This window comes from Bos indicus, chromosome 7 (genome assembly GCF_029378745.1).
Source record: "Bos indicus isolate NIAB-ARS_2022 breed Sahiwal x Tharparkar chromosome 7, NIAB-ARS_B.indTharparkar_mat_pri_1.0, whole genome shotgun sequence".
Taxonomy (NCBI): Eukaryota; Metazoa; Chordata; class Mammalia; order Artiodactyla; family Bovidae; genus Bos; species Bos indicus.
Genome location: NC_091766.1, coordinates 379,157 through 523,142, shown reverse-complemented (window position 1 = coordinate 523,142; position 143,986 = coordinate 379,157). Strand labels below are relative to the sequence as shown.

At 45.7% G+C, this 143,986-nt stretch overlaps 1 protein-coding gene and 1 non-coding gene across 4 annotated transcripts; one reads left to right on the top strand and one right to left on the bottom strand.

Moving 5' to 3' along the window:
• Positions 1-25,658: 25,658 nt before the first annotated feature.
• Positions 25,659-66,970, bottom strand: FLT4 (fms related receptor tyrosine kinase 4). Of its 3 annotated transcripts, XM_070792310.1 has the most exons (31): positions 66,836-66,957; positions 59,976-60,113; positions 52,960-53,056; positions 52,028-52,272; positions 51,716-51,828; positions 51,429-51,591; positions 51,097-51,236; positions 50,651-50,819; positions 50,238-50,355; positions 47,435-47,589; positions 47,184-47,346; positions 45,576-45,705; positions 44,358-44,466; positions 43,008-43,370; positions 42,579-42,725; positions 42,349-42,480; positions 42,067-42,173; positions 41,654-41,789; positions 41,076-41,180; positions 40,413-40,526; positions 40,157-40,245; positions 39,886-40,036; positions 39,213-39,307; positions 38,718-38,840; positions 37,369-37,480; positions 36,107-36,206; positions 35,642-35,747; positions 34,894-35,042; positions 33,733-33,853; positions 32,574-32,659; positions 25,659-27,566 (listed from the first exon to the last, which is right to left on the bottom strand). In XM_070792310.1, the coding sequence occupies exons 3-31, from the start codon at positions 53,034-53,036 to the stop codon at positions 27,374-27,376; spliced, it is 4,011 nt and encodes a 1,336-aa protein (XP_070648411.1). In that variant the 5' UTR covers positions 53,037-53,056; positions 59,976-60,113; positions 66,836-66,957; the 3' UTR covers positions 25,659-27,373. The 3 variants fall into 3 exon arrangements, with proteins under 3 accessions (XP_070648411.1, XP_019819253.2, XP_019819254.2); XM_019963694.2 differs by lacking the exon at positions 59,976-60,113 and having other exon boundaries at positions 66,836-66,970; XM_019963695.2 differs by lacking the exon at positions 59,976-60,113 and having other exon boundaries at positions 45,576-45,702; positions 66,836-66,970.
• A 14,202-nt stretch (positions 66,971-81,172) lies between these two features.
• LOC139184307 (5S ribosomal RNA) lies at positions 81,173-81,291 on the top strand. The gene has a single exon (XR_011567894.1). It is a non-coding gene; the product is annotated as a 5S ribosomal RNA (ribosomal RNA).
• Positions 81,292-143,986: the final 62,695 nt, after the last annotated feature.

Here is a 143,986-nt window from a genome sequence, read left to right as displayed (position 1 = left end):
GGGAGAGGGCAGATATCTGCTATACAACACCAAATAAAGCTCAGGATCATCAACCAGTATGGGAGATCCAAAAACCAGGACAGACTTACCCAAGTTTTTCTGGACTTTCTGAGGAGGCAGATGGGCACAAGGGCCTCTGCTGCTACAAAGACTCCAGTTCTTCATAGAGTTCAGGTGAAGGAGAGACGTCCACTGTGGGTCCCTTCATGGTCACTGTAAAACTTTCAACTTAAAAAAAAAAAAAAAAAGGCACAATGTAAAGGCTGTGAGTTAAATTTTATTTGAGGGCAAAATAAGGTCTGTAGCCCTCAGACAGCACCCCAGATAGCTCTGAGAAACAGCTCCAAAGAGGCAGGGTGGGGGCAGGGAAGATCATTTTGGTGAAGGGGGAGCACATACAATCAAGCACAAATTTTTTTTGCAGAAGGTTTCTGCTATTCACGAGGAGCAGGTGTCACCATGAAGGATTTGAATGCTTTTCTAGATATGATTATATACAAAAATTGGGTTCATAATGTTGCTCCTGAAAGTGTCTAACTATCTGAAAACCTGTTCTGCCAGTTTTCCCAGAGCACAGAGTGCCTCATTTTTGCACTCCATCTTGAGCTCCGTACAGTGGCGTGTTGAAAATCAGCAGCTGAAGCAGCACATATTTCAGTAATCCTTGTAGATGTCAATAACAAGTGCCTACTTGTAGATGACAAATAAAATCATTTTGTATGATTTCTTCTGGGACTTGAATTCTTTGGTCACTGCATTTCTGACATTCATTCATGTTAATACATGCAGTTGTAGTAGCAAATGTGTTTTCACCGTATATGATACTGTATTTTGTGAATATTCCAAAATATATTTATTCATTCTTCTCTGCAAATGTCTTTGAATTGTTGTTTCTAGTTTGCTTCCTCCTTACCCCTGCTCTTAAAAATCATTCTGCTCTGAACATTCTGGTAGGTGTTGGAGTACAAGAGCTTCTCTGAAGTATTAACCTGAGGGTTGGAATTGCTAGGTGGTGATGGAATTCCAGTTGAGCTATTTCAAATCCTGAAAGATGATGCTGTGAAAGTGCTGCACTCAATATGCCAGCAAATTTGGAAAACTCAGCAGTGGCCACAGGACTGGAAAAGGTCAGTTTTCATTCCAATCCCAAAGAAAGGCAATGCTAAAGAATGCTCAAACTACCGCACAATTGCACTCATCTCACACACTAGTAAAGTAATGCTCAAAATTCTCCAAGCCGGGCTTCAGCAATATGTGAACCGTGAACTTCCTGATGTTCAAGCTGGTTTTAGAAAAGGCAGAGGAACCAGAGATCAAATTGCCAACATCTGCTGGATCATGGAAAAAGCAAGAGAGTTCCAGAAAAATATCTATTTCTGCTTTATTGACTATGCCAAAGCCTTTGACTGTGTGGATCACAATAAACTGTGGAAAATTCTGAAAGAGATGGGAATACCAGACCACCTGACCTGCCTCTTGAGAAACCTATATGCAGGTCAGAAAGCAACAGTTAGAACTCGACATGGAACAACAGACTGGTTCCAAACAGGAAAAGGAGTTCATCAAGGCTGTATATTGTCACCCTGCTTATTTAACTTATATGCAGAGTACATCATGAGAAACACTGGACTGGAAGAAGCACAAGCTGGAATCAAGATTGCCAGGAGAAATATAAAAAACCTCAGATATGCAGATGACACCATCCTTATGGCAGAAAGTGAAGAGGAACTCAAAAGCCTCTTGATGAAAGTGAAAGAGGAGAGTGAAAAAGTTGGCTTAAAACTCAACATTCAGAAAACGAAGATCATGGCATCTGGTCCCATCACTTCATGGCAAATAGATGTGTAAACAGTGGAAACAGTGTCAGACTTTATTTTTCTGGGCTCCAAAATCACTACAGATGGTGACTCCAGCCATGAAATTAAAAGACGCTTACTCCTTGGAAGGAAAGTGATGACCATCCTAGATAGCATATTCAAAAGCAGAGACATTACTTTGCCAACAAAGGTCTGTCTAGTCAAGGCTATGGTTTTTCCAGTGGTCATGTATGGATGTAAGAGTTGGACTGTGAAGAAGGCTGAGCGCCGAAGAATTGATGCTTTTGAACTGTGGTATTGGAGAAGACTCTTGAGAGTCCCTTGGACTGCAAGGAGATCCAACCAGTCCATTCTGAAGGAGATCAGCCCTGGGATTTCTTTGGAAGGAATGATGCTAAAGCTGAAACTCCAGTACTTTGGCCACCTCATGCGAAGAGTTGACTCATTGGAAAAGACTCTGATGCTGGGAGGGATTGTGGGCAGGAGGAGAAGGGGACGACAGAGGATGAGATGGCTGGATGGCATCACTGACTCAATGGACGTGAGTCTGAGTGAACTCCGGGAGTTGGTGATGGACAGGGAGGCCTGGCGTGCTGCGATTCATGGGGTCGCCAAGAGTCGGACATGACTGAGCGACTGAACTGAATGAACTGAAATCAAGCACATGTTTGACTTACTAGATATGCTTAAATTTGTTCAAAGACTTTGTTCCCATTTACTCTCCCATTAGCAGTATGTGAGGCTTTTTTCATCATTCCACAACTTGCTGTTGTTCAGTCGCTAAGTTGTGTCCAACTATTTGGGAGCCCGTGTGGTGAAGGTCTTCACTACAACTTAGCCAATGCTTGTTTTTGTCTGATTTTTAATTTTTGGTAGTCTGGTAGGCATATATTTCATTGTGGTTTCAATTATATTTCAGGTTCCTCTTATGATTTTATGCCTATTGAGTGTTTTGTCCTTTTCTGATTGATGCATAATTCTTTGCATACTCAGGATACTTATCTTTTATCAATTATATGTGCTGCATATATTCTCTCACATTCAATCTTTTTATTTTTTTGACTTTGTGTTTTGAAATATTTCTAACACATGCAGTAGTGTAGAGAACAACTGGAAGAAGGCAATGGCACCCCACTCCAGTACTCTTGCCTGGGAAGTCCCATGGACAGAGGAGCCTGGTGGGCTGTAGTCCATGGGGTCATGAAGAGTCGGACACAACTGAGCAACTTCACTTTCACTTTTCACTTTCATGCATTGGAGAAGGAAATGGCAACCAACTCCAGTATTCTTGCCTGGAGAATCCCAGGGACGGGAGCCTGGTGGGCTGCCATCTATGGGGTCACACAGAGTCAGACATGACCAATGTGACTTAGCAGGAGCAGCAAAGAACAACTGAATGAACTTGATTCACCCATCATCAAGCTTCAATTACCACTATATAACTAATCTTGTTTCAACTAGCCTATCTGTTGTGTACATCCTGGGTTATTTCAAAGCAAAGTCCAGACATCATATCATTTAATCTATAAATATTTCAGTACATATTTCAAAGTGATAAGCATTTTTAAAAAATGTTTATCAATTTTCAGAACACTGAGTTGATTTCCTTGTATCTCTGTTACCACACAAACTATTTCCCCCATATCAAAATCATATGGATTTTAACAAGCTGGATCATGGAAAAAGGAAGAGAGTTCCAGAAAAACATCTATTTCTGCTTTATTGACTATGCCAAAACCTTTGACTATGTGGATCACAATAAACTGTGGAAAATTCTGAAAGAGATGGGAATACCAGACCACCTGACCTGCCTCCTGAGAAACCTATATGCAGGTCAGGAAGCAACAGTTAGAACTGGACATGAAACAGCAGACTGGTTCCAAAAGCCCCTTGATGAAAGTGAAAGTGGAGAGTGAAAAGGTTGGCTTAAAGCTCAACATTCAGAAAACGAAGATCATGGCATCTGGTCCCATCATTTCATGGCAAATAGATGGGGAAACAGTGTCAGACTTTATTTTTTTGGGGTTCCAAAATCACTGCAGATGGTGACTGCAGCCATGAAATTAAAAGACGCTTACTCCTTGGAAGGAAAGTTATGACCATCCTAGATAGCATATTGAAAAGCTGAGATATTACTTTGCCAACAAAGGTCCGTCTAGTCAAGGCTATGATTTTTCCAGTGGTCATGTAAGGATGTGAGAGTTGGACTGTGAAGAAAGCTGAGCACCAAAGAATTGATGCTTTTGAACTGTGGTGTTGGAGAAGACTCTTGAGAGTCCCTTGGACTGCAAGGAGATCCAACCAGTCCATTCTAAAGGAGATCAGTCCTGGGTGTTCCTTGGAAGGACTGATGCTAAAGCTGAAACTCCAATACTTTGGCCACCTGATGTGAAGTGTTGACTCATTGGAAAAGACTCTGATGCTGGGAGGGATCGGGGGCAGGAGGAGAAGGGGATGACAGAGGATGAGATGGCTGGATGGCATCACTGACTCAATGGATGTAAATTTGAGTGAACTCCGGGAGTTGGTGACGGACAGGGAGGCCTGGCGTGCTTCGATTCATGGGGTTGCAAAGAGTCGGACATGACTGAGTGATTGAACTGAACTGAACTGAGTGAATTTCATCTACTCCACTTATTACCATTACTGATGTTCAAGTTACCCCAACTTTGGCTGGTGGGAGCTGTATTCAAACTGTTCTCTGTGTCTTTTTGGCACAATCTCAATAGTCTTCAGTAACTTCCTTTTGTTCTACGTGGAAAGATGTTTCAGGTTCATCTTTCACATTTCCTGCTACAAACCTGGAGCCAGCCATTCCTTGAAAGATCCCTGGTTCCTTTAGTGAGAAATGTTATCTAGAGGCCACAATTCTCATTAGTTAAGTTATAGGGTTAGGCTGTTCCTGGGTCCTTTTTGGAGACAGAGATAAGAGGTTTTCCCTTCTAAGGAAAAATATACCATACAATTATAATTATACTTCCAGTTCAAATCTTGAGGTATAAGATTTTTACTTTGATCATCTCATATCGGTATCAACTTTGCCAGAAATCTCAGGTTTCAATGAAAGTGAAAGTTGCTCAGTCGTGTCCAACTCTTTGAGACCCCATACAGTCATATAGTCCACAGAATTCTCCGGGCCAGAATACTGAGGTGGGTAGCTGTTACCTTCTCCAAAGGATCTTCCCAACCCATGGATCGAACCCAGGTCTCACGCATTGCAAGTGGATTATTTACCATCTGAGCCACCAGGGAAACTCAAGAATACTGGAGTGGGTAGCCTATCCCTTCTCCAGCAGATCTTCCTGACCAGGAATCAAACTGGGGTTTCCTGCGTTGCAGGCAGATTCTTTACCAGCTGAGCCACCAGGGAATCCCCAGGTTTCAATGACATTAACATAATTACTCATTTGGCTTAGAATATGCAAAGAATAGCCTCAGTATAGCAATGCTACCAACCAGAAAATTTCATTGTTTTTACAGTTCTTGTCCTTGGGGTGCAGGATGTAGAATCCCAAATTACTGCATTTTCATGTTACTTGAAATAGTTTCTCTCTGCTGATTATACCACCACTGGAAACAAGATTTGGTTTATATGTTTCTTTAAATTTTTTTTAATTGAAGTATAGTTGATTTTACTATATTAGTTTCAATTGTACACAACAGTGATGCAAATTTTTATAGATCATAGTCCTTTTACAATTATTATAGGAAATTCCCTGGCAGTCCTGTGGTTAAGACTTGATGCTTTTACTATAGGGGCCTGGATTCAATTCCTGATTAGGGAAATATGATCCTGTAAGCCATGCAGTGTAGCCAAAAAGTAAATAAATTTATTACAAAATAGTGGCTATATTTCTATGTGCTGCACAATATATCCTTGTTGCTTATTTATTTTGTAAGTAATAGTTTGTATCTCTTAATTGCCTACCCCTATCTTGCTCCTCCTTCCCACTCCTTTCCTCACTGGTAACTGCTAGTTTCCTCTCTTTATATATATATATATGAGTCTGTTTCTGTTTTGTTATATTCATTCATTTTATGTTTTAGGTTACACATATAAATGACAGCATACAGTATTTGTCTTTCTCTGACTTATTTCACTAAGGATAATACCCTCTAGGTCCATCCACCTTCTTGGAAATGGCAGAAGTTCGTTCTTTTCTGTATGGTTGAGTAATGTCCCCTTGTGTGTGTATCTGTCATATCTTTATTCATCTGTTGTTGGACACTTAGGTTGCCAACTTTCTTGTCTTGGCTATTGTAAATAATGCTGCTCTGAACATTGGGGTGTATGTGTCTTTTGAATTAGTGTTTTCATTTTCTTCAGATATACCCAGGAGCAGAATTACTAGATCATATGGTAGTTCTAGTTTGACTTTTTGGAGAAATCTCCATTCTGTTTTCCACTTGCATTGATTTACATTCTCACCAACCATGTATGAAGGTTCCTTTTTGTCTACATCCTCACCAACATTATTATTTGTGGTCTTTCTGACAGACGTGAGGTGGTATCTCACTGTGGCCTTTCATTTGCATTTCTTTGATGACTATCAATGCTAAGCTTCTTTTCACGTGTGCCACCTTGTTTCATTTACTTATATTGAGGTGTAGTTGATGTACAACATTACATAAGCTTTAGGTGTACAACATAGTGGTTCACAATTTTTAAAGGTTACGTTTCACTTACAGCTATTACAACATACTGGCTATATTCCCTGTCACTAGTTTGTGCGGTGATATTTCAGATGTGAAGTGGTATTTCATTGTAGTTTTAATTTGTATTTCTTTGATGATTAACCATATTGAGCATCTTTTCATATGCCTGTGGATATTCTTGTTTCTTTTTTTTAATTTAATTTTTTTGATGTTGCTTTAATTATTTTTAGTCTTGTAAAATACTTACATGGTTACAAACTCAAATTGGCAAAATAAGATATTAAAGAGATCTAGCTTTTCTCTCCACCATATTCCATCTTCCTCAGGAATCTACAGAAAGAAAGAATCTAGCTATTGCAGCTAGCCTTGGGACTTCAAGTGATACTCATGGTCTTCCTTTTCTAGACACTTTGATTTCCCCTCCACGTCAAGGCTGTATATTGTCACCCTGCTTATTTAACTTATATGCAGAGTACATCACGAGAAATGCTGGGCTGGAGGAAGTGCAAGCTGGAATCAATATTGCTGGGAGAAATATCAATAACCTCAGATATGCAGATGACACCACCCTTATGGCAGAAAGTGAAGAAAAACTAAAGTGCCTATCAATGAAAGTGAAAGAGGAGAGTGAAAAAGTTGGCTTAAAGCTCAACATTCAGAAAATGAAGATCATGGCATCTGGTCCCGTCACTTCATGGCAAATAGATGGGGAAACAGTGGATACAGTGTCAGACTTTATTTTTCGGGGCTCTAAAATCACTGCGGATGGTGATTGCAGCCATGAAATTAAAAGACGCTTACTCCTTGGAAGGAAAGTTATGACCAACCTAGACAGCATATTAAAAAGCAGACATTACTTTCACAACAAAGGTCTGTCTAGTCAAGGCTATGATTTTTCCAGTGGTCATGTATGGATGTGAGAGTTGGACTGTGAAGAAAGCTGAGCGCCGGCCTCACAAAAGGGTGTCAGGCCGCCTGACTCAGGCGACCCGGAATGCCTCCATACCCACTTGGGGACAAATAAAAACACTCTGCCACCAGGCACGGGGAATAGCTTCCTTACAGGGATCTCCAGCTTCTCCTGAGAAAATGTTTATTGCCATGCTTGCTTTGCTTTCCTGTCAGGGCGGAAAATGATGCGTGGCTGTGGATTGGAGAGAAACCTACTCCTCTCACACGCCTGAAGGCAGAAAGTTCTCAGGGGGACGGAACCTGCCTTCACTTCTCAGGGGGACTGGGACAGTCCCCTCGCCTCACGCGCTGCCCCCCCTGACCCCGACCCTTAGCCCAGTCCCCCACTCCCGTCTCCCTAACCTCACACTCCCCCACCCCACCCCCATCCCGGCCACCGAGGGGGGCCCGGGGAAGGATGGCTGTCTCAGCCCCGGTTCTGAGACGTCACTTGTGAAACCGCTCTAGGCCGAGATGCCAGATGGCCGCCCTGCCGCTTGGTGTCCATCTCCATTACCCGTGCCCCAAAGGCACGTGAGATCACGGACAGCACATCAGATCAGATCAGATCAGTCGCTCAGTCGTGTCCGACTCTTGGCAACCCCATGAATCGCAGCACGCCAGGCCTCCCTGTCCATCACCAACTCCCGGAGTTCACTGAGACTCACGTCCATGGAGTCAGTGATGCCATCCAGCCATCTCCTCCTCTGTCGTCCCCTTCTCCTCCTGCCCCCAATCCCTCCCAGCATCAGAGTCTTTTCCAATGAGTCAACTCTTCGCATGAGGTGGCCAAAGGACTGGAGTTTCAGCTTTAGCATCAGTCCTTCCAAAGAAATCCCTGGGTTGATCGCCTTCAGAATGGACTGGTTGGATCTCCTTGCAGTCCAAGGGACCCTCAGGAGTCTTTTCTCCAACAACGCCAAGTTCAAAAGCATCAATTCTTTCAGTGCTCAGCCTTCTTCACAGTCCAACGCTCACATCCATACATGACCACAGGAAAAACCATAGCCTTGACTGGACGAACCTTTGTTGGCAAAGGAATGTCTCTGCTTTGGAATATGCTATCTAGGTTGGTCATCACTTTCCTTCCAAGGAGTAAGCGTCTTTTAATTTCATGGCTGCAGTCACCATCTGCAGTGATTTTGGAGCCCAGAAAAATAAAGTCTGACACTGTTTCCACTGGTTCCCCATCTATTTCCAATGAAGTGATGGGACCAGATGCCATGATCTTCGTTTTCTGAATGTGGAGCTTTAAGCCAACTTTTTCACTGGAATTTAGAAAGATGGTGACAATAACCCTGTGAACGAGACAGCAAAAGAGACAGTGATGTATAGAACAGTCTTATGGACTCTGTGGGAGAGGGAGAAGGTGGGAAGATTTGGGAGAATGGCATTGAAACATGTAAAATATCATGTATGAAACGAGATGCCAGTCCAGGTTCGATGCACGATACTGGACGCTTGGGGCTAGTGCACTGGGACGACCCAGAGGGATGGTATGGGGAGGAAGGAGGGAGGAGGGTTCAGGATGGGGAACACATGTATACCTGTGGTGGATTCATTTTGATATTTGGCAAAACTAATACAATTATTTAAAGTTTAAAAATTAAATACAATTAAAAAAAATAAACACAAATTAAAAAAAAAAAGAAAGCTGAGCGCTGAAGAATTGATTCTTTTGAACTGTGGTGTTGGAGAAGACCCTTGAGAGTCCCTTGAACTGCAAGGAGATTCAACCAGTCCATCCTAAAGGAGATCAGTCCTTAGTGTTCATTGGTAGGACTGATGTTGAAGCTGAAACCCCAATACTTTGGCAACCTGATGCAAAGAGCTGACTCATTTGAAAAGACCGTGATGCTGAGAAAGATTGAGGGCAGGAGAAGGGGACAACAGAGGATGAGATGGCTGGATGGCATCACCGACTCGATGAACATGGGTTTGGGTAAACTCTGGGAGTTGGTGATGGACAGGGGGGCCTGGTGTGCTGCAGTTCATGTAGTTGCAAAAAGTCGGACATGACTGAGCAAATGAACTGAACTGAACTGATTTTCCTGAGAAGTTTCCAGTTCAGTTTCCCGAACTGATTTTCCCAGGTGGAATGTAGCAGGGCCATGTCATGATGGAATCCTTGGTCTAGTTCCCAAGCCAACCGTCAGTTCCAACAAGGTTTTGTGCATACAGTGTTCTCTCAGAGATCCCTTTGAATGTTTTAATCCAGTGCATTAACTGAGGAACCGTTACCAGACCACCTGCAAGGAGCCTGGATACGTGTATAATGCTGGAAGAGATTGGCCTGGGATCAGGTCATGTCCCTCCTGCCTTCTTTGCCAGAGATAATAATTCCTCTCATTACTGGTTCATTTTTGTCCAGACCAGAGCTTTACACAAAGATTTAGAACCCTTGAGAACCTTGTGGTCAATGTGTTGACAGTGAAATTTAAATTTAATCTGGATCCAAGTGGCCTCCTCCCTACCCTAATTTGACTGTGAATGCATCAAAATGATCCCCACACAAATTTTAACTCACTACATATACTTGTCAAAAATAGGAAAAGAAAAAGGTCAGGTCTATTGAAACTGTGGGTAATCACTGGTTAAATTCATTGCATCTGAAACCCAGCTTCACTAATCAAGGTTATTTTAATTCTTGCTAAGAAATACTCTTGTATATCCTCCAAGCATTGCATGGCTTAAACAATAAGATATTTCCCTGTGTTATTCTCCCGATGTTGGAGTCAGTTGTGTTTAATTCGAGCCAGTTAAGTCTGGATCAGTTCAGTTCAGCTCAGTTGCTCAGTTATGTCCAACTCTTTGTGACCCCATGGACTGCAGCAGGCCAGGCTTCCCTGTCCATCACCAACTCCCGGAGCCTGCTTAAACTCTTGTCCACTGAGTCAGTGATGCCATCCAACCATCTCATCCTCTGTCATCCCCTTCTCCTCCTGCCTTCAATCTTTCCCAATCTCAGGGTCTTTTCCAATGAGTTAGTTCTTTGCATCAGATGGCCAAAATATTGGAGTTTCAGCTTCAATGTCAGTCCTTCCAATGACTATTCAGGACTGATTTCCTTTAGGATTGACTTGGAAATGAGGTTTCAGTGACATGAGACCCAGATGTGTCTTGTAGGATTTTGAGGAGTGGAGTATTTCCACTTTGCTGGAGGATGGCTGGAGAGGACTGCCTCCACAGGGAAGGCGCCCAAATTACCAATAGAACCTTCAAGAACCCTGTGGCCTCAGGGCTCAGCTCAGCCACACACTTCAGCTCTCCGCGAGATGCTTCACTGGGATTCCCAGGCTGGACGGCAGGAACTTCAGAGGGTTGACATCTTTGAGAAGTGGGTTGGCCTCCGTGGCGGGGGAAGGGCAGCTGCCTGTGGAACCACACACTTGACCACTGAGCTTAGGAAGAAAGCAGCGGCTGTGAACATAGGTAGAGACGAGCCACTCACTTGGACCTGGGGGTCCTGAGGAGGCTTGCTGAAGGCTGGTCTCCTCCAGGAGGTGCCTAGAGAGACTTTTTAGCTGACCAGCACCCCTGACCACCTACTCCATCCTCACTGATGTCTGCCCTGTGCTGAGTCCAGGCAGGCCTGACCAGTGGGGAGACGTGGCTGTGTAACCAGAGAGCTGGGGCCCAGCAAGGGTCTGGTTGGATGGAAGGACATAGGAGGCAGCTTGGGAGTGGAAGGAGGGAAACTGAGCTGTGTGGGAGCAAGGGTAGGTTTCCCAGAGGTGGCGATGCCTGGGCTGTGCTGTAAAGACTGAAGCAGAGATCAAGTCAGTGTTTCCAGACTAGGGCCTGCACTTGCACTAGACTGAGGGTGGGAAAGCCTGGTGTTGGTGAGTAAAGAAGAGAGTCTGGAATGGGCAGGAGGCCTGAGGGCTCAGGGGACAGACCCCAGAGGACTGGAAGACTTTAGGGAGGAGCAAGACTTCCTGCCCTGAGGGATGGGGAGCCTTGGAGGCAGTAAGCAGAGGAATGACCTGGTTCATCCAGGCCACTGGCGGGATGGGCATGAGGAGCCTGGTGCCCAAGGTGCAGAAGCAGCAGGGGCAAGAACAGCTGGCATGGAAGAGGGGGACAAGGATCACATGTTAGGAGCGCATTGTGCAGCCAAGAGCCAAGGCCGGACAGCACTCACCAGAGTAGCTGAGCAGGGCCACACAGAGCTCCAGGAAGGTGGTGGCAAGCTTCATGGCAGGCTGGGCTCTGTGGATGCTCCTAGGACCAAAGTTGCTCTTCCTAGAGCCTGGCCCTGGGCTTCATATACCCCATCCTCACCCTTCTCCAGGACCAGGGCCTCACTCTATCCTCCTGAGAAATGTACTGTTTGCTCAGATAACAGGAAGAGCCTTGGTCAACTTCCTGCTCAGGCCAGTGGGTCCTAGGAGACCTGTACCCCCACCCCATCCCAGGTCTCAGGGACTTCCTCTTGGCAGTCTCCTGGGCCAGAGGGCTGGGCCCTCCTGTGAGTGCAGGAACAGAGGTTGTGCTTTGTCTGCACAAGGCTCACCCAGGCCTTCACCTGTCTGGAGAGCTCTCTAGCCTGATACCATCTGACCTTCAGTAGTACCGTGGGTGTGAAAGGGACAGGTATATGACTCTAGTCCTTTCCTCTGCTCTCAGACCGTAAAATGCTGTGCAGTGGGTGTCCTTGTGGCTCCTTCTGGTCCTGGGGAGGCTAGTGAGGTTGACCAGGGGCAAACTCTGGGTAGCCCTTCAGGTGTCCAGTTCTCACTCCTGGCCACCTCCCCCGTTAGTAAGGCCACAGAATGCTACTAAAGCAAACAGAAGGATGTCAGACATTTTTTCATCTTTGAAATCAGTCTACATACTGAGGGGTTCCTCCTGGAGTCCTCACACATCTGTGACTGCAGAGAGAATGAACAAAACATTTAGCCCCATGACACTGGTGCATCAGAGGGACAATGACTTTTTAGGGAATGTCTTAGAATACCCGCATCGTGGTTACAAGCGGGTCTTGACCTTTGCAGCCTGGAGGGATCTCCAGGCCCCTTTCTCCATAGTCGCCTCTGCAAGGTGCTTCATATTCTTCCTCCTGCAGGCACTGCATGACTTGGTAATAGCCCAGATGACTGTGTGCACATTCACATGGTCTCACACTCCTTTCTCCCATTCTTCCTTGACTGTTTTGTTTGTTTTTTGTTTTTTGTTTTTGCAGCAGGGTGGGAAAGGCAGATGGCCATGGCCACCTCCAGAGCCCGAGCCTCATCTTCTCAAGTGGATGCCTCCTGAAAAGGTGAGGTTACCTTTTTCTACTAGCCAGGGTAACCATCTCCCCAGCAGGCAGAGGGTGCCAGTGGTGGGGTAAAACCAGAGGAGTTTCTCTATGAAACTCAAGGCCTAAGGGTTTTCCAAATTGGATACTGGTTCCCGGGTGAGTGGGAACAATAGCACAACTTGGGTAAGGAAAACCAGACACAGTTGAGAAATTTCTCCCAGTTTCAAACCAAGGAGATTCTGTCTTTGCCCACCTTCCTCTTCCCCATATTAGCGTGTCTCCTGCCATTTTCTCAGGCCTAAGGACAGGGACATGGTGTCCTCTGCACTGTGTCCTTTCCCAGGAGCACCACCTCTGCTTGGAATAGAGAATATGTGCCCTGAGGAGAATCTGCTGGGGCAGAATTGTCAGTAAAGTTTCTTCAATGTGCGTGCGTGTGTGTGTATGTGTATGTGTGTGTGTGTGTGTGTGTGTGTGTGTGTGTGTGTGTGTTGGGAGCATGGTGCTGGTTGGTGCTAGAATGTTCTTATATGCCCTTTTGTCCCTTTGAGACTTAGGGACATGGGTCTTACAAGAGCATGTACGGTTCATGCCAACTTGGGGTTGGGGAGAAATGTCAGTGGTTCCCAGGGGTCCCAGACGGCCCAGGCCCACCCACAGCCAAAGTGTCCCCACCTGCTGTGGGCCAGCAGTGGTGGGCATAAGGGGTCTCTGGCCTGGGAGAGCCACACGGAAAGGCTGAGGAGAGCTGAGGTCAGACTGCCATTGGCTGTGCGGACTTGAGTCACAGCTTCGTCAGTTGATATTTGGTTGTGGGGATTTTGGAAGGGACTGCACTCCTACAGATGGCCAACTGCAGGTCATGGGGTTGTTGACTTCACCCAGATCCCTTTGTCATCTGCTGGTCAAAGAGCAGCCCTACCTGTAGAGCTTGGAGAGTACAACTCAGCATGATTCCCAATTGGAAATGGAACATGGCAGAATTTGGCATTAGTGGGTCCTCAGAGTCAACATAATTCCTGAACCACTTCACAGTTCTGGAGCTGCATCTAGGCAGCTTCCTTTAAGATGCATGAGCTACAGCCAAGTCCCTGAAGACCAGAGTCAGGAAGTTCTGACTCCCTAGGAGGCCACACCTTTAGCTTCAAGAAACAGTTGAAACCCTGAAAACAGGGTTTCCAGAAGGAAGAAAAAGATGGACCAAGTTCCCTACCAGGGAAGAAGAACTCAGCTCCTCTGCTTCTCACTCCAGCCTCTCCTAAAAGAGAGCTCCTGCCAGCCAGTTCCATGCTTTGGATAGTTTGATGGTGGGTCCCTCAGTGGTCAGCCCACTGCTCTTCCTCTTTTTCCTGGTGGCTATTTTTCACCCAGTGCTGACCTTCTCTGCCCCTTGGCTCTTCTTTCTCACAGATATAGGACCAGGAAGCAAGCCCTTAGGCCTGTGATCTAGGCTCTTGGCTCCAATCCAACATAACAGACCTATGAGTTCAGGACTCAAAGTACTCTGGCATTTGTTTTTCTTTGCCATCGCTTCTCACTGAAGCAAGGCAGAATTCGTTGGGTTCTTGGCCAAAACCCATCTAATGGCACCCAAGGGGCAGATAACATTTTCTAGTACTTTGTCTAATCTTCTGGATCAAATTAATTAATGAGGACTAGGGCCTAGCCTAGACCATTCAGGTATGACCTAAATCAAATCCCTTATGATTATACAGTGGAAATGACAAATAGATTCAATGGATTAGATCTGATAGAATGTCTGAAGAACTATGGACAGAGGTTTGTGACACTGAACAGGAGGTAGTGACCAAGACCATCCCCAAGAAAAAGAAATGCAAAAAGGCAAAATGGTTGTCTGAGGGGGCCTTACAAATAGCTGTGAAAAGAAGAGAAGTGAAAGGCAAAGGAGAAAAGGAAAGATATACCTGTTTGAGTGCAGAGTTCTAAAGAATAGCAAGGAGAGATAAGAAAGCCTTCCTCAGTGATCAGTGCAAAGAAATAAAGGAAAAAAATAGAATGGGAAAGACTAGAGATCTCTTCAAGAAAATTAGAGATACCAAGGGAACATTTCATGCAGAGATAGGCTCAATAAAGAACAGAAATTGTATCCTAACAGAGACTGAAGATATTAAGAAGAGGTGGCAAGAATACACAGAACTGTACAAAAAAATCTTCATGACCCAGATAATCACAATGGTGTGATCCCTCACCTAGAGCCAGACATCTGGAATGTGAAGTCAAGTGGGCATTAGGAAGCATCACTATGAACAAAGCTAGTGGAGGTGATGGAATTCCAGTTGAGCTATTTCAAATCCTAAAAGATAATGCTGTGAAAGTGCTGCACTCAATATGCCAGCAAATTTGGAAAACTCAGCAGTGGCCATGGACTGGAAATGGTTAGTTTTCATTCCAATCCCAAAGAAAGGCAATCCCAAAGAATGCTCAAACTACCGCACAATTGCACTCATCTCACACACTAGTAAAGTAATACTCAAAATTCTCCAAGCCAGGCTTCAGCAGTATGTGAACCATGAACTTCAAGATGTTCAAGCTGATTTTAGAAAAGGCAGAGGAACAAGAGATCAAATTGCCAACATCGACTGGATCATTGAAAAAGCAAGAGAGTTCCAGAAAAACATCTATTTCTGCTTTATTGACTATGCCAAAGCCTTTGACTGTGTGGATCACAATACACTGTGGAAAATTCTGAAAGAGATGGGAATACCAGACCACCTGACCTGCTGTTGAGAAACCTATATGCAGGTCAAAAAGCAACAGTTAGAACTGGACATGGAACAACAGACTGGTTCCAAATAGGAAATGGAATATGCCAAGGCTCTATACTATCACCCTGCTTATTTAACTTATATGCAGAGTATATCATGAGAAACGCTGGGCTGGAAGAAGCACAAGCTGAAATCAAGATTGCTGGGAGAAATATCAATAACCTCAGATATGCAGATGACACCACCCTTATCGCAGAAAGCCCAAGAAGAACTAAAGAGCCTCCTGATGAAAGTGAAAGAGGAGAGTGGAAAAGTTGGCTTAAAGCTTAACATTCAGAAAACTAAGATCATGCCATCCAGTACCATCATTTCATGACAAATATATGGGGAAACAATGAAAACAGTGCCAGACTTTATTTTTTGGGGCTCCAAAATCACTGCAGATGGTGACTGCAGCCGTGAAATTAAAAGATGCTTACTCCTTGGAAGAAAAGTTATGACCAACCTAGACAGCGTATTAAAACACAGAGACATTATTTTGCCAACAAAGGTCTATCTAGTCAAGGCTATGGTTTTTCCAGTAGTCACGTACGGATGTGAGAGTTGGACCATAAAAAGGGCTGAGCACCGAAGAATTGATGCTTTTGAACTGTGGTGTTGGAGAAGACTCTTGAGAGTCCCTTGGACTGCATGGAGATCCAACCAGTTCATCCTAAAGGAAATCAGTCCTGAATATTCATTGGAAGGACTGATGCTGAAGCTGAAACTCCAATGCTTTGGCTACCTGATGGGAAAAACTGACTCATTGGAAAAGACCCTGATGCTGGGAAAGATTGAAGGTGGGAGCAGAAGGGGACAACTGAGGATTAGATGGTTGGATAGCATCACTGACTCAATGGACATGAGTTTGAGTAAACTCCGGGAGTTGATGACGGACAGGGAAGCCTGGCATGCTGCAGTCCATGGGGTCGCAAAGAGTCAGACACGACTGAGCAACTGAACTGAACTGAACTGATGCGTCAATAAAAAAATATAATCCATGTTGGACCCATTATTTTATATATATATATATATATATATATATATATATATATATATAACTATATATGTTCATTACTATGATGTTTTTCTGATTTAAAGCGAAATACAATGAAACCTTTCCATGTCCTAAGTGCATCACTGGTCCTTAGCTCTTCTCTGGAATTCACGTATCTTATGGAGAGCATCAGCCCTGAACAGAAGTAACTGGAGAACACCTAGCACGTTGTCAGAGAAGCTCTATGGGCCTCTCCCAGCTTCTGGTGTGTATCTCTGTTCATTCTGCTCATGACGCCAATTGTCTTGCTGTATCTCACTGTGTTCACTGTTCACTGAACCCAGGGTAGGCAAGGCTAAAGCTAAGATTCTGGAAAAAGACTTGAGGAGCCATGGGAACTGCAGACACCTTTATTCTCTCCTGGCTGACTCGGCAGCCATAGCATAACCTAACACTACACAACCTCTCTCCTGGCTGACACAGCAGCCATAATAGTATTGTCTCCTCGCTGACGCACAAGCTGTGGCAGTAGACACACTACATTCGCTCCTCTTGTGGCTGACACAACAGACACAGCCATGATACAGCATTAAAACCACCACTTTCTAGGTGGAGCTCATACAGCCTGTGACCAAGCGAGTACCTCGTGACGTGCATGCGTGGTGCTACAAATGATCTCAGCTGTTACATAGTCATTATTTACAAAATGTGGGGTGAGAGAGCCCGAACGGGCCATCATGGCCAATTTGCTCTCTCCCCACACTCCACCCGCTGAGGGTCTCTCACCTCATGTTCTAGGCACAGTCCATCTTCTGCGATACTGCCTTGATGAATAACGCTGACCCTTGGACTTACCTCCTGCAACAGCAGTAGCTACAACAACAAACAGTTACATTCCCCAGTACATTGCAAAACCCAATGCCAGGTATCACCTGGGACTCATGTTCCAGTCCTTGCACTCATGGGGCTAGAAGAGCCACCCACCACAGGCACAGTGCCTTTATCTTCCATGGCCAAGTTCAGTCTACTGTCTGTCCATGTGAAATTGCAGGAACATCTCCACAGGGGCAACTCCACTGCCGTGGGATTTTTTTTTTTTTGCAGCGTTCACATGATCACACTTTGTCCTAATCTGAGGACACTGTCTTTCTAACGCACTATCTACATCCTAGGACACAGCCTCTACAGTACTCTGTTCTAAATCTGTATCACAGGACACAGCTTTATAGTACACCTTCACACAAATCAGCCCACATTGCATCCGTATAACCCAGTGGGACCCCTGCCAGCTCAGGCCCCCTTTGGGATCTTCACATTTTTAAAATGTAGTCTTGCATGCCATCCCTCTACTTCTCTTGGTGAGGACCCACAAACCCCCCACAGGTGCTGGGCCCACCCCTGTGTTCCAGAATTGCAAAAGGCAAGCTGCCAAGGTTTCCCCTTGCTTTTTGCCAAAACTACTTACCCCAGTGGACCAATGGCTCCTGAGTATATGGTTGATACGTCATCAACTCAGTCACACTGGGGCCCCTTGAGGATGTCCCCCCTGGGCCACAAGGTGCTCACGCTTCACTTTTTGCTGCACAATGGGCCTCTCTGCCAAGTGGGAACCCTCAGTCTCAAAACGTTCATCATCACTGTCACTTACCACCTTGCTGTCAGAGATGCTGGGTTCTTCAGGGCCACAGGGTTCTTGCTGTAACACCAATATACATTGCTCTAGTTCTTCCAAGCGTCTCTGCACATTGTGCACTAGCATGGCAACACAGAGGGCATGATACATACTTGCCTTCAGGTCAATCAGGAAAATCCACCCCCCAGTGCCAGCAGCAGTCCGTGCATTCTTGTTTGGCAAATGGGAACTCACCACCTGTAACACCTTTCACTGCTATCCAGTGAACCGTCCACTGCTTCCCAGTCTTCCACCAGAGCCCACACTGAGAGAATTGCAGCCACATGGCACCACATGCTATATGGTGGCTACTGGCTTCCTCCATCCAGTGGAGCCTCCATCCCCTACCTGCTGGGTATTCGGCTGACTGCCTATTGTATGGCTGATCCTGTTTGTGATGCCAATTGTCTCACTGTATCTCAGTGAGACACTGTATCTCAGCCTTGCTGAACCCAGGGTAGGCAAGGCACGAGCTGAGTCTGGAAAAAGACTCGAAGAGCCATAGGAACTGCAGACACGTTTATTCTCTCCTGGCTGATGCAGTACCATAGCGGCAGACACACTATATTCTCTCGTCTAGTGGCTGCCCCAAGGGACACAGCCATGAAACAGCAGTAAATGCCACTGCTTTCTAGGTGGAGCTCATATATCCCTACAACACAAAGTAGCCCATGACCAAGTGAGCACCTCATGATGCTCATTGGCAGTGCTACAAATGATCTCAGCTGTTACATAGTCATTATTTACAAAATGTGGGGTGAGAGAGCCTGAACAGGCCATGTTGGTCAATTTGCTCTCTCCCCACATGGTGGCTCCAGCATTCCTCAGCTTGTGGCCACACCACTCCAGTATCTGAGTGATCACACATGATCACACTGCCCCTTCCTTTTATATGTGTGTGTGAGAGAGAAAGAAAAGTCTCTGCCTCCCTCTTAAAAGACTTATATGTGATTTCATTCAGGGCTCATTGTATAATCCAAGATAATCTTATTTCAAGGCAATTAACTTCATCACATATGCTGAGAGACTTTTTCCACATAAAGTAACATTCAGAGGTTCAGGAATTGGAAGCTGGATATTTTAGGGATACTTCTAAGGCCACCTCATCCTGAAGGCTCTGCATGACATCCCCATCAAGTCCGTAGAGGGTGCTCAGAGGGATATTGGAAGCCCACTTGGCTCAGGGCGAGGGTGCAGAGGTGAGCAGAAGACATCCGGATCCACCTGGGCCTCCCGGATCTGGATCCTGCACGCCTTCTTCCTGCTGGCAGGGGCTGGGGTGGCACAGAGATGCCCCTCCTACAGATGACATGACCAGCCTGTCCTGGGCAGCTCTGACAGTCCCAGGTGCAGTTCACATACCAAATCTGGGGGCTGAGGCAGACCCTGGGGCTAACCAGACCTGGGAGCCAGGTGCTCAGACGGAGTGCTTCCACAGGGAGCCGAGGGCACATGCAGCCACCTCTGCCTGGGCCTCCTCTGTGGCTCTGACTTCAGCAAACCCCTGGGAAGGGCATCTGGCACTGTGTTGTGACAGGGACCAGTGGCTCCTTCACACTGGGCTGGGGCTACCTTGCAAGCCACTCCCTGCCCCTGAGGTTCCAAGAGATCCCTCAGTCTCGTCCCATTCTCTTTCTGTTAGATTAGCATCTGTGTTTCTGAGCTCTGCCTGAGAGTCTGGCTAAGTAAATTATTAAGCAAACTGGAACAGATTATGGACACCAATTCCACTTCTCACTGAGGGTTAGGGTTAGGGTCAGCCCTAACCCAGCTTCGCCTTTCACACCAGTGGGCAGCTGGAGCCTTGGTTACTGTACATCACTGGAGGGCTCTTGATGCCCACAGTTTTTTTTTTTTTTTTTACAATAACTCACTATGGTGTAGTCTCCTCATATTTGTGATGTTTCTCAAGTATAAACTCCTGAGTCAATCTCTGAAGCCAGTGCACATACAAGCCTGGAAACAGCCCCCATGGTGCCTTGCCTCATTCCTTGGTGCTCCTTTCCCAAGGAAGGTGGGGATGGAAGGGCAGTCTTGAGTTGGTTCCCAGGGTCCTGAGGCCCCTTTGCCATAGCCTGGTCTCAGAGACTCCCCCTGCCCTTATGGCTCCCCTCTCCCCTCCCAGGGATGTCCTCGTGGGCCAGGACTTGCCACACCAACCAGCCAGGAGAAGATCCCTCCCTCTCCTGTCCTGAGTAGTCACCACGACTCAGGCAGTCATGCCCAGGGCCCTCCTGGGAGCCCAGATGAGGCCGTCCCAGCAAGGCTTCAGGGTTCTCCCTTGTACAGGTCAGAGCAGCTGATGGTAAGCCGGTGGGGGAGGGCCAGAGCAGAAAGCTTGCTGGGCTCGGAGCTGTGTGGTCCTCCCCATGGTCACACCGTGAATCTCGGCCAATACCAACTTTTGGCTCTTCCCTCCTCCTCCTAGCTCATTCATCTGGGCCCTGGGCTCTGGACTATGTCACCAGCACTTCTATTCCTGCCTCCATGGGCACCTTCCCTTGGGTCAATATTTATCTGGCTCCCTCAGCTACTTCCTTCTTCCCTTCCCCTGTGCAGGGCCCTCCTTCTCTCAGAGCCCTGCTGTGGGGAGGGTAGACAGGGTCAGCTGCCATCCACATGGTTTTGCTGTGTGAAAGGGGTGCACTGCACTGGTAAAAGTGATGGGCTATGGCTTAAGCAAAGAATGAAATTCTGCCTTTTCAGCTAGGTGTCTGGCAGCCAGCAGTACCAAACCTCAGACACTATTTCAGGCTAGGGGGACAAGCTGCTATCCTTAGGCCCAGTGTTGCTCTGCTCCAAGTGGCCAAGCTGTGTCCTGCATAATTAAGTCCAGTTTGCCTGTTTCAGCCTGAGCTAGAGTGGGGTCCTACAATTCGTGGACTGAAGGTATGGTCAGCAGTGGTTCCTTACATGGAGTGGCATCACCCTTGTGAATCAGAAGAAAGGCAGCTCAGAGAATGTTGGTGACCTGCCAGGGGTCTGCAGCCAGTTCCGGGTGTGTCTGCAGGGTCTCCTTGGTCTCACCTTATGCCTTCTAGTGCCGCTCAGGACTGGAAGGTCCCCCGCTGACTAGCACCTTGTGCTGCCTCTACACACAGGGGCTGGGGGCAGCCATCTGCCAGCTGAGCAGTGGGAGTTGGTGGATCAAGCCCCGAGGGACATCCCAGCCCAGAGCCCACCCATACAGAGATGTACTCCCTGCCGTTCCAAAGTGAGGATGCTCTGAAGCTTATTCAACAGCTTCAAACCCAAGGGTTTGATAGCAATCCCTTTGTTATTCCCATCTCTCACAGGCCATGGAGGGAACCATGATATCCATCAGTGCCCAGGGTGGGCAGACCCCCTTCTAGGGTGCCCATGCCTGACTGTACTGATCTACACAAACCAGCTCTGATGGACATCACCCTGGGAGACATTCTGACCTAACTGGACCTCATGTCCCATGGAGGCTGACTGAGGCTTTCAAAAATGCTGCCTTACCACCTTCCTAAGCGCTCAATTCTGTCTCTCCAACCTTTCTGAATTCTTCCCTTAGCCCCTTTGTATTTCCCTGTCAGTATCCCTCACACCCTACCCTGCCTCCCCCGCACATCAGCACTGAGCTGATGACAAACTTTACCTCCTCTGGCTACAGCTGGAAAGTAAAGGGGTTTCCACCTGGATCTAAAGAGACAGAGGTGCTCTCATTCGCTGTGCACCAGGCCAGGGACGACTCACTCACAGTGGTGGCTGCAGCCAGCTGCTCTAGCAGAGCCTCAGAGGAGGCTCACTGACTTCCAGAAGGTGCCCCTTTGGTCTCATACAAGCAATACATTTTCTTCTATTAATGTCATCTTGACCCTAATCCTCCTAAAAATAGGCTTTTCCACCTTCTCCTACTGAAGCCCTAACCAACTAGCTGAGAATAACTCTGTCCCCATCCTGTGGCTGCAGCCCCCAAAGTCTCTGTGATTCCTGAGAGGGGTATTTGTGGGTGGCTGAGTTCCCATTTATTCTGCCATGGGGAATGGGTGTGGAAATGGATGTATGTTTGTATGAGGATACGGGGCTTCCCTGATGGCTCAGACGATAAAGAATCCGCATGCCATGCAGGAGACCTGGGTTTAAGCCCTGGGTTCGATCTCTGGGTTGGGCAGATCCCCCGGAGAAGGAAAGGGCAACCCACTCCAGTATTCTTACCTGCAAAATTCCTTGGACAGAGGAGCCTGGCGGGCTACAGTCTATGGGGTTGCAGAGTTGGACACGGCTGAGCGACTAACACACACACACACACACACACACACACACAAACACACACATATGGATAGATAGATACATGGAGAGAGGGATGGATGCGTGCATGGGTGTGGATAGATGGATGGGTGGACAGATGGGTGGATGGATGGCACAGTGGGTATCTGGATGATGAGCATGGGAGGTGTTGGTGTTGGGTACCACTTCAGACAGGGTCTTTTCAAGCTGAATTAATGTTGCATTGAAGGACATGACTTGGTGAGGGCAGGGCTTCCTCCTCAGTGTGGTCACTCCTAGGGGCATTTAAATTGTTACCTCATTGTCAAGGTGGCAACATAGCAAGTCACAAATAAGAAACTAAGGCCCAAAGGGGCAGTGCCTGGCCCAGGGCCATGCAGCCTCAGGGTGCCGTAGTCACCACTCTTTGCTGTGAGAAGCCTGCAGAGCAGCCTGGCCCAGGCTCTCTGCCCGGTGGCTCAAGGCACCCGGGCCCCACTCAGGGGAGCTCAGGGGCAGGCCTCCATCCTGGCAATGCTGCAGTTCCCGCTATGAACCTGCATGTGGACATCTGGTGGGGTGGACCCCAGGACATAGGCACTGGCTAGTGCCTCAGACACTGTCTCCAGCGGATTATCTGGGCTGAGTGTCCGGCCTCAAGTTGGCCTGGCACTGCTAAAGACAAGCGGCCTGAGGGATCCACGTGGGGGTGAGGGAGGCCAGTGTCTGTGCTGGAAGCTGCTTTCTGGGTTCCTCCTGCAGACAGTGAACACTGAGTTCATGGATCCTGCATGTTTGAGGTCACTGACAGGGCTGGGCATCCTAGCTGACCCACTCGGGTGTCCCTCTATCTCTCCAGGAGCCCAGCATTGCCACTCCATCCAGCAAGTCCTGGGTGCTTCCAGTACTGCTCTCCCCTCTCTTCTCAACTATTTCTTCTCCCATTTGGACGCTGGCCCCTGCCCAGACCCGAGGAAGTCAGGAAGTCCCCTCCCTGGGTGTGGGTCAGGCCTCATGCCCCCATTGTTCTCTCATCCTCAGAGCTCTTTCCCTGGCACTTGCGCTCCTGGACTGAGAATGCCCTGGGCCTCAGGCAGTGTGGGTAGAGGAGGTTTCAGTTCAGTTCAGTTCAGTCGCTCAGTCGTGTCCGACTCTTTGTGACCCCATGAGTCGCAGCACTCCAGGCCTCCCTGTCCATCACCAACTCCCGGAGTTCACTCAGACTCACGTCCATTGAGTCAGTGATGCCATCCAGCCATCTCATCCTCTGTCGTCCCCTTCTCCTCCTGCCCACAATCCCTCCCAGCATCAGAGTCTTTTCCAATGAGTCAACTCTTCTCATTAGCTGGCCAAAGTACTGGAGTTTCAGCTTTAGCATCATTCCTTCCAAAGAAATCCCAGGGCTGATCTCCTTCAGAATGGACTGGTTGGATCTCCTTGCAGTCCAAGGGACTCTCAAGAGTCTTCTCCAATACCACAGTTCAAAAGCATCAGTTCTTCAGCGCTCAGCTTTCTTCACAGTCCAACTCTCACATCCATACATGACCACTGGAAAAATCATAGCCTTGACTAGACAGACCTTTGTTGTGAAAGTAATGTCTCTGCTTTTCAATATGCTATCTAGGTTGGTCATAACTTTCCTTCCAAGGAGTAAGCGTCTTTTAATTTCATGGCTGCAGTCACCATCTGCAGTGATTTTGGAGCCCAGAAAAATAAAGTCTGACACTGTTTACAGTGTTTCCCCATCTATTCCCCATGAATGATGGGACCAGATGCCAAGATCTTCATTTTCTGAATGTTGAGCTTTAAGCCAACTTTTTAACTCTCCTCTTTCACTTTCATCAAGAGGCTTTTGAGTTCCTCTTCACTTTCTGCCATAAGGGTGATATCATCTGCATATCTGAGGTTATTAGTATTTCTCCCGGCAATCTTGATTCCAGCTTGTGCTTCTTCCAGTCCAGTGTTTCTCATGATGTACTCTGCATATAAGTTAAATAAGCAGGGTGACAATATACAGCCTTGACGTACTCCTTTTCCTATTTGGAACCAGTCTGTTGTTCCATGCCCAGTTCTAACTGTTGCTTCCTGACCTGCATACAAATTTCTCAAGAGGCTGGTCAGGTGGTTTGGTATTCGCATCTCTTTCAGAATTTTCCACAGAAGAAGCCAGGTTAGGCACTTAACTGAGTGGAGTTGAGCCCCAGTGTCCCACTGCTTCTAGCGCCCTCTGCTGGTGGCTTTTGGGGGACTCCACAGCAGAGTGAAAGTTAAGTTGCACAGTAGTGTCCGACTCTTTGAGACCCCGTGGACTGTAGCCCCCCCGTCTTCTCCATCCGTGGGATTCTCCAGGCAAGGATACTGGAGTGGGTTGCCATTTCCTTCTCCAGGGGATCTTCCCGACCCAGGGATTGGACCCAGGTCTCCTACATTGCAGGCAGACGCTTTAACCTCTGAGCTACCAGGAAAGCCACACAGCAGAGTGAAAAAGCTGGCTTAAAATTCAACATTCAAAAAACGAAGATTATGGAATCTGGTCCCATCACTTCATGGCAAACAGATGGGGAAAAAGTGGAAACAGTGTCAGATTTCATCTTCTTGGGCTCCAAAATCAGAGGACAGTGACTGAAGCCACGAAGTTAAAAGACACTTGATCCTTGGAAGAATAGTTACGACAAACCTAGACAGTATATTAAAAAGCAGAGCCATCATTTTGCTGACAAAGATCCATATAGTCAAAGCTATGGTTTTCTCTGTAGTCATGTATGGGTGTGACAGTTGGACCATAAAGAATGCTGAGTGCTGAAGAATTGATGCTTTCGAACTGTGATGTTGGAGAAGACTCTTGAGAGTCCCTTGGACTGCAAGGAGATCAAACCCAATCCTAAAGAAAACCAACCCTGAATATTCATTGGAAGGACTGATGCTGAAGCTGAAGTTTCAGTACTTTGGCCACCTGATGTGAAGAACTGACTGATTGGAAAAGACCTTGATGCTGGGAAAGACTGAGGGCAAGAGAAGTGGGTAACGGAGGATGAGATAGTTGGATGGCATCACTGACTCAATGGACATGAGTTTGAGCAAACTCTGGAGATACTGAAGGACAGGGAAGCCTGGCGTGCTGTAGTTCACAGGGTGGCCAAGAGTCAGACACAACTGAGTGACTGAACAATAACAACCTTTGGGCAGAGAAAGGGGGCATGAGTTACCTCTACTGCCGTTTCCTTTGCATGGCCTGTCCAATGGGCTTGTAGGGCTGATGATCAGGTGGGAGGAAGGCTACAATAAAATCTTAATAGAGATCTGGAATTTAGCTGAGAATCTATTCACTGTAACTCAAGACTGGCATCAAATTTATTATTATCTTTTGTTAAATACTTTATCTTTTTGGAGCATATGTTCTGCAAGGGGTAGGGGGAGGTTTTCTTCTCAATACATTTTTGTGTGTGCAGTTATGTGACAGGAGCATAGGTGGACACATGTCGGGAGGGGTCTTGGGCCTGGGACACTGCACGGAAGTCCTTGAGATGCTTCTCTGATTGAAACACCCTCTGGACCTCAACCAGGTAAACCTGAGACCCAGGTCTTACAAGCAGGTGATATCAGGGGAGAAGGACACCTGGGGACAGTTAGGGTTACAGCCACACTTACATTCAATGTATCTTAAAGGAACAATATACAACGTGGTTGGAGTGGGGGGGGGGGCGGTGGTTCCTGCCGGGCACGCCCCTGCTCGCTGCACAGCCGCCTGTCCTGCAAGCGTCTCATGGTGGGGAGCGGGGTGTCAACCTCCGTGATACTAACTGGGATGAGGGTCTTTCTCCTGGGGTGTGGGTGGCCAGGCAGTGCGGAATGGTCCAGCCTCCAGAGGGCCCTCCACTGTTCTGTGGCAGCAGAGGCTTGACCTGCCAGACCACTGATGTCAGGTACAGATCAGGGGGCAGGAGACAGGGGCCTCCATGGGGGTGTAGGGGCATCTGTGGATTGCCTCCTGGTATACAGTAATACTGGTGGGTCCTCTGGGCCAGCCCCAAAGCCTTTCTTGAAGGAACCCATAGTATTTGCCTCTCATAAGGATGTTCACAGCTTGGGTGGCACCTTGGGTAGCAGATCCAGGCCCCAGAGGGAAGAACCAGGTGGCTTTCCAATGGGCAGCTCTAGACCATCAGATGACTCTTCCAATTCTGGACCAGGCAGGTACGGCTGGGGGCCTTCTCCAGAAAGAAGTGGTAGCCACAGTGGGGTCTTTTATGACAGCAGTTGACTGGGTGTCAGAGGCAAGAATTTTCCAGATTCAGAAACACCTTTCCTGGGTTCTCTTCAGACTGAAGTTTTTAAAAGTAAATTCTTCACAGCAGCTCAAATAGCCTCTGAAATTCTAATAAAAAAAAAAAAAGTTGAATAGTTCTCAGCACTCAGGAGAAGAAGGCTGCTGTAACTGGTTTGGAACTGCAGAGATGGCTACTCTGAGCTGCTTGGTCAGGCTCAGGAAAGGAGACTTCCATTCCTCTCCACTCAAATTTCTCATTTGTTGCTTTGAGTTGGAAATATGGCACCTTGTCTGAGCCTTGGAAAGGCAAATGAAGAAAGCCATTCCCACAGGAAGGGGCAGTATTTGGGGCAGGGCTGGGAGACCACAGTTCGACCTGGACTATTATGTTATTCTCTTATTTCTCATCAGAAGTCAGGGATCACACCATCTACCATGCTGAGAGAGGCACCCAAAGAGATATTATTTCCTATGAGAGTGCTCAGCCCAGAGCTGGCCCCTGTGGATGTTGAACTAAGTGGAATCTGAATCTGAAGGGGAGGAGAGCCCCAGAGATCTGCAGGGTGTCCTGGGCAGGCATGGTGATGGAATTGAAGGGAACGCTGGAACCTGGGTTTTACTCTTCCTAGCTAAGGAGGAAGAAATGTTTCCTGGCCCAAACTAGATGAGATAAGCTTCCAGCCTGGGTCTCTAGCCCTCTGTTCACTGGCCAGGCGTGACCCCCACCCACTGTAGAGCCCAGGGTCCAGGGTGGCTTGTCTGAAGCTGCTTTAGTAGCTGCTGTCTGTGAAGAAGGGTGATCGGGCGGCTAGGGTGCTGGCGCTCTCCTCCGGGGGCCCTGCCAGCTCCCCGTACTCGCTGTTGTAGAACACCTGGCCCCGGGGCCCCGGGTCGGGCCACCGCCTCCCTTGGGGGTCGAGGTGTGCCGTGGTCATGCTCACATTCCTGCCTGGTCCTTTACAGCTGCAGAGAGAGGAAGGTGACATCAGTCAGAAAAGAGTAACGATCGGAACTGTGTTCAGGTCTGACTGGAATCACCAGAAACAACCAGAGCAACAAGCAAAGCCAATGGAAACACACACACATTTGACTTAAATAGAAAAACAAAGCAATGTGCCTGCTGGCAAACACCAGGACGTTCTTTGTCATGCCTGGGCACGGGACAATGGAGAAAGCCTGACTCCATCCCCCCAAACCTGCTTCTCTCCCAGTCTTGCTCATCTCTGTAAATGGCACCAACGTTGATTTAATGTCTCAAGCACCCAGGTGTCATCCTTTCCTCCTCCCCTTCCCTCACCCCTCACATCCAGCCCACACGGCAGTCCTGTCCTTTCCGAGCTGAAATGCACGCTCCACCTCTTCTTTAGAGTGAGCTGCCATGACCGCGTGCTCTGTACTGCCCTATCACATCTTTTTTTCTCCCACTCATGCCTCCCTATAGGCCAGCCTTCAGAGATCCTTCAAGTTACACCCTTCAACACAACTCATTCACTACAACTCACTCTCTGAATAAAGTCCAAGCTTCTGCCCCAGGCCCAGAAGGCCCTGCAGCTTCCGGTCCCCTCCTGCCTCACCGATGGCCCAGTGATTCCCCCTCCTTAGCATTCATTTTCTTTGAGATTTCTGCAAGGTTGTTTCATTGTTTTTGCTTTGCATGGTGCTATTGAAAAGCCTGATGCTTCAATCTCTCTCTCTCTTTTTTTTTTGGTGACTTGGTGTTTTACCTGGATGTTTATCTCTAGCTGAACTTGATAGTTCAACTGGGATATGTCTCAGAGTTTATACTCTTTTTGGACCAGTTTTCCCAGGTACCCTTCTAATATGTAGATTTGGTCTCCTTTTATTTAAGAGCATTATCTTGAATTACATATTTAAATATTAGTTCTATTTCACTGTTGGCATTTTTCTTCTTCAGAGACACCAGTTGTACATCTGTGGGAGTTTTCTATTTAACTTCTAAAATTTTCACATTCCTTCTGACCCTTTAGACCTCTTGATTTATTCTTGACCTCTTTTCATATCTATCACACGTGCCCTCCACTGCAAGCCTGATCGTATTTAATTGTCCCTTGGGCACTCTGCTTTTCATTTTTGAGAGGCTTTGTCTTTTATTTCAATTTCTTCCATAAATTTAGTCGGCTCCCATTTGATATTGTTACACTTCATCCATTTTTATTCTGAATTTTTGAATTTATGATTCATAGTACAGCTACTTATTTCATTATGAATTTATGCTGCTGTGTTGTATCACAGTTTTTCCATGCTATTTTTGGAGTGTTTATGGCTACTGAAAAGTTTTAATTCTGATTTTCTTTTTTATTCTTATAATAACTGTATGGATAGTGCTCATTTTTTTTTCTGTTCATGCTTATCAGGCTGAGATTACCTTAATGGGTTTGATCTGACTGCAAGGAGATCAAACCAGTCCATCTAAAGGAAATCAGTCCTGAATATACATTGGAAGGACTGATGCTGAAGCTGAAACTCCAATACTTTGGCCACCTGATGCAAAGAACTGAATCACTGGAAAAGACCCCGATGCTGGGAAAGATTGAAGGCAGGAGGAGAAGGGGATGGCAGAAGATGAGATGGTTGGATGACTTCACCAACTTGATGGACATGAGTTTGAACAATCTCCAGGAGTTGGTGATGGACAGGAAGCCTGGCGTGCTGCAGTCCATGGGGTTGCAAAGATTCGGACACGATTGAGTGGCTGAACTGAACTGAACTACCCTATGGCAGGAGGGCCAGGAATGTAGGTGTCTCCGTAGCTTTCTTCATTCAGGAGTACTGTAACACCATAACCCCTTGAATCCAACTGCATCCCTCTCTCCAAAGGCTCCATTCACGTCCCATGCTGTATCACCAGTGGGGACTTGCCAGTCACTTAAGAGGGAGTGCTGGACACCTCCCCAGCTGCTGCTGTGCAGCCGCACTGACCAACCACAAGCCCAGGGCTTGCAGATCTCCCTTTCACCTAGAGTTGGATGAACTGCCATGTCACAGGGAATGGGTAATGGCATCCTAAGTGCCACTGAAAGGACTGGGTGAGTCACCTTGAAGTGAGGATGAGTTAACTTTCCACAGGGTGAGTACTAACCAGTGGTTAACAGAAGATAGGAAAGAACTGAGGAGATAAACTCCTTCCTTCTCCCTGACAGATGCTTTCAAGGCACGTTCCATCCCACCTCTACATCTGTTTGGGGAATGTTCCATTTGCCAAGTGACCAGCTACACCTCTTTGTGGCTCATCACAATGTGTTTCTAAGGGAACCCGGGAAGAGAATAATGTCCTCTGTTGCTTCCATCATGATGTGCAGTTTTTGTAATGAAGAGACCCTTGGGTGTGTAACTGTCTTTTCAACTCTTAATATAACCTTGCTTCTATAAGACTCTTCTCCAACTCTCCTCTTCCTTCCCCACGAGGCACCTGAGAGGCACGCTCCCCTCCTGCTCACTGTCCTTTCAGAAGCAGAGCCTTCCTAAGGCCACTGTCCTAGTGCTCACACTCTGGAATCTCCTCAGTCTGCATGGCCATGGTCCCAAGGACCTGGAAGGTCCCCTCTCAGGGGGCAGTTCCCAGATGGCTCTCCCCAGCCAGGCTGTGGGCATGGCTCTGCTGGTTCTGCTGCTGAGTTCTCTGCTCACACACAACTGGAGTCTCTCCCTTGCTTATGTCACAGTCACGGACTCTGAGAGGTCTTGTTTCATGTGCTGATTTTAGAAAGATGTGTGGAGACTGGAATTTAAGTACTTAACATCCTCAGCTCATCCTCTTACTGAAATACTTTTTGGGGAGATTAAAAAAAAGTTTGGTAAAGAAAAATTAGCCAGAAACTATTTTTGTTGAATAAATAAAAAGCATTAATTTTTCAAAACTCAGTTACTCATAGAGGTTACCTGACAGAATCAATGAAAACAAAGAAGGAGGCCAAGATGCATGCTAGAGGTTCAGCAGTCATCTGCAAGCACGCGACCCCACAAACCTGCGTGTTCACAGTGCTGCACGCATGCCTTTGCGGGCTGCTGGGAAGGTAACAGATATTTGGCTAAGTTGCGGAGATCTTAATGATACCTGCCAGAAAGGTGAAGAATGACCTCAACTATCCTACTGTGATACAAACTAACACCTGTGGTCTCGGGTAAACTATTCAATGATAACACCTATTGATTCAAAAACAGCCTAGGCAGAAGACAAGTGGAACTACACCAGATGCCCCAAAAGGGGTCCCTGAAAGACACAGGTGTCACACAAGGATCTGGAAATAGCAAAAAAGAGCAGTGTTTTATATTAATATAATATTTTAGGTTCTATCATTTAAACAGCTATGAGCAAGTCAATTACTAAAGTAAATAAGCAGCAGCACAGATGGATACGGGTCACATGAAAAGATGTTCAATATCACTAACCATGAGAGAAATGAAAATAAAAACTACAGTGAGATATCACTTCTGACTCTGGTCAAAATGGCCATCACCAAAAAACCCACAAACAACAAATGCTGGAGAGGGTGTGGAGAGAAGGGAGCCCTTCTTCAATGTTGCTGGGAATGTAAATTGATATAGTCACTACGGAGAACAGTATGGAGGTTCCTTAAAAAACGAAAAATAGAGCTACCACATGGCCCTGCTATCCCAACTCCTGGGCATATATCCAGAGAAAAACATGATCCGAAAGGATGCATGCATCTCAGTATCCATTGCAGCACTGTTTACAATAGCCAAGACATGGAAGCAACCTAAATGTCCATCGACAGAGGAATGGATAACGATGTGGTACATATATACATTGGAATATTACTCAGCCATGAAAAATAACGAAATAATGCCACTTGGAGCAACATGGATGGGCCTAGACACTGTCATACATACTGAATGAAGTGAGTCAGACAGAGAAGGACAAAGATCATATGACATCCCTTACATGTGGGTGCAATCCAAAAAGATGATACAAAACAGAAAGAGACTCACAGTCTTAAAGAGTGAACTTACAGTTGCTGAGGGAAAAGATGGGCAGAGGGGATATCTAGGGAGTCTGGGATGGACATGTATACACTGCTATATTTAAAAAGGCAACCTACAAGGATGTACTGTATAGCACATGGAGCGCTGCTCAGTGTTATGTGGCAGCCTAGATGGGAGGGGAGTTTGGGGGAGAATGGACACGTGTGTATTTATGGCTGAGTCCCTTCACTGTTCATCTGAAACTATCACAGCATTGTTAACCAGCTGTGCCCCAATACAAATAAAAAGGTAAAAGACTGCATGCAAAAAGACACTAATCTTCATTTATGGTTCTATATGCAACAGAGTATCTTAGGCCATTGCCCAGACCCATCTTTAATGTGCAGTTTCCACTGGATTTTAAGAGATGCTGTGTGAAAAAAGAATTGTGTGCTTCTCTATGAAGTTGAAAAAATGGATCAAAAGTTTAAAAAAAAATGCACACATTTAACTATTTAATGTATACCTTTAAAAGTTTAAATATTCAAATCTATTTTTAAAGAGTGGAGATATCTTCTTGGAAAATGGAGGTCATTGTTTATGGAGCTCACCCCCTATGCAAGCACGCTGGAAGATTTCTCTGTAACTGTATTCTCATCAAAAAAGTACAACAGCCAGCTCTAGGTCACATGATCTGTGGCCTCCCCTGGCTGGGTGAAGGGTGTTACATCCATTGGACACAGCCGATGTTTCTTGGATTCACAAAGAGGTTATTGTCTAGTATCTGTCAAAGGGGAGTGAGGTTTGGGGACCAGCACCAGGGTGCTGGGTCAGGACAGTGACGAGGGGTGGGGCTTATGGGAAGGCTGGTGGACAAAATCCTCAAGTCCCAGTGTGGTCTGCCTTGAACACACAAAAAGGTAATTTGGAGACATGAAAAGTTTCAGGTAAGAGAGTGAGAGGCACATGCAGGCCTGGCCTCCCTGCACTGGGCCCTGGCCAGGAGGGGGCCTCCAGAAGCCCTACCTGAGCCTGCTCTCTTCTCTGTGCCTGCTCTCCAGCTGCTCAAACTCCTCGGAGGCCAGCACCATCCCACTGTCCGTCTGGCTGTCCTGTGCAGAGAGATCATGCCAAGGTTGTGGGTGGGCCCTAGGAAGGCCCGTCTGTAGGCAGCTGCCCCTCAGACCTGCCCCTCTGCTGCCTGGACACTCATCCTGCGTGTGGGAAACAGGCCTCCGTTCCATCCAGAGGCTGTTGGTCAGGGTTACACACCCCTGCCGCAGAGGGAGGAACTGTGACTGGTGGGGCCACACCCTATGATTCAAGAGGGTGGCAAGACTGGGACGCCCCTTTTGGGAGATACACAAGGCAGCCATACACCTGCTCAGGACACAGCAGAGCAGGAGCACCGGGAGAAACAGGGGAAGTCTAGAAAGAATCTGACAGCTCACAGTACAGAAAAAGGATCCTCAGATGCGTCCAAGGATTGGCAGGGCTATGTCACAATCAGTGTGACTTGGAGTGGTCTTGATTTCTGTGGAGGGGGACTGAACCGCACTCTCATCAAAGATGGGAGGCCCTCCCCCTATGCCTTTATCTGACCCTGGGGATGGGAGGTCGGGTCTGCATGGCGCTGGTTCAGGACACCCATCGCAGCCCCTGTACCCAGCCCCACCCTGGGCCTGTACTCACTCCAGCCCCATCTGGATGGAGGCTAGAAGGCTGTGCTTTTACACAACGGTCACTGAGCTGTAAGAGGTCTCCTCTGCTTGACCGCATCTGAGAACATGAGTGGTCTTCCTGTGCCTCTTACCCTAGACTTCTTGTCTAGTGACACCATCTTCTCCTCTCCAGTCACGGGGCCCGATGGCCACCCAAGGAGGGCCCTGACTCGAGTCAATCCCAGGAGAACCATCTAGAAGGAGGAGCTGACTTTCCACTGGGTTTCTACTGGGGTTTCTACCTTGCTGGGAGAAAGAGGCTGGGTGCTGGGGCGGGTGGGGGGAGGCCCTGGGTGAGTGAGGAGGGCTCAGGTGAAAGGAGCAGAGACATGGTGGCACTGGGCTCCCTGTGCTGAGCTGGCTTCTGCCATGAGCCTCAGGACTTCCTGACGTCCAGCTCCCTGTGGAAGGAGTCCAGCGGCCCTGACCTGGGGCGGGGGCACAGGCCCACTCACCCCACTTACCACTATGGCCTTGTAGGTAGTTGGGGTCATGGGAAATTCCTCAAACGTTTTCATCCTGGAGGAACCCTGGGTTTGCGTTCCTCTGGCAAGGCATCCCGGAAAGGACACACAGTTATAATATCTGTGGGGAGGAAACGGCAAGTGCTGAGAAGTGCCGTCCAGCACCCCTCCTGAACGCTCTCTCCACCTTTCCTTCTGCACCCCTCTCCTCTCGGGAAGGACCCCAGGGGCTGGTCTAGACGGCTCCCCAGGCCCCCGAGTCTTGCCTCTGCTCCCAGGCAAGACGAGCGAACCTCCCTGAGGCCACTGCTGGGGAGGATGTGGGAAGTGAGCAGCAGACGGCACCTGGCCTGGGTGTGATGTGGAGCTGGAGAGAGGCTGGGGGAGGACTTCCCTCCAGGACAGGCCACCCTATGCAGGGCAGGCAGTACTGATGTCACAAGCCCCTGCCTGACCTGCACGTGTGTACGTGTGTGTGCACATTCGAGTGCCTACGGCGGGGCTGGTGGAAGGAACCTGGCAAAAACCAGCTGGGTGTTCCTGTTCCCCAGGCTCAGCCTTGCTCTCTGCTGGGGAAGATGGCGTGGAGAGTCCCGAGCTCTTCTCTCAGCAACACCAACGCGAATGTGGATGTACGACCTTCTTGGAATGTAAATATTCACTAGCCTCTGACCCCAAACTCTGGATACTTAGGCTCCATTCTAAATCCTGAATAAGGTTAGTGAGTGACCAGCCCCACCCTTGGGGTCCCTGGGAACTCGCCCCTCTCCCCGCCTGCTCCATTCTATTTCCTTACAGGGTGGAGCTGGCCAGGCCGTGGTGCCTGAGAGCGGCGCTCCCTTGAAATTGATGGTGGAGGGCCTTTCAGGGCCTAGGAGTGTGGGCAGGCGGAGGAAGCCAGAGGGAAGAACTGAGGGGGCACGGAGAAAAGCAGAGTTCAGAGGCCACATGGGCTTGCAAGGACTTGAGACTGACCACACCCACCAGGGCATCAGCGATGCTGTCACTTAGCTCTTTGAGTTGATAAACAATGGCCTCTTAAGTCCTTCTCCTTCACTTTTCCTTGATGACTGATGACTTACTTGTCCAAACTTACATGTCCAAACTGCTTTGCCCTTGCCTGGGGGACCCTTGGATCTGAAGGCGGGGGAGGGGGCTGACCTGGCGGCCAGGCTGTGCTGGTGCAGGCTCAGCGGGCTGTCCTCTGTGTCAGCATCCGTCTCTGTGATGTGCATGGCCGTGGTGGATGCCTGCAAGAAGCTGCCTTCCTCCGAGCTCTGAGAACCACAAGGAGCCACGCAGTCATCTTCCTGGCAGGAATGGCACAAAAAGCCAGGGTCAGAGGTTCCTTGGCCCCACTTCGCCCCTACTCCTGCACTCAGGACTTCTAGAGTTCCTGATCCTTCAAGTGCTATTCTCAAGGGCTCCAAGGGCTAAAGGAGCTGGGCAGGTTCTCCCCACAGCCCTTCCAGGTGCCCCATCTAAGGAGGAGGCAGGCATAATAACAGCATCCTCGTTTCAGAGCCTGGCTGTCCCACAGCCTTGAACATCGGTACTTCCCACCCTCACCTTGGGGGAGCACTGGCCCCCAAGTGCCCATCTCAAGTCCCTGAGGCTGGGGCAGCAGGCAGCTCCCTGCTTCCTCCTCCAGGTCTCAGGGCTGGCCTGAGCCAGCCCTGAGCTTGGGGAGGGAGATACAAGTCAGAGGTGGGTGCAGGGGGCAGAGGGGCAAAGAGGGAGGGAGAAGAACATGCCACTCTTCTGCCAGGAGGTAGGGGCTCCTTGCCGGCTCCCTGAGGATCAGCCTGGGGCTCTTCGTGGGAAAGTTGGGCTCTGACCATCCATGTGATGGTCCCTGGCTTGAGGGCCAGAGGTTGCTGCAGCAGGACAGGGAGAGTCGGGGCCTCACCTGCTGGGCCCTGCCCTGAAGCAGGTTCCCCAGGATCTCCACCAGATCTGAGAATGCAGGCCTCTCTTTGGGGTCTCCCGCCCAGCAGCTCAGCATGATGCGGCGTCTGTGGGTATAGCTGGATGCTGGACGGCAGTCTGAGTGCACCCTGCACCCGAGCCCAGCAGACCCAAGTCTCCCACCTCCCGCCGATCCCTCACACCTGCTCTGCCTGCCTCCCTCCCCCGGGCTTAGGCGGGCCGTCCCTCCTACCTGCAAGGAGGAGAGTTGTCAGCAGACCCATGGTGGAGTGAGAGGCGGTGTCTGCAGGCCTCCAGCCCGGCTTCTGTGCCTGAACTCCCTCCCGCCTCCCACCCCTGCTGGCAAGCCCCCTTTCCCAAGCCTGCACACAACCCCCCTTATCTTTTCCTGGTGCCCACCCACCCCTACGGCCCCTCAGTGCCAGCGGCTTCCCGAGAGACTCACATGGCAGGAGTGGCTAGCTCCGGGGCCCGCATCCGGGTGCCCTCTTTCAGCCGCTGGCAGAACTCCTCATTGATCTGCACCCCAGGGTATGGGGAGGCCCCTGATGGTAGAACAGGACGGGGGCTGGGTGGGGAGCAGGCTACCGCTGTTCAGCTCAGGTCCGACCCGCTTCTGCCCCGGCCCCTTATGGCAGGGAGCTCACCCTGCTGCCCCCCTCCCCTCGGACGAGTTCTTTGTTTGTTTAAGAGGATGGTGGCACCCGCTTGTGAGAACTGCCATGAGCATCAGAGCTTTCACAGGCACACTGGTGGAAATACTTCCCACCCTGGGACCGTCAGGGTCAGTAGAGCTTGGCTGAGCCAGTTGAGTGGCCCTGTCACAGTGAGCCCTCTTCAGAGAAGCCTTCTCCAGTTCTTCCTTAAGTCCTGTGGGCTCTACCAGCAAAAAGGACCTAGCTCCTGCAAGCCATACAGTAGTGGAAAGGCCCTTTTAAGACAAGAGTCCCTCCCTCAAACCCTGCACGGCTCCCAGTAGACTTAAATCCCAGGCCCTCACCCCAGAGGGCCTGCAGGGGCTGCCTGGACCACCAGTACAAGCTTTTGCGGCATCTGCCAATGCTGACTGCTTACACCCTGCTCAGCTCCCAACACAAGGACCACGGCCCTGACCAACCCTGCACCCTGGACTGCTGTTGTGCAGGCCCTCTTGCCTCCAGCCCACCCACCGTCGTTAGCCTGCCCCTCCTGGCCCCTCTGGCTCACACCCAGCACTGTCCTTCCTGTGCTCCCCGTGCGCTTTTATCTTTACTAACAGTACCGGTCATGGTTGCCATTCAGCCTTTTCACTTTTCTACTTGTTTCCCGCCTCACTCCCACCCTGGTTGGGGCCCCTCATCTTGGATCCAGCGAGGCCCGGTTTACTATGTGAGGTGTTAGCAGCTGTGGTCATCAAGGGAGCAGCTGGTCTCCTTCCAGATGCTCCCCAGACCCACGAAGCCAGGAGCAGTGTCCCCAATGGCTTGTGAGGAAGGGGCTCGGCCAGGGAGGGAGGGGTCTGGGGAACTCCTACGGCCTTTCCCTCTGTGACAGGTAACGAGCCCAGGAGCTGCTGGGTGAACACGGGGTTCTGCCGTGGGCACAGGCTGGACATGAGGGGGGACCCAGGGGGCCCTCCAAACAACTGTCTCAGAATGAGCGGGACTGCTCGGCCCAGGTGTGCATCTCTGCTGAGCTTGCCCTGCCCTGCCCCTTGCCTGTACTCACCCAGGGAGAAAATCTCCCAGAGCAGGACCCCAAAGGACCACACGTCGCTCTGCGTGGTGTACACCTTGTCGAAGATGCTCTCAGGGGCCATCCACTTCAGGGGCAGCCGGGCCTGTGGGATGGACGTGTGTCCCAATGGGGAAGGGAAGAATGGAGAGAGGCCAAACCCAGGGGCATCCCTCCCCTGCCCCTCTTCTCCCCAAGAAAGGCTCTTTGGTCAGGACCACCCTGCGTGTATTCAGATGGCTCCTGCAATTGGCTCTGTCCCTGCCGCCTCCCCCAACTCCATTCCAGAGGTGCCTGGTGACTTCTTTGAAGGCTTCTTCCCTGCTACTCTTCTGGGCAGACATCCGGTCCCTCTCTTCCCCCGTGCTCTCCCAGAGAAAACTTGTAGCCTGTCTCCAGCTCCAGACCCTCTGGCCCAGTATACTGAGGGATGCTGTATCCCTGCACACCCTCACCAGCTCCACCTCTATCCATTCACTTGGTCCCCACACTGGAAACCTGGCATCACTCCTGACCCCTCCTCTGGTGGCTCCTAATGTGACTTCCCTCCTATGGCTTCGACCTGGGAGCCTTGAGGACCATGGGCCTTCCTGACTTGCCTCTGCCTCCACCCTAGCACCCCCCACCCCTCTCTTGTTATAGCTTGTAGAGGGAGTTTCTGGACAGCTGACTGTTATCTCCACAGTCCCCACACACCTGAGAGTTAGAATAAAGGACAGAAGCCTGCACGGTGGGCCTCTCATTGTCTGTTGTTTAGTCACCAAGTCGTGTCCGACTCTTGCAACCCCATGGACTGTAGCCCACCAGGCTCCTCTGTCCATGGAATTTCCCAAGCAAGAATATGGGAGTGGGTTGCCATTCCCTTCTCCACAGCCTGGACCCAATTTGCCTGTCAATCTCCCTCTAAGCCTCTTCCTTCATCCCCTGGGGCAAAACCCTAAACAAATGTAGATGCTCAGATGCCTGCTTGGCTACCTCTGAGCACCACCAAGGAGACACAAGCTGCCGCTAGCACCCAGGTATTTTTCTCTGACTGTGCTACACTAGGTGTGTCCACCTCGAGGACAGACGCCACGTAGGCTCTACCTCTGTATGGCCGGCCCCTACTGAGCAGGTGTGTGGAGTCAGTGCCCACCTAGTGGATCAAAAAGGCCAGACACAAGCTCCATTCGGAGCACTGGGGCCCTTGTTTGTCAGCTCCTGTCTCCACTCACCTGCTCCAGGTGCCTCAGCAGGGTCTCCAGGATCCCTGTGGGTGCAGACCTTCCAGGTCGATGGCAGTGAGTCCCCCACCCTGCTCCGTGGCCCAAAGCCCCCAGCCCCGCTCTGTGGCCTGTACTCACACTGCCCTTGCGCACATAGTCAGGGTCCTTGTAGATGTCCCGGGCCAGGCCAAAGTCACAGATCTTCACCACGTCACTTTCTGACAGCAAGATGTTTCGAGCGGCCAGGTCCCTGTGGATACACTAGGGGGGTGAAGAGGAGCAGTGAGGCAATCAGAGCAGGCCCCTGTGGCCACACCCCCACCTAGAGCTCCAGGATGCCCTGCATGAGTCCCGCTGTCTTGAGGATAGATTTCTGTGTGCCCCATAACTTGCCATGGAGAGAGCTGGTGGCACTGTGCAGACAGCGAAGAAGGCTGTGCAGTAGGACAGACTGGCTCTATACCTAGCTCTGCCTCTGACTAGCGGAATATCTTGGGAGTTCGGTTCTACCCTTTGGACTCAGTCTACAGCTCTGCAAAGTGGGAGAGATGTGCCTTGACTACGGCTTCACTGTGGGGTAAGCTGGTGAGTTTTGGCCTTTCTCCCCTCTGAAGAGACTGCTGGGGCAGTCACCTTTCGAGAGGCCAGGAACTCCATCCCTCGGGCCACCTGGAAGCTGTAGCAGACAAGGTCTTCCATGGTCAGCGGGCTCAGCCACAGGTCCTTGGCTGCACAAAGAAGTGAGGCTGGCTAGGAGGGTCCTCAGCTGTGACTCCCACTTTCCACCCAGCCCCAAAGGGAGCACTTACGTGTTCACTGAACCTGGCTGTGTCCCTCCTGGCCAGGCTTAACAAGCCTGCTGGCCCACTCTCCTGCCCCTCAGCTTCCCTTCTCTCCGTGGTATCCACTAACTACTCCTAGAGCAGTGAGTACTGTTGCCACACTAAACCTCTGCCTCTGCTACTTCTGCCTGGACCGCTCCCCACCATGTTTGCAGGGTAAACTCTTATTTATCTAGAAGATGACCAAATCAAACATCAGAAGTCTCACACCCCCAGGAGGTTGACCACGTTCAGGGGGTTACCCGTGTGGATTAGGATTTTGAGCTCCGACATTAGGGCGCACGGCTCGCTGGCTATGGCGCCCTCTGGCGGGAACATGGGGGCTTTGCTTCCTGAGGTGGCCTAAGGCAGAGTGCATTTCATACGCTCCCATGTTAAGTCCCTCCAGGAGGGCCCCAGGTTGGCTTATCCCAGGGTCCTGGAGCATGCCAGCCGTTTCGGGCAAGGGGAAGCCAGACTCTTACCTTCTTGGACTGGAGCGGCCCGCCCTGCCCCGCCCTTGCCCGTTAAGAGCCTTGTGAGGAGGGCCATGTCGCAGTTCCCTGGCCTCCTCTGGTCAGCCTTGGCGTCCTCCACCATGGAGCAGAAGCGCCTTCTCTGTTCAGCAGACTTCTCCTGCGATGCACAAAGCAGGTCGGAGCGGGAGGAGGCTCGCCATCTACTGGAAAGGCACTTTCCGCCCTCCCCACCCGGCTCACCAGCAGAGGCCTGGCCCTCGGTGGGGCGCCCACCTACCGCGCAGGGATTGAAGGCCTCTCGCTTGGTGCGCAAGAAGTTGGAGAGATTGCCATACTTGCAAAACTCCACGATCACCATGAGAGGGCCTGGGGCAGGGCGGGAGGGTGCGCTGGAGGGCAAGCACCACAGCCACGGCCCCGCCCCCAAGCCCTCCTGTGTCCCGCCTACTCCCGGCCCAGCTGGCCCTTCACACCCACAAAGATAAGGGCACCTTGGGGCTTCGCCCTCCCTGCAGGGCGCCCGAGTTCTTTACCATTGGGCTTGGTGCAAGCCCCCAGGAGGTTGACCACGTTGAGGTGGTTACCAATGTGGATTAGGATTTTGAGCTCCGACATCAGGGCGCGATGCTCGCTGGCTGTGGCGCCCTCTGGAAGCAACATGGGGGCTTTGCTTGGTTCCCGGCTCCACCTGGCCCCTGACCCAGGCCCTGAATATCCCTTTGTGCTGGCCACTAGCTCAGATGGTAAAGAATCCCCCTACAATGCAGGAGACACAGGAGTCCCAGGTTTGATCCCCGGGTCTGGAAGACCCCCTGGAGGAGGAAATGGCAACCCATTCCAGTATTCTTGCCTGGAGAATTCCATGGACAGAGGAGCCTGGTGGGGTACAGTTCATGAAGTAGCAAAGAGTTGGATACAACTGAGCGACTACTTTCACTTTCAGCTGAGCTGAGGCCTGGCCAGCTCTCTTACTGGTGGGGGTGCAGCAAATACCACCTCCCTCTCTGAGGCAAAAGGTTTAGGTGGGACTGATAAGTATTACTCAGAGGTGAGCTCCAGGCCGTGGATTCCCTATATAACCTCTGGTAAGAATCTGTTCTGAACCTGTTTCCCCTCCGGCACCACAGACCCACCAGCCCACCCAGAGTTGCTGATCCTCACCAGCTCAGCCACCCCTTCTACCCATGACCCCACACCTTTCAGCATTTTCACGGCCACAGTGTCACAGCTGCTGCCCTTGTTGATGCCAAAGGCTGAGGCTTCCACCACCTTCCCAAAGGCCCCGTGGCCGAGGACTCTGCCTGTGGGCGCAGGGAGCCGGTTCCAGGTGAGCTGTATTGGGGTGTGGGTGGAGAGGACTGGGCAGAAGGGACAACCCCTGTGGAGGGCCAGGAAGGAAGGCCCAGGAGGGGGAGGAAAGTCAGGAGCCCCCCTGCCAAACAGGAAGTGCATGGGGAGCAGGGTGGGGAGAGAGGGAGGAGAGAGACTGACAGGAAGGCCTGCATCCTCTCCCAGCAGGTGTGACAGGCCCACCCTGCTCAGAGCAGCAGGAAGTGACCTCGGGGGGCCTGGGAATTGAGAGCCCCTATAATAGTTCTGGGGATGCGTGCCTAGATGGACAGGTCAGGCCAGGTGGGGGCCAGGTGGGACTTTCTGGCATGAGTTCTGAGAATAGAGGGATTGCAGGGCTCCAGCCTGTCTGACCCCAGAGCAGCTGAAGCAGTGTCTGCCCAGCAGGACTGGGTGGGTGAAGCAGGCTGGGAGCGGGTCTCACCGAGGTGCAGCCGTTCCCGGGGGAACTCCCATTGACTAGCATCGTAGGACAGGTATTCACACTGCTCCTCCAAAGGCACCTCCCCGGGGTCCATGATGATGGACAAGTAGCCAGTCTTGATGTCTGCATGGGTTGGCTGGGAGGTGGGGATGGGGACAGCTCACTGACTTGGCCATACCATCCTGGCTTTGGTAAAACTGTGCTCAGGACAGATGGCCTCTCCTTAGGGACTTCTGATATAGGAGGGGACAGATGGACAACCTCTTGTCCTCTAAGAGTGAAGCATGGAGGGGTCTGGGGGGCCTCCCAGGATACAAGGCTTCCAGGTGAGCCAGGGTGAACCATATTCCTTAACTTAAGGGCTGGGCAGGGTGGAGAGAGCCCATGAGCAGCTAGGGACGAGGAGTGCTTACCCTCCTCATGTTACAGAAGATGAGGAGAAGGAGGACCCAGAAAAAGACAGCGATGACTCCGGTGCCAACAAGGATCACGATCTCCATGCTGCCTTTATCCTCAGAGCCTGAGTGGGCAGAAAGAGGGGGGTGGCTACTGTGCACATATTGTGATGGGGGAGAGGGTGTACCCTTCCGGCGGCAGCCCTTCTGGTGGGCACAACTGGCAGTGAGGTGGCCGTGAGGAGACGGCATCGAGTGCGGGCAGAAGGTGGGCTGGGGGGCGCGAGGGGGAGGCGGGACCTTCCACAGCCACGCTGGCAGAGGAGTTGACACAGCCCTTGGCGTTGCACACACTGCACAGATAGTGGCCCGCATCCTCCTCGCGCACGCGCTGGATGCTCAGCCTCTGGTTCGAGTCCGCCAGGTCGATTCCTGCAGCGAGGGCGGTGGACGTTTGAGTTCAAGTAGGTCTGGGGCTTTGGCCTCGAGAGCTTCCGGACCCCGCCCTCCACCTATATCCATCCCCCTACCGGACTCTTCTTCCAGCAGCCTCTCATCTTTGTACCACACGATGCTGGGTACGTGCGTCCCAGCCACTGGGCACCGCATCTCCAAGGAATCGCTCACGTTCACCAGGAGGTCGCTTAGGTTCTGTGTGAGCCGTGGGGCTTCTAGGGCTGGGGGCGGGGGTCGAGAGAGAGCTGAGTGGAGCTGCAGAAAGCAGGAGGGCACTCCAGGAAAGGGCCCTCCAGTGCTAGGAGCTCTCCAAGCTGAAGGGTCAGGATTTGAGCTCGGGGTGGGCAGGGCTGTGCACCTCCCTGGAGGGGAAGGAGACGGGGATGGATGCTCTTGCAGGCTCGGGCTTGTGAATGGACTGCCCAGGCGCATGCGGGGCGCGGGGGTAAAGGCTCCTTGGGGAGCGCTGCCCTGACTGGCCCCTCTGGCCCGGCTTGCCTCACCCTGCACGGACAGGTACTTCTTATGGCAGTGCTTGTCGTGGGTGCGCCGGTCCTGCACCTCGCACACGTAGTCGCCTTCGTCTTCTGGTGCCACACTGGGGATGGTGAGGGTGAGCGTGGCGTGGGGCTCCCCGGACGCCACCTCCTCCAGGCTGGCGGCCAGTGGCGTGGCAAACAGGTGCACGTTCTTGCAGTCAAGCAGCAGTGGGTTCCCCTGCGCGTCATGCAGCGTGGACAGGTTGAGGCGGTACCAGTGCAAATGCTCATATGTGTAGTTGTCAGCCCGGCAGCTCAGGCGCACGGTCTGGCCCTCCAGGGGCTCTTCTGATGGCTCTGACTCTATGCTGAAGCCATCGGGGATGGCTGGGGAAGGAGGAACCACTCACTGTGACATTGTGAGGTGCTGGCGAACCTACCCACCTGCTCAGGGACTGTCTCTCTCTCTTTCTCATTGACCTTTGAACTCACTCAGCTCTCAAATAAGGGTGTATGTCACCCTACCTCGGCCAGGGACACCACTCTGGAGACCTCCTCTCCCTCTCCCTGACAAGAGACCGACTCTCTCAAGTCAATTCCACCAGGGGCTCCTCCTGCCGTGCCTCCCTCTAGTTTTTCCTGAACAAGCCCCAGCTGGGTACTGCCCCTACCTCTCCCAGGAGCCCAGGCCACCAATGAGTTTCTTGCCAGCAGCTGAGCAAGGGCACAAGGGCCCATTCTCCCTCACTGCTGAGCACACTCCCACCCCTGTCCTCTTCCTGACACAGTCTGGTTCCATTAGCCTTTGGCAGTGGCTCCCGATTTCCTTTCGTCCCTCTAGCTGTCCACTGTCGAGCTCCTATGGGCTCCTCTCTCCTGTAGAGTGTTTTCTTTGGCTCCACCTCTCTTCCAGGTGCCTGCATTTAAACCTCTGGGCCCAGTGACTGTCCTTCCATGGTCTTCTTACTGTTCCTGAGGTCATTAACAGGTTTGAAAAATCTGAGGCAACCATGGACCTTCTTCCCAGGGCCAAATGCACATACGAACCAGCTGCTGTGCAGGATCCATGGCTCAGGAAGAGGGTGGGAGGGAAGCGGAGGTAGGTGGAGCTGTGGGGAACAAGATGGCACCCCTCGGGAGGCACCTCCTGGTCTAGGGGCAGATGGCGCTGCCTCATCCCAGTTCATATGCCTATAGCCTCCAAATCTGTCCTCCTGCCAAGGCCCAGAGGCCCGGGGGGCTGGGGTTTCTCCTGGTGCCTCACAAGACACTCACTGGGGCCTCAACGCAGGTGTGTTTTCTCCTCCCATGCCTGGCCTCCTCCTGCGCCCACCTGGCTCCTGACCTCCATCCAGGCCTGCCCAAGTCACTCACTGGCCACGTAGAAGTAGATGAGACGCTCATCCTGGCCCACTTTGTTGAAGACCACGCACTTGTACATGGCGGACACATTGGCCTCCTGGATCACCAGCTTGCTCACCGTCTGGACAGGATACATGTCAGGTGTAAGGATCCATTCCCTGCCTAAGTTCCCCTACCCTAACCTCCTCTTTCTGCATGGAAGTTGCTGTGCCCACTAGAATAATGGGGGAAACTGAGGCTCTGGGCTGGAGATGACCAACGCTCAGAGACAGTACCAGGACTGGTGAGGCAAGGAGAAGGTGATGAGGTCCTCGGGCAGCAGCAAGCGGTGGCTCCCCTGAAAACTCAAGGGACAGCATGATGGACAGCTGGCCTCAGCTGTGGCTGGGGTCAGAAGGCAGTGTTAGGCAGGACCAGAGAGACCTCTGGCTGCAGATGGGCTCAGGCTACTGCCATGCTGGGGAGGCGACAGGGGCCTGGTGGCACTGGGTTGGTCCAAGCCAGAGTTCCGATGCGCTCTGGTCACATCAAGCGTCAGCCTGTGGTCCCAGGAGTCGCTGTGTGCCCACAGACACCTCGGGGCTGCCTGCAGCGCCTCTCAGTGCTCTAGGTTGTGGCAAGGGGAGGAGACGGGGTCCAGGGCTCCAGAAGGACTCTGGCCTGGGGGAGTGGGCAGCTTGGAGGCAGAGGAAGAGAGAGGGCCATAGGCTCTGCCTACCAGCCCAAGAGCCCACCCCCCAACCTCAAGCCGGGCACTTCCTGGCCAGCCTGGAACAGGAAGAGGCTCTGGAGGTGTGTAGGAAAACAGGAAGTGACTGTAGGAAGTGGGTGCCTTTGTTCAGTCCTTCCCCTGCTTGGCCTCTTCTAGGGATTGCCCCCAGCCTGGGCCAGACGTCTTCGGGGAGGATAAAGCTTGTCCCCAGCCCCAACTCTCCCAGCCTTTGCTAGTTTGGGCCCACAGCCGTGAATCTCAGCTTCCCTCTCTGGGAAGCAGCGGCAGGTCAGGCCCTTGCAGTCTATTGCAGGCAGGGAAGCTGATGTCCAGAGACATTGCAGAAAGGTTACTGACTCTCAGATGCTATTGCAAGAACTCTGCAAGTCCAGTGGAGACCGAGAAGGCTAGGAGAGGACCCCACCTCTCCTTCTGATCCCACCTTTCTTCTTCTGAAGAAAGGACCTCATCTCTCTCTTCTTCTCCCCCAGACACTCAGTGTCCTGGCTGGTCCATACCTTATTTTTGCCCTCCACAAACTCCGTCCAGGTGTCCAGGCTCTCAATGGGGTTCACAGCATCCTGTGTGGTCACCTCCCTCCAGTCCTGGCACTGTGGCATTCGGTCTCGCTGCTGCCGCCGCCGGCTGCTGAAGACAAGGAGGGACAAGGGCAGTTAGGGATCCAGGCAGAGGGGACTACACTAAGGGTAGGGTCAAGCTTTTCTCATACTCAGGGTCATCTCATCTCATGGTGGGGAAGGTTGGTCCCCCAAAGTAAGCGAGGAGGGCAGGGGCTTTGTTGCTGGCACACTGTTCAGGGCTCAGCAACCCATCCTGCATGGGCTGCCAGGCCCAGCCTTACCCAGTAGACCAGGATCTGTGCCTGCAGAGCATCACATGCCTGTGACTCTGTGCTAGTCCTCTGGTCTGCTGTGCCCCCTGCCCCTACCCTCATGTGTCCCTTCCTGCAAAATCCACCTAGATCTCCTGGGGCAGCAAAGTCACTCCTGTTAACTCCTGCTACAGGAAGCCCTCTCCTTCCGTCCCTCTTCTACAGCTGCAGCCCCTCCCTGGGACGGCTGTGCATCCCAGCACCTTTGGGCTTCTGCTGGGATGAGGGTTTAAGGGGGAAGGCATGGCTCAAGGGAGGCTCTTGTCTGCCCTAGGGAAGCAGAACTCGCCCTAGGGCTCTGTAGTCATACAGGGCCTAACAGTAGAGCATCAGATGGAAGCACATTTGGAGGTGCCAGTGATCTGCAGCCTCATGGTCCAGAAGAATCTCTTATGAGCCTCGAGTGCTGTGGGCTGCCCACCCCTACTGAACCTCCCTAACTGACCATGCCAAGGGCCACAGTCTCTCTGCCAGTGTGGCTGCCTCGTCTCCCTTGGTTTCTCAGCTACTGTCCTTCCCCAGCCTGTGACCCTGTCCCCTGTCCCTTAGGATCTCTTGCTAAATGGCAAATGTGACTAGTCCCTCCCTTGCTCAGCACCATTCACTATCTCTCTAGTGCTTTCCAGACCACTAACCATCTTGGAGCCCTCCATTCCTGGCCCTTGCTGGTTCAAGTTTTCCGTTCTCCTGGACTGACTGTCCCACTGGCACCCAGGTAGGGCAGTGTGGCCCAGCAGTTGGGCAAGCTCTGCTGCTTACTGCCATGACATTAGGAAAGTCGTGTCCCTTCTCCAACCTCACTTTTTCTCTCTAAGGGGTAATGGTGAGCACTACACAGATGAACTTAATGTGCCTTGGAGTTCACTCAGTACACGTCTCGCAAACCCAGCCCAGGCCTGCCTGCTTGGTGAGGGGTGTCCTCCCTAGTGCCCAGAGGCATGTCCTTTGGTCCCCTCCAGACGTGCAGTTGCGTGTCTGGGGAGCATCGCTTTCAAGGGAGAGGATGGTGGGGGCCGCACCATTCCTGTGTCCAGCCTGGCCTGACAGTACAAGGGAGGGTCTGAGCCTTGCTCAGGCAAGGTGAGGTCAGGGATTGACTTACAATGCATGAATCGTGATAGGGTTTGGGTTTAAAGCGGAGCTATGGGGAGGGGTGCTGGTAGTGAGAGGGGGTTATGGTTGAAGTTGGGGATGGGGCTGGGAAGTAGGGGAGGCGGGGTGGAGCTACACTCACAGGCTGCGCTGGCTGAAGGTCCTGCAGGGCGTCCACGGCCGCCAGTGCCACTGGATGCCGAGAGGAGGGGGCACCCCGTAGGCCGTGCAGGTGAGGGCCTGGCGGCTATGGCGGGAGTAGATGCTGGGGGAGGAGGCCTCCTTTTCATGGATGTGGGGGGGTACTGGAGACACAGGCAGACAGCCAGTCAGTCAGCGCACCCCCAGACACCCCCCTGTCCCCTCCCCCTCTCCTGCCCCACCCACACCTACCATTCACCACCAGCTCTAGGCTGATGTTACGCCTCAGGCCAGCCGCGGTGTTCCACAGGGCCAGGGTGTAGATGCCCGCACTGGCCTCCGTCACCTCCTTGAGCACCAGAACATGGGGACTGTGGCGCCCGGACACTGCCTTTCTGTCCTTGTACCTGGCCCAGGGAAGGAGTTCAGGGGGCTGTGTGACCTCCGCCCCAGCCCTGTCCTGTCCCTTCTTCTCTGAAGCGCCCCAGCCCTGACCACTAGAACACGGTCAGGAAGTGGGAGAGGCCTCCCCGCCCCAGACCTGCTTCTGGGATGAGCAGCAGGAGTGAGGGCTGTGGCAGCCAACTCTGGACTGGGGAACAGACAGCTGCGCAGATGGTCCTTGGGCTTGAGCTGCAAGGGCTCACAACACCCCCAGGCTCAGGACCAACGAGAGTCCCCAGGGGCCCTTGTCTCTGCCATAGGCTTCACGGGGCTGTGCTGTGAAGGAGTGGAGGAGTGGTCCCCGAGGGCGCAGCTCAGACCCTGACCACGTGTGGGTCTGGGAGCCCTGACCCTGACTCTGCCCTTCCTGGAGCTCTCCAGATGCGTGGGCTTCTTGTTGCCCTGCCCCCTTTCCCAGGGCCTTTGTACTCACTTTCCTGCTTTGCTTGGATGCTAGACACCTGCAGGGCTCTCTCTCTCCTATATCCACCATCATCCAGCCATCAGAGCAGCTGTGTGGACCAGGAGCTGGCCCTCGGCCCTGCACGCTAGCTGGCCCTCCATGTCTGGACGCTAGTGTTCACACAGGCGCGTGTTGCTTGTCGGTTCCCACACTGAGCTGTACGTACGGCCACTGCCGTATGCCCTATGTGAAGAGCGGCACCCAGCACACATAGGCTCTCAGTGTACATGGGTATAAATGGATGACTCATACCCCAAAGGAGACTCCTCTCCAGTCCTGAGTTGGGAATGAACGCAAGCTCTGGCCTCTGCCTGGAAGTAGCCCTCAGGAAGGCATCATCTTCTGGTTTACTAAGCCAGAGAGACACGAGGAAAGCACAGCCCTCGGGATGGAAAGTAACAGCGAGGGGCATATAGGGGCCTGGCTCTCAACTGTTGCACCACAGCCCATTCAGAAGAGGTTTGACTTGCCAGAAGTAATACAGCAGGGCAGGGCAGAGTAAGGCCAGGCTGGGAGGCCTGCTGGGCTCTGGTGCAGAATCCTAGTTGCTACCTACTGCGTTTGTGATCCTAGGCACACTCCTTCACTGCCTCAAGCCCCCGAGTCTTCACCTAAAAACCAGGGAAACCAAATGCTCCTTCTTGTAGGTGTGGTCAGGTCTCCCAAGATATAGCCTTGGGGTCAGCATGGTGCTGGACACACAAAGGCTGCTTCGGGGGCGAGGACCAGCCTGTCCACTAGATTTCTGTCTGTTCACTTGCTAGTAATCACCACATGATTACCTGGAAGACTGGACCCTGGTGGGGCTATGCTCACCACTAATGCCCCGGGGCAGGTGTCCCAGTGGACAGTGGGCCCAGCAGAGCACTTCTTGGAGGCAGATATTGACCAAGTGAGAGAAAAAAAAGAAAGGGCCAGATGTGGTGGGAATGGCAAGAGGAAGTCAGCTGCCTGAGGATCAGGCCTGGACCAGATCTTTGATGCAACAGAGCTGGCCACTCTCCCAGACAGGGTCAGTACTACTGGCCTTGGAAAGCAGGGGACAGGGCCTTAGTCCAGACTGCACCAGTGCCCTTCAGGATACTATCTCAAGTGTCCCGGTCCTGCACCAGGTGGCCCTGACGGACCCCAAAGCCTGTGCCTCACAGGGAGAGTCACAGAAGTCCCAGGCCCAGGGCTTCCAGGGCCCTCCCAGGAGAAGCCTGCTTCCGGACTATGGCCAGAGAAGTGGGATGCTGGCTGAGAATGTCTGGGCTTCTTCTTGCCAAGCTCTAGCCTTTCAGAAAAGGTCATCCTGTCTGGTAGGAGGTGCTCCAGGCTAGAAAGGCGAGGCTCCCCTGGCCAATTGTGAAAGAGCAGATGAGTCCCGGGAGGCTCAGGGCTTGGGCAGGAATGCCTTTACCCTTTCCTGGCCTATTTCCCTCCTGTGTATGATGAGAGTCAGACTAGAGTGTGATCTCCCAGGATCAGGCCATATAGACTGCTCAGGAGGCTGAAGGGTGCATGGTGGGGTGCTGTGCCTTCCCGAGTTCTCGGGGAGCATCTGGTGAAAGTAAAGCCACCACTGAGGGACCTCTTTCTGACTCTTGGCATACCCTGCAAGGAGTACCTTATTCTCAGGTCACACCCAGAGCAGGGATCTTGAACTTGTAGGCCTCCCGGAAGCTCTAGTTCACTGGCACACAGCTCTCAGGCCCAGCCCAGAAATCCTTGTGAAACTCTTATCATATCTCTAAAATTCTGGTTAGAAGTATCCTGGGGGTGGCAACCTGTTTGGAGAGGAGCCTAGGAGACCTGAAGCCATTCCTGTACGATCCCCTCCAGTGGGGGCCCTCAGGCTGAGTGGGTGCAGGAAAGAGTTAGATAAAGCCCTGTGCTATGCCCACCACACCCACACATAACAGGAGGCCAGTATTCACACTCTTTCACAGTTTAGCAGCAATTCAGGCCAATCTTCCCTCTAGCCAAAATACCACATGATGTGTATATTCCTTGGAATCTTCATAGGGGGTCCCCCACTCCAGGCACAGGTCCCCATCTAGGTCTCAGGAAGTAGGCCCTGATGGGGGGAATTTTGCCCTTCCCTCTCTGTGGCTCTTTCTTGCACTGGACTTGGTGGGTAGGGAGGGGCAGGAACAAGGGAGGTACCATTGGAACTCTGGTGGGGGATAAGCCGCCAGCTTCACGGGCAGCTTCACCAGCTCATCTCCTGCCGTGGCCTCTAGAACCGGACCCTTGAGCCACTCGACGCTGATGAAGGGCTTCTCTGTCAGACAGGAGACATCAGGGTAAAGCCAGGGCTGGTGTGGCTGACCCACCACCACCCAGGGATTTGCAGCCACCCCCAGTGGCCAGATGCCCTGCTCTCTGGGGCGTGGGAACTGGGCAGTCCATCCACTCATGACCCTCCCTTCCCTCTGGCTGGACTCCACATTACTCGGGTGCACCATGACCTATGACCCTGGGCCCACACTGCACAAGAACCCTTGTGCTCCAGGCTTGACAACTGACACCCAACCTAGCCCAGGCCATGCTGGGCACAATGGCCTGACAGGCCGTACCATGCACAATGACCTCAGTGCTCTCCTGGAACTGCTGGATACCATTGTTGGCCTGGCACACGTACGGGCCCAAGTCACGCTGGCTGACGTTGTGGATGGTGAGGATGCTGGAGAGCTCTGTGTGAGTCTGCTGGGAGCGCCGCTCTGGTACCCACTTACCCCGCTCTGCCTGCCCAGGACCAGGGGAAGAACAGGGTCAGAGCAAGTGGGCTCTGACAGAACTGACCCCCGTAGGCACACCCCTCCCCCCAGCCCAACCAGCAGCAGCTCCAGAAGCCTTGGACTCAGACTCTGAGTTTTCCTTGGCATAGGAAAACTTCCCTATCAGACAAGGGCTTCTGGGACAGAGGGAAGTACGTGTGGGCCAGACCAGGGTGAGTGTGGGCCGCGACAGGGATTCCTGGGGATGATTCAGGTACAGCCCCTGCCAGGGATGCTGAGCTCACCTGCTTCCCTGGATAGTTCCAGTCAAAGGTGACACCTGAGTTGAACTCGGCCCACACGGTACAGTTCAGGACTAGTTTTTCCCCAACCAGCAGCTCCAGCGATCTCTTGGGGAACAGCTGGATGTCATAGAGCTCATTGCCTGGTGACACATGCACAGGGACCCCCATGCCCTTTGTAGGACAGTGCATGTAGAGTACAGGGCACAGGGCATCCCCTGAGACCAGCCAAACCATGGTACCTACAGCCCCACTGCTGGGAGTTAGAGGGTTCCTGTCCAGGACATGGGGAGTAGTCGCTGGGGAGGGTCCTACAGCCCCAGGCAGCCCCCTACCTGTGATGTGCACAACGAAGGGGTTGGACAGGAAGGCCTGGCCGCCCCAGGTGGTCTCACATTGCAGGTACAGGGCATCGCGCAGCAGAGGGGTGGGCACCCGCATGCCCCGGCGGTCATCCCACACCACCTCCTGTCCATCAGGCTGCAGTGCTGAGCTTTGCTGTAGGGACGCAGTGGCTGTCAGGGCCCAGCTACCCCCTGCCCCTTGGCCAGACGACTGGCCATTTTCCCAGGGACAGAACTGGAGGGCCGGATTGAGGGTAGAGATTGGGGTGGGGCTGTACCGAGCGCAACGTGACGTTCAGGCCGGGGATGGACACCAGGCAGGGCACCCACGTGGAGTCCTTCCTGTTGACCAGGAGTGTGTCTGGCTTGTTGATGAATGGCTGCTCCCAGTCTGAAGAGAGGGGACAGGGTGGGGGGGCGGGGCGGGGCTCAGGGAGTCTCTGCCCAGGTGTGGAGCTGCAGGGCAGCGCCCCCTCCCCCAGGGTCCCAAGGCTGGGGTTGCAGCCACAGATGCCAGCCACCTCTTGAGGACCCAGGACCCTGCCCATGGCTCCTGAGTACCCTTGGGGGTGGGTGCTGGGCTGTCTCACCTCTCACAAACACGTAGGTGCTGGCCGCGGTTGTGCCCTCAATGCGAGCCTTGATGTACTTGTAGTAGCAGCGGTAGCTGCCTGTGTTGTTGGCGTGGGCCTCCTGCAGCTGCAGAACCTTGCAGTAGGGCCGGGTGTCTGTGCCTTCACAGTCTCGCACGGTCCCCGTGTCCTCACCATCCTTCTCCTCTGGGACTGGTGCATCCTGAGCCCCCGGCCAGGCCCACTCCAGGGGGTGCTGCCCCCTGGCGAAGGAGACAGGACATCAAGAGAGGCCCAGGCCACAGCCCTGGGGGACAGTCCCTGTGGAGCCTCTCAGAGGCCCAGCCTTGCTCATAGCTGATCCCGTTCAGAGGTCAGGGTAGACCAGCACTTGGGGAGGGTACCCTTGAGCCTCCTGGGGCCTCGACCTGGCTCCTGGGCCTGCATTTGGCAGGCTGTCCTTCAGAAAAGCCTGAGCCTCAGATTACAGCTGGGGCTGAAGGGAAGATCACAGCTTGGCAGTCTGTGCGGGTGGGTCTGGGGCCAGTGAAGGGTGGCTGAGTGTGGGTGCAGGCAACCTATGGTGCAGGCAGTATTCGTGTAGGGTGACCTGGGGGTGGGCATGGGGTGGCCTGGGTCACTACGGGTTGACTCAAGAATGGATGCAGGGTGATAGATCTGTGGTCTGTAGGAGATTGTGAGGTGGGTATGGGTGAAATGGGATAGGCTGCAGGATGCCTGCGTCTACAGGGCAGGGGATGGTCTGTGCCTCTAGGAACCTACACTGAAGCCACCTGGGAGCACCCCTAAGCCTTGAGGCCTCTCTGCCTTGGGGCTGGGGTGCTGCCTTCTGAGTCCTCTGCCACCATCAGCTCTGCCTTCTATAGTCTCCATGGTCTGCTAGGTAGGAGAGACCCAGGCCCAAGCCCCCCTGGGTGAGGGCGGAATACCTGCAGGAGATGGACAGGCTGTCACTGGAATCGATGACATATGTCTCTTCCGTGATGTTCAGGGTTGGTGGGGTCATGGAGTAGCCACTGGCCAGGCCTGGGTTGGGAGATAGGGTTAGCGTGGGATTGGGTCATAAGTTCACAGGACGATATCCATCTGGTGCTGGCGGGCCCCTCTGCAGGGCAGGTGCTGCCTAGCCTTTCCAGCCCAGAGCAGGATTGATACGGCCCAAGACATCTGGGAACCTCCGCCTCAGGCTTAGCCTGCCCACTGGCTGCAGCCCCAAGTGAGCCCTGATTGAGGCCTGGGCTGAACTCAGGCCTCTGGTCCCCCAGGAGTGGAGCTGCCGACATGAAGTCAACAGGGGAGACCAGAGGCTTTCTCCCACATTAGGCGAAGCCTGCAGTACATTTCCTTGGCATTAAGACCCCCCCAGCCACTGCCTGTGAGGGGGTCCTGCACAGCACAGCTCCCCAAACACGCCCCAGACTGAGGCCTTGGTTTCTCCCTGGGATTCTTCCTGTGGCCTTACCCTCTTCTACATCCCATGGAGTCCATCTCACATGTGCTTGGTTCCATCAGTTTCCCTTTGCCCCCAAGGGACCTTCGGGCTGCCCTTGCTCCCCACTCCCTGCTCCCCCTGCCTCAGCCCCTCCATGATTCCAACAGGTCTAATCCCCAAACAGAGAACTGCCTCGCCTGGTTAAACACTTCCTGTAGCCCTCCAGGACCTCGGCCCTGCTGCCCACATGGCTTCTTAGTCTCCATCTTCCCCCCAGCAGGAGAGTGTTGCGTGCGTGTGTACACATGTGTGTGCATGTGTGCACGTGTGTGTTATCTTTGTGTGCATGGGCGTCTGTGGGCATAGATCTGTGTTTATAGGACTGATGATGAGTGCTGTGTGTGTGTGATTTTGTGCATGTGTGTTACTGACATGTCTGTGTGTGTGTGTGTGCGCGTATGATCCTGGAGGAGTGTGGGAGCAGGCCCCAGGGGAGGTCTGGGCCTAGAACTCTGGCAGATGCATCCTGCCAGGACCATCCTGAGACAACAGGAAGTGAGGACTGTGTGGCTGGAGGCCCAGGGCTGTGTTCTGTCCCTCCCCCGAGTCCCTGTCCTCCTGGGGGGCACAGCCCACTGCCCTGCCCTAGGCCCCAGTCCCACAGGTCCAGTTCCTCTGCCCTCCCCAGTTCAGCTTCCTGAGGCTTAGAGTCTTGCCCTGGCAGCAAACTGTGGGAGGCAGACCTTGGAGGAATCCCCACTATAGTGGGTTCTACCTCACCCTGACCCCAAGCTGCCCTAGAAAGCAGCACAGGATGGCACACTCTGCACACCAAGATCTCATTTCAGCATCACATGGACAAGATAGCTCCCAGGGTCTGGCCTCCTGCTGGCCAGACTTCTCTATGTACCACACCACCACTGGTCAGAGGCAGAAGGTCCTCATTGAGCATCTAATCCAACTAGCATCTAGTCCAGCCAGGGAACCTGAGGCCTTCCAGCTGGACTGCGTGGCCAGCTGCTGGGACCACTATGCAGTCTCTCCTTAGCTTGAATCCAGTGCACCCACTCCTGGCACTCAGGACAGAGGCCCCACCCTGGGATCCCCAGGTGGGAAAGTAGCAGGTCCATTCTTTCCCAGGGTGGGTTCTGGCTCCCCATCATACTTCCTCACCTGGCCCTGGGGCTGCTCAGGTGGAGAGGCCCCACAGTGGGGATGATTCCTTCTGGTGGTGAGGGGCTGGGAGTGAATGCCAGGAGGACACCTCTAAGGTGGGTTTTGAAAGAGAAATAGGATTTTCCAGGCAGTGGAATGTGAATAAAGCCACTCTACAAACTGGCTTCTGAGCTACAGAAGCGGAGGAGGGGCAGGGATGATGAACTTGGGTTTGTGTGAAGGGATGAAAGAACCAGCTCCCAAGTGGACCACTCAGGGGGCAAGCCTGAGGCTGGCATTTGGGCACCAGAGGAGACAGGCAGCAGCCAGGACCTATTTGCCCTGGGTCATTTGTGCCCCATTGTGAGGGCTGTAGTATTACTCTGGGGCCCCCGGGAAGGCCAAGCTAGGGCCTCCTTCCCTGAGGTGCTTCTCCAGGGCATGCCCTTGGCACTAGAGCTACGGCAGTCGTCAGCCCAGCTTCCTTTGCCAGCTCTCCTTTGCTCCCAAGATAAAGCGGGGAGACCCCAGGCCTCTCCCTCTGCCCACTCCTCTTCTTTCGGGCTTTATCGAGACATCTGACAGGCACAGACTTCTCACTATCATCCCAGAGTGCCAGACTTCATCTTGAAGTCTCTGTGTTCATTTTTTCACCCTGGACATTTGTACTTCCTTCCCTCCTGTGGATCTTCCTCTTTAGGTTCTAATTCACGAGTCCCTCTATAAGGGGCAGTCACTCAGGAGAGACTCAGGTGGTGCTGGCCCCTAGGCTTATGCTGCTAGAACACTTACTAGACTGAATCATGGTTTTCTGGTCACATCTGAACAGAGACTGCATTTTATTCATCTTCCTAACCTTAGTACACAAGAGGTACACACCTAAAATTGAGGATATGTATTCAAGAATACGTAGGCAAACTGGGAGATTGTTGAGCGACAGGGAGGACTGATGTGCTCCAGTCCATGGGGCTGCAGAGTTGGACATGATTTGGTGAGTGAACAACAACAAATTCAAGAATGGTAGGATGGATGAAGGATGATCAGATGAATGAATGGGTGAATATGTGGAAGGATGGTGGGTTGAGTGGCTGGATGGGGTATGGAGCCTATAGGAGCTTCCTTCCTAGAGGCTACCATACCACCAAAGGAAGCATCTGAATCACTGTGCTAAATGGGAGGTTCATCCACTATGCTTGCTGACCCTTTCACCCATCTGAGAGCCTTTCCTTTATTGCCACATGCCCTGAATTTCCCCGGTGCTCCTTTTCTCCCCCGCCTCTGGACCCTGTGTGAGCAGTAGTCTGTGCTGTACACATCACTGGCCTCCTCCATCCTTCCTGCCTTAACTGAAATCTGCATTTCTGAGGACACCGCTGCCCCTGGGGTGGTTACTGCTCCCCATTGCACATGTTGGAGAACTCCTTGTGGTCACTTCCCCTTTTCCAGCAGCACCACCCACTCCCCACTAAAGCTGTCATCAGCCCTGTCCTGGTCATTTCCCCTCATTCTCTGCTCCTGGCTCTTCAGGCTCCCCGACCTCAATCCAGGCCATTTCTCAGAACTTCGGCAGCCACAGGACTGAGTCACCAGCACCCCGCCTTTGCAGTCCTCATCCCCATTGTCCCCCGCCTTCAGCCCCTCACTTCCTGGGCATACCCTGGTCTTAGTCCGCACCAGAAGCTGTCGCCATCAACTGCCTGTTCTCCTGTACTTCTTGCTTTGCCTCCTCTGTCTCCTACTAAATCTCACCACTGCTAAGTCCTTCAACCTCATCAAAATATCCAGGCCAGGAGCCCCTCTGCACTGCCACCTCCTCCTGGCCCCGCCCCTCTCCTGGCACTGCATGGCCCACAGCCCATCATCCTGCATGCTCCCTTGCCCCTGCCTGCTTCCCCAGCCCTGCAGTGCCCATGCCCCTGAGAGGCTCAGTATGCAGCGCAAAGCCCGGGACCTGTGCTGCCTCCCCACTCTCCTGGTGGCAGAGCCTGAGTGGCCTCGGGCTGAAGTTCAGGGCAGTCCCTCCTCCTTCCCTCTCAGCACTAATGAAGTAGAGGCATCAGATGGAGACCCCTCATCTTCCCACACTCTAATCTTACACCCTTCCCACACCCACATCTCTGACATTCCTGCTCCCAAGGCCAAGCCCTCCAACATGTCGGGGATCCCAATCCCCCCAGATCTGACCTCTGCAGATCATTTCTTTCTTTTCTGGCTACCAACTTTCCTCTATGCAATCATCTCCCATCTTGTAAACAAACAAATAAACAAAAACTCTCCACTTCCTTGATCCTGTATTCCCTTCCCCTTTTCTACCCCCATTCATAGCAAAAATTCTGTTCACTGCCTCCTTCCTTTCACATTTCCTCATCTTCCCACAGAGTGCAGCCTCCCTCTACTTCATGGAGCCACTGGCAAGGTATCCTGTGGCCTCTGTGCCGCTGCAGGAGGCTCTCCAGGGCAGGGAGCAGAGCTGTTCCCTCTTCTGCTAGCTTCTGTGAGCTCACCCTCCCCTTGTCTTCCATCCCTTCTGCCCAGCACCAAATACTGTTCCTAAGTGGTCATGTATTAGGTTGGCCAAAAAGTCCATTCAGGTTATTCCATACGATCATATGGAAAAACCTGAACAACATTTTTGGCCGACCCAGTACTTACAAAATCTCTACCTCCAGCCCAGAGCCCCTTCTCTCAACTGCAGCTTTAAGGGACAAAATCATGCTTAAATGTCATTAGTGACATTCCACTATACTTCAAGGAACATCCAAACTTCTGACTGTGGCCTGGCCGTCATCCCCTTTCCATACCCTCCTGACCAGGAGGTGTGACCACTCTCACCTCCTGCTCTTGTCTTCCAGCCCCCGTGGCCCTAGGCTGTTCCATATCATGCCACGCTCCTTCCTACCCCAGGCTTTTACACACACCTCTCCTCCTGATGAGCCTCTGCTCACACGCCTTGCACAGCCAGGCCCTTCTCACTTTCAGGCCTCAGCTTAGACATGGTCTCTGCACTCCCACCCCCAAAACCTAAGTCCTCATTTAAGCCACCTTAACCTCCTGGTTGGTTATTTCATTCTTCTTGTCATAATATGTAATTTTGTTATGTACTTAAGTTATGTTTTTCCATTTCCTCTCCTAGACAGTAAGTTTCAATGGTGTAAAGACCCAAACAGTCCCTTTTCCAGCCCACTCCATGCCGGGCACTGTACTTGACACAGAGTCAAGGCTCCATAAACCCTTGTTGAATGAATAAACAAATGGACAGATGGACAAAAGCACAAATGAGTGGATGGATGAACGGAAGGATAGAAATGTGGAAAAAAGAAAGGGTGGCTAGATGGAAGGACAGATGGGCAGTCAGATGGAGGGATGGGTAGAAAGATGAATGGATGGGTGGAGAGAAGGATGAATGAATGGCTGACTGAACGAATGGCTGGTTGGCTAAACAGACCTCTGCAATCAACCTTTGGGTTAAAACTCTGTCGAACCTTGTTGTGCCTTTGTAAAAGATTCCAGTTTTAAAGGCCAGGTCCCCTGGTGACCATGAATAGCCCAGACTGCTCAGCAGCTGGGGAAGATTCAGGCCTGTGCTGCCATGGCTGAGGCTCTATACTGCCCAGCCCCCACGTGCAACCCCAAAGAAGGCGCATCCTTCCTGCCTGGCTGTTGTCTGTCCCCGCTGTCCTTCCCTTCCCGAAGCAGGAAGCACTGTCATCCTGGCCTCTGCTGCACTCCCCCTGCCTTCCTGTTCCTGGCCCAGGAACTGGCTTCTTCCTTCCCCTGGCCAGCAGCCCTGGCCCCCTGGCCTGAGCAGAGCAGTCAGGGTAGGCGCCAGGCTGAGGTCAGGGGGCCAGAGTGCATCCCTCCTCTTCCCTGTGCTGTCAGCAGCCTTGGGCGGGGGGCCGTGGGGTCAGCCGCAGGTGCTGGGTATGGGAGCAGCACCCCGGGATCTTGGGTGAGGGTAGACAGGAGGGTGGGAAGGCCGGTGGGCTAGATACTGACCACATCCCAGCACTTAGCGCCTCATTTGATCCTTACACTTACTGGGAAAGAGGGATGGATTGGGAGTCCAGTCAACAGGGAGGACACTGGGGCTCCAGCCTCCACGTCAGTGGTAACCAGCAGCTGTGCAGGAGCCCAAGTCCAGGCCCAACCCTGCCCGGGACTTGGCCCTCACACTTCTCCATCTCCTCCTGCCCATTGCCACTGCTAGTGCCAGTCTCCTGACCTCTCTGCTCCCTAGCAGTCTCCTCCCTGGCCTCCAATTTGTCCCTCAGCCCAAAGGACACCTTCCCTGGCTCCTTGTGGCCCTCTGGATCTGTAAAGGCCCTTGGCCCAGCCTCCAGAGCTCTGCCCTGCCCCACTGGCCCCCTTCCTGGTCACCTCCCAATGCTTCTGCCACACAGTCAGGGTATCAGCCACACCCAACGTCCCCCGCGGAGCACCCCAGGCACTCACGCACCACACAGGGAAGGGCTGTACCACTGAGTGGCTCCTGAGGGCCAGGGTGTCACTGGGCCACGTCTCTGTCCTGAGGGCCAGCACTACCCACCCAGGCCCATGATGTCAGGACGGTGCTCCAGCTCGGGGGTGCCATTCCACCTCTGGCAGTGTGTTGCAGTAGTGGTTTTTGCATTTGGCAATTTCCTATTTCAGGCCCTGTCATGATCACCCAGTGGGTAAGAGGGGCTGTACAGCAGTTCTGCTAGTCGGATCCATGGTCTCCTGAGCAGCTATGCCCTGCAGACTGGAGGCAAGCTGAGGGGGAAGCACCAGGGCCAGGTGAGGCCAGGTGGGGGCTCTGTGCAGCAGTCCCAGGGCTCAGCCAAGTTGGAGAGCCTGCTCTCCCATCACTCTTGGGGCCGGGCTTGTGCACTGACCTTGGGGGAAGGCTCACGGTGTGTTCTGCCTTGGCGTTCCCCTCCAGCCCCACGTAGATGGCAGTCTCTGTGCCTCCAGAGAACAAGGGTGAGGGCATCGGTCCTCCCACCTCCCGCCCTGCAGGGCTGAGAAGGCTACGCCAGGAGGGGCTGTTCAGAGAGAGTGCTCAGCCCTGAGAACCCAGCCGTGTCCCCTCCAGTGTCACTCTGACTGTATGACCTTGGGCAAGTCACTTCCCCCATCCACGCTTATGAAATGAGAATTGTCCCCAGGATCATTGAGAACCACAGACCACAAATAACGTACGATCACACGAAGAACCGTGGTAAGAATGTGCTGTTGCGGGCTAAGGCACACTGAGAGGCACACTGAGAGCCTCTCCCAGCCTTGGAAAAGCTTTGCCTTTCACAGCTGGAGCAGCTACTGTGACTTGGTGCCCTGGCCACAGTGCCAAGGTTGCGGGGCGGTCAGAGAAAGTCTTACCAGTGGAAGGGAGTGTTCACATGAGTTGAAAAGGACTTTGTAGAATGAATAAGAAATCGCTGGTCCAGGAGGAGGGCGCAGAGGGCAGAGGGCCATGTGGCAGAGTGCTGGTGACCTTGGGCTGTCAGGCAGGCAGAGCTGTCAGGGAGGGGGCGCACAGCATGCGGCAATAAGGCCCCAGAGTGGGGCCATGGGTCACAGGCCTAGCCTTAGGCTCTTGGCAGGCTCATTTAACTGGAGCCCTGCTTAAGGTGTGCTTCCTCCTCCTAGAGGGGCTGTCTAGAACCCTCTAGTCTAGAGCCCCAAGACTTCAAGCCCACCTCTGAGCTCCCCCACCCTCTCTGGCAGCTCTCCTGAGCGCCAGCCCTAGGGGGCTCTGCTTCCCAGCTGTTTCCTGCCAAGTGCCCCCAGCCCTAAGACCTAGACCATCCCCACCACTGAGGAGAACAAGGAGCCACAGGGTAGCACAGAAGTGTCCCCGAGCCCAGATAAGCAAGCATTAAAAGGATAGAGGATTCCCAGTATTGGCAAGGCTGTGGGCAAACAGGCACTCACAGAAATGAAAATTATGCTCATTCACTTTGACCCTCAAATTCTGCTTACTCCAATACATCCTGTTACGACAACAGACAACAAGCGCAAACACTTTCTGTATGCCAGCACAGCCTACACACTTGAGCATACCACACCCCTCTATTGCCCCCCTGAAAGAAGAAAGTGAAAATGTTAGTCATTCAGTCATGTCCGGCTCTCTGCGACCCCATGGACTGTAGCCTGCCAGGTTCCTCGGTCCATGGGATTCTCCAAGCAAAAGTACTGAAGTGGGTAGCCATTCCCTTCTCCAGGGGATCTTCCCAACCCAGGGGTCAAACCCAGGTCTCCTGCATTGCAGGCAGATTCTTTACCGTTTGAACCACCAGGGAAGCCCCCTGAGGTGGGTACTATCCTGATCATTTTGCAGATGAAAAAACGAAGACACAGAGGTTCACTTACTAGTCAGAGATTATCTTTGGGTGACAGGATTATGGAGACTGCTGTTTATACCTCCTCAGAATCAGCACCAACAGCAGAGTGGCTGGAAGCACCAGGCTTGCTCCTCGCCTCTCCCTACCACCCTGGCAAAGTGCTTTGCACTCCCAGAGCTCCAACACTGAGCAGTAGATGTCCTCTAGCCTGAGTGCGACCCCTAGATGTTCTGGGACTGCCCTTTTCAGCCCCTTTCCTCGCCATCTGACTGACTGGCCAGCCTCAGTGTCCCATCCTTGGGTTACCACACTTTCGTCTCCCCACTGGTCCAGGCCTTTCGCAGTGGTTAGAGGATTCTTTGAGAACACAAATCCTTCTTCTACCTAAAACCATTTCCTGCCTCTCTGCTGCTTGGAGACGGAATCTGAGCTTCTCATATGACTCTCTAGTCACACTTGTCACTTGCCTGGTACCTACTCCAGCCCTAGGCTTGCATTTTTAGGTTCCTGGGAGCCTCTCTGCACATGTCCACAGCTTCATGCAGCAGCTTGACTCATTACACTCAACAGTTCCTCAGTGCAAGAATTAGATCCTTTCCAGGGTGGCATCGCCAGCATGGGACTTGGCCCTGGATTGCTCTTGACTGGCTTTGAGGATCCAGGGAACAAAATGAGAGTGCACAGTGTGTGGGCAGAGGTGGAGGTGGGGATGGAGGGGCAGAGGTCCTGCACTGAAGCAGGCACATCTGTCAGGGGCAGGTCCAGGGGGAAGCAACGTGTCTAGTGGCATGCTGCTTTTGAAAGCTCTCTGGGGCATCTAGGTGAAAATGTCCACGAGGTGGTCAGCAATTTAGGACCCCACATGCCCACCTTGCTGGAATATGGGCACACCAGCTATGCCTGCCCCTTCCTGCTCCTCAGCCCTTATGCCATCTGGCACCAGGCCCCAGACACCTGTCACTTCCCTCAGAGCTGCTCTGACAATCTAATGAGCCATTTCACTCCTCTAATTTTCTAATTAATTTTACTAATCTCCAAAATGGGGACAGTAGCCTACATCACAAGGTTAAAATCTTCACACACCCTGCGTGGAGAAATTTGATTAACCATTTCAGACTGAGGTGGGACTCACTGGCAGTGTGTGCGCACATGTGTGTATGTGTGTGCATGAGTGCTGCTTCACACAAACAAAACTTCATTAGGTAGAATTCTGAAGAGCTTTGAGGATGGTGTTTAGGTTGGATAAGGATGAGAGCTTTCCGTGAACCTACCCTAAAGCTTAGATTCTGTGCTCCTGGGGCACACAAGGGCTGGGGAATGAGGCTCTCTTCCTGCCCTAGTAGATCCCTCCCACTTGGTGCAGCATCACCTTCTGCCTGAAATTCTTAGCAGCCTCTAGCATGTATGTGGAGCACAAGAAAGCTCACACACTGAGGCTGTGGTGTGGGTGCAGGCTAGGTGGATATGGGGCTCGGGCTTCTCTTGGAGGAGGCCCTCTAGCAGGAGGGCCTGTACCACCAGCCCAAGGAGGACTGAGGGGCTGAGGAAGGCTCAGATCTGTGTTTCAGAGTGGTCCTGCTAAAGCAATTTTTGGAAGCAGGGAGTGTTGGAGAGGCTGAGTGGGACTGTAGGCTGCTTGAGTACCCACAGGGGGTGAGATGGGGGAAGAGCACTTTAGTAGGTGCAGGGATCCCCATGCAGCAGTCATGGGTGCAGCCAGCTTTACCAGGCAGTTGCCCTGGCCTTTCTGGGGTCAGGGCTCTGTTCTGTGGCGGCAGGACGGGCAGTGTTATCAGACAGCCCAGCTGGCTCAGAGGTGGCCCCCCAGTGCTGCTAAATCTGGGCCACGGGCTCCTGCTGCAGGAAGAGGGAACGCAGGCAGGATGTCCTCTCCTGTGGCCGGCAAGTCCTTTCCCATGAACCCATGCTGACCTCACTGGCCACGTGGCGGGGCTCCCCCACTTGCCACCCTGACTTGTGCGTGCTCACAGGGCCATCCGCACCCCATCCGGGCCTCGGAGATGGGGGTGGCCTGGGACACTGGAGCCAGGCAGGGCTGTGCCTCTTTCGGGCCACACCCAGCCTCAGTGGCAGCCAGTCCCAAAACCTGCATCTTCCTGCTCCCAGACTTCTCCCTTCGGTGTGACCGGAAAACGGAGATCCCAGAGGAAGCCAGTGTCTGAAAAGGATCGAAACTCAGGAATCCCTGGCTCCAGCTGGACACATGGGCCATGTCTTGCTCAGAGGTCGGTGCAAGGAGTGTGGGAGTCTCTGGACTCCTCTCCCTACCCATTCCCCTTCGCCAAGGGATATCTCAGGACTGTGGGGCACGGACTGGGTCCTAGTGGAGAGAAATCTGCATGGTGGCGGGAAACACCAAAATGGCAGCAGGAGGGGTGTAAGCTAGACACAGGGAAAAACTTCCCTTCGTGACTGAGACCCCACTTAATTCCCCTGGATTCCCTGACTTCCCTCTATCATATCACACTCCCAACTTTCTTCCTTCCTGCCTTTGACTGGAGGCCCAGCCTCCCCAGTGGAACGCCTCATCTTTCCCCATCTCCTCCTCTTCTCAGGGTTCCCATCTGGTAAACAATTTCATGATCTATTCTGCCACTTCAGCCAGAGACTGGCACTCGTCCCTCTCTCTCCACCATCCCCTGCGGCCTCCTTCCCTGGTATATCTCCTGGGTGCACCCGCAGCCTCCTTGTTGTGGCCTTGTATCTGCTCTTGCCCCTCTGGTGATGCCTTCAGGAGAGTCTGACCACGTGGCTCCCTGCTCACACCCCCCCCCTTTCCAGGTGTGCTGCTAGCTTCTGCGTCTCCATTTCCTGTCTCTTCCACCCCGTCGCTCGGCCCCCAGGACTCCAGCCTCATCTGATCACCATCTGACTTTTCTGTCTCTGGGCCTTTGAGGCAGTCTTTGCCCTGCTTGGAACCCCCTTCCTGGAGTCTGCAGACCCCTCCAGGAAGCTCCAAGCTGGAAGCAACTTGGTGAAGCCCACACCACCAGCTGGACCTCACTGGTCACTGAGCACTCTCACCCCTGGGCTCCGATGTCATGTTTGTGTCCCTGCAAGTCTGGCACTTGAGAAGCTCCTGCAGAGTGCACTTGGTCCAAATCTTCCCTTTGCCACCCTGAGCAGACACTGTAGCTTTCACCTTGCACAGGACTACAGTCCCCTTCCCTGGTTAGGCTGCCTGCCACTGCCTGGGGGTCAGGGTGGGGGTGGCACGGCAAGGAGATGGCCAAACAGTCCCCTTGTTACACCTCGTGCCCAGCCTGGCACTGGGTCATGTGGACACTGTGCTGTGGGGAGGCAAAGAGTCCTTTGGCCACACTGACCCAGTGCCTCCAGCACTCTGGGTATGTAAGCACACCTGTATGTGAGTCCTCAGAGCACTGAGCTAAGGCCAGTGCTCCACCCGCACTGACTCACATGCCCACCCCACTCCCACACCTCTGTCCACATCTGGCTCTGGCTCAGGGCTGAGGAGCACAGACAGTGAAGAGCTGGGATGGTCATGTGTGTCTCAGTCGTGGCAGGAGCCAGTATCCTCATGGCAGGCCAACCAAGCTTCCTGGCAATTGCTTCCTTCCCCACATGTCCCTGAGCTGACTGCCCACTGTTCAGAGGCACAAACAACCTTTCTAGAGTCTAAGCCCCAAGAGATAAAGCCTGTGGGAGGTGGCCTCTGCCATCTACTTTCTCTAGAGGGACACGATTGGGGTAAAGAGTCCAGCGCCAAGCACAGCCCCTCAGAGCCTGCCAGCTTGTTGCAGTGCTGTGTGTGGACAAACTGAGGCACAAGGAGAGGAAGGGAGGGGTCCAGGCAACAGAGAAAGCAATTTAGGGGTAGAGCCAGGAAGGAGCCAGCTCTGGGACAAGCACTGCATCTCTGAGGGTCACCTTCAGGGCCAGGCTGCTCACCTGCCAGCACGTGGCCTCCCACGGTGGCCACGCTGACAGCTGGCAGCACTGGAATGTCTGTGCTTCTGCTCCAGCACCCCCATCAGTCTAGGGGCTTCTCAGGTCCTCTTCAGCCCCAAATGGGTGGCACAAGTATAAGGCTCAGGGACTGTGGCCATGGTCTGCTCTCAATGGGTTATCTCCCTACCAGCCATGCCCTGGTCCAGCCAAGGCCGTCCCCCTCCACGGGCCCCTTAGCTTCATTCTCTCTCTTCTCCCTCACTGCCCAACTTTGGTAAGAACCACCTGTACTCACTGCAAGACTGACTTATCCCCGCTCTGTCTGCCACCTTCCACTCTGCTCTACTCAGGAGCACCAGGACATGAGTCTCTCCTGGTTTTCCTTACACCCTGCACGTTGGATGTTTTCTGTCTCCCTGGAAGCCTCTCGCTCTCTGGTCCCCTCCTTGGGGAAGACGGTCCCATCCTGGGACAGCTTCCTCTTTAGCCTCTCTTCTGAGCCTTGGACACTATACCCACTGCCCGCCGGATGTCTTCTCAAGGTGGGGTCTCCCACTCCTCAGCCCTGAAGTCCAACCACGGCACCTGTGAAAGCTTGGTCCTGGGAAGGGTGCAGGGGAGCAAAGAGGCAGCCCCTCTGCTCAGACTTGCCCTGACTTGGAGGCCAGAAGATGTCTTCTTCCATCCTCCTCCCCCTAGGTTCACCCACACGTCCCTTCACTCCACTCTCCCCGGCCCTTCAGCCTATATAGACACACAGAACGGGGTTCTGGTACCCCAAAGACCTGGATTGAACATATCCTTTACTACTGGCTTCCTGAGGACTTTGGGGGAAGTTACCCCTGTCCTTGGTCCAAGTGTTCCCATTTGTAAAAAGGGTCTAACATTTCCTTGTGAGGATTAAAAGAAATGAAACATGTAAAGCCAGTATTCAAAGCCAACAGTGTTTAAAAATAGAGGTACCCATTTCTCCCTTCAGATCTCTCAGAACTACTCCCTCAAACACTGGGGACCCATAATCGGTCCTCTACCCTCTGACCTCCAGGGTCACTGGATCTCTCATGGGCTTCCACCTCATCTACCTCTCACCCCTGACATCTCCAAACAGCCATCCCTCCCTCACCCCCCAAATTCTCTTCCCTCCAATCCCTCAGAGGCAACCTTTAGTCATGTTCCCATCACCTGTTTCCACACTGCCTCTCCTGTGTTGAAGACCCTTCCTTGCAGCCCCTGCCTTATGATCCTTAGCTTGGCCATCCAGGGTGCTACCCCTCAAACATGGCGAGGGCCGGCCTTCTGCCTCTCCTGCCATGCTGATCATTTACGAGTTGCTGACTCAAGATTAGCCTCAAATTCCAACACCTGCACCCAGTCTTTCCGAATTACGCCTGTCTCCCTCCGTCCCGAGTTTTTGCCCCAGTAGTCCTTGGCCTGGGGAAAGTGAACAGCAACCAGAGTTCCCTCAGGAGTACTGATCTTGAGCGCAGACTAGAGTCGCGGGGAAGTGCGCACCCCAGACTACGACCCGGCGGGGACTGCAACCTCTGCGTTGGGGGACAACCTCAGTGCCCGAAGATCGCAGGATAGAGTAGTGCGGTGCCCCGACTCCGCAGAAAAGCGTGCAAGCAAGAAAAGGATTCAGGCTGAGGATGCAGCGCGAAGGGGCCCGGGTTAAAGGGAGCTGAACCATAGACCGTGGAGTGAAGTCGAGAACCCATCTCCACGCTGCTGGGCTGCCCCGCGGCCCGTCCTCTCTCTTTCCTCATCCCGGCAAGCTCGGCCCGACTCTGTGCTCCTTCCGGGATCTGAATTCCTGGCTCTCAACCCTGTCTCCCCTCGTGCCCAAGGGTCCCGCGGGCCCCGTCCCCCGACCGGTCTCGCGTCCCTGCAGTCCCACCATTTGCCCAGGGAAAGCGTCCCCGCTCGTGGCCAGCTGCGCACTGGGGCAGGCGGAGGGCTCACCACGCTCGTTGTCGAGCAGTCCGAGGCAGAGCCACAGGCGCAGGCACAACGCGGCACCCCGCTGCATCTCCGGCCGCGGTGGCGCGGATCAAACGTGCGACCGCAGCTCTCGCTTGAGTGTGGGCGCGAGGCACCGCGCAGGCGGGGCCGGGGCGGGGCTGCGACCCGGCCGGGGCGGGGCCGGGGCGCCCGCGGCGGGCCTGGGAATCGAAAAGCAGCCCTCGCACCTCTTAGGACCGCCCTCTAGCCTAGGAGACTGCCCCAGAGATGTGAGGGTGCTGGTGGGAGGGAAGGCTGGTCCTTGCCCCACTTCCGAGTCAACCACAACCCTTCAGGCTGGCCATTGTGAGTTAAAAAGGGCATGAACCCAGCCGCCAAGATTGGACAAAACGTGGCAGCACGTATTTTTCTGTAATTTTCTTCAGTTAATAAATACTATATTTAAAGTAGGAAAAAGAAGAAAGCAATATAATTTAAAATAGCAATATATCAAATCTTTGAGACCATTCAGTAAACTTTATCTTACTGCCTACGTGGCGAAGATGGAGACTGTACCCTTGGGGCCAGGCACCCAGTATAACTAACCTCTATCCTGCAGGCATGTCCTCTTTAGATTTCCTCCAAATAGTTTTGCTCTGAGCTCATTCATAAGTCCTTTCATCAGGTGACAGTTTGCTCTCTGACTTGGCAACCCTTTCATAGACTTCCTTTCTCTTTTCAGTTCTGTCTCTAGAATTTTCCTATTTAAAAACAAATCCCATGAGCATGACTGTCTCCCTCTCCTGCTTTCATAATCACACTTTTACTATCCCTCCCCCTACCACCTGCAAAAGTCCATTCATCCTTGTCAAAAACCATTGTTGAAAACAATTGTTACTAATCTCTAATGCAAGAAAGAATTGAATTTAAGTTGTAATCATATATGGAGTATTTAATAAATAATGTGAAAAGTAGGCAACCAAATAAATGAAGTTAGATCCTTTTCCTCAACCACATGTTGATTTTCTTTCAACTTTTGTTTTTAGTTTTAATATATTGAAATTTAGTTTTAATATATTGTATTTAGTTTTAATATATTGATATATAATCAATGTATTATAAATGCAAGTTTTAAAGCAAATACTTCTGTTTCAGTCCCACAGATTAAAGAATATAAAATGGCGCGAGCTTTCCAGAAGCTTTCCCTTTCTCCTCCTTAATCCCCAAATCCTGACTTTATCATTTCCCTGCTTTTCTTTATCATTTTATTTCCCAGACATGTTTTGCTTGTTTTTTAACCTTATTTAAATGGATTCACTGCACAATCTTTTGCTCAGCATCTTTTGTGAGATTCATGTGTATCGCTATGAAGACCTATGAAAAAGTGAGTGTTAGTCAGTCAGTCTTGTCTGATTCTTTGTGACCGCATGGACTGTAGCCCACTAGGCTCCTCTGTCCATGGATTTCTCCAGGCAAGAATACTGGAGTGGGTTGCCATTTCCTTCTCTAGGGGATCTTCCTGACCCGGGATTGAACCTAGGTCTCCTGCATTGCAGGAAGATCCTTTACAGACTGAGCCACCGGGCACGCCCGATACTTCACTGAAGACCAATACTTCACTCATTTTTACTGATGCATAGTCTTCTGTGTGATGCAACATAGTTCATTTGTGCACTGTTGATGGAAGTTTGAATTGTTACCAGTTTCCAACTTTTGCTACAAACATGCTTTTATATGTTTCTTGGTATACATGTCAGAGAAGGCAATGGCACCCCATTCCAGTACTCTTGCCTGGAAAATCCCATGGATGGAGGAGCCTGGTAGGCTGCAGTCCATGGGGTCGCTAAGAGTCGGGCACGATTGAGCGACTTCACTTTCACTTTTCACTTTTCACTTTCATGCATTGGAGAAGGCAATGGCAACCCACTCCAGTGTTCTTGCCTGGAGAATCCCAGGGATGGGCAAGCCTGGTGGGCTGCTGTCTATGGGGTCACACAGAGTCGGACACGACTGAAGTGACTTAGCAGCAGTAGCAGGTATACATGTGCCCTATTCTCTAAGTTATATGTACAAGAATGATACTACTACATTTCTTCTACTTTGTAGTTGGTACCAATTATTCTTCCATTATTTGTATATTTTGCACTCCATGGCAGTGTAATTAGTTCCCTGTGTTCCACACCTTCACTGACACATATTGTCAGTTTTAGTTTTTGAATTTAGCCATTTTAATTGATTTGTAGTGGCATCTCTTTATGGTTTTCACTAGATTTTCCCTAATTGATGTTGAATTTGAGTACATTTTTATAATTTTCCATTTGAATGTCAAGTCTTTTGCTTCTTAGCACTGCCTATTGTCTTTTTCTTATTGATTTGTAGGCATTTTTTTTTCTTTTGGCTGCTGAAATGTTTTAATCTATTTTTAAAAAAACTTTTAATTTTGTATTGAGGTGTAGCCAGTTAACAAACAATGCAATGTTGTAATAGTTTTAGGTGAACAGTGAGGGGACTCAGCTATATATATATATATATACATATATATATACTCCCCCAAACTCCCCTCCCATCCAGACTGTTACATAACATTGAACAGGGTTCCATGTGCTATAACACTAGGTCCTTCTTGGTTATCCATTTAAAATATAGCAGTGTGTACATGTCCATCCCCAAATCCCTAATTACCCTTTCCCCCTGTCCTTCCCCTTGGCAACCTTAAGTTCTCTAAGTCTGTGAGTCTCTTGTTTTGTAAGTAATTTTCTTTGTATCATTTCTTTTTAGAGTCCATGTATAATGGATGTCATACAATATTTCTCCTTCTATGTCTGACTTACTTCATTAAGTATGACACTCTCTATGTCTTTCCATGTTGCTGCAAGTGGCATTATTTCGTTCTTATTCATGGCTGAGTAATATTCCTATATATATATGTACCACATCTTTATCCATTCCTCTGTCGATGGATATTTAGGTTTCTTCCATGCCTTGGCTATTGTAAACAGCACTGCAATGAATATTGGGATGCATGCATCCTTTCGGATCATGTTTTTCTCTGGATATATGCCAAGGAGTGGGATTGCAGTGACATATGGTAGCTCTATTTTTAGTTTTTTAAGGAACTTCCTTACTGTTCTCCATCGTGGCTGTATCAATTTACATTCCCACCAACAGTGTAGGAGGATTCCCCTTCTCTTCACATCCTCTCCAGCATTTATTGTTTGTTGATTTAAAAATTTTGTTTTAATTGGAGAATAATTACTTTACAGTACTGTGGTGGTTTATGCCATACTTAGACATGAATCAACCAGGGGTGCACAGGTGTCCCCCATCCTGAACCCCCTCCCCCCTCCCTCCCCACCCCATCCCTCTGGGTAGTCCCAGAGCACCATCTTTGAGTGCCTGCTTCATGCATCAAACTTGCACTGGTCATCTATTTTACATATGGTAATATACGTGTTTCAATGCTGTTCTCTCAAAACATCCCACCCTTGCCTTCTCCCACAGAGTACAAAAGTCTGTTCTTCACATCTATGTCTCTTTTGCAGACTTGCATATAGGATTGTCATTACCATCTTTCTAAATTCCATATATATGCATTCATATACTGTATTGGTGTTTCTCTTTCTGACTTACTTCACTCTGTATAATAGGCTCCAGTTTCATCCACCTCATTAGAAAAGACTCAAATGAATTCTTTTTTAAAGCTGAGTAATATTCTATTGTGTATATGCATCACAACTTCCTTATCCATTTATCTGCCAATGGACATCTAGGTTGCTTTTATGTCCTAGCTATTGTAAACAGTGTGCAATGAACTTTGGGGTACATGTGTTTCTTTAAATTCTGGTTTCCTTGGTGTGTATGCCCAACAGTGGGATTGTTGGTTCATATGGCAGTTCTATTTCCACTTTTTAAAGGAATCTTGTTGGTGGATGTTTTGGGTAATAGGCATTCTGGCTGGTGTGAGGTGATATCTCGTTGTAGTTTGGACTTCCATTTCTCTAATAATTGGCGATGTTGAACATCTTTTCATGTGCCTAGTGGCCATCTGTATGTCTTTTGAGAAATGTCTATTTAGGTCTTCTGCCCATTGTTTTGAGTGGGTTGTTTGTTTTGATGCCATTAGGCATCATTTGCTATTTGTAAAATTTGGAGACTAATCCTTATTGGTCATATTATTTGCAAATATCTCCTTCCAATTTGTGGGTAGTCATTTCATTTTGTTTATTTTTTCCTTTACTGTGCAGAAGCTTTTGCATTTATTTTTGTTATTATTTTCATTATTTTGGGAAACAGATTGAAGAAGACATTGCTGTGATTTATGTCAGAGAGTGTTCTGCCTGTTTTCCTCTAGGAGTTTTATAGTATCTGATCTAACATTTAGGTCATTAATCCATTCTGAGATTACTTTTGTGAATGATATTACAGAAAGAATGATCTAATTTCATTTTTTTTTTTTTTACATGTAGCTATCCAGTTTCCCCAGCACCATTTGTTGAAGAGACTGTCTTTCCAATATTGTGTAATCTTGCCTCCTTTGTCATAGGTGCATGGGTTTCAGGGCTTTCTATACAGTAACATTGATCTATAGTTCTATTTTTGTGCCAGTACCATACTATTTTGATGACTGTGGCTTTGTAGTATGGTCTGAAGCCAGGGAGCCTGATTCCTCCAGCTTTATTGTTCTTTTTCAAGATTGATTTGGCTATTTGGGGCCTTTTGTGTCCCTATACAAAATTTGAGATTTTTTTCCTAGTTCTCTGAAAAACATCATTGGTAGTTTGATAGAAATTACCTTGAGTCTATAGATTGCCTTGGGTAGTTTAGTCATTTTGACGGTATTGATTCTTACACTCCACAAGCTTGATATATCTTCCCATCTGTTTATGACTTTGATTTCTTTCATCACCATCTTATAGTTTTTGGAGTACAGGCTTTTTATGTCCTTAGGTAGGTTTATTCCTAGGTATTTTATTCTTTTTGATGTGATAGTAAATAGAAATGTTTCTTAATTTCTCTTTCTGATCTTTCCTTGTTAGTGTATAGAAATCCAACAGGTTTCTGTGTATTAACTTTGTAACCAGCAACGTTATCAAGTTCACTGATGAGCTCCAGTAGTTTTCTGGTACCACCTTTAGGATTTTCTACATATAGTATCATGGCATCTGCCATCAGTGACAGTTTAACTTCTTCTCTTCCAATTTGGATTCCATTTACTTCTTTTTCTTCTTTGATTGCTATAGCTAAGACTTCCAAAACTATGTTGAATAAAAGTGGTAAAGCAGATAGAAGAAGTAAGAACTACAATCCTGCAGTGGCTAGAATGAAAACCACATCACAGAAGGTTAATCAGAATGAAGAAGCAGAGTGTTAGTTCCCCAGATAAAGGGACAAGATAAAACCCCAGAGGGAGACTCTGGTTCAAGTTGGCAGAGTAGAAGAACCTGTGCTCTTCTCCTCCTGAGAACACCAAAATTACAACTAATTGTTGAACAGCCATTGACAGGAGGATGCTGGAACCCAGCAAAAAAGATACTGCACATCCAAAGACAAAGAAGAAACTGCAGCGAGATGGTAGAAGGGGTGCAAACACAATAAAATCAAATCCTATACCCACTGAGTGGGCAACTCACAACCTGGAGAACCATATAATACCCAAAGAATCCCACTGTTATGAAGGTTCTGAGCCTCATATCAGGCTTCCCAGCCTAGGGAGCTGGCAAAGGAATTGGAAATCCCCAGGGAGTCTGACTTTGAAGGCCAGTGGCATTTGATTTTAGGACTTCCACAGGACTGGGGAAAACAGAGACTCTATTCTTGGATGGCACGTACAAAACCTTGTGCACATTTAGACCAAAGAGAAAGGAGCAGTGATCCCACAGGAGACTGAACTGGACTTACCTGCTAGTGTTGGAGGGTCTACAGTGGAGGAGTGGGGGTGACAATGGGTCACCCTGGGATGGGGGCACTGGCAGCAGCTGTCCTAGAAATAACTCCGTGGCATAAGTCCTCTTGGAGGTCACTGTTAACCCTATTATAGAGTCTCCATAGACCCCAGGGCTGCATCGCCATAGGCCAAACAACTAACAGGAAGGGAGAGCACCACCACCCATCAGCAGATTTTTAAATTTAAGTTTTACTGAGATTGGCTCTGCCCACAAATGCCCTGTTTTCCCCACCACCAGTGCCTCCCATCAGGAAGCTTATACAAGCCTCTTAGCCTCATCCATCAGAGGGCAGCAGCAGAAGAAAGAAGAACCACAATTCCACAGTGGCTGGAATCAAAATCACACCACAGAAAGTTAACCAGGATGAAAAAAACATAGAGTTTTGTCCCAGATGAAAGGACAACATAAAACTCCAGAAAACCAACCAAATGGAGATAGGCAACCTTACAGAAATAGAAATCAGAATAATGATAGTGAAGATGATCCAAGATTTTGGGAAAAGAATGGAGGCAAACATTGAGAAGATGCAAGAAATAATTACCAGTGACCTAGAAGAACTAAAGAACAAACAGAGATGAACAATACACTAGAAGAAGTCAATTAGCAGAATAAGTGATGCAGAAGAATGGATAAGTGACCTGGAGGGAAGAATGGTGGAAATCACTGCTGTAGAACAGGATGTAGAAAAATGAATGGAAAAAAAAGACAGCCTAAGAGACCTCTGGAACATTAAATGCACTAACATTCGCATTATAGGGGTTCCAGAAGAAGAGAGAGAGAAATGACCTGAGAAAACACTGAAGAAATAATGCCGAAAACTTCCCTAATATGGGAAAGGAAATAGTCAACCAAGTCCAGGAAGTATAGAGTGTCTCAGGCAGGATAAACCCAAGGAGGAACACACCAAGACACAGAGTAATCAAATGAATGAAAATTAAAGACAAGGGTAAAATATTAAAAGCAACAAGAGGAAAACAACAAGTAACATATAAGGGAACATCCATAAGGTTATCAACTGATTTCTCAACAGAAACTGTAGAAGTCAGAAGGGAATGGCATGATACATTTAAAGTAATGAAAAGGAAGAACCTATAACCAAGAATATTCTAACTAGCAAGACTCTTGTTCAAATTTGACAGAGAAATCAAAAGTTTTACAAATAAGCAAAAGTTAAGAGAATTCAGCACCACCAAACAAGCTTTACAACAACTTCTAAAGGACCTTCTCTAGGCAGAAAATGCAAGCATAGGAAAAGACCTACACAAAATAAACCCAAAACAATTTAGAAAATGTTAATATGATCATACATATTGATAATTATCTTAACTGGAAATGAATTAAATTCACAAACCACAAGACAAAGACTGGCTGGGCAGATGAAAACATCTGCATGTATATAATAATTTTCCTTCCACTTACCACATCATTCCACTTAACCCCCAAATTCTACATAATTATTTTATATTGTTAGGTTAATCATGTTTCCATTATGGCTTGCAATTGTAATTATATTTTATATTTTGTCTGGCTATTGATTGTGAAAACTGGTAAAGATCTTTTACTATTGTGATTATGTCAGTATTATTCACTTAATACCATTGTATCATGATTGGTCCACAGAAAATAATAGAAAAAATAGAATTAAAGTGGTGAGAGTTGACATTCTTGTCTTTTTCCTGATCTTAGAGGAAATACTTTCAGCTTTTCACTATTGAGTATGATGCTAGCTGTAGCTTTGTCATATATGGTCTTTACTATGCGGAGGCATGTACACGCTATGCCCACTTTTTAGAGAGATTTTACCATAAGTGGGTGCTGAATTTTGTCAAAAGCTTTTTCTATATTTATTGAGATGATCATATGGTTTTTATTCTTCAATTTGGTGATATTGTGTACCACATTGATAGATTTGCACATATTGAAAAATGCTTGCATCCCTGGGCTTTCCTTGTGGTTCAGTTCGTAAAGAATCTACCCACAATGCAGGAGACCTGGGTTTGATCCCTGGGTTGGGAAGATCCTCTGGAGAAGGGAAAGGCTACCCACTCCAGTTTTCTGGCCTGGAGAATTCCATGGACTGTGTAATCCATGGGGTCCACAAAGAGTCGGACACAACTGAGCAACTTTCACTTTCTCACAGGGATGAATCCCGCTTGATCATGGTGCATGATCTTTTTAATGTACTGTTGGATTCTGTTTGTTAGTATTTTATTGAGGATTTTTGCATCTTTGTTCATCATTGTAATTTGTGTGTGTGTGTGTGTGTGTGTGTGTGTGTGTGGTATGTTTGTCTGGTTATAGTATCAGGGTGGTTGTGGCCTTGTAAAATGAGTTTGGAAGTTTTCCTTCCCCTCCAATTTCACAAGGATAGGTATTAACTCTTCTCTAAATGTTTGATAAAATTCGCCTGTGAAGCCATCTGGTCCTGGATTTTGTCTGTTGGGAGGTTTTTAATTACAGTTAAAATTTCAGTGCTTGTGATTTGTCAGTTCATATGCTTTATTTCTTCTTGGTTCAATCTAGGGAGATTGTACCTTTCTAATAATTTGTCCATTTCTTCCAGGTTGTCTAAATTTTATTGTCGTACAGTTGCTAATAGTAGTCTCTTATGATCCTTGGTTTTGGATTGATGCTTTTGAACTGTGATGTTGGAGAAGACTCTTGAGAGTTTCTTGGACTGCAAGGAGATCAAACCAGTCAATCCTGAAGGAAGTCAATCCTGAATATTCATTGGAAGGACTGATGCTGAAGCTGAAACTAATACTTTGGCCACCTGATACAAAGAACTGATTCATTGGAAAAGACCCTGATGCTGGGAAAGATTGAAGGCAGGAGGAGAAGAGAGAGAGAGAGGATGTGATGGTTGGATGGCATCACTGACTTGATGGACTTGAGTTAGAGCAAGCTTTGGGAGTTGATGATGGACTCCAGAGAAGTCTGGCATGCTGTAGTCCATGGGGTCGCAAAAAGTCAGACATGACTGAGTGAGTGAATTGATCCTTGGTATTTTCATGTAGTCAGTAACTTCTTTTTGATTTCTAATTTTATTGATTTGAGTCTTCTCCATTTTTTCCCCTTGATGATTCTGGCTTAAGATTTACCAATTTTGTTTAAAATTTCAAAGATGCAGCTTTTAGTTTCATTGATGTTTGCAACTGTTTTCTTTGTCCCTATTTCATTTATTTATGCTCTGATATTTATGATTTCTTTCCTTTTTACTAACTCTGGGTTTTGTTTGTTTTTCTATCTCTAATTGTTAAAACAATTAGATGTAAACAAAAAACCACATAAAACAATTTAGGCGTAAGGTTAGGCCGTTTACTTGAGACTTTTTTTTGTTTCTTGAGGAAAGATTAAGTATTGCCACAAACTTCACTCAGAATTGCTTTGCTGCATTCCAGAGTTTTCAGATCATTGTGCTTTCACTTTTCTCTAGATATTTTTTGATTTCCTCTTCATCTTTTTCAGTGATCCATTGGTTGTTTAGTTGTGCAGCCTCTACATGTTTGTGTTTTTTTTATAGTTTTTCTTCTTGTGGTTTATTTCTAAACTAATAATGTTGTCATTGGAGAAGATGCTTGATATGATTTCAATTTTCTTAAATTTACCAACACTCATCTTGTGGCCCAGCAGGTGGTCAGTCCTGGAGAATGTATAGTGTACTACTTTTTGATGGAATCCTCAGTTATGTCAAACTGATCTAAAGTGTAACTTAAGGCCTGTGTTTCCATATTAATTTTCTGTCTGGATGATCTGTCCATTGATGAAAGTTGGGTGTTAAAGTTCCCCACTATTATTGTGTTACTCTTGACTTCTCCCTTTATGGTTATTAGAATTTGCTTACATATTGAGGTACTCCTATGTTGGTTGTATATATATTTGCTATATCTTCTTCTTGAATTGAACTCTTGATCATTATGTAGTGTCCTTGTCTCTTATAACAGTCTAAGTTTTAAAATCTATTTTGTCAGATATGAATATCACTACTCAAGCTTTCTTTTAATTTCCATTTGTATGGAATACTTTCTCCCATCCCCTTACTTTCAATCTGTAAGTGTCCCTAGGTCTGAGGTGAGTCTCTTATAGACAGTGTATGTATGTGTGTGTGTGTGTGTGTGTGTGTGTGTGTGTATAAGATTTTATATATACGTGTATTTATATATAAAATCATGCTTCTGTATCCACCCAGCCAGTTTATGTCTTTTGGTTGGTGAACTCAATCCATTTATATTTAAGGTAATTATTGATTTTTATGATCCAATTGGGCTTCACATGTGGCTCCCTGGTAAAAAAAAAAAAAAAGTTGCCTGACAAGCAGGAGATGTGGATTCAATCCCTGGGTCAGGAAGAGTCCCTGGAGAAGGAAATGGCAATCCACTCCAGTATTCTTGCCTGGGAAGTCCCTTGGGGAGAGGAGCCTGGTGGGCTACAGGGTTGCAAAATAATCAGACACGACTTAGTGACTAAATAGCAACAACAGTAATTCTATTACCGTTTTCTTAATTGTTTTGGATTTATTTTTTGTAGATCTTTCCTTCTCTGTGTTTCCTGCCTAGAGATGTTCTTTTAGCATTTGTTGCAAAACTAGTTTGGTGAGGCTGAATTCTCTTAACTTTTGCTTGTTTGTAAAACTTTTGATTTCTCTGTCAGATTTGAACAAGAGTCTTGCTAGTTAGAATATTCTTGGATATAGGTTTTTCCTTTTCATTACTTCAAATGTATCATGCCATTCCCTTCTGACTTCTACAGTTTCTGTTGAGAAATAAGTTGATAACCTTATGGGTGTCCCCTTGTATGTTATTTGTTGTTTTCCTCTTGTTGCTTTTAATATTTTATTTTTGTCTTTAATTTTAATCACTTTGACTACTATGTGTCTGGGTGTGTTTCTCTATGGTTTTATCCTGTCTGAGACTCTCTGTGCTTCCTGGACTTGGTCGACTATTTCTTTCCCATATTACAGATGTTTTCAGCTATTATCTCTTCAAATATTTTCTTGGGTCCTTTCTCTCCCTTTTCTCCTTCTGGGATCCCTATAATGTGAATATTGCTGTGTTTAATGTTGTTTTAGAGGTCTCTTAGGCTGTCTTCATTTCTTTTCTTTTTTTAAAAATTCTGTTTTGTGGCAGTGATTTTCATCATTCTGTCTTCCAACTCATTTATCTGCTCTGTCTCAGTTATTCTGCTGTTTATTCCTTCTAGTGTATTGTTCATCTCTGTTTGTTTTGTAGTTCTTCTAGGTTATTGGTAAACATTTCTTTTACCTTCTCCATTATTTTTGCAACATCCTGGATCATTTTCATTATCATTATTCTGAATCTTTTCCTGGAATGCTGCCTAGCTCCACTTTATTTAGCAGTTTTTTTTTTTTTGGGGGGGGGGAGGGGGTGGATTTTTACATTGTTCCTCCATCTGGGACATAATCCTTTTTATTTTGATTAGCTTTTTATGATTGTGGGTTTTGTTCTGAAGCCTGTGGGGTTCTGGTTTTTCTTGCTTTTTCTGTCTGCCCTCTGGTGGATGAAGCTAAGAGGCTTATGTAAGCTTCCTGATGGGAGGGATGGGCTGTGAAGAAAACTGGGTATTGCCCTCAGTTCAGTCCAGTTCAGTTGCTCAGATGTGTCCCACTCTTTGGACCCCATGAATCCCAGCACGCCAGGTCTCCCTGTCCATCACCAACTCCCTGAGTTCACTCAAACTCACGTCCATTGAGTCTGTGATGCCATCCAGCCATCTCATCCTCTGTCGTCCCCTTCTCCTCCTGCCCCCAATCCCTCCCAGCATCAGAGTCTTTTCCAATGAGTCAACTCTTCCCATGAGGTGGCCAAAGTACTGGAGTTTCAGCTTTAGCATCATTCCTTCCAAAGAACACCCAGGGCTGATCTCCTTTAGAATGGACTGGTTGGATCTCCTTGCAGTCCAAGGGACTCTCAAGAGTCTTCTCCAACACCACAGTTCAAAAGAATCAATTCTTCGGCGCCCAGCTTTCTTCACAGTCCAACTCTCACATCCATACATGACTACTGGAAAAACCATAGCCTTGACTAGATGGACCTTTGTTGGCAAAGTAATGTCTCTGCTTTTGAATAGGCTATCTAGGTTGGTCATAACTTTCCTTCCAAGGAGTAAGCGTCTTTTAATTTCATGGCTGCAATCACCATCTGCAGTGATTTTGGAGCCCAAACAAAATAAAGTCTGACACTGTATCCACTGTTTCCCCATCTATTTCCCATGAAGTGATGGGACCAGATGCCATGATCTTCATTTTCTGAATGTTGAGCTTTAAGCCAACTTTTTAACTCTCCTCTTTCACCTTGATCAAGAGGCTTTTTAGTTCTTCTTCACTTTCTGCCATAAGGGTGGTGTCTTCTGCATCTGAGGTTATTGATATTTCTCCTCGAAATCTTGATTCCAGCTTGTGTTTCTTCCAGCCCAGCATTTCTCATGATGTACTCTGCATATAAGTTAAATAAGCAGGGTGACAATATACAGCCTTGACATACTCCTTTTCCTATTTGGAAGCAGTCTGTTGTTCCATGTCCAGTTCTAACTGTTGCTTCCTGATCTGCATACAGGTTTCTCAAGAGGCAGGTCAGGTGGTCTGGCATTCCCATCTCTTTCAGAATTTTCCACAGTGTATTGTGATCCACACAGTCAAAGGCTTTGACATATCAATAAAGCAGAAATAGATGTTTTTCTGGAACTCTCTTGCTTTTTTGATGATCCAGTGGATGTTGGGAATTTGATCTCTGGTTCCTCTGCCTTTTCTAACACCAGCTTGAACATCTGGAAGTTCATGGTTCACGTATTGCTGAAGCCTGGCTTGGAGAATTTTGAGCATTACTTTACTAGTGTGTGAGATGAGCGCAATTGTGCGGTAGTTTGAGCATTCTTTGGGATTGCCTTTCTTTGGGATTGGAATGAAAACTAACCTTTTCCAGTCCTGTGGCCACTGCTGAGTTTTCCAAATTTGCTGGCATATTGAGTGCAGCACTTTCACAGCATCATTTTTCAGGATTTGAAATAGCTCCACTGGAATTCCATTACCTCCACCAGCTTTGTTCATAGTGATGCTTTCTAAGGCCCACTTCACTTCACATTCTAGGATGTCTGGCTCTAGGTCAGTGATCACACTATCATGATTATCTTGGTGGTGAAGATCTTTTTTGTACAGTTCTTCTGTGTATTCTTGCCACCTCTTCTTAATATCTTCTGTTTCTGTTAGGTCCCTACCATTTCTGTCCTTTATCGAGCCCATCTTTGCATGAAATATTCCCTTAGTATCTCTAATTTTCTTGAAGAGATCTCCAGTCTTCCCCATTCTGTTGTTTTCCCATTCTGTTGTTCTCCAGTTTTACTCAATAAAACTTTAATTTGATTATCTGCTGATGGGTGGGGCTGTACTCCCTCCCTGTTAGTTGTTTGGCTCATGCCAGTGGTTACCTCCCAGGAGTGCTGCTGCCAGTGTCCTGCTGCAAGTCACTGCTGACCCACGCCTCCACAGGAGACCCTCTAACACTGTCAGGGAGGTCTTTTTCAGTCTCCTGAAGCGTCACTGCTCCTTTCCTCTGAGTCCTGTTGTGGACAAGGTTTTGTTTATACTCTCAAAGAGTGGAATCTCTGTTTTCCCCAGTCCTGTGGAAGCCATGCAATCAAATCTCACTGGCCTTGAAGGTAAGTCAGACTCTCTGGGAATTCCTAGTTTCTTTGCTGGATCCCCAGACTGGGAAGCCTTACTTGAACCTTTACAACAGAAACATGTGCACCTTCACAACAGTGAGAGAACCTCTTTGGTTTATTTTTCTCCAGTTTGTGGGCCACCTTCCCAGTGGGTGTGTGATTTGATTTTATCATGATTGTGCCCTTCTATGGTCTTGTTGAAGCTTTTTTTTCCTTGGACACGGGATATCTTTTTTCTGGTAGGTTCTAGCACCCTCCTGTCAATGACTGTTCAACAGCTAGTTGTGATTTTGGTGGTCTCGCAGGAGATGAGTGCACATCCTTCTACTCTGTAATCTTGAATCAATCTCTTTTTGTGGTTTTGATTGGCATTTCCCTCATGGTTAGTGATGTTCAACCTCTTTTCTTGTACTTACTGGCCATTTGTACATATTTGGAGAAATGTCTATTCAAGTCCTTTGCCCATTTTTAAAAATTGAGTTTTTTTTTTTTTTCTTCCCTTTTACCCTTTTTTTCTGAAATGTTTCTTTGGCAGAGAAGAAACAAACTCTGACTCTATGTTGGAAACTGTTTTTATTGCTTTTCATTGTTTTTGTTATTATAATCATACATAATTGCCTGCCTCAGAGGACCTTGACCTGTTACTTGAACTTAAACTAAAGTGCCTTTGTTCAGCTCACAGAGAGATAATCTGACCTTGCCCACCTGTGAATAGAATACATTAACACACCCCAAAGTCTATGGCCATACCAGCCTGAACGCACCCGATCTCATCTGATCTCGGAAGCTAAGCAAGGTCGGGTCTGGTTAGTACTTGGATGGGAGACCACCTGGGAATGCCAGGTGCTGTAGGCTTTTGGGGCTTCCCTAGTGGCTCAGAGGTTAAAGCGTCTGCTTACAATGTGGGAGACCTGGGTTCGATCCCTGGGTTGGGAAGATCCCTTGGAGAAGGAAATGGTAACCCACTCCAGTATTCTTGCCTGGAGAATCCCATGGATGTAGAAGCCTGGTAGGCTAAAGTCCACGGGGTCGCAAAGAGTCGGACATGACTGAGCGACTTCACTTCAACTTCAACTTCCAAAGACTAGAAATGTTTTGCAAGACTGAAAATCCTTTCACTTTATTTCCCCACTGCCTCTCCTTCTCTATTCTGCCTTTTGACTTTGATTCCTTATAGCCTCTCTCCTTGGCCCTGCAAAAGAATGTGGCTTCCAAACCCCAACAAGATGGTTACTTTGAGACATTAGTCTACCATCTTCTCTGTCAGCTGGTCCAAATAAAGTCATATGCCTTCCCTCAACACCTTGTCCCTTGGATTTATTGGCTTCTTGTGCAGTGAGCAGAGTGAGCTTGTACTCAGTAACATTGTTTTTGAAAATATGTATGTTTTTATTTAGTTGGCTGCACTGGATCTTAGTTGTGGCACACTGGCTCTTCGATCTTCCTTGTGGCATGTGTGTCCTTTTTTTAGTTGTGTATGTGAGATCTTTTATTTGTGATGTGTGGAGTCTTTTGTTGCAGCGTGTGCAATCTTTAGTTACTGCATATGAACTCTTAGTTGTGGCTTGTGGGATCTAGTTTCCTGACAAGGGCTTAGTCCTGGGCCCCTTCTACACTTGGGAGTGTGATGTCCTAGTCACTGAGCCAATAGGGAATTCCCCCTAGTGAATTTCCATTCAGTTCAGTTAACTTGCCCAGTCATGTCCAACTCTTTGCGACCCCATAGTCTGCAGCACGCCAGGCTTCCCTGTCCATCACCACCTCAGAGAGCTTGCTCAAACTCATGTCCATCAAGTCCATCTCATCCTCTGTTGACCCTTTTTCCTCCTACCTTCAATCTGTCCCAGCCTCAGGGTCTTTTCCAATGAGTCAATTCTTTGCATCCAGTGGCCAAATTGTTGGAGTTTCCAGCTTCAGCATCAGTCCTTCCAATCAATATTCAGGATTGATTTCCTTAGGATTAACTGGTTTGATCTCCTTGCTGTCCAAGGGACTCTCAAGAGTCTTCTCCAACACCACAGTTCAAAAAGCATCAATTCTTCTGTGCTCAGCTTTCTTCACAGTCCAACTCTCACATCCATACATGACCACTGGAAAAACCATAGCCTTGATTAGACGGACCTTTGTTGGCAAAGTAATGTCTCTGCTTTTTAATATGCTATCTAGGTTGGTAGTGCCTGGATAATAGGACTTTTCCTTAAGGAAGCTAACAAAAATCTTAGTGTTCCTTGGTGGATTTGCTATTGGTATCTTAAAAAAACAAAAACAAAAACAAACAACTGAGGTAACATTTGCATATAATAAAATACACAGATTTTAAGTGTATCAATTAAGCATCAATTCTCTGGTGCTCAGCTTTCTTTATTGTCCAGCTCTCACATCCATACATACATGACTATTGGAAAGACCATAGCTTTGACTATATGGACCTTTGTCTGTAAAGTAGTGTCTCTGCTTTTTAATATGCTGTCTAGGTTGGTCATAGCTTTTCTTCCAAGCAGCAAGTGTCTTTTAATTTTTTAATCACTGCAGTAACCATCTGCAGTGATTTTGGAGCCTGAGAAAATAATGTCTGTCACTCTTTCCACTGTTTCCCCATCTATTTGCCATGAAGTGATGGGACCAGATGCCATAATCTTAGTTTTCTGAATGTTGAGTTTTAAGCCAACCTTTTCACTCTCCTCTTTCACTTTCATCAAGAGGCTCTTTAGTTCTTCTTTTTCTGCCATAAGGGTGGTGTCATCTACGTGTCTGAGGTTATTGATATTTCTCCATGAAATCTTGATTCCAACTTGTGCTTCATCCAGTCCAGCATTTTACAAGATGTACTCTGCATATAAGGTAAATAATTAAGGTAACAATATACAGCCTTGACCTACTCCTTTCCCAATTTGGAACCAGTCTGTTTTTCCATGTCTGATTCTAACTGTTGCTTCTTGACCTGCATACAGGTTTCTCAGGTAAGGTGGTTTGGTATTCCCATCTCTTGAAGAATTTTCCAGTTTGCTGTGATTCACATGGTCCAAGGCTTTAGCATAGTCAATGGAGCAGAAATAGATATTTTTTTCTGGATTTCTCTTGTTTTTTTTCTATGATCCAACGGATATTGGCAATTTGATCTCTGGCTCCTCTGCCTTTTCTAAATCCAACTTGAATGTCTGTAAGTTCTTAGTTTATGTACTGTTTAAGCCTGGCTTGGAGAATTTTGAGCATTACTTTGCTAGCGTGTGAGATGAGTGCAATCTGTGGTAGTTTGAACAATCTTAGCATCATCTTATATGGGGATTGGAATGAAAACTGACCTTTTCCAGTCTTGTGGCCACTGCTGAATTTTCCAAATTTGCTGACATATTGAGTGCAGCACTTTAACAGCATCATCTTCTATGATTTGAAATTGCTCAGCTGGAATTTCATCACCTCCACTAACTTTGTTTGTAGTGATACTTCCTAAGGCCCACTTGACTTTGCACTCCAGGATGCCTGGCTCTAGGTGAGTGATCATACCATTGTGGTTATCTGAGACATTAAGATCTTTTTTGTATAGTTCTTCAGTGTATTTTTGCCACCTTTTCTTAATATTTTCTGCTTCTGTTAGGTCCGTACCACTTCTGTCCTTTATTGTGTCTATCTTTGCATGAAATGTTCCCTTGTTATCGCTAATTTTCTTGAAGAGATCTCTAGCCTTTCCCATTCTATTGTTTTCCTCTATTTCTTTGTATTGACAACTTAGGAAGGCTTTCTTATCTCCTCTTGCTATTCTTTGGAATTCTGCATTCAGATGGATATATTTTTCCTTTTCTCCTTTGCCTTTTGCTTCTCTTCTTTTCTCAGCTATTTGTAAGGCCTCCTCAGACAACCATTTTGCCTTTTTGCATTTCTTTTTCTTGGAGATGGTCTTTGTCACGGCCTCCTGTACAGTTTATGAACCTCTGTCCATAGTTCTTCTGGCACTCTATCTATCATATCTAATCCCTTGAATCTATTTGTCACTTCCACTGTATAATCATAAGAGATTTTACTTAGGTCATACCTGAATGGTCTGCTGCTGCTGCTGCTAAGTTGCTTCAGTCATGTCCAGCTCTGTGCGACCCCATAGACGGCAGCCCACCAGGAGCCCCCGTCCGTGGGATTCTCCAGGCAAGAACACTGGAGTGGGTTGCTACTTCCTGCTCTAATGCATGAAAGTGAAAAGTGAAAAGTGAAAGTGAAGTCGCTCAGTCGTGTCTGACTCTTAGTGACCCCATGGACTGCAGCCCACCAGGCTCCTCCATCCATGGGATTTTCCAGGCAAGAGTACTGGAGTGGGGTGCCATTGCCTTCTCCGACCTGAATGGTCTAGCGGTGTTCAATTTTAGTCTGAATTTTGCAATAAGGAGTTCATGATCTGAGCCACAGTCACCTCCAGGTCTTGTTTTTGCTGACTGTACAGAGTTTCTCCATCTTCAGCTGCAAAAAATATAATTAATCTGATTTCAGTATTGACCACCTGGTGATGTCCGTGTATAGAGTCATCTCTTGTGGTGTTGGAAGAGGGTGTTTGCTATGACCAATATGTTCCCTTGGAAAAACTGTTAGCCCTTGCCCTGCTTCATTTTGTACTTCAAGGCCAAATTTGCCTGTTACTCCAGGTATCTCTTGACTTCCTACTTTTGCAATCCAGTCCCCTATGATGAAAAGGCATTTTTGGTTGATGTGAGTTCTAGAAGGTTTTGTATGTCTTCATAGTACCATTCAACTTTAGCTTCTTCAGCATAGTGGCTGGGGCATAGACTTCGATTACTGTAGTATTGAATGGTTTGCCTTGGGAATGAATAGAGATCATTCTGTCATTTTTGAGACTGCATCCAAGTACTGCATTTCTTACTCTTTTGTAGACTATTATGGCTACTCCATGTCTTGTAAGGGATTCTTGCCCTCAGTAGTAAATATAATGGTTATTTGAATTAAATTCACCCATTCCAGTCCATTTTAATACAGTGATTCCTAAAATGTCAATGTTCACTTTTGCCATCTCCTGTTTGACCACTTCCAATTTGCCTTGATTCATGGATGTAACATTTCAGGTTTCTATGTAGTATTGTTCTTTACAGCATCTGGCTTTAATTCCATCACCATTCACATCCACAACTGGGTGTTGTTTTTGGTTTGGGTCAAGCAAAGTGAAAGAAAGTGATTTTGTTGGATAGTTTCTATTGTAGTTTTTCAAGTTTCTTGGTTTTTTCCAAGTTTTTCTTCTGCTAATCTGCTATTTAACACTTCCAGTGAATTGTTTATTTCTGATGTTGTAATTTTAACTCCAGGATACCATTTGATATTTTTATATATCTTCTTACTATATGTTCATTTTGTTCATTTGTTTTCCTTTAAGATTCTTCAACATATTTGTAACTTTTAAAGTCATTGTCCACCAATCCCATCATCTCTCTAATTATGGTTTTGTTTCTGTTGACTGGTTTTTCTCTTGGTTTTGTGTCACATTTTTCCAGCTTCTTTGCTTATCTAATAATTTTTATTAGATTTTAGACATTTTAAATGTTATATCTATGAATATCTAGGCTTCCCCGGTGGCTCAGCTGATAAAGAATCTGCCTGCAATGCAGGAGACCTGGGTTTGATCCTTGAGTTGGGAAGATCCCCCGGAGAAGGGAAAGGCTACCCACTCCAATATTCTGGCCAAGTCCTTATGAAAGGTAAATGCAGCTTAACACTCAACAGAAAACTTGAGGTGACTCATTTACAAATTTCTGGAATACTTTTTATGTATAACATAATCTTATCCTGAACTTTGTACTATAAATTCCAGCTGCCTTGGCCTCCCTAATTCTAAGATATGTTTCCTTATCTCAGCAGGTCTATTAAGCCTTATTTGGGTTTCTTCTCCTCGTGCCATGATACAGAAATTTGAAATTTTAGTATGATGGTTGGACAATTTGTAGAACTCACTTTGATTGCCAATACCTGAAAAACATTGTTTGACAAATTTTGTATGGTTTTCTAATTGTTTATAGTCAGAGGGAAAATTAGTCATGGTGAAAGTAGTCTTCCAATTTTGGTTGAACTTACATTTATGTGTATACTTGTTATTTAGATATTGTCTGTTTTAAACTCTGTTCAGTTTTTTTGTCAGTTATTTTTTATGTGATTGTCTTTTTGTTTTTAATCTGTGGAACTTCTTTATGTAGGATACCTTTGCTAGACATTTATTGCAAACATCATCTACTCAGTGACTTACTTTTGCATTACTTTAGTGCTTTTTTCAATAAAAAATTTATTTAAGTCAGTCCCCTGAATCTTTTTTATGAACAAAGAGAAGAAATACAACTCCACCCATCAGAATACCGACACAAATTTATTTATTTTTTAATTGAAGGATAACTACTTTACAGAATTGACTTTTACACTATCTTTGATAAATATAAGTTATTTGAAAGAATTTTAGTGGAATATGGAAGTTATTACATTTTACATAGTACCTTTTATAATTTTTCCTTTAGTGCATGTTGTGTGTTCTCCTTTCAAAATTTCCTGCTTACTCCAAAGTCATAAAGATATTTTTCTCCACTTTTTCCCCTCAGTACATTAATTTTCCTTTTAACATTTAGATTGACTACCTGCCTAGAATTGATTTGTATATAGTATAAGATTGATATCAAGATTTTTTGGATTGCTATTTCATTGATTTAGCATAATTTATGTAAATAACAAAGCTTTTCTCACTACATTTCAGATGCACATTTGTTATAATCCATGTCACCTTATATGGATTAGTCTGTTTCTAGACTGTTTTGTTTCATTTGTCTACTTGCCCATTTTGCACAATGCCACACAATTTTAATTATGATGGTTTTATAATAACTTTTAATATGTAGTCATGTTTGTTCATGAAATTTATGCTTCTTTTTCCAAAGTGTGTTGCTTTTTATTGGCTTTTTCATTTCCGTATTAATTATAGAATCAGCTTGTCAATTTTCAGAAATGAAAAATATGCTAGTACTTTGATTGAAATTATACTGAGCAATTATCATCTTAATAGTTTTCACTCAGGAATATGTTATGTCCATCCATTTACCTAATTTCTCTTTTATTTATATGTATAATATTTTATAGTTTTGATTTACTTTATTTTATTGTAATTCAGATCATAGAGTTTTATAATTTACAGTATTATTTCTTCTTTGAACTATGGGTTATTTAGAAATACGTTGTTTAATTTAAAAATACTTGGTGATTTTTTATTTATAATTTAAAATTATGTTATAAAGCCAGAAGGAAAAACATAAATACAGTATACTAACGCATATATATGGAATTTAGGAAGATGGTAACAATAACCCGGTGTACGAGACAGCAAAAGAGACACTGATGTATAGAACAGTCTTATGGACTCTGTGGGAGAGGAAGAGGGTGGGAAGATTTGGGAGAATGACATTGAAACATGTAAAATATCATCTAAGAAACGAGTTGCCAGTCCAGGTTCGATACACGATACTGGGTGCTTGGGGCTAGTGCACTGGGACGACCAAGAGGGATGGTATGGGGAGGGAGGAGGGAGGAGGGTTCAGGATGGGGAACACATGTATACCTGTGGCGGATTCATTTTGATATTTGGCAAAACTAATACAATTATGTAAAGTTTAAAAATAAAAAAAAAAAAAAAAAAAAGATAAAATAGAAAAAAAAATATGTTATAAGAGAATGTATTCTTACTGAGTTCAATCCAATGAAATTTCTTGAAGCTTGCTTTTAGGCTGAGCATGTGGCCTATCATGGTAAATTACCAATCTTGAAAAGGTTGTTTGGTGTAGCATGGTACTGTACATGGTACCTAAATCAAGGAGTTTAATCATGCTGTCCAAGTCTTCTATATCTGTAACCTTCCATTTGTTTGTTTTCTTGTTCTGAAAGAGGTATGCTAAAATTGTTAATTTTTGTTTTACATAATTTCAATATATATTATTATATGTTTATGTATCTTCTTTGTATGAGTTAATGAAATTGGTTTTTTTAACTTTTTAATGGACTAATCAAGTATTTTATTTTTTTTTCTCTTCAATTAATGTGAAGTTTGCAAAGGGGCTACTATCCTTTACTTCTCTCTGTATCTATGCCCTTTACAATGTGCCTTGGCAGCTTCTATCATCAATTTTATGTATTTTGAAGTAATATTGTTAGAAGCATGCAAATATAAGACTGCTTATATCTTCTTATGGAATTGATCCTTTTAGCTGTATGTAATATTTGTAACTTTTATCTCTTGTAATACAACTTACTTAAAGCACACTTTGTCTGACTTTATCATAGCCACACCAGTTCTTTTTTTGTTGTTGTTGTTTTGTTTTTGTGTCGTTTATCTTTTACTATGTTTTTCCTTCCAATCCATAATCAATTCTGTTTTAATTCACCATATAGGTTCTTAAAACTCAACATGCCGTACAAAATTCCGCAATTAAAATCACAGAGTATATCGGGGAAATGGGACCAGGTGTTAGGGGAAGCACACTGATGGAAACTGCTCACCCTGACCAGGCATAATAGTAACCATTTGCACGAATTGTTTTAAAAGTTCCATATTGCTTATCTGCAGTTGGCAAGAGATGTCTATAAGCTCACCCCTTTTGCCCCCCTCTCCTGCCTTCTTCTCCCTCTTCTTTTAATCTACCTTCCTTTTCTCCCTTTGAAATCTTTGAAGACCTGAGATATTTTCATTTATTTTGTTAGTACTTGGATATGAAGTTCTGTGTATCTATAGGAGGTTTTCTGAGAGACTGTAATCTTGTATTTAAGGGAGTGTCTGATTAGGACTGCTAGGTTTATGTGTGTGTTTTATGCTTTGTATTCTGTGTTGTGATTTGTGATGGCCATTTTGCTCTATGTGGCCACCATTTGGTTTAGACATGCTGCCATTTTATTAGAACTTGAGACCTGGGCTCAGGAATACGTATCTAGACCATCTCCAACTCCTGAAACTGAGGAAAAATATGGAGAAGCCTGTAAACATTTTATTTATTCTAATTGCTATTTATAAACTAGTAAATTTTATATTGTAATATCTAATTCACGACTAAGTTTAGAAAATGAAGCTAAATCTCTGGCTGTGTCTGTCTGGATATGTGTATGTCTCACTATGTGTCTTTGGATAATATTGCTGTTGTTAATTTATAAATGAGTCCTATTTAATTGACTTACAGTAAAGTTCATTCAGTTCAGTTCAGTCGCTCAGTTGTGTCCAACTCTTTGTGATCCCATGAATTGCAGCACTCCAGGCCTCCCTGTCCATCACCAACTCCCGGAGTTTACTCAAACTCATGTCCATCGAGTCGGTGATGCCATCCAGCCATCTCATCCTCTGTCGTCCCTTTCTCCTCCTGCCCACAATCCCTCCCAGCATCAGAGTCTTTTCCAATGAGTCAACTCTTCACATGAGGTGGCCAAAGTACTGGAGTTTCAGCTTTAGCATCCAATGAGTCAACTCTTCACATGAGGTGGCCAAAGTACTGGAGTTTCAGATTTAGCATGCTAAATCCCAGGGCTGATCTCCTTCAGAATGGACTGGTTGGATCTCCTTGCAGTCCAAGGGACTCTCAAGAGTCTTCTCCAACACCACAGTTCAAAAGCATCAATTCTTCTGCTCTCAGCTTTCTTCACAGTCCAACTCTAACATCCATACATGGCCACAGGAAAAACCATAGCCTTGACTAGATGGACCTTTGTTGGCAAAGTGATGTCTCTGCTTTTTAATATGCTATCTATAAGGACTTACAAATCAAACAATTCCAAATTAAGCTAAATGAATTTCATGTTCATGTGAACTAGGAAGTATTCAGTATTAAATTAGTACCTGGTAATATAGACATGTCTTTAGAACCATCAATAAGTATAATACTTCTGTTGTACCTAGACTGACTAGAGGTCAAATATGACTGTATTCTATCTGTTACAAGTCTGTCAACAAGAAAAGGAACTCAATGTGGAATAAAACTTTTCAAGGAGTGTTTTCAGTAAAAGAAGGTGTGAGAAATGAAAAATTACTGAAATAAGTGAGTTATACCTGATCAGGATTTTCTAAGATTGGATTGCATTTATTTGGGTGAAAGGATTTTGCTAGGAATGGCACAGCCATAGGACAGTTATTCAGAGCCAACTAGGTCCAAGATGGCAGAGTTGACTTTCACTAGACCTGGAGTCTATATAAAGACATTATAACATATCAGCAAACTAAGTGACACACCCACCAGCATTGGCTAAATCTGACTGAATGTTCTAAACCCTTTTGATTTTTTGGATAAAAGTTCCTAAGTCAAATTCTATTGCAGTTCTTTTGACCTCAGCTAACTTTGGGATGCTTCAAAGAACCCCTGAAACATCTCAAAGAGAGGTACTAAACTAATTGTGTTTATTTGGTTGGTTAAATTACATGGGAAGTATTATCAAAAGAGTAATAAATCATCTCAGGTTATATTGTATGGTAAATATCACTAATATAGATATATTAGAAATTATGTACAGTTACTAAAATTCTGATATGTTCTGGTATTCTAATGGGAAACCTGATGACTTCACAAAGGATAACAAAAGGACTGAATTAACTGGCAAATGTGCTTATAACTTTTATGGTTTCTATCTGAAAAGTTACAGGTTTGAATCTGTGTTTTTCAGGAGTAGGGAAAACCTTCCCCTTAAACTAATTATGACAGTTATTTGGTAAAATTAAACTTTAAAAAAAAAATTGAAACATTTATCTTTTCTATCTGACCCTGGAGGTTGGAAACTCTTAGATTTCTCATAACTTTATTAGGTAAATTAGAAAGATTATCTCACTAACAAGTACAAAAATCTCAAGGAATTTTTGATAATTTGAGAAGGGAGGGATTAGCCTAACAAATCTATGATAAGCTCTTGGCATGACTTTCTTAGCTGTGAAAGGTTTTATTTTAAAAGATCAGTCTGAGACTCTATAAAAGTTTCAGCAAAGCAAAAATATCTATGATCAGTTAGTGAAGTGAAGTGATCATTTATGGTTATATAAATCATCAGGCCAAGTGTATTGAGACCAGACCTATTTTGCAAACAAGCTAGTCTTAATTTGGTTGTATTTGGTAAAAATGAGGGTGATTTTAGGGAGAAAAATATGTTTCACTGAATGCTAAATCCCAATTTTTTAGTGGAGGTCCATATCTATGAAGACTCATTTCCTGGATAGTTCTTTGCTGTTATGGGAATATTAATGTAAAATTTAATTGAATTCTTAAAGAACACCCTAAGTTTGTTTCTGAAGCTTATCTCAGTAATCTGTCTTTGGATGAAGATCAGATGCCTCATGACCTGCAACCAGGACTGGAAAAAGACATAGTTTAAGGGACTATCTCCAACCTGGATGGAAGGAACTTTTTATCAGGTACTCTTAACTAATTCATGCACAGAAAAATTGAAGGGAAATCGACTCTTAGATTAATTCTCACTTCCAAAGGCCCCTACACTGGACTTCCTTACAGAGCGAACAGCTGACCTGATCACACCTTAGAAAGATGCTCAAACAGAAGAAACTGCATTATACTAGGACAAGACGATGATGACATCAGAAGTAGACAGGTGGTCCAAGATCCTCGACATGACTTGAATGATCATTTATAATGTTTTCTTCACTTCTTGGACCTTTTCCTACGAATCAAATGTTTTTCTATCATAGGTATGACACCATGCTAGTTTTAGAAATCAACCTAATTGTTGGGTTTGTGGCCAATTACCTGTGTCTAGTTCTAGGTTATCTTGGTGAACTTCTTTACTCTGAAACTCTAATTGGTTGGCCCCTAGGAAATTTACTTTAAAAAGAAAATTATAGTTCATGTTCAGGTCACTATTGATATTCCTCTCACCTGGTTAATTCAGAATAGTGTGTTCTGACCCTGGTCATAGATTTAAGTTTTCTTTTCAGTTCAGTTCAGTTGCTCAGTCATGTCCGACTCTTTGCGACCTCATGAATCGCAGCACGTCAAGCCTTTCTTTTAGGGTCATTCAAACTCAACCAGAGTGATAAGCTAAGTCTCAATAAAAAAACTGTAACCTCTCATCTATTAAAAGGAAAACTCCCATAACTACAGGATGGAATTATGTAGATAATACCTGGCTATGGTAACTTAAGTTTAAAGTCCCTCTATTTTAAAAACAATTAAATCATACTAAGGATAATCAGTCTAGTAACACTAAGAAACTGGGCTATATGCCTTATAGACAGTGCCAATGTATAATTTCCCTGGAAGATAAGGATTGGAACAGAATAGACTAAGTCAGATGACCTGGGATATTACTGGGCTGCACCTAATGAAAATTATTGGCTTAATTCTTACTTAAGACTTTACTAATACTGCTAGCTATGTTATTTGTATTTCATCTGTTTTACAGAATTGCTGTTTCTTACACTGCCAAATGTGTGACTGAGTCTCTGATAAAATAATATATTGTTCCATATGAGATCAATGATGATGACAGTGTAATTCTAGATTTGGGAAGAAGCAACAAGAGGGAATGTTTTCCTAGACTAAGAGGCCAGTAAGACAAGTGGTCCAGAGAATTTTGGATATTGTTTCATGGCCTAGTCCAGTAACAGCATTTTGAGGCCTGCCAACAAAATCTCTGCCAGACCTGAGAATCAACATTCTCAGCACTGTGGGATGAAATGGTCATGAAAGCCAGCCCCCGACCCCAAATTATGATCAAGTTTATGACCAAGAAGGGGCCCTCCCAACTGGAAACTGACACTTGTCATCTACCTCTACAAATATTAAATCATGGCCACTACAGCTTCTGACCTTCAACACCTCTGAAAGGAGTGCAGGGTGAAAACAGGAATGAGGCACTCAGTACTCTGCGGAAAACAGGCAGAACTGGCCTTCAGATGGTTAGATTTTTTTCCAGTGGAAGATTTTATGAGTCCCAATTCTTGCATCTTCTCCTACCTAGAGGAACACTGACATCATTAATGGTGACATCTGCTTTGGTTATTACGGAGAATATTACAATTAAAAGTCAAAATAGAGTAGCTATGGTTCAGATATCCAAGGAAATAACTAGGTGACCCTATGGGTGTAATTTCAGATTAGTCCTTGTATTGCTAAGAACTTGATCTGAGCTGTGTCAGACTTGGATGCCACAGTCTCAAAACAATGTCAGCTGTCAGCTAGTAACCCCAACCTTACTTTTTGTAAAGCTAGGCAACTGGCTACCCAGCTACAAGTCTCCCCAAAGTCCCAAGTCCAGCCTGGGTTTCAGGCTTATTTTTCTGAAAATAAATGAGATTTATTTCGTCTATTAAAATTCCAGTTGTTACTCTTCCAACTACTTCTAATTGGTCTATTATATCAAAATGGCAGACCAAGGGGTTGAGATTTAAATCATGCAAGTCTCCAATCTATGACTTGAAACTCAGAAATGCTTCCAGTTGAGTGTCTAGTCTCCAAACTGAGGCAGCCCTATGCCACATTTTGACAGGAAGTTACCAGAGTCATAGTCGCCCAGTTCCCTGAATTAGAACTGATCGGGACTCTGTGGGGCTCTAGAGTACAGATCCTTTCTGTGTTCCTCATTTCTTATTCATGGGATATAGGCTTCATTCAGCCTCCTTGACCTTCCATGAGTTTCAAAGGGTGGAGTCAAACAGTTGCCAATCAGAAAAGGAGGAGATACAGAAACAGGAGGGACAATCAAATGGTGGTACAGCCTTGGGGCGAGATCCTGGTTCTTACTTAAGCAATATACATAACAATATCTTTGAGTTCTTCTGAAGAACTGGGGCCCCATCCAGGTGGAATATGATAACTTTAGGCTGAGCACAAGATTCCTGGAGCACCACTCTGTTGTTTCACCACCAAGCAATCAGAAGAAAACCACACACATTGCAACCCTCATCCTGAAATTTGCCTTCTGTTTCTGAAGCCCGATGATGATCATCCTGTTAGGTCTCCTGTTTGGCCCCTGTCTCATCTATGACAGGGTCCAACAATTTCAGGCTAAACTGCTATTACTAGGAGGGTGCATGCTGGTTTCAGGGTGAATACCTTGACTTAGATCAGGTAGAGAGAGACTTCTGCTCTGCTAGGCAAGATTACACCCAGGCACAGCAGGAAGAAATTACAGAATGAGACCTCCATCCCCATCCCAATTCCCAAGAAGCATCTTGAGTATGAAATCTCTCAGTGGGGAGTTGTTAGGTGAAGCACACTGACTGAAACTGTCTACCCTGACCAGGGATGATAGCAACAATTTGTGTGAGTTATTTTATAACAGGGTTCTGTAAGGGGAAGCACACTGACTGAAACTCCCCAACTTGGCCAGGCACCATAGTAACCATTTGCATGAGTTGTTTTATGACAGGAGGTCCTGGTAAGGAGCACAGAATTAATAAGCCACCACCAACTCGAAGTGTTCAGGAAAGGTCAGAAGACAACACCACGTGTCTGACCACCTCCCAGAATCCTTCTTGCTGGCATCCATCTTGGCTGAGCAATGCCTGCACCACCAGGAAGGACTCTGAGTCAGAATGATTGGTCAGAGACAACCCAGAAACTAACCCCATCACCATAAAGCCCAAGACTGCAAGCCATGTGGCAGAGCAGCTTTCCTGGATTCTCTCACCCTACTGGTTTCTGCCTGGGCACACCTTCCCAATAAAATCTCTTCTTTGTCAGCTCATGTGTCTCCTCAGACAATTCATTTTTGAGTGTTGGACAAGAGCCCACTCTTAGGCCCTGGAAGGTGTCCCCCTTCCTGCAACAGGGGCACAACATTAAAAAACTTCATTAGGGACACATGCAAAAGATGGGAACCTAGTAAATATTGTAACACAGATTCTCCTGTTATGACAGTATGAGAAGCTCTATGGACACTGGTGGAAATTATTTTAAAACAAACACTTAAAGTCTCTAAAATGGTCTGAAGCATACAGAAAAGGAAGAAATGTTTATTCAAGAAAATCTAAATCTTGGTAAAAAATAGTGAGCATCTGTGGCATCTGAGTCAGAACCTGCTCCTTCCTTCCCATCCCTCAGCTCAGGGTGTTGAAAACTCCACTCCAGACAGGTACAGCCACACAAAAGGGAATCCTTTCCCTCAGCTCCTAATTGGAAACCCAGGAAGGGCAAGCAGGGGATCAGCATTTCTCATCTAGCCCTTGGATATCCATTGTAAAGGTTAATTCCTGGTGAATGTGGTCAAGAAGTGGGGGCTCCCATATTCTGTCAGTCTCCACTCACAGAAGAGAGGCTGTACTTTGAGTGTGGTCTACTGAGAATACGATGGCCCTGACTGCCCTCACCCCAGCTAGTATTTAAAGTGGAGATTCCATACCAGGAGAGGCAAACCAAGAAGACCAGAGGCTGCAGCTTCCCCTTCTCTTTTATGGAACATCTCATTATTAAAACAGGTGTTTTTTCTCAGAGAGAAGCATGCCACTGTCCGCACTCCCAACTCTAGAGCTGTGGCTCAGAGGTTTTTCCCAGAGGGAGGAGTAGGTGTAAAACAGAATACTTTGAAGCTCTTCCAAAAGGAACTGAGCTTATTTGCAACAGAAAGCAGGGTTGTTCAAACCTAAGGACTGTTTAGCATTATGCTAAAAATAATGGAGGTTATGGTGAAAAACAATAAAAGGAAACATTGCTAGATTTATTAGAAAGTGAAAGTCACTCAGCTGTGTCCTACTGTTTGTGACCCAGGCCAGAATACTGGAGTGGGTAGCCTTCCCCTTCTCCAGGGCATCTTCCCAACCAGGGATAGAACCCAGGGCTTTTGTATCACAAGCGGATTCTTTACCAGCTGAGCCACAAGGGAAGCCCAAAAATACTGGAGTGGGTGGCCTATCTCTTCTCCAGTGGATCTTCCCTAACCCAGGAATTGAACTGGGGTCTCCTGCATTGCAGGAAGATTCTTTACCAACTGAGCTATCAGGGAAGCCTCTAGGTTTATTATAACTGTAAGCTAAACTGTAAGGTGTCTAGTTTACCATAGAGAACCAAGAAATGAGTCTGCTAAGAAGAGCATTCTTAAGGTTCTTTGTTATCAGAACAAATCTCAAACACAGAGTTTAAACTCTATCCTTGTAACAGAAACCTCAATTAAATTTGATCAGTCTGTGTAGCAGTTTAAATGCCTGGGCATTATTAACAACAACAGAGCAGTCACTCAGCAATTAGTGGAGCTTAACATCTGGGAGTGGACAGGGAGACAGAGAGGCAAAAATCACTCTGTCTTCCCGGGGTGACTGTGCACATGCTTAAGCCTGTACCTTCTAAAGCTTCACACTGCAGGGGATAAACTGACTTCACTAAAATAATTCAATGGGTCAGTAAACAAATAACAAATAATGACAACAAGTCATGGGGAGGGGGAGGACAGATACCAGTCCTCAGAATTTCTATAATATATTACCTAAAATATAGTGTGTGAACCGAGAACTTCCAGATGTTCAAGCTGGATTTAGAAAAGGCAGAGGAACCATAGATCAAATTGCCAACATCCATTGGATGAGAGAAAAAGCAAGAGAGTTCCAGAAAATCATCTACTTCTGCTTTATTGATGACACCAAAGCCTTTGATTGCATGGATCACAGCAAACTGTGGAAAATTCTTAAAGAGATGGGAATACCAGACTACCTTATCTGCCTACTGAGAAATCTGTATGCAGGTCATGAAGCAACAGTTAAAACCAAACATGGAACAATGGACTGTTGCCAAATTGGGAAAGGAGTACCTCAAGGTTGTATATTGTCATCCTGCTTATTTAACTTATATGCACAGTACATCATGTGAAATGCTGGCTGGATGAACCACAAGCTGGAATCAAGATTGCTGTGAGAAATATCAATAATCTCAGGTATGCAGATGATACCACCTTTATGGCAGAAAGCGAAGGGGAACCAAGGAGCCTCTTGATGAAAGTGAAAGAGGAGAGTGAAAAAGCTGACTTAAAACTCAACATTCAGAAAACTAAGATCATGTAAGAAAAGCAACGACCAACCTAGGTAGCATAATAAAAAGCAGAGACATTACTTTGGCGACAGAGTTTATAGTCAAAACAATGTTTTTTTCCAGTAGTCATGTATGGATGTGAAAGTTGGACCATAAAGAAGGCTGAGTGCCAAAAAATTGATGCTTTTTAACTGTGATGTTGGAGAAGACTCTTGAGAGTTTCTTGGACTGTAAGGAGATCCAACCAGTCCATTCTAAAGAAAACCAGTCCTGAATATTCATTGGCAGGACTGATGCTGAAGCTGAAACTCCAACACTTTGGCTACCTGATGCAAAGAACTGACTCATTGGAAAAGACCTGATGCTAGGAAAGATTGAAAGTTAGAGGAGAAGGGGATGACAGAGGGTGAGACAGTTGGATGGCATCACCAACTCGATATACATGGGTTTGGGTGGACTCTGGGAGTTGGTGATGGACAGGGTGTGCTACAGTCCATGGGGTTGCAAAGAATCAGACACGACTGAGTGACTGAACTGAACTGAATTACCTAAAATATCTAGTTTCCAACAATAACAAAAAAAAATTACAAGACATGGAAATAAAACAGGAAAATCTGACCTGTACCCGGAGAAAAAAGCATGAAACAGAAACTGCCTGGAGAAAGAATAGATGTCTGACTTGACAGACATAGACTTCATAGCAGTCATTATAAATATGTGCAAAGAACTAAAGGAAACCATGCTTAAAGTAAAGGAGGTATCATGAAAATATCTCATTAAATAGAAGATATAAACAAGATGTAGAAGTGATTAAAAAGAATCAAATGGAAATTCTAGAGCAAAGTATAATAACTGAAATGAAAAATTCATCATAGTAGGCACAACAGTAAACTATCAGAAGAAAGAATTAGTGAGTTTGAATGCAGATTAATGGAAATTATATCAATAGAAGAATGAATATAAAAAGAAATAAAAATGAACAGAACTTCATAGAAATGTGGGACAACATTAAGTGCATAAACATATGTGTAATTTGACTGCCAGAGGATAGAAGATAGTGAAGCAGAAAAAATATTTGAAGAAACAATGGCTGAAAATTTTCCAAATTTGAGGGAAAACTTTACACATTTGAGAAGATCAAGGAATTGTTAGTCGGATAACCACAAAGAGATTCATGAGCAGACACAAAAATGCTGAAAGACAAAGGCAAAGAGAACATTTTTAAAGCAAGAAAATAAAAATAAATAAATACTTACAAGGTATCCTCAGTAAGATTTCTTTACTTCTCAGCAAAAACAATGGATGCTAGAAGACATTTGGATAATGTAATCTAAGTGTTCAATGAAATAAAAAATCAACCAAGAATAATATATCCAAGAAAGTTATATTTCAGAAACCAAGACATAATAAAGACATTCTCATACAAAATCTCAGAGAATTTGTTGCCAGAAAATCCATCTTACAAGAAATACCAAAGGAAGCTCCTCAGACTGGAAGCAAGTAATCTCAGGGAGTAATTTAATTCCACATGAAAAAAACAAAGAACACCAGTAAAAGTAATTATATTGAAGATAGTATAAATGCATATTTCCTTTTCTTTCTACTCCTGACAGACCTAAAATGCAATTGTATGAAATAATGTGTAAATATATTAGTGTTTTGAGCCTTTAAAATATATAAACAATAGCTCAAAGGAGGAGTATGGGAACTGTGTTGGGCTAAGGAAATGACTCCAGATGTTAACTTGAAGCCTCAGGAACAAGCGAAGAGAACCAGAAGTGATAAGGCTAATATGACAAAAGTTATTAACTGTATCTTTGATCTCCTCTCTTTTGTCAGTTTCTTTAAAGGACATAAAATTAAAGTAATAATTATACAGTATATTGTATCTTAAATAGTTATAGATGAAATTGTGTATAAAAGTAATACCACAAAAAGTGGGAAATAGGAATCAGATCAGATCAGATCAGTCGCTCAGTGGTGTCCAACTCTTTGTGACCCCATGAATCCCAGCACGCCAGGCCTCCCTGTCCATCACCAACTCCCGGAGTTCACTCAGACTCACGTCCATTGAGTCAGTGATGCCATCCAGCCATCTCATCCTCTGTTGTCCCCTTCTCCTCCTGCCCTCAATCCCTCCCAGCATCAGAGTCTTTTCCAATGAGTCAACTCTTCGAATCAGGTGGCCAAAGTACTGGACTTTCAGCTTTAGCATCATTCCTTCCAAAGGAATCCCAGGGCTGATCTCCTTCAGAATGGACTGGTTGGATCTCCTGGCAGTCCAAGGGACTCTCAAGAGTCTTCTCCAACACCACAGTTCAAAAGCATCAATTCTTCGGCGCTCAGCCTTCTTCACAGTCCAACTCTCACATCCATACATGACCACTGGAAAAACCATAGCCTTGACTAGATGGACCTTTGTTGGCAAAGTAATGTTTCTGCTTTTGAATATGCTATCTAGGTTGGTCATAACTTTCCTTCCAAGGAGTAAGCGTCTTTTAATTTCATGGCTGCAGTCACCATCTGTAGTGATTTTGGAGCCCAGAAAAATAAAGTCTGACACTGTTTCCCCATCTATTTCCCATGAAGTGATGGGACCAGATGCCATGATCTTCGTTTTCTGAATCCTGAGCTTTAAGCCAACTTTTTCACTTTCAACTTTCATTTTCATCAAGAGGCTTTGAGTTCCTCTTCACTTTCTGCCATAAGGGCGGTGTCATCTGCATATCTGAGGTTATTGATATTTCTCCCGGCAATCTTGATTCCAGCTTGTGCTTCTGCCAGCCCAGCATTTATCATGATGTACTCTGCATATAAGTTATATAAACAGGGTGACAATATACAGCCTTGACATACTCCTTTTCCCATTTGGAACCAGTCTGTTGTTCCATGTCCAGTTCTAACTGTTGCTTCCTGACCTGCATACAAATTTCTCAAGAGGCAGATCAGATGTTCTGGTATTCCCATCTCTTTTAGAATTTTCCACAGTTTATTGTGATCCACGCTGTCAAAGGCTTTGGCATAGTCAATAAAGCAGCAATAGATGCTTTTCTGGAACTCTCTTGCTTTTTCCATGATCCAGCGGATGTTGGCAATTTGATCTCTGGTTCCTCTGCCTTTTCTAAAACCAGCTTGAACATCAGATAGAGATGAGCTATATAGTAGTAACATTTCTATATCTCACTGAAATTAAGTTACAGTATATCTGAATAGATTCTGGTTGACTAAGATGTATATGTAAGCCCAAGAGTAATCACTAGCTGCTGCTGCTGCTAAGTCGCTTCAGTCGTGTCTGACTCTGTGCGACCCCATAGAAGGCAGCCCACCAGGCTCCCCCGTCCCTGGGATTCTCCAGGCAAGAACACTGGTGTGGGTTGCCATTTCCTTCTCCAATGCATGCAAGTGAAAAGTGAAAGTGAAGTCGCTCAGTCCTGTCCGACTCTTAGCGACCCCATGGACTGCAGCCTACCAGGCTTCTCCATCCATGGGATTTTCCAGGCAAGAGTACTGGAGTAGGGTGCCATTGCCTTCTCCGGAGTAATCACTAAGGAAATAACAAAAAAATAGTGCAAAAAGATCTTTAAAGAACTCAAAATGTTACATAATGAAATAGCTGAGGAAAGAAGAGAAGTAAAAGGCAAAGGAGAAAGGAAAAGATATACTCAACTAAATGAAGAGTTCCAGAGAATAGCAAGGAGAGATAAGAAAGACTTCTTAAGTGAACAAATGCAGAGAAATATAGGAAAACAATAGGGAAAGACTAGAGATCTCTTCAAGAAAATTGGAGATACTTTCGGGGGAGGTCCATGGGGTCGCTAAGAGTCGGACATGACTGAGTGACTTCGCTTTCACGTTTCACTTTCATGCATTGGAGAAGGAAATGGCAACCCACTCCAGTATTCTTGCCTGGAGAATCCCAGGGACGGGGGAGCCTGGTGGGCTGTCGTCTATGGGGTCCCACAGAGTTGGACACGACTGATGCGACTTAGCAGCAGCAGCAGCAAGGAAATATTTTGTGCAAAGATGGGCACAATAAAGGACAGAAATGGCAGGGACGTAACAGGAGCAGAAGAGATTAAGAAAAGGTGGCAAGAATACACAGAAGAACTTTACAAAAAAGATCTCAATGAACCAGATAACCAGGATGGTGTGATCACTCACCTAGAGCCAGACATCCTGGAGTGTGAAGCCAAGTGGACTTTAGACAGCATTTCTACGAACAAAGGTAGTGGAGATAATGGAATATCAGCTGAGCTATTTAAAATCCTAAAAGAGGATGCTGCTACAGGGCTGCACTCAACATGTCAGCAAATTTGTAAAATTCAGCAATGGCTGCAGGACTGGAAAAGGTCAGTTTTCATTCCAATACCAAAGAAAGGCAATGTCAAAGAATGTTCAAACTACCACACAATTATGCTCATTTCACATGCTAGCAAGGTAATGCTCAAAATCCTTCAAGCTAGGCTTCAATAGTACATGAACTGAGAACTTCCAGATGTTCAAGCTGGATTTAGAAAAGACAGAGGAACCAGAGATCAAATTGCCAACATACATTGGATCAGAGGAAAAGCAAAGGAATTTCCAAAAAAGTTCCAGTAAAAAAAAATTCTACTTCTGCTTCATTGACTATGTATGAGAAAGCATTTGACTGTGAGGATCACAACAATGTGTAAAAAACGAGATGGGGGTACCAGACTGTATCAGCTGCCTCCTGATAAAACTGTATGCAGGTCAAGAAGCAGCAGTTAGAACCAGACATGAAACAATGGACTGGTTTAAAATTGGGAAAGGAGTATGTCAAGGCTGCATACTGTCACCATGTTTATTTAATTTATATGCAGAGTATATCATGCGAAATGCCAGGCTGGATGAACCACAATCTGGAATCAAGGTTGCTGGGAGAAATCCAGCAATTCCAACAGAAATCCAGCAAATCCAACAACCTTAGATGTGCAGATGATACCACTCTAACAGCAGAAAGTGAAGAGGAACTAAAAAGCCTCTTGATGAGAGTGAAAGAGGAGAGTTAAAAAGCTGGCTTAAAACTCAACATTAAAAAAACTAAGATCATGGCATCTGGTCCCATGCTCCTCCTGCTAAGTTACTTCAGTCGTGTTCGACTCTGTGCGACCCCATAGATGGCAGCCCGTCAGGTTCCTTTGTCCCTGGGATTCTCCAGGCAAGAACACTGGAGTGGATTGCCATTTCTTTCTCCAATGCATGAAAGTGAAAAGTGAATGGCACATAGATGGGGAAAAAGTAGAAACAGTGACAGATTTTATTTTCTTGGGTTCCAAAATCACTTCAGATGGTGGCTGCAGCTTTGCAATGTATGTTCAGTGAGATGGTAAAGCCTTTAAAATGCCAAAGTAACACATGAGTTTTACAGAAGGAATATAATCAATTCTTTCTTACCCTATGACCCTATGAAACAACTTCTAGGCACCACATTCTTTCATTGAGTGGAAGATATATTTGAACTGTGTTGCTAGAAGAATACTGTATAAGCTCTGTAATATTGCTGTCTTGAGAGGTACTCTAAGATTGTGTTCATTTTGATGTGTAATCACCAAAAGCTGTGAAGGCCTTTCCCTTCTAGTAAAAGGCTGATTTCCCACTAATGGAAAATATCCTTATCATAGAGGTTAGAGGAAGAACGTTTTACATGGCTTGTTCCTTCAGAGTACGGTACTTGAAGCCCCAGTCTGGAGAAGCTTAGAAGAGGCTTGGAGTTCTGCAAACCAACTCTTGGTGAAGTTGCATCAAAATCTGGGAAAAACCCTGCATTTACTGGCAAAATCCTTGTGAGTGCTTGCCAAGGCTTCCTTTTTTTCTGCAAAGTATGTTCACAATGAGGACTAGGGAACTCTTCAGCACAGTGTAGTTTTCAATGTATGGAACTTACCCCAAATAATGACACTAGGTAGTGTTTTCCATGTAACACTAGAGTTTCCACAGGCTATTTGATTATTTCTAAAGAGCATGTATTTCACTGACAACATAAGCAAGGCTTTAAAAAAATTTTTATTTGGAGGATAATTGTTTTACAATGTTGTATTAGTTTTATCCATACAACAATATGAATCAGCATAAGTGCACATATATCCCCTCCTTCTGGAACCTCCATCCCGCCACCCCCATCCCATCCTTCTAGGTTATCATAGAGCACCGGGTTGAGCTCCCTGTGTTATGCAGCTACTTTCCACTGGCTGTCTATTTTACATATGGTAATGTATATGTTTCAATGCTCCTCTCAGTTTATCCTATCCTTTCTTTCCCCTGCTATGTCCACAAGTCTGTTCTCTGTGTCTCTATTCCTGCCCTGAAAATAATAGGTTCAATAGTACCACTTTTCTAGATTCCATATATATGTATTCATATACAATATTTGTTTTTCTAATTTACTTCACTTTGTATAACAGGCTCTAGGTTCATCCACCTCAGTTCAATGGCTCAAATTCATTCTTTTTATGGCCGAGTAATATTCCATTGTGTATATGTACCACCACTTCTTTATCCATTCATCTGCTGATGGACGTCTAGGTTGCCTCCCTGTCCTAGCTCTTGTAAATACTGCTGCAATAAACATTGGGGTACATGTATCTTTTTGAACAATGGTTTTCTCATGGTATATATCCAGTAGTGGAATTGCTGGGTCCTATGGCAGCTTGAAGCCATGAAATTAAAAGATGTTTGCTCCTTGGAAGGAAAGTTATGACCAACCTAGATAGCATTTTCAAAAGCAGAGACATTACTTTGCCAACAAAGGTCTGTCTAGTCAAGGCTATGTTTTGCCAGTGGTCATGTATGGATGTGAGAGTTGGACTGTGAAGAAAGCTGAGTGCAGAAGAATTGATGCTTTTGAACTGTGGTGTTGGAGAAGACTCTTGAGAGTCCCTTGGACTGCAAGGAGATCCAACCAGTCCATTCTGAAGGAGATCAGCCCTGCGATTTCTTTGGAAGGAATGATGCTAAAGCTGAAAGTCCAGTACTTTGGCCACCTGATGCGAAGAGTTGACTCATTGGAAAAGACTCTGATGCTGGGAGGGATAGGGGGCAGGAGGAGAAGGGGACGACAGAGGATGAGATGGCTGGATGGCATCACTGACTCGATGGACATGAGTCTGAGTGAACTCCGGGAGTTGGTGATGGACAGGGAGGCCTGGCATGCTGCGACTCATGGGGTCACAAAGAGTCGGACACGACTGAGTGACTGAACTGAACTGAACTGAAGTGATGGCAGCTTTAGTTCTTCTTTTTTTTTTTTTAAAGAAATCTCTATACTATTCTACATATGGCTGTGCCAATTTACATTCCCAATAACAATGCAAAAGTGTTCCCTTTTCTCCACGCTCTCTTCATCACTTATTGTTATGGATTTTTTTGGTGATGGCCATTCTGACTGGAAGGAGGTGATACCTCACTATAGTTTAGATTCACATTTTTCTAATAATGAGTGATGTTGAACATTTTTTCATGTGTTTATTTGCCATCTATATATCTTCAAAAGGGCAAGGTTTTCAAACTTCAGTATAGTCTTGGTGATACAAATCCATAAGACAAATCACTGAAATGATGACTCAATGACTATTATTTCCCTTCAGTAAAAAAAAAGTATGCCTTAAATTTCTTTCAGGTAGTATGCCAGAAACATTTAAAAGTGTTTCAGAGATGAAGATATAAAGGAAGTTAAAGTTTTCTTGTTTTTAAAGCTAGTTTGCTAGCCACTTAAATATAGCCTTCAAAACAATGGTGATAGAAATCCATAATACAACTCACTATTTCCACGACTCAGTGCATATTACTTCCTTTCATTTAAAGAATGCTGATCCTAAAGTTTACTTCATTCTATACACGACTGAGCAACTTAGCACAGCACACATACAATGGAATATTGCTGTTGTTGTGCTGTTGTCGTGTCCAATTCTTCAAGACCCCATGGAGTGCAGCACACTAGGCCTCTCTGCCCCTCACCATCTCCCAGAGTTTGCCCAAGTTCAAGTCCATTGCATCAGTGATGCCATCCAGCCATCTCATCCTCTGTCACCCTCTTCTCCTTCTGCCCTCAATCTTTCCCAGCAACAGGATCTTTTCCAATGAGTTGGCTGTTTGCATCAGGTGGCCAAAGTACTGGACCTTCAACTTCAGCATCCTTCCAATGAGAATTCATTTCCTGTGAGAATTGATTTGATCTCCTTGCTGTCCAAGGGACTCGACTCTTCTCCAGCATCACAGTTTGAGAGCATCAATTCTTTGACACTCTGCCTTTTTATGATCCAGCTCTCACAATTGTACTCAACCATTGGAAAGAGTATAGCCTGGACTTTATGGATCTTTGTCAGCAAAGTGATGTCTTTGCTTTTTAACACATTGTCTAGGTTTGTCATAGCTTTCCTGCCAAGAAGCAATTGTCTTCTAATTTCAAGGTTGCAGACACCATCTGCAGGCTTCCCTTATGGCTTAGCTGGTAAAGAATCCTTCTGCAATGTGGGAGACTGGGTTCAATCCCTGGGTTGGGAAGATCCCTTGGAGAAGGGAAAGGCTACTCACTCCAGTATTCTGGCCTGGAGATTCCCATGGAATGTATGGTCCATGGGGTTGCAAAAAGTCAGACATGACTGAGTGACTTTCACCATACTGTCACCACCCGCAGTGATTTTAAGAGCCCAAGAAGAGGAAATCTGTTACTGCTTCCATCTTTTTCCCCTTCTTTTACCATGAAGTGATGGGGCCAGATGCCATGATCTTAGTTTTTAAATATTTAGTTTTAAGCCAGCTTTTTCCACTCTCCTTTTTTATCAGGAGATTCCTTAGTATCTCTTCACTTCCTGCCTTTAGAATGATACCATCTGCATATCTGAGGTTGTTGATGTTTCTCCCAACAGTCTTGATTTTAGTTTGTAATTCATCCAGCCTGGCATTTCTCATGATGTGCTCTGTGTATAAGTTAAATAAATAAGGTGACAATAAACAGCCTTGCTTTACTCCTTTCTCAGTCCTGAACCAGTCAGTTATTCCATACAGGGTTCTAACTGTTTTCTTGATCAGCATACTGTTTTCTCAGAGATAGGTAGAATGGTCAGGTATTCCCATCTCTTTAAGAATTTCCCACAGTTTGCTATGATCCACACAAAGGCTTTAGCATAGTCAATTAAACAGATGTAGATGTTTTTCTGGAATTCCCTTGCTTTGTCTATGATCCAGTGATTGTTGACAATTTGATCTCTTGTTCCTCTGCCTTTTCTAAACCCATCCTGGACATCTGGAAGTTCTAGGTTCATGCTGAAGCCTAGAATGCAGGATTTTGAGCATAACCTTACTAGCATGGGAGATGAGTGCAATTGTCCTGTGGTTTGAACTTTCTTTAGTACTGCCCTTCTTGGGAATTGGGATGAGGACTGACCTTTTCCAGTCCTGTGGCCACTGCTGGGTTTTCCAGATTTGCAGACATATTGCATGCATCACTTTGATAGCGTCATCTTTTAGAATTTTAAATAACTAGTGGAATTCCATGGCCTCCACTAGCATTATTGACAGCAGTGCTTCCTAAGGCCCACTTGACTTCACACTCCAAAATGTCTGGCTCTGGATAAGTCACCATACCCTCGTGGTTATCTGGTCATTAAGATCTTTTTTGTACAGTTCTTTTGTGTATGCTTTCCATCTCTTCTTGATCTCTTCCACTTATATTAGATCTTTACCATTTTTGTCCTTTGTTGTGCTGATCTTTGGATGAAATGTTCCTTTGAACTTTGGGATACAGCTCAGCTGTTTAAAAAAAAAAGAATGAAATAATGCCATTTATATCTACATGGATGAGCCTAGAAATTATCATACTAAGTGAAGTTAGGATGAGAAAGACAAATACTATATCATATCATTTATATATGGCATCTAAAATATGACACAAATGAATTTATCTATAAAACAGCAACAGAATTACAGACATAGAGAACAAACTTGAGATGGATGTGTGCTTGGATTGGAATTTAAGACTAGCAGATGCAAACTATTGTATATAGAATGGATAAACAACAAGGATTTGTTGTATAGCACAGGTAACTATACCCAATATCTTTAATAATTCATAATGTAACAGCAAGTGGAAAAGAATATATAGCTGATTCACTTTGCTGTACACCAGAAACTAACACAACATTGTAAACTAAATATATTTCAGTACAAAAAAGTTCATTCATGTAGCTTGCAAAAAACATCTACGTATTTAAAGTGGAACAAGCCTTTACATGCAAACAAAAAGGAAGACACATCCTTTCCCTGTTTGAAACCTAAGCTTTTCCCAGCTTCAAAGTCACAACTTCCCTGAAAGAACTTTGTGTCTAAAATTTCTTTACGGTATCTTGTAACAAACACCTAGCTATCTAATGTATATTTTTGCCAATACCATGCTATTTGATTACTGTTGCTTTGGAGCATTATCTGAGGTTTGGAAGGGTTGGTTATACCTTCAAATTTGTTCTTTTTCTTCAGGATTGCTTTTACAATTCTGGTCTTTTCTGTTTCCATATATTAATACGTGCTCTTTGAAAAATGTAATGGCTATTTTGATAGGGATTGCTTTCGGTAGTATGACCATCTTAACAATATTAATTCTTCCAATCCAAGACCATGAGATGCATTTCTGTAATTCAGTTCAGTTCAGTTCAGTCTCTCAGTCATGTCCAACTCTTTGCGACCCCATGAATCGCAGCACGCCAGGCCTCCCTGTCCATCACCAACTCCCGGAGTTCACTCAGACTCACATCCATCGAGTCGGTGATGCCATCCAGTCATCTCATCCTCTGTCGTTCCCTTCTCCTCCTGCCCCCAGTCTCTCCCAGCATCAGAGTCTTTTCCAATGAGTCAACTCTTCGCATCAGGTGGCCAAAGTACTGGACTTTCAGCTTCAGCATCATTCCTTCCAAAGAAATCCCAGGGCTGATCTCCTTCAGAATGGACTGGTTGGATCTCCTTGCAGTCCAGGGGACTCTCAAGCGTCTTCTCCAACACCACAGTTCAAAAGCATCAATTCTTCGGCGCTCAGCTTTCTTCACAGTCCAACTCTCACATCCATACATGACCACTGGGAAAACCATAGCCTTGACTAGACAGACCTTTGTTGGCAAAGTAATGTCTCTGCTTTTCAATAAGCTATCTAGGTTGGCCATAACCTTTCTTCCAAGGAGCAAGCGTCTTTTAATTTCATGGCTGCAGTCACCATGTGCAGTGATTTTGGAGCCCCCCAAAATAAAGTCTGACACTGTTTCCACTGTTTCCCCATCTATTTGCCATGAAGTGATGGGACCAGATGCCATGATCTTCGTTTTCTGAATGTTGAGCTTTAAGCCAACCTTTTCACTTTTCTCTTTCACTCTCAAGAGGCTTTTTAGTTCCTCTTCACTTTCTGCCATAAGGGTGGTGTCATCTGCATATCTGAGGTTATTGATATTTCTCCTGTCAATCTTGATTCCAGCTTGTGCTCTTCCAGCCCAGCGTTTCTGTAATTGGGGAGGGTTAATTTTAAATTTACACTGGATATGCTCCTGTGACTTTAACTCTTTTTTGTTATTGTTACATATTACATAATTGTTACATAATAGGGCTTCCCTGGTAGCTCAGTTGGTAAAGAATCTGCCTGCAAGGCAGGAAACCCCAGTTCGATTCCTGGGTTGGGAAGATTCACTGGAGAAGGGAAAAGCTACCCACTCCAGTGTTCTGGCCTGGAGAATCCCATGGTCTGTGTAGTCCATGGGGTTACAGAGAGTCACACACGACTGAGCAACTTTCACTTTGAGACTTTTGAAGCATACATAATGGCCTGCAACTTGAGCTGCCCACCTATGAAGGATTGTAAGGAAAACTAACACATTCCCATGCCTGAGGCTTGCAATTTTAGGGGACATTTGCAAGGACTGAAGTCTTTTTACTTTATTTCCTAACCTCCCCGCCACTGCCATCTCTGATCCATAAAAGTGAAGGAAGAAACAGAACAGGCTCTATCTTGAAAGCAGGACTCCATCTTGGGCTGGACTGTGAACTTAGAGCTATATGCCCAGTATCTATGGAAACGACATACTGTTAGGGGAAACACACTGATTGAAACCGCCCACCCTGGCCAGACACCATAGTAACCATTTGCATGAGTTGTTTTATGACAGGAGATCCTGATAAAGAATACTGAACTAATAAGCCACCACCAACCAGAAAAGTTCGGGAAAGGTCTAAAGGAGACACTGCGTATCCGTCCATTTCCCAGAATCCCTCTTGCTAGCATCCATCTTGGCTGAGTGATGTGTACGCCACCAGGAAAGACTCTGAATTAGAATGATTGGCCAAAGACCACCCAGAAACTAATCCCATCACCATAAAACCCGAGACTGTGAGCCACGTGGCAGTTCTCCTGGGTTCCCTTACCCTACTGCTCTCCACCCGGGTGCCCTTTCCCAATAAAATCTCTTGCTTTGTCAGCACATGTGTCTCCTTGGACAATTCATTTCTGAGTGTTAGACAAGAGCCCAGTTTCAGGCCCTGGAAGGGGTCCCCCTTCCTGCAACAGTTTGGTTGGGGTACCCCTTTGTGGAAGGGAGGTGTTGTTGAACTCTACCCTGAACCAGTTCATGAACTAGTTCTCATGGGGGAAGCCCACGTTAGTTGGAATTAGCTCATTTGTAGGGTAAATTTATTTACCTGATTTGGGAACTGATCCAGTTGGAACTGGTTCATTTGGGAGCTAGTTCTTGTGTGGGTGGGTAGCCTAGTTGGAATTAGTTCATTTGTTTTGTAGGGTAAACTTATTACCCTGTTGGGCTTGTGCCATTTTTGTTAGAATTTGTCTGTGTCTATTGTGTTTTGGTGTTATGAAGCTTATAAAAATGGGACATATTTCATCTATCCTGAAGGAAAGAATTTTGGGGTGCATGTTAGATATTTTAAAATGAGAAGAACAATGGCCCCTGAATGGCTCACAGTTAAGCAATCTGGCAGTCAGAAGTGCTTTACAAAGGAGAGGAACTCTCTGATAATGAACATGACTGGGGTCAGGGTGGGGGTCCCTTGGACTTCAGGCCTCCAGTTCTAATTTCCCCTACAGGAGCCCCAAAGCCCCATATAACTTTAACACTGGGGAACAAGTTGATTGGCTTTCTAATATATGCTACTCTCCTTTGTAAATTAAACACTCAAATAATCTTTTCCCCAGAACAGCTTGACATCAGGGTCCCACTGGGGCCTTTTTGACCTTGTCCAGTCTGGAGAGCTTCAGCTCCCATCTGGGGGGCTTCACAGGGAGAAGGGAAATTGTTTATAAGGTGCTTTGGAGAAAGGTCACTGATCTAATGGGATTGGGAAGTCATGTTAATGTGACTTTCCAGCTGGCTAGGTTTTGGTTTACTCTGGTTACTTTGGTAATGCACAGACATTTGGTTCTAACTGCTTCATCCAAGTCTTCCTCTACAGTTTTCTCATTTCTTTCTCCTTGAACCCTCTGGGAACAGGCGAGTGGGTGTGGAAGCAATTGAGGAACTTTGGCCAGGGATTACTCTCTGGTGTGTTCCAAAGGCCCACTTATGCACACTTAAGTCGTGCATAAGTGTGTATGGCCAGTACAATAAAACTGAAGATAGTTCATTAAATCAGTTATGGCTTCTTTGGTCACTGAGCCTCAGTTTGTGCCACCCAAGTGAGTAAGGGTACTCCTTTTCCCTTCTTCCCTTATGCTAAGGACCAAGTCAATGGGATTACAGGGTGGATTCCTCAGTCTGTATTTCCTGTCTTTCCCGTTGCCTTTGCCTCTTTCCCTCTCAGTCCTGATTGATTTGCAGGGGCCTGGGTGTTGCCTCTGGGCCTTCCCTAGAGACCTTCTCTCTTAGGCTAGAGTAGGAGGTGGTGAAGCTTTCTAACATGGGCGGATAGATGTGTCAGTCCTTGTTGGGGAAGCCACCCAATTCTTTTGGGAAAGGAGGGAAAAACAAAACTGTTCTTGGTTTACAAATGTGGTCTTTACAGGATCAGAAGAATGGTTCCAAAAATCCTTTCACTGTTCTCAATATCTTCCCTGTTCATCTCATGAAGCTTGTAAATATTAAAGGGAAAACAAAGTCATACTAAGAAGAACTTGCCTGAATCTTTGAGGTGCAAATATCCTCTCTGGTCACATCAATAGTCTTTATCTTTGCTGTCTTTTTAAATGCAAATTTTAGAAAAGGTTAAATAATTTAGAAGTTGCCTGTCCAAGGTAATTAAAAGTTTTTTTTTCTATAAATATTAATATTTAGCCATCTAGCCAAGACAGCGTGACTTGTTTTATCTGTGAGAACCCCAATTTTAATCCAACCTCTTTTGTGAACTGATGCTTTTACATTGCTGTACCTGACTCAAAGCTGAAATCTTGAAGGAAGAGCTGAAGCCTCATTGTTTGTGTGTATGTGTGTGTTTTTTAAATAACATCGCTGCATTTGATTTGTAAAAAGGGTTTGATTTAATTGGCTTGAATAACAGTAATAAGGGTTTATAAACAAAAAAAATTTCTAAATACAAGAGAAATCAAGTTAAAATGAGTTTCAGATTCACATGAACTTGGAAATATTTAATATTAAATTAGTACCTGGTATTAATGTTTAAGTTTGTTGATCTAATAGTAATAAAATAGACATGTCTTTTTATCAACATATTACACATATTATTAATTATAATATTTTCATTATGCCTGCTGCTAAGTCGCTTCAGTCGTGTTCAACTCTGTGTGACCCCGTGGACGGCAGCCCACCAGGATCCCCCATCCCCTGGGATTCTCCAGGCAAGAACACTGGAGTGGGTTGCCGTTTCCTTCTCCAATGCATGAAAATGAAAAGTGAAAGTGAAGTCGCTCAGTCGTGTCCGACTCTTCACGAGCCCACGGACTGCAGCCTACCAGGTTTCTCCATCCATGGGATTTTCCAGGCAAGAGTACTGGAGTGGGGTTCCATTGCCTTCGCCGATGCCTAGGTTTGACATAAATAAGGTATTATATCTGTTATAAATTTGTCAGCCAAAATGTACCTCAATGTGGAAAAAACTGTAGTAAACTAATATGTGTTTTCAGTAAAAGAAGATGTGAGGGAAAAAAAGAATACTGAAAAGAGTTATGCATGATCAGGATTTCCTAAGACTTGGATATGGCTTTTCTTTTTCTGTTCAGAGAAAATTTTCTTGGAATGCACTTTTGATACAGATTATATGAGTTTCTCTGCCTTTAAATGATTTATATTTGCTTTTGAGATCTCTGGTTACTTTGATTAAGGAATAAACATTATCCAAGCCCTTTGTCCATTGATCAGAAGTTTAACCATGATTTTTAAGTCTTTTGTCATTTATAGACACTTTTGTACTCTGATGCTGTGCAGAAAGGGCTTCATTATCAAGCAGATTAACAGGAAGGCTATGGAAGCAATTGCAGCAGTTCCACATGCCTTTTGGAATATATATATCTTTTTCTCTCTACCTGGTTGATTCTGCCAGTAACATACTTATCTCAAAGATTAAGTCGTGCATAAGTGTGCATGGCCAGTACAATGAAACTGAAGATAGTCCATTAAATCAGTTATGACTCCTTTGGTCACTCGATTATTTTCTAAAATCTATTTATTTTTTTAATTGAAGGTTAATTGTCTTACAAAATTTTGTTTTTTTTTTTTTTCTGTCAAACATCGACAAGAATCAGCCATAGGTACACCGTGTCCCCTCCCTCCTGAACTTCCCTGCCCATCGAACCCTTCTAGATTGTCACAGAGCCCCTGTTTGAGTTCCTTGAGACATACAGCAAATTTCTCTGTTTTTTCATTTTTCCCAACTTACTGTGTTTGATATCTGCTTTTCCCAGCCTCTAGGGTTATATTTCTTCTTCCTTTTGGTTTCTGCCCCCAGTGGGTGAGGTTGGTCCAGTGGTTGTGTAGTTGTGTAGGTTTGTGTTGGGGGGACTGGCCTCTGCATTCTGGTGAGAGGAGCTGAGTTTTTTCCCTCTAATGGACAGGGATGTGTAAAGTCGTATGTTTTGAGGTGTCTGTGGGAAGCCTGTCTGCTGATTTGGTTTGAGCTTTTGTCTTGCCTGTTGTTTGGGTGAGGCCTCCCACACTTGGTGCTGCCAGCAGTTGGGTGGTGCCAGGTTTTGGATACAGCTGGCAGCCTTAGTGGGAGTTCTCACTAATTTATACTCCCTGGGGTCGTGAGTTCTCTGGCAGTCTAGTGTCCCGGACTTAGCACTCCCACTCTAGAGGCCCAGGCCCAATCTCTGATGGGAACCAAGATTCCATAAGCCATTTGTAATGGCTTGAAGGTGATTTAAACAAATACACAAAAACAAAAAATAAACAAGAAACAAAAAGTGAACACTAGACAAATGGTAAGTACAAAACCAAACAAACAATAATAAAAACAAAGGAACACACACACATGCATGCATGCGTGCTAAGTCACTTAAGTCATGTCTGACTCCTTGCCACCCTATATGAACTTGTAGCCCTCCAGGCTCCTCTGTCCTTGGGATTCTCCAGGCAAGAACACTGGAGTGGGTTGCCATGCCCTCCTCCAGGGGATCATCCTGACCCAGGGATTGAACCTGTGTCTCTTGTCTCCTGCATTGGCAGGCAGGTCCTTTACTGCTAGTGCCACCCGGGTAGCCAAATGGTAAATACAAATGGTAAACACAAAACCAGACAAACAATAGCAAAGACAAAGGAACACACACAGAAAATGAAAACAGTCCAAAGAAAACAAACTACAGGAGAGTGACTTGGCAAGCAAAAGCATCCAAAAATTTTATAGACTGATTAAAAACAAAACTAACTAAAATGCAAACCAGAATACAAGATCAAAGCAGAGTGCAAACTGGTGAATAAAGCAAAAAAAATAAAACAAACCAAAAAACATGATGAAATAAAGAGAAGGAAGAAAAGAAAAAATAGAAAAGCAAAGCTAAATAGAAATCTATAAAAAGATTTACATATATTTAACTATAACTACAGCAGGAAAAGAACGATGAGAAAAACAACAAAACATTAAAAAAGGAAAAAGGTTTAAAAAAATCCACAGAACTGCAAAAAGCTAACATAGAGGTAGAAATATGTAATGTAAGTAGAAATTGTGATTTAAAAATTTCTCAAGAGCTTAAATAGAGATAATAATAATAAAATAACCACAGCCACAGAGAAAAAAAAAAAAAATCCAGAAACAACTATAGAATGAATCTAAATACAAGAATCTCAGCTGTCAGTGTCCTTTTCCTTGCTGTGAGTTACAGTCCACCTCCGCCTCCCTTGGATGCCCTCCAATTCTATGCCCGTCTCTGGACCTGTGTGGGGATAGTTCAGACTCTAATCCGGTCTCCACATCCACACCTGCCAGAGCTAGTTCTTTTGTAGCCAGGATGTTCTTTTGTAGGAACACTCATTGCCCTTTTATATATTCCACAGACACAGAGTCTAACAAGTTGATTGTGTGGATTTAATTTTCAACCTGTACAACTGGTGGAAAAGCTTTCAGTTTTCTTCCTTAGCCACACTGCGCCTGGAGCTCAGTTGTTTTTTCCCCCCACCTCAGCATTTGGGTTATCCACAGGAGTTTGCTCCTGGAGGACTTGGGTTTGTCCCCATTGAGGACAGGCTGTGGAGATGACAAATACAGATGGTAAACACAAAACCAGACAAACAATAACAAAAACAAAGGGAAACACACACACACACAAAGAAAACAAAAACAGTCCAAAGACTTTTAAAGTCCCTGCTTGGATCTCAGGGACCCTAAGAGTGCCAAGTACACAGGGGGGCTGGCAGCACAGGCTTAGGAGATATGAGGCTGTTAGGGCTTTTTTCCTAGCCTCTGGTAGCTCTGCCACAGTGTGGATCAAGCATGGAGCTGGCACAGCTGCTTGGATCACAGGGACCTAGGGGCTCCAAGTGTGCAGGGATGCCAGCAGCCTCAAGCACAGGAGCACAGATATTAGAATCTTTTTCTAGCCTTTGCAGCTGGCATTCAAAGGCCTCCCTGGTTGGGGTCCTCTGTTCCTTGGCATGTGAGGCACTCAAAGGGCCACCCTTTCTGGGATCTTCCTCTTTTGGTCAGCTCTTGGCACTGACATCTGAGAGAGAAGCTACAGAGATGGCTCCATCCCCTGCACATGATTCAGCAATATTGCCTTGTCTGCATGGCTTCCCAGCTTTCCTCCTGCGATCTCGTCCCTCACATCCCCTTGGACTGTCTCCCTGCAGTCAATAGCAGACCTCTCCCTGGGACTGCTCTCCAACCTCTATGTTCCAGCTCCCAGCCATCACACATTCCAGGGTACTTATGTCCCTGTCTGGGGTATTTGGGCTGTGGGAAGGATTGTTTGTGTGGGTTGTCACTCCATTCAGACTGTCCCAGATGAGCTGCTGCACTCTCCAAGGGCTCAAATGCTTCCCCTCTGCCCCAAACAATTGCCCTGATCTGGGGATCTCACTCCCATTTCAGTTCCCTCACTCCCTGGTTGCAGGTCCAGTCCTGCTCACTCTTCCTCTTTTTTCCTTCCTTCCTTTATCTTACTGAGTATTACATGGATCTATATATTCATTTCAAGTTGTCAGAGACTTCTTTCAGCTCTCACCTGGTGTTCTGTGAGATTTTCCACACCTGAAGATATATTCCTGATGCATCTGTGGAGAGAGATGTACTCCTACTCCTCATCAACCTACTCCTTTGCCATCTTGTCTCTTACTTTCACTTTTTAAACGATAGCTTTGTTGGATATAGGATTCTTAGTTGAGAGCTTTTATTTCTTTTTCAACTTTTTATTTTTTATTGGAGTAGAGCTAATTAACGATGTTGTGATAATTCCAGGTGGACAGCAAAGGGACTCAGCCATACATATACATGTATTCATTCTCCCCCAAACTCCCATCCCATCCAGTCTGCTACATAACATTGAGCAGAGTTCTCTGTGCTATACAGTAAGACCTTGTTGGTTATCCATTTTATTTTTATTTATTTATTTATTTTGGTTATCCATTTTAAATATAGCAGCATGTACATGTCAACCCCAAACTCCTTAACTGTCCATTCTTCTAATCTTTCCCCATGGCAATCTTATGTTTGTTCTCTTAAGTCTCTCAGCCTGTTAAAAAAAATTTTTTTTTAAATGAGATGTTTTAAGATCGACTCTCTTCTTGTTGTTGAGCCATTAAGTCATGTCCAACTCTTTTGCAACCCTAGACTGTAGCCTGCCAGGCTCCTCTGTCCTGGGATTTCCCAGGCAAGAATATTGGAGTAGGTTGCCATTTCCTTCTCCAGGTTTTTTTCCTTTTATCACATGGGTAAATTATTATACATGTGTCTTCCACTTTTTCTGAAAAGTCAGCTATTGTTCCCACTGTTGTTACCCTGTACATAAGTCAATTTTATCTCGTTGTTTTCAAAACTTTCTCACTGTCTTCAACATTGAACAGTTTGACTATAATGGATATAAGTGTAGATGACTTTGAATATATTCAATTTGGAATTCATTAGATGTATGGACAGTTTTTCCATCAGATTTGGAAAGTGTTGGGCCAATATCCTTTCATTTTTTTTCCCTTTTGATGTCAATTTTGCTCCTCTTTTTGCATTCCCATTATGCCTATGTTGATTGTGCTTTTCTGTGTCCCGCAAGACTCCAAGGCTGTATTCATTTTTCTGCATTAAAAAAAAAATTTTTTTTTCAGATTGGATAATCTCTATTGGTTCATCTTCAAATGCACCAATTCTTTTCCCTGCCTGCTCAAATCTATTGTTGAGCCCCTCTAGAAAATTTTTGTTTTTCAACTCCAGGACTTCCATTTGGTTCTTTTATGGTATATCATTTCTATCTCTTTATTGTTAGTTTCCATTAGATAAATCATTGTTACCATAATTTTCTTTGTTTAAACATGGTTTTCTTTAGTTCTTTCAAGGTATTTATACTAACTTTTTTTGAAGTCCATTTGCTAAATCAACATTTGGGGCCTCCAAAGGTAATTTCTATTGCTTATCTTTTTTCCTATGTGTAGATTACACTTTCCTATTTCTTTGTATGTCTTACAGTTTTGTTTTCTTTCTGCATATTGGACATTCTAGATAATATATTGTAGCAATTCTGAATTTTGATTCCTCCAGAGCTTGTTGTTTTTGCTTTTTTTTTGTTTGTTAAATGACTTGCCTTTGAATGCTGTTTTCCCTGTAATGTGCAGTCTTTGATGTTACTGCTCATCATAGTTTACAGTGAAAGACAAAATGCTGTTCCCTAGGATCACCAGGCAAGGATGTCTGATTACACAGCTCATATTCAATATTACATTCATGGTTCTTGCCAGCATAATAGCTCAGGATAAAGAAGTGAAAGTCATCCAGGTTGGAAAAGAAATAAATCTCTCTTTATTAACAAACTACACGATCTTCTATGTAGAAATTGAATGAGTTAAACAAGGTTGCACTGGTAGAGTAGAAGGACATGAGCTCATCTTCTTCTGCAAGAACGCCAAAATTGCTACTAGCTGCTGAACAACCATTGACAGGAGGATGCTGGAACCCACCAAGAAAAAGATACCCCATGTCCAAAGAAGAAGCTGCAATAGGGGTGCAATCATGTTAAAATCAAACCCCATACCCACCAGAGACTCTTAGAAGGCAAAAACAAAACAAAACAAAACAACTTGTGTGCACCAGGACCCAGGAAAAGTAAGAGTGATTCCCACTAGAGACTGAGCCTGATTTGACTGTGAGTGTTTGAGTGTCTCCTGTGGAGACGTGGGTCAGCAGTAGCCTGCCACGGTGAGAGGGGCACTGATAGCATCAGTCTTGGGAGGCACAGCATGTTGGCATAAGTCCTCTTTGAAGAGGTCACCATTAGCCCTACCATAGAGCCTGGAGCTCGACCATAGAGGTGATGAGTGGGTAACCCCACAAACTGGAGAACAATTATACCAAAGAAGTTTTCACACTGCTGTGAAGGTTCCAGTCCCCACATCAGACTTCCCTATCTGGGGATCTGGTAAAGGGACTGGGAATCCCCAGGTTTGAAGATCAGCAGGATTTGATTACAGAACTTCCATAGGACTAGGGGAAACAGAGACTCTTGGAAGGGATCAATAAAACCTTGGGTGCACTAGGGCCCCAGTGAAAGAAGTGACCCCAAAAGAGACTGAGCCAGACATGCCTGTGAGTGCTTGGAAGTCTCCTGTGGAGGCTTGGGTTGATATTGGCCTGCCACGGAGTCAGGGTCACTGGCAGCAGCAGTCAATGAGAAACGTGACTTGTTGGCATCAGTCCTCTTTGAGGAGATAGCCATTCGCCATCCCATAGAGACTGCAGACCCCAGGACTGAGCTGCTCAAGGCCAAACTAGAGGGAAGGAGCACAGCCCCATCCATCAACAGAAAATTGGATTAAAGATTTACTAAGCATGACCCTGCCCACCGGAGCAAGAAACAGTTTTCTTCACAGCCAGTCCCTCCTGTCAGGAAGCTTGCATAAGGTTCTTTAAAAATTTTATTTATTTATTATTTATTGAAGGATAATTGCTTGACAGAATTTTGTGTTTTCTGTCAAACCTCAGCATGAATCAGCCATTGGTATACATATATCTTCTCCCTTTTAAAACTCCCTCCCATTTCCCTCCCCATCCCACCCCTCTAGGTTGATACAGAGCCCTTGCTTGAGTTTCCTGAGTCATACAGCAGATTCTTACATATGGTAATGCAAGTTTCCACATTACTCTTTCCATACATCTCACCCTCTCCTCCCCTCTCCCCATGTCCATATGTCTATTCTCTATGTCTGTTTCTCCATTGTTTCCCTGTAAATAAATTCTTCAGTAACATTTTTCTAGATTCTGTATATATACGTTAGATTACAGTATTTATCTTTCCCTTTCTGACTCACTTCACTCTGTATAGTAGGTTCTAGGTTCATCCACATTAGAACTGACTCAAATGCATTCATTTCTATGGCTGAGAAATATTCCATTGTATATATGTACCACAACTGCTTTGTCCATTCATTGTCAATGGACATCTAGGTTGCTTCCATGTTCTAGCTATTGTAAATAGTGCTGCAATGGACAACGGGATACATGAGTCTCTTTCAGTTTTGGTTTCCTCAGGGTATATGCCTAGGAGTGGGATTCCTGAGTCAAATTGTTATTTCATTCCTAGTTTTTTTTTTTTTTTTTTAAGGAATCTCCATACCATCTTCCATAGTGGCTGTATCAGTTTACATTCCAAGCAACAGTGCAAGAGCATTCCCTTTTCTCCACAGCCTCTCCAGCATTTATTGTTTGTAGACTTTTTGATGAGTGCCATTCTGACTGGTGTGAGGTGATATCTCATTGTAGTTTTGATTTGCATTTCTCTAATAATGAGCTATGTTGAACATCTTTTATTGTGTTTGTTAGCCATATATCTGTATGTCTTCTTTGGAGAAATGTCTGTTTAGGTCTTTCCCCACTTTTTGACTGGCTTGTTTTTCTGGTATTGAGTTGTATGAACTGTTTGTATATTTTGGAAATTAATCCTTTGTCAGTTGTTTCATTTGCTATTATTTTCTCCCATTCTGAGGGTTGTCTTTTCACCTTGCTTATAGTTTCCTTTGCTGTGCAAAAGCTTTTAAGTTTAATCAGGTCCTGCTTGTTTACTTCTGATTTTATTTCCATTACTCTAGGAGGTGGGCCTAGAGGATCTTGCTTTGATTTATATCTTTGAGTGTTCTGCCAATGTTTTCCTCTAAGAGTTTTATAGTTTCTGGTCCTACCTGTAGGTCTTTAATCCATTTTGAGTTTATCTTTGTGTATAGTATTAGGAAGTTTTCTAATTTCATTCTTTTACATGTAGCTGTCTAGTTTTCCCAGCACCATTTATTGAAGAGGCTGTCTTTGCCCCATTGTGTATTCTTGTCTCCTTTGTAAAAACTAAGGTACCCATAAGTGCATGGATTTATTTATGGGCTTTCTATCTTGTTCCATTGGTATATATTGCTGCTTTTGTGCCAGTACCATACTGTCTTGATAATTGTAGCTTTGTAGTATAGTCTGAAGTAAGGAAGGTTGATTCCTCCAGCTCCATTTTTCTTTCTCAAGACTGCTTTGTCTCTTCAGGGTCTTTTGTGTTTCCATATGAATTGTGAAATTTTTTGTTCTAGTTTTGTGAAAAATGCCATTGGTAAATTGATAGGGATCTCCTTGAATCTGTAGATTGCATTTGGTAATATAGTCACTGTCACAATATTGATTCTTCCTACTCAGGAACATAGAATATCCTCCATGTGTTTATGTCATCTTTGATTTCTTTCATTAGTATCTTATAATCTTCTGTGTCCCATTCCTTTGTCTCCTTAAGTTCTTTAGTTTAGAACTAATTTAGAACAAATTTAGTTCTTTTTGTTGCAATGGGTAATGGGATTGATTCCTTGATTTTTATTTCTGATTTTTCATTGTTAGTATACAGAAATGCAGGTGATTTCTGTGTATTGATTTTGTATCATGCAACTTTGCTAAATTCATTGAGTAGCTCTAGTAATTTTCTGATACTCTCTTTAGGGTTTTCTAATATACAATATCATGTCATCTGCAAACAGTGAGAGCTGTACTTCTTCTTTTATGACCTGGATTCCTTTTATTCTTTTTTCTTCTCTGATTGCTGTAGCTAGGACTTCCAGAACTATGTTGAAAAATAATGGGGAAAGTGGACACCCTTGTCTTGTTCCTGATCTTAGGGGAAATGCTTTCAATTTTTCACCATTGAGAATAATGTTTGCTATAGGCTTATCATATGTGGCCTTTACTATGTTCAGGTAGGTTCCTTCTATACCCATTATTTGAAGAATTTTAATCATAAATGGGTGCTGAAGTTTGTCAAAGGTTTTTTCTGCATCTATTGAGATGATCATATGGTTTCTATCTTTCAATTTGTTAATATGGTGTATCACATTGGTTGATTTCTGTATATTGAAGAATCCTTGTATCCTGGGAATAAACCCAACTTGATCATGGTGTATGAGCTTTTTGATGTGTTGCTGAATTCTGTTAGCTAAAATTTTGTTGAGGATTTTTGCATCTATGTTCATTAGTCATATTGGCCTGTAGTTTTCTTTTTTGTGTTGTCTTTGAATGGTTTTGATATTAGGGTGATGGTGGCCTCATTGAATGAATTTGGATGTGTCCCTTCCTTTGCAGTTTTTAGAAAGAGTGTTAGACGAATATGTATTAGCTCTTCTCTAAATGTTTGATAAAATTCTCCTGTGAAGCCATCTGGTCCTGGGTTTTTGTTTTTTGGGAGATTTTTGATCACAGCCTCAATTTCAGTGCTTGTGATTGGGTTATTCATAATTTCTTTTTTTTTTTTTTCTCTAATTTTATTTTATTTTTAAACTTTACATAATTGTATTAGTTTTGCCAAATATCAAAATGAATCCGCCACAGGTATACATGTGCTCCCCATCCCGAACCCTCCTCCCTCCTCCCTCCCCATACCATCCCTCTGGGCCGTCCCAGTGCACCAGCCCCCAGCATCCAGCATCATGCATCGAACCTGGACTGGCAACTCGTTTCCTACATGATATTTTACATGTTTCATTGCCATTCTCCCAAATCTTCCCACCCTCTCCCTCTCCCACAGAGTCCATAAGACTGTTCTATACATCAGTGTCTCTTTTGCTGTCTCGTACACCGTCAGTTCTAATGAGGTGGATGAAACTGGAGCCTATTATTCATAATTTCTTTCTTCCTGGTTAAGTCTTGGAAGGTTGAACTTTTCTAAGAATCTGTCCACTTCTTCCAGGTTATCTATTTTATCACCATATAGCTGTTCATAATAGTCTCTTATAATCCTTTGTATTTCTGCATTGTCTGTTGTAACCTCTCCCTCTTCATGTCTAATTTTGTTGATTTGATTCTTCTCTCTTTTTTTCTTGATGAGTCTGGCTAAGGGTTTGTCAATTTTGTTTATCTTCTCAAAGAACCAGCTTTTAGTTTTATTAATCTTTACTATTGTTTCTTTGCCTAACAGAAGCAGAAGATATTAAGAAGAGGTGGCAAGAATACACAGAAGAATTGTACAAAAAAGACCTTCACAACCAAGATAATCATGATGGTATGATCACTCACCTAGAGCCAGACATCCTGGAATGTGAAGTCAAGTGGGCCTTAGAAAGTACATGTATAATATCATATATGAAACGAGTCACCAGTCCAGGTTCAATGCATGATACTGGAAGCTTGGGGCTGGTGCACTGGGACAACCCAGAGGGATGGTATGGGGACGGAGGTGGGAGGAGGGTTCAGGATGGGGAACACATGTATACCTGTGGTGGATTCATTTTGATATATGGGAAAACCAATACATATTGTAAAGTTAAAAAATAAAAAATAATAATAATAAAAAAAAGAAAGCATCACTACGAACAAAGCTAGTGGAGGTGATGGAATTCCAGTGGAGCTATTTCAAATCCTGAAAGATGATGCTGTGAAAGTGCTGCACTCAATATGCCAGCAAATTTGGAAAACTCAGCAGTGGCCACAGGACTGGAAAAGGTCAGTTTTCATTCCAATCCCAAAGAAAGGCAATCCCAAAGAATGCTCAAACTACTGCACAATTGCACTCATTTCACATCCTAGTAAAGTAATGCTCAAAATTCTCCAAGCCAGGCTTCAGCAATACGTGAACCATGAACTTCCAGATGTTCAAGCTGGCTTTAGAAAAGACAGAGGAACCAGAGATCAAATTGCCAACATCTGCTGGATCATCAAAAAAGCAAGAGAGTTCCAGAAAAACATCTATTTCTGCTTTATTGACTATGCCAAAGCCTTTGACTGTGTGGATCACAATACACTGTGGAAAATTCTGAGAGATGGGTATACCAGACCACCTGAACTGCCTCCTGAGAAACCTATATGCAGGTCAGGAAGCAATAGTTAGAACTGGACATGGAACAACAGACTGGTTCTAAATAGGAAAAGGAGTACGTCAAGGCTATATATTGTCACCCTGTTTATTTAACTTATATGCTGAGTACATCATGAGAAACGCTGGGCTGGAAGAAACAAGCTGGAATCAAGATTGCTGGGAGAAATATCAATAACCTCAGATATGCAGATGACATCACCCTTATCGCAGAAAGTGAAGAGGAACTAAAAAGCCTCTTGACAAAGGTGAAAGAGGAGACTGAAAAAGTTGGCTTAAAGCTCAACATTCAGAAAATGAAGATCATGGCATCTGGTCCCATCACTTCATGGGAAATAGATGGAGAAACAGTGGAAACAGTGTCAGACTTTATTTTGTTTGGGCTCCAAAATCACTGCAAATGGTGATTGCAGCCATGAAATTAGAAGACGCTTACTCCTTGGAAGAAAAGTTATGACCAACCTAGATAGCATATTGAAAAGCAAAGACATTACTTTGCCAACAAAGGTCCGTCTAGTCAAGGCTGTGGTTTTTCCAGTGGTCATGTATGGATGCGAGAGTTGGACTGTGAAGAAAGCTGAGCGCCAAAGAATTGATGCTTTTGAACTGTGGTGTTGGAGAAGACTCTTGAGAGTCCCTTGGACTGCAAGGAGATCCAACCAGTCTATTCTAAAGGGGATCAGCCCTGGGTGTTCTTTGGAAGGAATGATGTTAAAGCTGAAGCTCCAGTACTTTGGCCACCTCATGTGAAGAGTTGACTCATTGGAAAAGACTGATGCTGGGAGGGATTGGGGGCAGGAGGAGAAGGGGACGACAGAGGATGAGATGGCTGGATGGCATCACCGACTCAATGGACCTGAGTTTGAGTGAACTCCAGGAGATGGTGAGGGACAGGGAGGCCTGGCGTGCTGCGATTCATGGGGTCGCAAAGAGTCGGACACGACTGAGCGACTGAACTAAATTGAACTGATTGTTTCTTTCATTTCTTTTTATTTATTTCCACTTGGATTTTATGATTTCTTTCCTTTTATTAATTTTGGGTTTGTTTTTTTTTTTTGTTGTTGTTGTTCTTCTTTTTCCAGTTGTTTTAGGTGTAAAGTTAGGTTGTCTCTTCGATGTTTCTTGTTTCTTTAGGTAGGATTGTGTTGTTATAAATTTCCCTCTTAGGACTGTTTTTGCTTCATCCCATAGGTTTTGAGTTGTCATGTTTTCATTGTCATTTATTTCTAGAAAGTTTTTATTCCCCCTTTGATTTCTTCAGTAACCTGTTGGTTTTTTAGAAACATGCTGTTTAATCTCCATGTGTTTGTGTTTCTTACAGTTTTTCTTTTTTTTCTTGTAGTTGATATCTAGTCTCATAGCATAGTTGTCAGAGAAGATGACTGATATAATTTCTATTTTTCAAAATTTACTGAGGTTTGATTTGTGACCCAAGATGTGGTCTATCCTGGAGAATGTTCCATATGCGTTTGAGAAGGAGTATTCTGCCTTTGGATGGAATGTCCTGAAAATATCAATGAGATCCATCTTATCTAATGTATTGTTTAAGACTTTTGTTTCCTTATTAATTTTCTGTTTTGATGACCATTGGTGTGAGTGGGGTGTTGAAGTCTCCTACTATTATTATGTTACTGTCAATTTCTCCTTTTATGTCTGTTAGTGTTTGTCTTATGTATTGAGGTGCTCCTATGTTGGGTGCATAGATATTTACAATTGCTATGTCTTCCTCTTGGATTGAGCCCTTGATCATTATGTAGTGTCCTGTCTAATGTCTTGTAATCTTGTTTATTTTAAGGTCTATTTTGTCTGATGTGAGGATTACTACTACAGCTTTCTTTTGAGGAAGCTTGCATAAGCTTCTTATTCTCATACATTGGAGGGCAGACAGAAGCAGCAAAAAGTACAATACCATGGCTTCCAGAATTAAAACCACAGTTACAGAAAGTTAATGAAAACAATAACATGGATCACATCCTGTGTAAATCAATGAAACTATGAGCCATGCCATGTAGGGCCACACAAGACAGATGGAGAGTTCTGACAAAAGGTGGTCCATTGGAAAAAGGAACGGGAAACCACTTTAGCATTCTTGCCTTGAAAACCCCATGAAGTGTATGAAAAGGTAAAAGATATGACCTTGCAAGATGAGGCCCCAGGTCAGTAGGTTTCCAAAAGGCTACTGGTGAGGAGAGGAAAAATAGCTTGAGGAAGAAGAATGAAGAGGCTGAGCCAACGCAGAAAGGACACCCACTTGTGGATGTGTCTGTTGGTGAAAGTAAATTTTGACACTATAAAGAGAAATATTGCATATGAACTGGGAATGGTAGGTCTATGAATCAAGGTAAATTCAGTTCAGTTCAGTTCAGTTCAGTTCAGTCTCTCAGTCATGTCCAACTCTTTGTGACCCCATGGACTGCAGCATCCCAGGCTTCCCTGACAATCACCAACTCCCAGAGCCTACTCAAACTCATGACCATTGTGTCAGTGATGCCATCAAACCATCACATCCTCTGTTGTCCCCTTCTCCTCCCACCTTCAGTCTTTCCCAGCATCAGGGGCTTTTCCAATGCGTCAGTTCTTTGCATCAGGTGGCCAAAGTTTTGGAGTTTCAGCTTCAGCATCAGTCCTTCCAAGGAATATTCAGGACTTGTTTCCTTTAGGATTTACTGGTTGGATCTCCTTGCAGTCCAAGGGACTCTCAAGAGTCTTCTCCAACACAATAGTTCAAAAGCATCAATTCTTTGGCACTCAGCTTTCTTTATAGTCCAACTCTCACATCCATACATGACTACTGGAAAACCATAGCTTTGACTAGATGGACCTTTGTTGACAAAGTAATGTCTCTGCTTTTGAATACGCTATGTAGGTTGGTCATAACTTTCCTTCCAAGGAGCAAGCATCTTTAAATTTCATGGCTGCATTCACCACCTGCAGTGATTTTGGAGCCTCCCAAAATAAAGTCTCTCACTGTTTCCATTGTTTCTTCATCTATTTGCCACGAAGTGATGGGACCAGATGCCATGATCTTCATTTTCTGAATGTTGAGTTTTAAGCCAACTTTTTCACTCTCCTCTTTCACCTTCATCAAGAGGCTCTTTAGTTCTTCTTCACTTTCTGCCAAGGTAAGTTGGATCTTGTCTAACAGGAGATGGCAGAAGTGAACACTGACATTTTAGGGATCAGTGAACTAACATGAATGGGTATGGGTGAATTTAATTAAAATTGACCATTATAGCTACTATTGTTGGCAAAAATCCCTTACAAGAAATTGAGTAGTCCTCATATTCAACAAAAGAGTTCAAAATGTAGTACTTGGGTAGAATCTCAAAACCAACAGAATGATCTCTGTCCATTTCCAGGGCAAATCATTCAACATCACAGTAAGCCAAGTCTATGCCCTAGCCACTAGTGTTTTGGCTGAAGTCAAATGGTTCTATGAAGACCTACAAGACATTCTAGAGGTAACACCAAAAAAAGTCCTTTTCATTATAAGGGATTGGAATAAAAAAGTAAGAATTCAAGAGATATTTAGAGTAACAGGCAAATTTGGCCTTGGAGCATGAACTGAAGCAAAGGCTAACAGAGTTTTGCCAAGAGCATGCACCTGGTAATAACAAACACCCTCTTCCAACAACACAAGAGATGACTCTACACATGGATATCACCAGATGGTCAATTTTGAAATTACATTGATTATATTTTTTGCAGCCAAAGATGGAGAAGCTGTCAACAGTCAGCAAAAACAAGACTGTAGCTGACTGTGGCTCATGTCATGAGCACTTTATTGCAAAATTCAGACCTAAATTGAAGAAAGTAGGGAAAAACCACTAGGCCATTCAGGTATGACCTAAATAAAATCCCTTATGATTTTACAGGCTTCCCTGGTGGCTCAAATGGTATAGAATCTGCCTGTACTGCAGAGACCCAGGTTCGGCCCCTGGGTTGGGAATATTCCCTGCAGAAGGGAATGGCAAACCATTTCAGTATTCTTTCCTGGAGAATTCCAAAGACAGAGGAGCCTTGTGGTCTAGAGTCCCACCAAGACTCAGACATGACTGAGTGATTATACAGTGATTAAACATTTTGTGATTATACAGTGGAAATGACAAATAGATTCAAGGGCTTAGATCTGATAGAGAGGATGCCTGAAGATCTATGGACAGAGGTTTATAACAGTAAACAGGAGGCTGTGACCAAAACCATCCCAAAGAAAAGGAAATGCAAGAAGGCAAAAAAGATTGTCTGAGGAGGCTTTACTCATAGCTGAGAATAGAAGAGAAGCCCCAAACAATGGACCATTTCTATCCATTTATTTCTCCTAAGTATGAGTCCTTCTTTCATATACCATACTTTTTGGAAAAACTTAATATTCAGAATATCAGTTCACATTCAAATGGGAAAACAATGGATATCAGGCTCTCCCCACTACACAGCAGTTATGCGTTCTCAGTTGCTTCAGTCGTGTCCAACTCTGTATGAGAGATTCTCTGTTCATGGATGAGAAGACTCAATATTGTTAATAAGTCTGTTCTTCATAAGCTGATTTACAGATTCAGTTAAAATACAACAAATCAAAGTTTTGTGTTGCTTCTAACATTCAAGTGGAAATGCAAAGGGCCTAACATAGCCAAAACAACTTTGAAAAATGATGAAGTGGGAAGACTTGCACTGTCTGTCAAACCTTTTATAAAGCCAAAGGATTCAAGTCAATGTGTCAGTGGGCTAAAGATATATAAGTAGATCTGTGAAGTCCAGAAACAGATCCATACTTGTAAATATAGTCAATTTTTAAAAAATCAATTATTTTACATTAAAACCCTTCAAGATTTTATTAGGAGTATACATGGAAATCAAGTACAAAGAGAAACATGTTAAACACAAATATATTTTTAATGCAAACAAATCAAATGATGTTAAAAATCTAATTCATCAAAGGATATTTTAACAGAATGATATTAACATTCCTTTGAAACAAAATTAATACGTATGAAAGCCAAACGATCACACAGATTAGACTAGAACACATTGTCAAAAAACACACCTTAAAATTATTGATATTAGCACAAAACCCAGAAATGTAGAGTACCAAAATAAAATAGAGCAGAATTGATATAATGGGTTTTTTCCCCCTGTGATTGTTCTTTTTGTTTGGGGTAAAGTAAGCTTTTAAAAAGGAGTATATATCAAGTGGAATGGATCTTATACTAAATGGTGTAACAATTGAGCAAAAATAATTCTTAGATCTACAACTTAGACAGAAAATGAACCCATGATTAAATATTTCAAGTAAGATATTGAAAAAAAAATCATATCCTTGGGAAAAATAATATAAAATGGAGCCAAACATTTATTAGTTTTATGGCAGTTTAAAGCCAGTAAAAATATTACAGAGGAAAGAGAGTATTTTCAACAAATGATGCTGTAACAATTGAACATCCAAGTACAATAAAATAAACTCAAGTTATACTTACACTGTATACAAAATTAGCTCAAAATTGATCATAAACCTAAATGTAAAATGTACAACTTAAAATACCTAGATGACAACATAAAAATCTGTTTGGCCTTAAGTTTGACAAGGAGTTTTCAGATAAAAGAGAAAAATCACAATACATGAACGAAAAAAAATGATGTTGAAATTACAAACATTAAAATATTTACTTTTCAAAAGACATTGTTAAGAGATTGAAAGGAAAAACAACAAACGGGGAGAATAAATAGTGCAAATCAGATAAAAGATTACACACAGAATATGAAGAACTTTTAAAATGCAACAATTAAAAAATTAACCAAATTTTTTAAATGGGCAAAAATTTGAATATACTAAACATCTATTTCTGCTTTATTGACTATGCCAAAGCCTTTGACTGTGTGGATCACAATAAACTGTGGGAAATTCTGAAAGAGATGGGAATACCAGACCACCTGACCTGGTTCTTGAGAAATTTGTATGTAGGTCAGGAGGCAACAGTTAGAACTGGACATGGACAACAGACTGGTTCCAAATAGGAAAAGGAGTACATCAAGGCTGTATATTGTCACCCTGTTTATTTAACTTATATGCAGAGTACATCATGAGAAACACTGGACTGGAAGAAACACAAGCTGAAATCAAGATTGCTGGGAGAAATATCAATAACCTCAGATATGCAGATGACATCACCCTTATGGCAGAAAGTGAAGAGGAACTAAAAAACCTCTTGATGAAAGTGAAAGTGGAGAGTGAAAAAGTTGGCTTAAAGCTCAACATTCAGAAAACAAAGATCATGGCATCCGGTCCCATCACTTCATGGGAAATAGATGGGGAAACAGTGGAAACAGTGTCAGACTTTATTTTGTTTGGGCTCCAAAGTCACTGCAGATGGTGACTGCAGCCATGAAATTAAAAGATGCTTACTCCTTGGAAGGAAAGTTATGACCAACGTAGATAGCATATTCAAAAGCAGAGACATTACTTTGCCAAAAAAGGTCCGTCTAGTCAAGGCTATGGTTTTTCCTATGGTCAGGTATGAATGTGAGAATTGGACTGTGAAGAAGGCTGAGTGCCGAAGAATTGATGCCTTTGGACTGTGGTGTTGGAGAAGACTCTTGAGAGTCTCTTGGACTGCAAGGAGATCCAACCATTCTGAAGGAGATCAGCCCTAGGATTTCTTTGGAAGGAATGATGCTAAAGCTGAAACTCCAGTACTATGGCCACCTCATGTGAAGAGTTGACTCATTGGAAAAGACTCTGATGCTGGGAGGGATTGGGGGCAAGAGGAGAAGGGGACGACAGAGGATAAGATGACTGGATGGCATCACTGACTCGATGGACGTGAGTCTGAGTGAACTCCGGGAGTTGGTGTTGGACAGGGAGGCCTGGTGTGCCGCGATTCATGGGGTCGCAAAGAGTCGGACACAACTGAGCGACTGATCTGATCTGATCTGATCTGAATCATAAGTGCCCATCTTTGCATGAAATAGTCCCTTGGTATTTCTAATTTTCTTGAAGAGAAATTTTGGGTGTTTCCCATTCTGTTATTTTCCTCTATTTCTTTGGATTGATTGCTGAGGAAAGCTTTCTTATCTCTCCTTGCTATTCTTTGGAACTCTGCATTCAGATACTTATATCTTTCCTTTTCTCCTTTGCTTTTCGCTTCTCTTCTTTTCACAGCTATTTGTAAGGCCTCCTCAGACAACCATTTTGCTTTTTTGCATTTCTTTTCCATGGGAATGGTCTTGATCCGTGTCTCCTGTACAATGTCACGAACCTCATTCCATAGTTCATCAGGCACTCTGTCTATCAGATCTAGTCCCTTAAATCTGTTTCTCACTTCCACTGTATTATCATAAGGGATTTGATTTAGATCATACCTGAATGGTCTAGTGGTTTTCCCTACTTTCTTCAATTTAAGTCTGAATTTGGCAATAAGGAGTTCATGATCTGAGCCATAGTCAGCTCCCAGTCTTGTTTTTGCTGACTATATAGAGCTTCTCCATCTTTGGCTGCAAAGAATGTAATCAATCTGATTTCGGTGTTGACCATTTGGTGATGTCCATGTGCAGTCTTCTCTTGTGTTGTTGGAAGAGGGTGTTTGCTATGACCAGTGTGTTCTCTTGGCAAAACTCTATTAGCCTTTGCCCTGCTTCATTCTGTACTCCAAGGCCAAAATTGCCTGTTACTCCAGGTGTTTCTTGACTTCCTTCTTTTGCATTCCGGTTCCCTATAATGAAAAGGACATCTTTTTTGGGTGTTAGTTCTGAAAGGTCTTGTAGGTCTTCATAGAACCGTTCAACTTCAGCTTCTTCAGTGTTACTGGTTGGGCATAGGCTTGGATTACCATGATATTGAATGGTTGGAAGGAAAGTTATGACCAACCTAGATAGCATATTAAAAAGCAGAGACATTACTTTGCCAACAAAGGTCTGTCTAGTCAAGGCTATGGTTTTTCCAGTAGTCATGTATGGATGTGAGAGTTGGACTGTGAAGAAAGCTGAGTGCCAAACAATTGATGCTTTTGAACTGTGGTGTTGGAGAAAACTCTTGAGAGTCACTTGGACTTCAAGGAGATCCAACCAGTGCATCCTAAAGGAGATCAGTCCTGGGTGTTCACTGGAGGAACTGATGCTAAAGCTGAAACTCCAGTATTTTGGTCACCTCATGCGAAGAGTTGACTCATTGAAAAGGCCCTCATCCTGGGAGGGATTGGGGGCAGGAGAAGGGGACAACAGAGGATGGATGGCTGGATGACATCACTGACTCGATGGACATGAGTTGGGTAAACTCCGGGAGTTGGTGATGGACAGGGAGGCCTGGTGTGCTGAGATTCATGGGGTTGCAGAGTTGGACACGAGTGAGCGACTGAACTGAAATGAACTGAACTGAATCATAAGTGTTATGAAGATAGTAAATAAGCACAAGAAAAGATACTCATAATCATTAGCACTATGGAAATGCAAATAAAAATGATGAAATATCACTACACACCCACCAGTATTGCAAAATTTGAAAAAAAAGAAAGAAAAAAGTCAATAGCAAGTGCTGTGAAGCTCCAGAACAACCAAAATTCTCATACACTGCTCATAAGCATGCAAAATGGTATAGACACTGTATATAATTTTGCAGTTTCTTATAAAGTAAAACATCCACTTATTATTCATCAATTCTACTCCCAGAGAAAGCTTATGTTAACCAAACTTGTTTATACCAGCTTTATTCATAATCATCAGAAGCTGGGACTAATACAAACATATTCCAACTGGCAAATGAACTGTGATATAATACTTCCACACAATGGAATACTACTGGGCTATAGAAAAAATTGTGATGTCATAAAAAAATAGCATAGTAGGGAATTCTAATATCTCATTCCTCCACAAAAGCAGCAGACTTTCAAAAGCATCAGAATTAATTTTTTAAGAAGTCTAGATTCTAATTTTAAAAGCTTACAACAACTGGGCAGGCTTACAATTTTTTTTTCTCTAATTTTATTTTATTTTTAAACTTTACATAATTGTATTAGTTTTGCCAAATATCAAAATGAATCCGCCACAGGTATACATGTGTTCCCCATCCCAAACCCTCCTCCCTCCTCCCTCCCCATACCATCCCTCTGGGCCGTCCCAGTGCACTAGCCCCAAGCATCCAGCATCATGCATCGAACCTGGACTGGCAACTCGTATCACAATTTTTAAAAGCTTACAACAACAATGCTTATCAATGAAGCCTTAATGAATAATAATGAAAGCTTAATAAAGCTGCTGAATTTTAGTAAATGTGCTATGGCATTTTAACTTACTCACTTAGTTTCCTCCAATCTCCAACTTGGAAGCATCCAAAAAGACAGCAGCAGGTTTCTGCTTGTTGCTGGTATTAGAGGGTTCAATACAGACCTATTCTTACTGTGTTTGTGTATTCTGACCTGTCTGTTGGCTCCCAGAAAGAATTACACTTGTTTCACCTACTTCAGAGCCTTCCACATCTGAAGCAGATTCCCTGATGACACGTGTCAGAAGCATTTAAAGGCAAATTTATTCACCACAAATATATTTCCTGCAGTTGCTGGGGGCAAGGGATAACATTCTAGGCAAGCAATAGAGCAAAAAGCCTAGGAAAAAGATATGTAAGAGATTAAAATCTTTGAAAAGCTCCTGCCTACATTGAAGAATCTAGAAGACCATGTGCATTCTCAGTAAAGACCTGTGAAGACCCCAAATTTCACCTCTGGCTGACCTTCAGGGTAGTGCAAACAGGAAGAAGGCTTAAGGTAGAGTTGTAAGTGACCTGGCTAAGCAAAGAAGGAGTGCCCCAGTATGAAATCAGTCTGGGAGAATTTTTTTGCTTCATTCATTTAAGGAAATCTCTGTCAAACACTGAGCTAAGCACTAAGCTAACGATACACAGTCTTGAGTGGTCACATACAATGAAGAAAGCACACTTTCTGAAAATTGTTTAGAAAAGTCACTAATCAAACAACAAAACAGAACAAGTGTCAACAATAAATTCTGAGTAGGGAAGAGAATTTAATTTCCAAAGTTGACATTATAAGATGCAAAACATTTAGTGTTTGACAAAAAGACACAAGAAAGTATGGTCTGGGGTGGGGAAAAGACATATAAGAAATTGTCCCTGAGGAAGCTGAGTCATTAAAACCGACTGTCTTAACTGTGCCTCCCAAAACCAAGGAAATCATGGACAAAGAATTAAAACAAAAAAAGAAAAAAGAGAACGATGTCAGGATAAATAGACATCACTAAAGATATAGAAATTATTAAAAAGAACCAAATAAGAATCTATATCTGAAAAGTCCACTAACAAATAAAATTTTACTAGAGAGTTTCAAAAGCTTATTTGAATAGGCAGAAGACTTCACTTTCACTTTTCACTTTCATGCATTGGAGAAGGAAATGGCAACCCACTCCAGTATTCTTGCCTGGAGAATCCCAGGGACGGGAGAGCCTGGTGGGCTGGCGTCTATGGGGTCGCACAGAGTCGGACACAACTGAAGCGACTTAGCAGCAGCAGCAAGAAAGAATTAGCAAATTTGAAAATAGGTTAACTGATATTATCTAGTCTTAAGAGTAAGAAAAAAAATGAATAAAATTAACAGATCTTTAGTGATCCATGGGATAACACTGGCACACCTACATATGCACAATTAGAGTCCAAAAAGGGTAAAAGAGAAAGAGTGGAAAAAATATTTGAATTACCAAGCTCAGCACCTTAAGGGTGTAGAAAAGAAAAGCAAATTAAATCCAAAACTAGCACAAGGGAGTAAACAATAAAAATTAGATCAGCCATAAATATAGGAGAACAGAAAGTGATAGAAAGATGCACCGAAACTAAGCTGGTTCTGCTTAAAAATCAACAAACTGACAAATCTTTAATTACAATGACTAAGAAAAAAGAGAAAAGACTCAAATTGTTACAGTCACAAGTGATATTGGAAATTTCAAATGATCTTACATATATGAATGAAAAGGATTCCAGTACAATTATGTGAACAATTGTATGCCAACACCTTAGATACACATATGACATGGAGAAATTCCTAGAAACAGAAAAACTACCTAACTTGATTCAGGAAATAAATACAAAATCTGAACAGATCTTTAAAAAAGCAAAGAGTTTGAGTCCGTAATCAAAAACTTCCCAATAATAAATACCAGGACCAAATATTTTCAATGATGAAAACTACCAACATTTAAAGAATAATTAACACTAATTATTCTCAAACTCTTTGAAAAAATAGAAGATTTCCTAACTCATTCTATGAGGCCAGCATCACCCTGATAGCATAACCAGATAAAGCTACTGCAAGACAAAACTACAAAACAGTATGCCTTATTAATATAGATAAATCTTCTACAAACTTTTGAGAAAGCATATCCAGAAGCATATAAAAGGATTATGGGCTTCCCTGATGGTTCAGTGGTAAAGAATTCACTTGCCTTGCAAGAGACATGGGTTTGATCCTGGGTTGAGAAGATCCCCTGGAAAAGGAAATGGCAAAACACTCCAGTATACTTCCTTGGGAAACTCCAGAGACAGAGGAGCCTAGGGGGCTACAGTCCATGAGGTCACACAAGAATTGGACAGGACTTAGCAACTAAACAACAATAAATGGATTATGCGTCACAACCAAGTGGGAATTAGCCTAGGAATGCAAGGGTGGTTCAGCATCCAAAAATCATTAATGTAATGAAACACATTAATAAAATGAAAGAAAACTAGTTGATCATTTCAAGATGAAGGGAAAGCATTTGACACAATCTAAGAAATTTTCACAACAAAAACATGCAACAAACTAGGAATAAAAGGGAACTTCCTTGATATGACAAAGGGCAGCTACAAAACCTCAGCTAAAATCATCTTTGATGAAAGACTGGAGGGGAGATCAAGATGGCAGTGTTATGAGCACATAGAGCTCACCTCCCCTACCCCAGCCTCAAATACGTAAAAAATACATGTATGTGTGGAAGAGTCCTCACTGAAAACTTAACAAGAAACTGGCAGAAGGACATCTGCACAACCAAACTCTAAGGAAGATACACATATAATTGGGTTGGAAGGAAAAAAAAAAAAAAAAGCAATTGGATTGGACATTTGACCTGGGGAGTGAGCAGATCAAGCCACAGACTGGGTATCCCAGTCCTGAGGCCGCAGATAGAGGAAACGAGTTCCCTTTGCTGGTTGGAAGAGCACTGCAACAAACAGAAGGGCTGAGCAAGCCTAACTCTGCTCATGAAGAATGCAGGCATGCTGGCTGGCCCCAAGGGAAGGCAAAGAGAGGCCTACTCTAGCAGCAGTCAGGTTTCCCACAGCTGCCTCTCCATGTGCTCTGGCCCCAGCTGAGCTGAAGGTCTTCAGTTCCTGCCACAATGTGGCAGTGGATCTGGGGCAGCCATGATCAGGGAAAAGACTCAGTCATGGGGCACAGAGGTAGCCTCATCCTGGGGCAGAGCCAGCGTGGGACAGCAGTGGCTCTTGTTGGTGTTTAATCAGGTGGCAGCCCAGAATCTGACAGCAACCACTTTACCACAGTTCAACTCTAGAAACTCACTGAGAATCTGTTTAGGTTCCTACCAGCCCAGCAGAATGGCTTCACAACAGAACAGGAGGTGGAAGGGGCAGAGTGCAGTGTTCAGCTACTGAGACAAAGGGGCTTGCACCTGAGGCTGTGTGTGAATAGAGCTGCAGGCACCTACATAGGCAGTGCATTAAACCTATCTTACCCAGGCCCAACTTGCTTTAGCACTTTCCTCCTCTTGGGCAAAAGTTCCAGTGCAAGGAAAGGGGAAACACACACGCACTTAAAAGAGCCAGCTCAAGACAGACCCTAGGGCTCCAGCAACTTGGGCTCAGATTCAGCTTGGGCTCTGGGCTAATAGTCACTGAGCAGAGAGAAAGTCCTGCCTCATATTGGATACCAGCTCTAGCCAGTCCATCTCCAGTATCACTCACTACAATGGAGATAGTTGTCAGCATACCCTGTGGAAAGATGTGACAGTCATCCACGTCAAAGTCAGCCCTCCCACGAAAGGTACTGGGCTCACACAGTCTGCATAGGGGTTCTCCCACAGAAGAACACCCCTTCAAGACTGAAACTGGTTAACTGTCTCACCAAATTCAGGGGAACAAAATGATAAGCAAATGAAAAGCAAATATTACTCCATCAAAAGTTCATCTGCATATGGAAGAACTCCTACAGAACACCTTCTGAACATTGGCAGAAGACCTCAGGCTTCCGAAAAGGCAAATCAATCAACTCAGGGTGAGGTAGGGCAAAAGATACAGATGAAAAAAGATAAAGGATTTCAGGATGGGGACCTGCACCCGAGGAAGGGAGTCGTGAAGGAGGAAAAGTTACCACACACTCATGCTCAGGGACAAGGGGGAGCTTTGGAACCTCGGAAGGGAATGCAGCAACAGGTGCCTGGAGGGCAAAACGGAGAGAAGGCACCACAGAGATCATTGTTCAATAGTACTTCCCAGCCAAGAAACAGCTTGCACGGCCATGCCTGCTTCAGAGAGTGGGGGCTGGGTACTGAGGCTCAAGCTTGTGGGGTGGGACCCCAGGGAGAGTACTGGGTTTGACTACCATGAAGATATTTTGAGGGGGCTGGTATGACAGAGATAAGGGAGTCCAGGGAAAAGTCTCGGAGAAAGCGATGGCACCCCACTCCAGTACTCTTGCCTGGAAAATCCCATGGATGGAGAAGCCTGCTAGGCTACAGTCCGTGGGGCCGCTAAGAGTCGGACACGACTGAGTGACTTCACTTTCACTTTTCACTTGCATGCATTGGAGAAGGAAATGGCATCCCACTCCAGTGTTCTTGCCTGGAGAATCCCAGGGACAGAGGAGCCTGGTGGGCTTCCGTCTATGGGGTCGCACAGAGTAGGACACGACTGATGCGACTTAGCAGCAGCAGCAGCAGCAGCAGCAGCAGGGAAAAGTCTGGGTCTCTGAGAGAGGCAAGAGATTGTTGCCACCTGGTGGCTGCTGCAAAGGCCAGCAGGGGTGCCAGCTGTGGAACTAGATGTGACTGCAGTTGATGATCCCAGAGAAGGGAATGTGAGCCATTGCCAAAGTTGTGGAGAATGCCCGAGGCAGCAGACACAATGTCGTGGCTGCAGGCTGACCCATAGGTGTCAGCTGCCCCCAAATTGTGAGCAGGCACAGGTTAATGTCCTCACCTTCAGGGCAGCCTAAGCAGCTTGGCTCTTCCTAGGGACCCAAGATCCAGGGCCAATACTTTTGGAGGGTGCATGACCCATCTCAGACAGTAACATCTGGGAGGTCTCTACCTGCTTAGGCAGGCCCCTGTGGGTGTGTGCTTAGTTGCTCAGTCAAGTCCGGCTCATTGTGACACCATGGACTGTAGCCCACCATGCTCCTCTGTCCATTGAGATTCTCCGGGCAAGAATACTGGAGGTGGTTGCCATGCAGGCCCCAGTACATCCCAATTGTGGCTGCTATATTTCTCCCTATCCTCAGCCCAACTGAACACATGAGCCCTAATAAGCCTCATTCTTCATGCCTTCTTCTCTGGGCAGGGAACAGACAGCAGAGGGTGACCTATGAGCAGAAGTGGGGCCAATATCAAAGCAGAACACAAGGGACTTATGTGACTGAAGAAGAGGAAGGGAATTAGCATCTGCAGCCACAGGTGCAACAGATTAAATTCCCACAACAGGTCTGAGACTGCAGACTTTAGGGGCAACAGTGGACTTTCAGCAGAGAAGGCAATGGCACCCCACTCCAGTACTCTTCCCATGGATGGAGGAGCCTGGTAGGCTGTAGTTCATGGGGTCGCTACGAGTCGGACGTGACTTCACTTTCACTTTTCACTTTCACACAATGGAGAAGGCAATGGCAACCCACTCCAGCGTTCCTGCCTGGAGAATCCCAGGGATGGGGGAGCCTGGTGGGCTGCTGTCTATGGGGTCACACAGAGTCAGACACAACTGAACCGACTTAGCAACAGCAGTGGACTTTCAGAGCAAGTACTAGCTGGAGTAAGGCAAGATCTGAGTCTGAGCTGACACCACACTGCCCACAACAGGTCCAAAGACCTTCCTAGAAATAATGGAGGATTTTCTAAGTAGGCAGATTATTCAGAACAGAGTCATGAGGACATTCCTTACTACCATTCTTTATAAATACATATTTTTTCTTTTGTATACTGTTCTATTGTTGTTTTCTTTTATTATTCCTTTAATTTTTATTTTTAATAACCCCTTTTACCTTTCTTAAAACATCTTAAATTTAAATAAATTAATTTCATTTTATTTTCCTATTTTTGCAAATTTTAGTTATATTGCATTTTCCTCATGTTTTTGATTTTGCATTTTTGCTAGTCTAGTTTTTAGTATTCATTTCCACTTCAGTTCAGTCACTCAGTCGTGTTTGACTCTTTCTGACCCCATGAATCTCAGCATGCCAGGCCTCCCTGTACATCACCAACTCCCGGAGTTCACTCAAACTCATGTCCATTGAATTGGTGATGCCATCCAGCCATCTCATCCTCTGTCATCCCTTTCTCCTCCTGCCTCCAATCCCTCCCAGCATCAGAGTCTTTTCCAATGAGTCAACTCTTCACATGAGGTGGCCAAAGTACTGGAGTTTCAGCTTTAGCATCAGTCCTTCCAAAGAATACTGAGGACTGATCTCCTTTAGGATGGACTGGTGAGTCTTCTACAACACCAGAGTTCAAAAGCATCAATTCTTCAGCGCTCAGCTTTCTCCACAGTCCAACTCTCACATCCATACATGACCACTGGAAAAACCATAGCCTTGACTAGACGGGCCTTTGTTGGCAAAATAATGTCTCTGTTTTTCAATATGCTATCTAGGTTGGTCATAACTTTCCTTCCAAGGAGTAAGCGTCTTTTAATTTCATGGCTGCAGTCACCATCTGTAGTGATTTTGGAGCCCAGAAAAATAAAGTCTGACACTGTTTCCACTGTTTCACCATCTATTTCCCATGAAGTGATGGGACCAGATGCCATGATCTTCATTTTCTGAATGTTGAGCTTTAAGCCAACTTTTTCACTCTCCACTTTCACTTTCATTAAGAGGCTTTTTAGTTCCTCTTCACTTTCTGCCATAAGGGTGGTGTCACCTGCATATCTGAGGTTACTGATATTTCTCTGGGCAATCTTAATTCCAGCTTGTGCTTCTTCTAGCCCAGCGTTTCTCATGATGTACTCTGCGTATAAGTTAAATAAGCAAGGTGACAAGATACAGCCTTGACATCCTCCTTTTCCTATTTGGAACCAGTCTGTTGTTCCATGTCCAATTCTAACTGTTGCTTCCTGACCTGCATGTAGGTTTCTCAAGAGGCAGGTCAGGTCGTCTGGTATTCCCATCTCTTTTAGAATTTTCCATAGTGTATTGTGATCCACACAGTCAAAGGCTTTGGCATAGTCAATAAAGCAGAAATAGATGTTTTTCTGGAACTCTCTTGCTTTTTTCATGATCCAGTGGATGTTGGGAATTTAATCTCTGGTTCCTCTGCCTTTTCTAACATCAGCTTGAACATCTGGAAGTTCACGGTTCACATATTGCTGAAGCCTGGCTTGGACAATTTTGAGCATTACTTTACTAGCATGTGAGATGAGTGCAATTGTGCGGTAGTTTGAGCATTCTTTGGGATTGCCTTTCTTTGGGATTGGAATGAAAACTGACCTTTTCCAGTCCTGTGGCCACTGCTGAGTTTTCCAAATTTGCTGGCATATTGAGTGCAGCACTTCCACAGCATCATCTTTCAGGATTTGAAATAGCTCCACTGGAATTCCATCACCTCCACTAGCTTTGTTCATAGTGATGTTTTCTAAGGCCCACTTGACTTCACATTCCAGGATATCTGGCTCTAGGTCAGTGATCACACCATCGTGATTATCTGGGCCATGAAGATCTTTTTTTGTACAGTTCTCCTATGTATTCTTGCCACCTCTTCTTAATATCTTCTGCTTCTATTAGGTCCATACAATTTCTGGCCTTTATTCAGCCCATCTTTGCATGAAATATTCCCTTGGTATCTCTAATTTTCTTGAAGAGACCTCTAGTCTTTCTCATTCTGTGTTTTCCTCTTTTTCTTTGCATTGATTGCTGAGGAAGGCTTTCTTATCTCTCCTTGCTATTCTTTGGAACTCTGCATTCAAATGGGTATATATTTTCTTTTCTCCTTTGCTTTTCACTTCTCTTCTTTTCACAGCTATTTGTAAGGCCTCCTCAGACAGCTATTTTGCCTTTTTGCATTTCTTTTCCATGGGCATGGTCTTGATCCCATCTTGATCTCCTGTACAATGTCATGAACCTCCATCCATAGTTCATCAGGCACTCTATCAGATCTAGTCCCTTAAATCTATTTCTCACTTCCACTGTATAATCATAAGGGATTTGATTTAGGTCATACCTGAATGGTCTAGTGGTTTTCCCTACTTTCTTCAATTTAAGTCTGAATTTAGTAATAAGGAGTTCATGATCTGAGCCATAGTCAGCTCCCAGTCTTGTTTTTGCTGACTGTAAAAACAAGAGCTCCTCCATCTTTGGCTGCAAAGAATAGAATCAATCTGATTTTGGTGTTGACCATCTGGTGATGTCCATGTGTAAAGTCTTCTCTTGTGCTGTTGTTAGAGGATGTTTGCTATGACCAGTGCGTTCTCCTGGAAAAACTCTATTAGCCTTTGCCTGCTTCATTCTGTACTCCAAGGCCAAAATTGCCTGTTACTCCAGGTGTTTCTTGACTTCCTACTTTTACGTTCCAGTCCCCTATAATGAAAAGGACATCTTTTTTGGGTATTAGTTCTAAAAGGTCTTGTAGGTCTTCATAGAACCGTTCAACTTCAACTTCTTCACCTTTACTGGTTGGGACATAGGCTTGGATTAATGTGATAGTGAATGGTTTGCCTTGGAAACGAACAGAGATCATTCTGTTGTTTTTGAGATTGCATACAAGTACTGCATTTCAGACTCTTTTGTTGACCATGATGGCTACTCCATTTCTTCTAAGGGATTCCTGCCCACAGTAGTAGATATAATGGTCATCTGAGTTAAATTCACCCATTCCAGTCCATTTTAGTTTGCTGATTCCTAGAATGTCAACGCTCACTCTTGCCATCTCCTGTTTGACCACTTCCAATTTTCCTTGGTTCATGGACCTGACATTCCAGGTTCCTATGCAATATTGCTCTTTACAGCATTGGACCTTGCTTCTATCACTAGTCACATCCACAACTGGGTACTGTTTTTGCTTTTGTTCCATCCCTTCATTCTTTATAGAGTTATTTCTCTACTGATCATTTCCACTTATGGGTTTGTTAATTGGCATAATTGCTCTTTTTTTTTTTAACTTGGTATTTATGTTTTTTGTCTTTTTCTTCTCATCTATTCTATTTATAAATATGTGAGCTTCTTTGGGTTTTCTGGGCTGTTGAGCGTTGCTTTCACCATTAATCTTGGGATTTTGTCTTTTGTGCTCTGTGGCCTGTGAAATCTTGGTGCTACAGTAAGTAGTCCTGCCAAAACCCCTGAGGTGGGAGACACAAGTCCAGAACTTTGGAATACCAGCAAACTCCCAACCACATGGAATATTAATTGATGAGAGCTCTACCAAAGGTCTGCATTTCAACACTAAGACCAAGACCTACCCAAAGGCCAGCAAGTTCACTGCTGTATGCCTTATGCCAATCCTTCAGCAAAACAGGAACACGACCTTTACTATACCTAGACAGTATATTAAGAAGCAGAGACATTACTTTGCTGGTAAATGTCTGTTTAGTCAAAGCTATGGTTTTTCCAGTTGTGTATGGATGTGAGAGTTAGACTGTAAAGAAGACTGAGAGTCAAAGAATTCATGCTTTCAAACTGTGGTGTTGGAGAAGACTCTTTAGAGTCCCTTGGACTGCAAGGAGATAGTCAGTCCTAGAGGAAATCAATCCTGAATATTCATTGGAAGGACTGATGCTGAAGCTCCAATACTTTGGCCACTTGATGCAAAGAGCCAACTCATTAGAAAAGACCCTGATGCTAGGAAAGATTGAAGGCAGGAGGAGAAGGGGAGGATAGAGGATGAGATGGTTGGATGGCATTACCAACTTGATGGACATGAGTTTGAGCAAGCTCTTAGTGTTGGTGATGGACAGGGACGCCTAGTGTGCTGCAGTCCATGGGTCATAAAGAGTCAGACATGACTGAGTGACTGAACAACAAAAACCATACATATATCCTCTCCACCTTGAACCTCCCTCCACCGCTCACTCCATCCACCCGTCTAGGTAGTTACAGAGCACTAGGTTTGAGCTCCCTGCATCATACAGCAAATTCCCACCAGCTATCTATTTCACATATGGGAGTTCATTGGAAGGATTGATGTTGAAGCTGAAACTCCAATACTTTAGCCACCTGACGTGAAGAGCTGACTCATTTGAAAAGACCCTGATGCTGGGAAAGATTTAGGGCAGGAGGAGAAGAGGATGACAGAGGATGAGATAGTTGGATGGCATCACTGACTCAATGGACATGCGTGTGGGTAAACTCCAGGAGCTGGTGATGGACAGAGAGCCCTGGTGTGCTGTGGTTCATGGTGTCGCAAAGAGTTGGACACAACTGAGTGACTGAACTGAACTCAATATATATGTTTCAATGCTACTCTCTCTATTTGTCCCACCCTCTCCTTCCCCAACTGTGTCCACAAGTCTCTTCTCTATGTCTGCAACTGCACTGCTGCCCTGCAAATAGGTTCATTAATACCATCTTTCTAGATTACATATATATGCAGTAATATCCAATATTTGTTTTGTTCTGACATATGTCACTCTGTATAATAGGCTCTAGGTTCATCTCCCTCATTGAAACTGACTCAAATGCATTCCCTTCTATGGCTGAGTAATATTCCATTGTATATATGTACCACAGCTTATTTATCCAGTCATCTGCTGATAGACATCTAGGTTGCTTCCATATCCTGGCTATTGTAAATAGGGCTGCAATGAACATTGGAGTACATGTGTTTTTCAACTATGATTTCCTCAAGGTATATGCCCAGTAGTGGGATTGTTGGGTCCTATGGCAGTTTGGGAGCTTCCCAGGTGGCTCAGTGGTAAAGAATTTGCCTACCAATGCAGGAGACACAGGTTTTATCCTTGGGTTGGAAGATACCCTAAAGAAGAGAATGGCAACCCATTCCAGTATTTCTTTCTGGGAAATCCCGTGGACAGAGGAGCCTGGTGGGCTACAGTCCATGGAGTCACAAAAAGTCAGACATGTCTTACAACAACCATGGTAGTTTTATTCCTATGTTTTAAAGGAGTCTCCATACTGTTCTCTATAGTGGGTGTATCAATTGCATTCCCACTAACAATACAGGAGTGTTCGCTTTTCTCTAACCCTCCCCAGCACTTATTGTTTGTAGATTTTTTTGATGATTTCCATTCTGGCTGCTCTGAGGTGATACCTTATTGTATTTTGATTTACATTTTTCTAACAATGAGTGAAGTTGAGCATCTTTTCATGTGTTTATCAGTCATCTGTATGTCTTCTTTGTATGTTTGTTTAGGTCTTCTGGCCAATTTTTGATTAGGTTGCTTTTTTTTATATTGAGCTGTATGAGCTGCTTCATACCGTTCATGGGGTTCTCAAGGCAAGAATACTGAAGTGGTTTTCTATTGCCTTCTCCAGTGGACCACGTTTTGTCAGAA

Excerpts from the sequence above, each read along its gene's own strand:
- FLT4 (XM_019963694.2), bottom strand. The coding sequence starts at position 66,902 with ATGCAGCGGGGTGCCGCGTTGTGCCTGCGCCTGTGGCTCTGCCTCGGA. Across the intron at positions 40,037-40,156 it reads AGGCCTTCAATCCCTGCGCG|GAGAAGTCTGCTGAACAGAG; the intron begins GTAGGTGGGCGC and ends TGTGCATCGCAG. Across the intron at positions 38,841-39,212 it reads AGTTCCTGGCCTCTCGAAAG|TGTATCCACAGGGACCTGGC; the intron begins GTGACTGCCCCA and ends TCACCCCCCTAG.